The sequence below is a fragment of the Nuphar pumila genome, chromosome 4 (assembly GCF_984573655.1).
Source record: "Nuphar pumila chromosome 4, dmNupPumi1.hap1.1, whole genome shotgun sequence".
In the NCBI taxonomy this organism is placed as follows: domain Eukaryota; kingdom Viridiplantae; phylum Streptophyta; class Magnoliopsida; order Nymphaeales; family Nymphaeaceae; genus Nuphar; species Nuphar pumila.
This window is the reverse complement of record NC_143252.1, coordinates 20,777,140-20,902,712: the sequence shown is the minus strand read 5'-3', so window position 1 is coordinate 20,902,712 and position 125,573 is coordinate 20,777,140. Positions and strand designations below refer to the sequence as shown.

At 37.5% G+C, this 125,573-nt stretch overlaps 2 protein-coding genes across 2 annotated transcripts; one reads left to right on the top strand and one right to left on the bottom strand.

Annotated features, from left to right (window-relative positions):
* Positions 1-22,764: 22,764 nt before the first annotated feature.
* On the bottom strand, positions 22,765-25,855 carry LOC149839594 (uncharacterized protein At4g08330, chloroplastic). The gene is made up of 2 exons (XM_090004180.1): positions 25,418-25,855; positions 22,765-23,670 (listed from the first exon to the last, which is right to left on the bottom strand). Exons 1-2 carry the CDS (start codon positions 25,489-25,491, stop codon positions 23,283-23,285), a joined length of 462 nt encoding a protein of 153 aa, XP_089860306.1. The 5' UTR covers positions 25,492-25,855; the 3' UTR covers positions 22,765-23,282.
* A 10,582-nt stretch (positions 25,856-36,437) lies between these two features.
* LOC149839593 (phosphoinositide phospholipase C 2-like) lies at positions 36,438-121,269 on the top strand. The gene is made up of 9 exons (XM_090002658.1): positions 36,438-37,038; positions 54,765-54,961; positions 85,193-85,328; positions 85,449-85,685; positions 85,785-86,029; positions 86,324-86,441; positions 119,118-119,270; positions 119,366-119,452; positions 120,796-121,269. Exons 1-9 carry the CDS (start codon positions 36,694-36,696, stop codon positions 121,087-121,089), a joined length of 1,812 nt encoding a protein of 603 aa, XP_089858784.1. The 5' UTR covers positions 36,438-36,693; the 3' UTR covers positions 121,090-121,269.
* Positions 121,270-125,573: the final 4,304 nt, after the last annotated feature.

The following is a 125,573-nucleotide window of genomic DNA, read 5'->3' as shown; positions in this document are numbered from 1 at the left end:
AAAGTGAAGAAGCCTATGTATGCATGAAAAAATTGTCAAGAGAGTTACTTGAAAATATGCAGTTAATTCAGCATCAGTCTGTTGCAGCTCATGAAGGCCAGTCCAACAACATGGGAGTGAACAACGGAGGTGAAAATTATGCTTCCCTTGACACTCATGAGAAGTTGCGCCAAAGCGTAAACATCATCTTCAACAAGTCAAGAGTGAACGTTATAGATTATAATGAAAAAATTCACCTAGCGAAGGGTATCAAAAGAAAACCCGTCTCTGATCGCAGTCATCAGAGGACAAAGGGTGCACTAGAATTGGTTGGAAAGAAAATGTCTAAGAAACAACCAACCTCTAAGCAAAAGCAACCAAGTCTTTCGCATGAACAAATATGTAATACATTATATTGCCTCCCATGTAAATTGCATTACGTGCAGCTTATCAATATCTAACTTGTGTAATTTTCAACATGCAACAATACCCTACATATGTGTACTACAACAATGTAACCTTTAATCCTCTCGACCAATTTTTCCGGAACGATAGCTTCAGTTTTATAAGTCTTTTGGTATGTAATCAATGTTGGGAGGATGTTTGCATTTCTTGTGAAACTTAATGTAGTGTCTTATATTGTTCTATTTCATGACAGGCTCAGATCAATTCGAAAGCGAGCTATAAAACACAGAAATCGTGTGTAAATTCTGTTTAAGTCTTACCATAAAGTTAGTTGGTATGCCTCTTTGCATAACCCAATTTCTACATTGTCGGATTTGTTAATAATTTAACAAAACATGAGTTGAATATGCTTATACATTGGATGGTCTTATTAAGAAAGAGTTTTTGGATGAATATATTTTCATGAATCATGAGGCACAAAAATAAAATTGTTAATATTTTTGTGGATTACCGTTCATGAAAATAGCTTCATCCAAAAAGCTATAGAACACAGAAATAGCGTGTAAATTCTATTTAATAATGTATCTTTCACATGTATAAATCATTGTAATATGTATCATTCACATGTATAAATTGTTGTCTCATCTAGCCTACATAGCTATAATTTTGATATCGTAGGTAAATCATCATTGCTCAGTGCTTATATAATTAGTAAAAATCATTGTCTCAACTAGCCTTCACATATACAAATCGTTATATATATATATATATATATATATATATATATATATATATTGTAGTTGAATCGTTACCCAAAAACCATACTTCGTAGTTGGAAAAACATATGTCTAATCTTCGATATACTTTATGACAAATATGCTACAGTCCTACGACCTGTTGACAAGAATGATTGTTTACAGATGTGAGGAAGGGCCTCTACCCCATCCGATATCGTCCATTCACTCAGTATATGCAATGTATCGCAAATCATGGTTGTAGTAACATACTACCGATTTGTGAGATATTTTTTTATTTGTTAATATCGATTTGTAAGTTATTATGTTGAATTTTTGTATCGATTTGTAATATATCTTGCCATATGTATATCAATTTGTAAGATATTATGTGTTTTGTAGTATCGATTTGTAAGTTATTATGCTAAATTTCTGAATCGATTTGTAATATATTATGTGATATGTGTATCGATTTGTAAGATATTATGTGTTTTCTAGTATTGATTTTTAAGATGTTATACCATGTAGTGTCCTATCGCAATCTATACAATGACATCTATGTCGGCCATAATTGGATGAAAATGGCAATGTGCATGAGTACAAATCACGATAAAAGTGCATGGACAAATCGTTGTCTCATCTAGCCTTCAAATATACACATCGTTGTACAACCCAATCCAATCACTCCTCCACCTAGACTCATAAATACAAATGGACGTGAAATTCAACAAAAAAATTTAAGGTAAATTCGAAGTGATTTACAGCTTGATACTGATTTACGTTTTATACATAAATAATATTTTAGTAACAGTTGCAAATCGATGAGTAAATCAAGATATTATATATCAATATTGTTCACAAAGATAAACAAAGATAAACAAAGATATATCATTGTCGTGGTAGCTTCTTAAATACAAATCGACGTTATTTACAACCATATTCATTTACCAAAAATATTAGTATCTAGTTACAATACATCATGACCAATGGCAGAAATGACTGATTAATAAATGGTCGAAAAGAAAAAAAATAAACAAAGCCACACGATGTATAGACTTAGTAAAGTACAAATCGAGAATAATTCAACGATATAAATCGAGGTAACTTTATAAAATACAAATCGATTTCGTTCACAAAGACTAATAAAGACATATCGTTGTTGTGGTAACTTCATAAATACAAATCGATTTCGTTCACAAAGACTAACAAAGACATATCATTGTCGTGGTAACTTTAAAACTACAAATCGATATGATTTACAACCGCAATCATTTACGAAAAAATCTAATCTTTTTTTTACTTGACCACAATGGTTTGGCTTAGATAAAATACATGATCAACATCATCAAAAAAATAGATATCATCACCAATAGGTAATTATCGGGATGTCTAATTGTATTTATAAAGTAACTGCGACAACGATATGTCTTTGTTTGTCTACGTAAACGATATCGATATGTAATATCATGATTTACTCATAACGGTTTGTAACGGTTACTTAAATCGATTTGTACATTACTAAGTCTAAATATCATGTCGATTTGTGTACACGTGCGTAAAACCCTGCAAAATGTAAAACCCTAATATAGATCTACATATAAAATCCTACCCTACCCGACCTGACCCGACCTGTTGTCTAGGTCTAAAACTCTAATCTATTTCTTTTCTGCGGCAGCATAGCTTTTTCTTCTTCTTCTTTTTTCACCTCCGCCTTCGTCTTCTTCTTCTCCTTCTTCTTCTTCTTCCATGTATTTTTCTTTCTTCTTTGTTCTTCTGTGTTCCTTCTACATGTGCTTGATAGATGAGGTTTGTTGTTGATAACGTAATTGTTTCACGTCGTGAGGAAATATTTGTATAATCTTCGATGATGATTATGGTGGTTATCTTCTGTGTATACATTAATATATTCATGACACATATGATTTTGGCATATTTGTTGTGAAGTATATCGAAGCTTACGCAAAATATAACGATTATAATTATCTTCAATCGTTGTCGTCATACCAAAACAAGCATAGATATTTTGCATGATAGACAGGGGATGATGTTGATGTCCATCTATTTGATTTATTCCTACTGTCGGACCATCCATTGTTCGCAAACCATACTTCATAGTTGGAAAAATATTTGCCTAATCTTCGATATACTTCATGACAAATACGTAAAAGCGATTTATCATGTAGCCTATTGGCTCCTTCAAGGAGACAATGCATGAGTTGAAGTTTGTGAAGCATATTCTCAAGAGTGCACCATTGCTAGAGTCTCTAAGAATCAGCCTCACTCCAAGAAAAATGGTGCAGTGAGCTGTCATTACTAATGAGCTCATTTTCTTGGAGAGAATGTATCCTCAACTGCACATAGAATCACTTTGCAGTAGAAAATGAACTCGATAATGAACGATATGGATATTTTGGTGATCTATTCTGTAAAAATAGGAGTCTCTAAAAGATAGATATGTGTTTGACGAAAATGTCCTCCCATAAATAGCTTTCCACATTCCCGCATCTGGATTACATTAGAAGCACATCATTATTTTGGATGTGGGTTTCATATTGGTGATGATATATGTTTTCTTTGATGATTATGGTCATGTATTATATTTAAGTCAAATCATTGGTCATGATGTATTGTAACTAAATACTAATATTTTTTGTATATGAATGTGGTTGTAAATCATATGGATTTGTAGTTACGAAGTTACAACAAGAACGATATGTCTTTGGTTGTCTTTGTGAACGAAATAGATTTGTATTTAAGAAGTTACCTTGATTTGTATCGTTGAAGTAAAACCCAAAATCCTTAAACCAAAAACCTAAACCCCAAATCCCAAAACATAAACCCTAAACCCTCAACCCCAATCGCCTGTAAAAGCAATTAGGAAATATCAATGACACAGACATAGCCCATAAAAGCAAATCGCGATAGCACGTAGCGTTCATACGTCATTGTGTAAATCACGATGGTACATGTCATTCACTTAGATAAAGCTCATTGTCTAAAAGACATACGACATTATGTAAATCGCGATGGTATAACGATTTACATAATGATGTTTATGTCGGCCACAATTGGATGAAAATCGCACTGTGCATAAGTACAAATCGCGGTAAAAGTGCATGGTCAATGTTGTGCAAATCGCTTTAGTCATTTATCAATGTTTGTGAAAATTGTTTCAGTCTTATATAAATGCTTGTTCGATTTTAATTTACGAAGATCGATCATTACAATGATTTGTTAAGTCACATTTGTGTACTACACTGATTAAAATAGATTTATACACTTATAGAATGTCATGTTACAAAAGAGAGCTTGTTTCCACTGTACACAACGTTAATCACTTTTACGGTTTTCATTTACGAAGGGCAAACATAACAACGATTTGCCTTTACTATAAATAAGAGTCCAACTTATTGGCGTGTTTAGTAAAATTAAAATTTTATTTATTTCAACCCAAAGAGATTTACATAATTTGTATACACAGTCTTACACAATTTGTATACAAAATTTGGTTGTACAGTCTATAAAATCTGATAAAATTTGATGTACATCATATTACTTCTGGGGGGTTGTGTTGTTCGTTGCCTTCTAGGTATTCTTGCTGGCTGAGTTTTTTTCTCTTCCACAATTAGAAACTCCATCATTTTTTTGCATAGTTCTGTGCGGAATCCAGATATATCATCCTACAACAAAAATGTAATGTGACACCAATATATAAATTGAGTCCCCAATAATAGAGGATAATAAAGAGCATACAACGTCGAAATTAGGTTCTCGTCCATTGTATATTGCTTCAATATACTTCATTACAAATATGCTACAATCAACGTCATTATTTTGTAAAGGAGCATCGTGTGCTGAGCAAAACCTCCACTCTCCATTGTCGATACCCAAGACGTCTTTGACGAATCCCACTTGTGGTTAATGCAGAAGCAAGTAAATTTCTGACCACCGTACATGATACAATACCCTTATAGATGGAAACTTACCAAATGCAAAATATCATGATGTACACCAGTGTAAAAGTCCAATGAGTTGTAGCACCATGTTTGTTTTTTCCGTAAATTTATCACGTATAAGACCCAATGTTGAGCAGTTTGCCAGAGTGTAGGAATCAATATCTGCAAATCGATAAAATATCTTACAAATCAATAGTACAAATCGTGTTAGGACTGTTATGTCTAAACCTTGGACAAGAGGTTTCTTCACTTACCTTTTCACTTGACCAAAAGTCTCTGCACTGATCATCGTTACCCTAGTATGGTAGTTCATCTTGAAATCCAATGGAGTATGGCAATCGATGGACGGAACTCTGTTGAACGAAACAGTGATAATAGTAAGGTTAAAACACGAAGCAACAAGAGTAAATAAAAATAAATAAACATATAAGAGAACTGATATACCATGAAATAAGGGGTGACGATGCGTCTAGTATTGGTTGTTGCGTTGGTTTGAATATACATGACGAATTTAGATATAGTCTATTTGCAACAAATATGTACGTGTTAATAAACATACCCATGGCATACGTAATATATAACTGATAGTGGTTTCATACATACAAAATTACTGATAGTGATTCCTCCTACAAATTTGTAGTACAACCGTTTGATGTTATTTTGGAGCTCTTTACTGAGTTTTCGGGCACCGCTTTTTGTGGATGTTTCACTGATATTAGCAGAATATTCAAGAAACGATATTGAAATTTCTTTCTACAGTACACAACATAAATCGAATATACGTCATAAAAGAGACAAATTTTGAAGAAACTCGTTATGAGGTTTAGACAATATACACCTGATTCGTCATCGCTGGTCGTGTAGCTGTCGTCGTCTCCTTCCTCGACATCGATACCCCCTTTATGATGAAGCAGGTTATATGTTTGATTCACGAACATGTCATTTATAAAGAAAATGTCAGTTTGCCTGTTCCTTAATCACGAAGCAAAGTGAAGCGACACCGTCCTGAACTTGTGCAACGTGGCATTCATATATAAAGGAAATGTCAATTCACATATTGCCAGTTTTCAAAAAATATCGTCAGTTTTCAAAAAGCGCGAACAAATAAATTGCATTGTGCATCATTTCATTTGCCTTTTACAAAACCAGCAAACGCGATAAGATGTATCAAGCAAATCACGATAGCACATATCGTTACGGTGAAATTGATTTGCAACTAAGTCTCGATTTGTAGTTTACTAAGTCTAAACATCGTGTCGATTTATTTATTATTTTTCTTGACATATCATTCACATTGGCAAAGCTCGTAACAACAAATCGCTATAGGACAAATCGTTCGCATTACCAATAAACATCATGTCGATTTGTTTTTTCTTCCTCTTTTTCGTCTTTTAGCAGTCATTGTGTAAATCATGATAGAAAAATCGTTAACATAGACAAAGCTCGTCAAAGCAAATCATGATAAAACAAATCGTTGTAGTGAAATTGATTTGCAACTGTGACTTAAATCGGTATTAAGTTGTAAATTGATTTGTATTTATGAAGTAACCTCAATTTTTACTTCATCTATTATAAATATTGTCTCAATTTTTTTATTGTTTTAGTTTTTCGCCTTTTATTAATCAGTCATTGTGTAAATCGCGATAGGATATATTGTTCACATAGACAAAGCTCGTAAACCCTAAACCCCAATCCCTAAAACCCTAAACCTAAATCCTAAAACCTAAACCCTAAACCCTAATCGTGATTGGGCATATGATGATGTATGTTTTCTATGATGATGATGGTCATGTATTGTATCTAAGCCAAACCATTGGTCATGATGTATTGTAACTAAATACTCATATATTTTATAAATGAATGTGGTTGTAAATCACGTCAATTTATAGTTATGAAGTTACCACAACAACAATGTCTTTGTTTTTCTTTGTGAACGATGTCGATTTGTATTTATGAAGTTACATTGATTTGTATTTATGGAGTTACCTTGATTTATAGTTTACTAAGTCTAAACATTGTGTCGATTTGCTTATTGTTTTTCCTTTCCGCCTTTTATGAATCAGTCATTGTGTAAATCGTGATACGACATATCGTTCACGTAGAAAATGCTCGTAAAAGAAAATTATGATAGGACAACAAACCCTAATCCCAATTCTTATTAATATAGCATTATTGTGTAAATCATGATTTCTATTTATGAGTGTTAAATGTGAGATGACGATTTATAATAACGGGTTCTTACTAATATAGCATTGTGTAAATCATGATAGGACATCGTTCAGATAGACAAAGCTCGTAAACGCAAATCACGATATGACAAATTGCTTATGCTTTATGTCTGTTGTTGTACATATCATGATAAAATACTTTCTATAAAACAATGATAGTGATTTGCAACTTTTACTTAAATATTTATATCAAGTTATAAATCAATTTGTACTTTACTAAGCCTAAACATCGTGTTGATTTGTGTACACGTGGATAAAACCATATTCTATGTAAAACCCTAATATAGATCTGTGTAAAACCCTATTCTGTGTAAAACCCTATTCTATGTAAAACCCTACCTGACCTGACCCGACCCAACCCGTTGTCCACATCTAAAACCCTAATCTATTTAACCTCTCTTCCTCTTTTTTGCGGCAATGCGACTTCTTCTTCTTCTTTTTCCTCCTCCGCCTTCATCTTCTTCTTTTTCTTCTCCTTCTTCTTCTTTCTTGTATTTTTCTTTCTTCTTTGTTCTTCTATGTTTCTTCTACCTGTGCTTGATAGATGGGGTTTGATGCTGATAACGTAGTTGTTTCACACCATGAGAAAATATCTGTATAATCTTCGATGATGATTATGGTTATTATCTTCTGTGTATACATCGATATATTCATGACACATACAACTGTGGCATATTTGTTGTGAAGTATATCAAAGCTTACGCAGAATATAACGATCATAATCATCTTCAATTGTTACCATCATACTAGAGCAAGCACAAATATTCTGCATGATAGACAGGGGATGATGCTGATGTCCATCTATTTGATCTATTCTTACTGCCGGTTCATCCATTGTTCACAAACCATACTTCGCAGTTGAAAAAATATTTGTCTAATCTTTGATATACTTCATGACAAAATGGTGCAATGGGAGTATCCTTAGTTGCACATAGAATCATTTTGAGCTCATTTTCTTGGAGAGGATGTATCATCAGCTGCACATAAAATCATTTTGCAGCAGAAAATGAACTCGACGATGAACGATATGGATGTTTTGGTGATCTCTTCTGTAAAAATGGGAGTCTCTAAAAGATAGATATGCGTTTGACCGAAATGTCCTTCCATAAATAGCTTTCCATGATATATTGTAACTAAATACTCATTTGTTTCAATTGTTCTATGTGGAGTTCTATCTGGGATAAGAATTTGAGAACTTTTGGAATCATTTGATTGAGTGTTAAATTCTCCCCTGACTAGTGATAAATGCATGACCTGAAAGACCATTTGCTTTTGCAGTACATTCCTCCAGCCTTTGCAAGGTGTATCAAGTTAGATAAATGTGCTAATGTCACCTTAAACAGCCATACAGGCAACCCTTGGCGTGTGAAAGTGCACGCTAAAGGTGATGCCATGTTTCTCGAGAATGGTTGGCCAGCATTTGTCGCATGTCATTCCTTGCAATTTGGAGAATTTTTGGTGTTCAAGTATAATGGCAATTTGGATTTTGATGTTAAGATATTTGGTAGAAGTAGATGTCAAGGGCAGCTGCATATCTTGGTAAAAGTCTATGCATGGGAAAAGTCAAGCAGCTCTTATACGTTAAGAGGAACACATGGGAACAAGTCTATGCATAATCAAGAGGTACAAATATGCTGCAAAAAAAAATGTGCAAAGAGATAAGGACCTACATTGGTATATAGATTTGCCTTCTATCATTCCCAGTGACTAGCGAAGGCCACTCAGTAAACTAAAGGTGCTAGTCATGTGGGTTGTATCTTCTCTGCCTGTTGCAATCCATACCTTTGATATACTTCAGTTCTGCCTGAAAGCAAGTTGGATTTCATGCGCATCTGGATTGCACTCGAAGCATATAACTATTTGGACGTGGAGATGATGTTGATGATGATATATGTTTTCTTTGATGATGATGATGGTCATGTATTGTAACTAAATACTCATATATTTTGTAAATGAATGTGGTTGTAATGTATCATTGAAGTTAACTCGATTTATAGTTTACTAAGTCTAAACATCATGTCAATTGGTTTAGTGTTTTTCCTTTCCACCTTTTATGAATCGGTCATTGTGTAAATCGTGGTAGGACATGTTGTTCACATATAAAAAGCTCATAAAATTAATTCGTGAGAGGACAATCGGTATCAAGCAAATCGCTATAGCAAGTATCGTTACAGTGAAATCGATTTGCTACTATTTTAGGATTTATAGTTTACTAAGTCTAAACATCGTGTCGATTTGTTTATTGTTTTTCTTTTTCGCCTTTTATGAATCAGTCATTGTGTAAATCGCGATAGACATATCGTTCACATAGACATAGCTTGTAAAAGCAAATTGCTAGAGGAAAAATATTATTATATTATGATACTTAAAGAATTGTGGTTCTAAGTAAATTTGTATTTATTCGCCTTTTATCAGTTAGTGTAAATCGCGATAAGACAAATCGTTGTATATATAATGTATCTGAATCGTTATACCAGATATTATCTCAGAGCAATTTACACAATGATCTCTGTATCTTTGAAGTTAACTCGATTTGTTCTTTACTAAGTCTAAACATAGTGTTGATTTGTTTAGTTTTTTTTTTTTGCCATATATGAATGTCATTGTGTAAATCACGATGGAACGTATCATTCGCTTAGACAAAGCTCGTAAGGCAAATCACAATAGGATATTCAAACAGATTTGGTTTGATTATTTGATGAGTTTTGGTGGCATGACTGTACAGATCGTGATGTAGCAAATCACGATAGTATATAGTCTTTATACGTAAAAATTGTTTCATCATTTTATCAATGTTTGTATAAATCGTGATATGAAGACAGCTCATAAAAGCATTTCATAATTTGTGCAATACACAACGCTAAATGCTTCTTCGATTTTTTTTTATGAAGGTCAAACATTACAACAATTTGTTCAGTGGCACTTGTGTGTTACGTTTATTAAAAAAATAATTATATATTTATAGAATGTCACTTTACAAAAAAGAATTATAGAATTACAACAAATAAATATCGGGATAAAACAATTATATAATGTTTATTCAGTGGCACTTGACGACTCAGATGGACTTTGACATACAAATCGTCTCTTTCTTTTTCTTGGTGAACTTTTTTTCCTCGGTGGCCTCTTGGTTTCCGCGATCTTATTAAAACCACTGGTAATCAGCTCTACTAGTGATCGCATTTGTCTCTCTAAATTCCTCACTTGCTTCCGTAACTCCTTATTCTCCCTTTTCAGCATCTCAAACCTTGTGGCAGAGTCTACCTTCTTTTTTGTGAGTTGTATTCACTCCTTATCGTATACTGCAACTGAGGGAATCGTTGGTGTAGCCAGAGAGACACGATGGACGTGTTTTCTATCCTAGGAGACGACATGATGGGGGACAGGAGGGACGCATGGGTTCTCAACATTTTCACGTTCCTTATTCTCAATCTCCAGATTTCGACGCATGGGTTCCTAATATTTTTTGAAATAGTTGGGGTCATATTGTCATTATTTATAATCATACACTATGGCACGAACACCTCCTTTATTCCAGCTATCCAATTGTTTCCTGAAGTGATCGTGTCAATTCACGTTCCTGACCCCACCACTTTTCATCTTCCTTCTCACTTCCACAGGCTGCTTTGGGGTAGACTGTCACAAGCCAGCTTATAGGAGAAGTCGACTACCATACTGTAGCTCGACTTCATAATTGCTAAACAACCAAATATCGTAGGCAGATAGTCTCGTAGCCTAAGCAATAATCTCTTGGTCCTCGTACTCTGCATCATCATACGGTCTCTACACAACTTGTACATTGGAGATTATGGTTTAGGTATAGACATAATTATTCATGCTAATGAATGCTAAATATTAAAATGATTTATAATAATGAGTGTTAAATATATTACAACGATTGTTACTAATGAGAATATTGTATTAAAATGATTTACACTAATGAATGTTACATATTACAACGATTTACAATAATGAATGCTAAATGCTAAAAAGATAACGCTTTATACTAACAAAGAAATAATTATGCAACGATCATTACTTAAGAAAGCTAACGATTACAACGATTTACATGTGATAATAATTTGTACTAAGAAATACAAAATCTTGCAACGATTATTACTTAAGAATGCTAATAATTACAACAATTTACACTAATGAAAGTTAAATGCTAAAGCGATAACGATTTGTATTAAGGAATACAAAATTTTGCAACGATCATTACTTAAGAATGCTAACGATTATAATGATTTACACTAATGAAAGTTAAATGCTAAAGCGATAATGATTTGTACTAAAAATACAAAATCTTGCAACGATCATTACTTAAGAATGTTAAACATTAGAACGATTTGTACTAACGAAGTGAAAATCCTGCAGCGATGATTACATAAGAATGTTAAATATTTCAATGATTTATACTAATGAATGATAAATGCTAAAATGATTATAAACGATTTTAAACCATTTACCTCATTTAATTGCAGACCATCTAAAATGAACTTAGCAATATCTTGCTTTACATTTATTCTAGCCCACCAGTCGATCTTTGGAAAACCACAAATCGCAAGGTCACACTGAGGATGCAAGACGACAATATGCTCCCACAACCAGGCCTACAAAATCATATATATTAATAAGACTATAACCTTCAACTATCTTAGTATACAACTACAAAATATGTAATAAATAATTACCCTGACAAATGGCCAAAACCCTACGACAGCTTTTATACCATTACTCGCATAATAAAGTTGACTATACAAATGTGCGAGCATAGCAACACCCCATGCATAGTTGTCGACTTTATCTAAGTCTTTCAAGAATTGCAGCCACATGTAACTTATTCTCGAACCAGACAAATCAGAAAATAAAGGTCCAAAAAAATAAAGAAGTTGCGCAACTCTTGATCAGCCCTTTCAGATGCACATGTAGCGGACCGACCTTCCCATTTATTATGAAAAGAATAAACTTTCATCGATATGGAATTGCTTCCACCAGAAATACATTGCCTTCATTCCTCTATCGACATTCCTAGAAGGGCCATACACTTGTCCCTTGCGGTGTAGTTTGAATCCCGTAATAGGACAACACTTTCATGGCACTTAAGGCCTGTAATCTGCAACCACATCTTCTAGGGTCATGGTGATCTCAAAAGAATCAAACTAGAATGTGTTTGTCTTATTACCACTTATTTACCAGGTGGGTCTTGGTGTTACAGCACGTTTCAAAAGAATGTTGGTCCAAAAGACCGCTGAAGTGCATATTTCACAATCGATTCTTCTAATATTCACTCAGTTGTTCATACCACGATAGAACTACATGCCACAAACACCGCCCTCTGAGTTTTTCACCTGGTTCTTTAATTCTCTTGTGACCTCCCTATAACACAAAATAACACATTATTCATATCAAATCAAAATTAGTCCTACTTGTACTTCTACACATCGTTGTACACAGTAATCGTTATAAATAATAATCGTTGCACACTCGCTATACATAATAACCGCTATCACAGTAATCACTATACATAATTATACCTATAACAGTAAATCGTTCACAGTAATCGCTATCATTGTAAATCGTTTATAGTAATCGCTATCATAATAATCGCTATACATAATCATACCTATAACAGTAAATCGTTCACAGTAATCGCTAGACATAGTAATCGATATCACAGTAAATCATTTATAGTAATCGTTATCACAGTAATCGCTATACATAGTCATCGCTATCACATTAATCGCTATATATAGCAATAACTCTCACAATAAATTATGACAGACATGATCAATTTATGTACCTTTGTCACACTTTTCTCCTCTTCATCCCCTCTCTCCATCCTCTGACTTTCTTCTTCCTTCCTTCGCTCCTTTGACTCCCTATTACTTCCTTCCTTTCCATTTTTTTGTCTTCATCCTCCTGCTTTTTTTTTTCTTTCCTTCTCTTCATCCTCCTGTTTCTTCCTTTCTTTTTCCTTCTCTTCCTCCTCCTCCTTTTTTTTTCCTTTCTTTCTCTTCCTCCTGCTTTTTCCTTTCCCTTTCCTTCACTTCCTCCTCCTGCTTTTTCCTTTCTCTTTCCTTATCTTCCTCGTCCTCCTTTTCCTTCCTTTGCCTTTCCTTCTTTTCCTCATCCTCCTTCTCCTTCCTTTGCCTTTCTTTCTCTTCCTCATCCTCCTTCTCCTTCCTTCGCCTTTCCTTCTCTTCCTCATCTTGATGCTTCTTCTTTTGCCTTTCCTCTTTCATCTTCATCATTTGCCTTTTATTCTCTTCTTCTTCATCTTCCTTCTTCTTCTTCAATTGTCTTTCCTTCTATTTCTTCTTCTCCTTATTCTTTCTTTGTTTTTTCCTCTCTTCCTCCTCATTCTTCCTTTACCTTTCCCTCTCCTCCTCATTCTTCATTTGCCTTTGTTTTTCATTCTCCTCCTTCTTTCTTTGTTTTTTCTTCTCTTCGTCATCCTTATTCTTCATCTTTAGTTCTTCTTCATGCTTCCTTTGATCTTCAGCCTCAATATCTGATGGATATTGCTCCGCATAATACAATTTCAACGCTTTGCTCATTTCTTTATCATTCTTAATCTTCATTATATTTTGGTACCTTTCATAATGCTCATATAGATGAGACTGACGGATCATTTCAGTAAGTCTCATGAAATCCAACAACAGAAAATTTCTTGTCTGACAAGTTTTAGACATTGCTAACCTACACAACACATAAATTTAACTGCATCATTATATGTTATAACTGCCTCCCCAAGTATATAATATCACAAATTATCTCATTCGTTAAACAATCACCGACATTACAAATCGTCACAATATTTAGCTTCATAAGTAAACATCGCTGTAAGATTTAGCAAACTTAAGTACAAATCGAGGTAACTTCATAAATACACATCGCTACTACTTTAAATGTATAAATCGTTGTTGCTTTAAACTTATAAATCGTTGTAGAAATCACAACCTTCATAAGTACATATTGTTGTAACATTTGGGCTTCATACGTAAACATTGTTGTACGATTTATCAAACTTAAGTACAAATCATGGTAATTTTATTAAATCATTATTATTTCAAGCGTATAAATCATTGCTGCTTTAAGCGTATAAATCATTGTTGCTTCATAAGAACAAATCGTGCTAACTATTTTTTGACGCCCATAAGGTGGATAGGTACAAATCGATTTGTTTTAGTATGAAAATAGGTGTTATTTAGAATGAATAATAAAACCAGTTGTAAGATTTAACATTCAGATTTATAAATCAATTTATTTGCGTAACGAAACCTTACACGAAACTCACCGAAACGATGAGTTTTGGTCATCTGATAGTAGAGGAGAAACACCCAGAAGGTAGATGCAACCGATGGTGGCAACGATGTTGTCACTGTGTAGTCGACGACAAATGATGTTTCTGCGATAGTAGACGGCGACAAAGGGTGCACTGGCGACAGCAAACGATGGCAAAGGGTGTTTCAATGAAAGCAGACGTCAATAAAGGAGGGTTCGGAGGCAGCAGACGATGACAAATAGTGCATCGTCAAAGAGAACTCCTGTTACAGCAGATGCTGCAAAAGTTTACTGCTTAAGGCGAAAACGAAATGTTTGAACTTTGAATAATTAACATCATTCTCGAACCGACGTTTCACTTTTTTGATGAAGGATCTCAAACCATTGTTTCACTTTTTTAGATAAAAGACATTTTTATCCTTTTTTTTAACCATCGTTTTTTTGGCAAAAATAGCTAAAAAAGATACTTAAGTGCTCACAATTGCACCGGACTAGGATGCTAAGTGATGCCGACACACGCAAAAATACGAACCCCACGAGCTTACATACCCGGCGCTCATTCGGACCCGAACAAGCACTGTAGCAAACAGTGCGTCTTCGGGGGGCGGGGGGGACACAGAACCTGCTTCGCTCAAATCTGCAAAGCAAAGGAACGGAAGGCGGTCTCGTGAAACTCAGCCGACGACGGGTGGTTCAGTAGCATACGAAGAAGGTGAAAGGGCATTTTTTACCTCTCCCCCTTCTCTTTCTCTTCGGTCACCGGTGTGCGCACCACCAGCGAGCGTGCATCAGACGGTCACCACTAGTGAGAGCCAGTCCCTCCGGCGGGATGCCCCCACCGGCGAGGGTGCATCGTTCCCTACCCAAGCGGGTGGGACTCCACCCGGGCTCATCGTCGTCCCTCCCCATTCTCTTGTCCACGGTTTTCGGCAGGCTAGGACCCAGACGCCGGCGATAGCACGTCCGGCGATCATCCGCCGGACGTGGCCCACCGGCGGAGGTCTGACCCCCCGTCGCCTCTCCCCACTGCCGGCGATGGGACTGGGTTCATCGCCCAACCCACCGCGGGTTGGGTGAGGGAGCCCACAGTGGGAGTCCCCACCGTCAGCCATCCGTCGTTCGGCAGGCTTTCGCCAGACGTGGCAGGCCAGCAGGGGCAGCCCACCGGCGGACGAGCTACCACGGATGGTGAACTGTGGTTCACCGTTCCTCCAGTTTTCACCCAAAAAGGAGGCAACATGGTGGGGGTCCACGGTGACGGCAAGCCGCAGTCCCGCGGGTTTCCGCCAGATGGACAGCCACCCACGACCACCTTCCCGACGGTGCCCGGCCTGGTTCAGGAACCCCTCTCATGGGCTCTTGGCTCAGTTAGGGCACCCCGTGAACCGGTGCTTAGCAGAACCAGTTTTCAAAATCGGTTCGGATTAGGAATCGGGTTTTTTGCCCGGTTCTAACACTCTGAATCCGATTTAGGGTGTTTTGGGTCTGGATCTAGGCTGGTTTCCACCGGTTTTGGCCCCTAACGTCCCAGTTCTGGGTACTGATCTGGTTTAAGGTGTCTGACGTTCGGACTGGATCCAGTCCCTTAGTTTTGGTCTGAATCCTCTTATCCAAATCCAAACTAGACCTAATCGGACCTGGATGAAGCTCCAATTGTAATTCATAGTGGGTCAAGACCAAACCTATACATATTTTGGGGTTGGATCGGGTTAAATTAGACCTATACTCCTCAAGACCTGATCCAATATCCGACCCAACTTATTTTGGGTTTGATGATTCAATATTCCCTTGATCTGGTCATGATCCAACCGTTCCTTACCAAACTCGATATCTTGGCTACCCAAACCTGAATCAGATCCATAAACCAAACCTCACCCAATCCCAAAACCAACTTATCCAACACTAAACTTATGTTGAAAACTTATCCTATCCACTTGACCCAAGACCCATCCAAGCCTACTTAGATACATTTAAGATATATTTGGGTCTATTTGATTTTAAGTGGACTTATATGCCTCTTAAATTGGATCACAATACTTTATTCCATGTCTTATATGATGATCTTTTTGTTTCTCTGCTACACCAATCACTCATTGATCGGATCATCATTTATCACTTGCTTGGGTATTATTTGGATTTGATCTCCTCACTGTGTCTTTCAAAAGTTGCAACAGTATGTTTTTCTTATGGGTAAAACGAAATTGGAGGAAGTGGAAGAGAGATTTAGATTTGAGGGCAAGTCTTCTTTAACCTAGGGAGAATGATACAGGAGGCAGACTAATACATGTCCAGATTCACTTCTTTTATTGGATCATTTGAGATCCATTTTATTTTAGGTTGGGTATTTTTTTATTTTCAGATCATTGTATATTGAATCTTTGTGCTTGATCTATATTTTAATTAAGATAAGTTTTATCTTTTTAAGAGTTTATCAAATTAGGTAGTTTACTTGGACCAGAGCCCTACCTAAAAGAGACACTTCAGAGATAATTAGTATAGTTTTCTCATAAAATTGAGCCCTCTCAATTTACATCACCTTTGCCCCTTATGAGATTTTGGTAAAAGGCGGTTCACATATTTTGAAGACATTTGCAATTGCAAACATGATTTCTGGTACAAATTTATTGGTAAATCTGATTCTTGAACTTGGGCATTTCCTGGGTGTATCATCATGCCGGATGCCTGTCAGTTGCCATCTGTTTCCTATGTGCAAACAGAACCGATCGTCATTCAGATTGATAAACTTGATTTGGTGCTTGAGGAAAATTCTGATGTTGAACCTGACAAGGCTTCTGTCAGGTGATCTCTTCCAATTCTTTCTTGGAGATGTTCCCAGCACATGATATTTATTTGATTTTTTTTATTCTTTATAAAGTATGGGAACTTTATGTAGTCATTTGCTATATTTATTTACAGTTCCCAATCGCCCCCAAGTTCTGCAAGCAGTGGCTACGGCTTTGCAGAGAAATACATTTTGTTCGTCATATTTGATGTGTTCTCTTTCATCTTTTAATAATTTATTGAATTAGTTGTGCCCTTTCTTTTTTTTTTTGGAGAAAATATTGGCTTTGTATGAGTTGTGAATTGATATTCATGAGATTAGCAAGAGCAAGAAAATCTTCATCTCATTAATCGAATAGTTATCTAGCTCCTGCAGTCATTTCCAGCCGTTGATTGATTTCATTTGAAGTTAAAATTTCAGATTCCATTACTGATTTATTACTTTATTCTCTGTCGCAAATGAAGTGCAGTGCATATAGATTAACCACTATATCAGTAAGACCATTCCTCTAAAATCCTTCTTGGAGGTCTATTAATTTGTGATTTTTTTGTTAAGTCAATATTTTTTTATTTATTTTGTGACAGTTTTTTCTAATAACCCATTTTTAAAGAATTTGTCATTTCTTGAAACCTGACAAAACATGACATTTTGAAAATCTCATGAGAAATTCAGCTGAGAAATTGTGTTGATTAACTTTTGATGCCTTGGTGTTACTGAATAATTAACTTTTGATGCCTTGGTGTTACTGAATACCTGTGGGGATTTTACCCTTGAGTTTAATTGCTTTCATGATGATGATTCTATCAAAGTTTGTAGATTAAGTGAAATAGCTATTAAGTTTTGTTATAAGTTTTCACTTTTTGTTGTTTTAAATGAATTCATCATGCTAGTGCTAATGGGCTTCATTTGTGCTAGCCTTAAGTTTTCCCAAATATATAGTATTTAGTCAAGATGATTATATGTTTGATTACAGTTTGTTCTAGAATGAATCTATATTTGATTGAATATAACTTGGTCCGATCACATCCTTCCCTAGTTTCAATCGGTTCTGACTCATGAAAAATATGTTGTATGATATATCAGCTTTGTTCCATATGCTACCATGAATGCCCGAATTATCATGGCAGTGCTTTCCTTTTTTCCTTAAGAGACGAGAGATAGAGAGAGACAAGAAAGTGAGAGGACGCATGCAAATCATGCATGATTTTTTTTCGGAAAATAACCGTATTGTACAACAAAAATGATGCATTTCTCGAAAAACCTTATAATTTTAAAAAATCTTCAATGTCCAAAATCGCAAATGTTTAGCTTTAAAATAACCATTTTAACCTTTGCACAATGAACCTTACGAGGTTCGCGTGATATATCAGCCCGTTTATTGACTACCGCAAACACTCACTTAAACGAAGATTCATATATGTTTCTTTGCGAAGTTTGCATAACTAAATTTGCAAACTTCTTGTAACTCAAACTTGTAGAAGTTTCCAAATATTCTACTAAATTCACGTGACTAAATATTAAACCCAAAATCGCAAATACCTTAGTAAAATTGCATATTTGATACTAAAGTCATGAAAAATCATGCGAACATCCTTTCTCTTTTCTTTAATCGTCACTTAAATGTATGTTTGCACTTATTTTTTGTGGTCTTTACAAAGTGAACAAAAATAAGTTTTGTGAACCTCCTTATGATAGTCTTTTGTAATACTTGCAAATTTTTTGACAAATATTAAATAAATAACAATGTATTTTCATATCTCAGAATTTGGGTTGAATTACAATTTGAATTAGAATTTAATTTGAATGTGAATCTCAAATTAATTTGGATGTCAATTTGATTTGAATTTCATTTGGGATTTAATTTCAATTTGGAGTTGAATTTCATTTGAGATTTAATTTCAATTTGAGTTGAATTTCATTTGAGTTTTAATTTCAATTTGATTTGAATTTCATTTAAAATTTAGTTTCAATTTGGAGTGAATTTTGTTTGTGATATAATTCCAATTTGAATTTGGATTTGGATTTGAATCTAACGTTAATTTGAATTTTATATTAATTTGATTTTAGACTTGAATCTAACATGAATTTGAATTTGGCATTAATTTGAATTTAAATTTAATTAAATATAAATTTGGATTTAATTGAATGTGAATTTGAATTTGAAACTTAATTGGATTTGAATTTGGATATGAAATTTAATTGAATTTGAATTTGGATATGAAATTTAATTGGATTTGTATTTGGATTGAGTATGTATCTAAATAAAATTTGGACTTTGTTTAGAAATTTAATTTTGATTAAATTCTATTTTGAACCTAATTATGATAGAATTTTTAGCTAATTTAATTAAGTAAAATGGATCTCATAGGGTGGGATGCTCTCCCCCCCATGTGGGCCCCTCCTAACCTTCCAACTTGTTCTACTTCAATTAAAGTCAAATTATTTTAAGAAGTTTTCAAATTCTATTAAAAGTCCTAATTGTCTAATGACCTACTAGTTACCTTAATCACGTAGGAGTCCTAAGTGGCTAGGATTCCTTTTTTAATAAACATTTAATGTAAATGGGATAACTAAAGAGGAAGTTTTCTTGTGGGAATGGGAAATCCTACAAGGAAACTATATATGAGGGAGGCTCTCCTCCCCTACCTCTCTCTCTCTCTCTCTCTCTCTCTCTCTTTTGAGGTTTGGAAGCTGGTTGTTACTGGTGTGAGTGCACATTGGAAGTGCATGTACGTTGGAGGAAGTTCAGTTAGTGCTCCTAGTTTTATTAAAACATTTTTCTCACCTATTTTTCTAAATTTGAGGTAGGTACACTCTAACATGGCGTGTATATTGAGATAAGATGTATATGCATATTGTGGTAGGATTCATAGATGCATATCAATGTCCATATATCAATCATGTAAATAAAGAAGGCTGATATGATATTGATTATGAAGGTTTTTGATAAACAAAAGTTTGTTTTCGAAAAAAGATCATTTTTGAGAAAATTCTCCTACGCATTTTCTATGCATTTTGTGGTTGTTTATGAATGTATGATAATGCATTCATTCTTAATACATAAAATCATGCATTTATGCATCCTTTGTTGGTTTACATTTCATGCTTATGATGTTTCAGGAACAAATAAGTCATGGTTCGAATCTTGCAGAAGTTGAAGTGAATCCCAAGACAATTCGGACCTTGATTTAGTCCAAAACATGTCAATTGGATCATTGATCCAATTCAAACATGTTAAGCAAATACAAAAACCCAAATCCAATTCTTAAAATTTGAGAAAACCTCTTTTGAAAAATGTCACCCTATTTTTGCATATTTCAAAATAGTAGGTCTCATTTTGAAAATTAGAAAAACTTAGGAACTTAATTTGTAAATTAGTGTAACCTAATTAGTAGTATAAATACTCACTTAGGGCTGGAGTGAAAGAGGTCTTTAACCCATTTCACACTAGCCCCTCTCTTCTCTCTTTTCCCCTTTGAATTTCATATTTTTCTCTCTTTTGCTTCTTTCTCTCTCTCTTCTTTCTTCCTTCTTCTTCTTCTTCTTCCTTTATTTTCATCAAGCAATGGAGGTATTCATGGAAGCTCAATCGAAAGAGGGCTGGATATCTACAACTAGTTGAAGACCATTCTTCTATACCCTCAATTGTCGGATTCTCAAGAAATTGGTGAATATTTCTTTACCTCTCTCCCTTTTTTATCTATTTTTTATCTATGCAAGGAATTGCGTGGATTTGTATTTGTAAGTTTCTTTTGATTTTTTATTTCTTTTAGTTGATTTCATTATTCTATAATTTTAATTTTTTTAATTTCTGTTTTTAATTTTGCAATTAGATCGTATAGATATTAGATCTTAGTCCACGAATCTCGAATTTGTCATCCTTTGATCTAATTCAATAGATCAAAGTGTGAAAATCAGAATTCTGAAAATTTATTTTTTGTTGATTTTCTGTAGTTTGTTCTTTTGATCATAAATCGAGTTTTCGGAATCCAAATCATGATCCGTAAATTAGATTTGATTCATGCTTGAGTCCTCTTGCTGTCTGCAAAAATTCAGCACGATCGAATTCCGATTGATGGGCCGTTCTGAGCTTTTTTCGACTATATATTCAGCATCTCTGTTTTTTGCAAGTTTTATTTCTTGCATTTTTTTAGTTTTTGATTTTGATATATCTGGAGCTTTCGAATTCCAAATCTAAATTCGTAAAATATATTGGATTCATGAATGAATCTAATTTTTCTGTGAAATTTTCATTCATTTTCAATCTGTTTTGCTAGACTGAATTGCCTAAATACCAGAAGCTGACAGAAAGTTTGACAGTAATTTTCAGAGTTTTGAAGTTGTTCATTTATTAATAAATCAAGTTCTACATTGAATTTTATAATTTTGTAAATTTGATTATCTTCATTTATGTTTTGAGAACATATCTGAAAATTTTGAGAAGGATCTCAATTCAATTACTATCTGATTCTGTCAAATTACAGAAGCCTGTTCTGATAGAAAATTTTGTAATAGATAGTGGCAAAATTAGAATTTCGTGTAGTAATTCAAATTAATGTAGATTTTGCATTTCATGTGTTTTTGTTTTTGTTTTTGTTTTTTTGCAAGAAATGATACCATTTGTTGATTCCACATTATTGAAGTGAAATGGATTTGAAGTTAAAGTGAAGAAGCAAATGCAAAGAAACTTTATTTTTTGTTTTTTAGCATTTCAATTCCTAGTTAATTAGGGCCTTTTTTTGTCACATTTAAGTTTTGTAATTAATTTCAATTTCAACATTATTTGAGGTTTTTAATAATCCTTTAATTCTCATTTTGTAATTACTTTTAATTAGTTTAATTTTTCTTTTTAAGGCAATAAACAAATTCGCTTTAAGTGGAATACGAAAATTTATCAACTCGTTCCTCAAGTTCGATCATGGTTCTCACTACTTGTGAAAGTTGAATTTTTAATGTTTAGTAACCAACTTTCATAAGTATTTTATTTTTGTTCTTGGATAGACTGTTCCAAAAATGTCAGGTTTTGGAATAGATTTTCATGATTTTTAGTTCTCAAACCGTAATAGGTCTGTGCACAAGAATTTTATTGTGTTCTTTATTATATAAACTAATACACATACAAATATTGGACACAAACATTAAATAATTTGAGAGAAATAAAATAACAAAATTGTGTAGTCATTACAGAATTTCTATCAAGATAGAAATTCTTTGATTGTAGAGGTCGTATCTCCTAATCCAATTCATTAAGCACATACATAATTTCATGTTTTTCATAAATAAAGCACTATAATCAAGCATCTTAGGATTTTAATTCAATATAAACACATCATATTCATGCAGGTATACCTCTAAGAATACGAGAATCACAGAGATCTAATTCATAATGGAAATCAAATGCAAAATCCCATGTATTTATATAAGAACATACGTTTTCTGAAAAAACAAATTTTGCACTTGCATACTTTGCATAATTTGGAACAGACATTGGCACCGATTAGAAAGAGGCAGGAAGGCGTTGCTGCACGATCCAATTACATCTTGAAACCCTCATAAAATTCGGTATGCATTCTCTCTCTAGAGTTCCGAACCTCCTGATATTTGGGCAAAATGCGCATTAAGCACTTTCACCAAGGGAGAAAAAAAAAGGAAGAGAAGATGAACGGGAGACATGAATCACACAAGATTGCACATACAATATCTATGGACAGTTCTTTTCTCCGTTCTTGGAGAAAGAAATATCTATAGAATCCATAGACGATTCCAGCCAGAATCGCAAGTCTTTATTAAAAGTATACGTACAGTACTGCATCACTCTTCACAAAACACTGAAGCTGGTGCTGTTCTGAGACCAAACTTCCATTGAATCCCCTCCAATATGGGTATTGACATCGCACGCATTGACCACATATCAAGGAATAAAAGGCAGGCTTGACTCATCAGAAGGTTGTAAAGCTCGAATTTTGATTCTGTACTTCCTGCACACAGTCAACCCAGTTCCTGAACTTGAATCCGACGCAGCAGATCCAAGTTGAGATATACTTTCTTCATAGGCATGACCAATCAAGTTCCCACACTTACGGCAGAGGAGCTTGGTTCTAGGCCGGAAGAGGCCCCAAGAGTGTTTAGTCAAGAAATATGGCAGGCATTTCAGCTCATCAATCTGAGTAAACTTGCTCTCATCAATATATAAGAATGATATGATACCCTTCCTTAGTGACTTTCCATATTTTGAATCTATGTTTGAAGTATTCCGGTTGGAGGATCTCAGGTTAAGTGCATATCCACAAGAACCACAACTGAATAACAGAGGATCTTTCAGTAAGCTCATTAAAATCCAAACTAAAAGAACCAGAGCTAAGAAACTGATTAAACAACAAAATTAATTTTAACATCAATAACAACTAGGATCATGTTATCTTTTTCTTTATCTTTATCACATTATAAAGATAAATTATCAACAAAGTTTCATTTTGATTAACAATACAACAACAACAAAATGATGATGGTTACAACTATGAATCTGCAAGAACAATATCAGTTATGTAGGTAGAACAGGCAACCACAAGTTACAAAAAGAGGTAGAAAGAAGTAGCTACTTTCTTAACCTCGACCTTATGAACAGCGAAAGACATCATGCCTATGTGATGGAACCCCATAGCCTTTCTAGCGTTCACTCATCCAATTACACTCAAAAACGATTATCACATCCCTTCTATGGAAACCATACTAATTAGAGCATCCATTTTCAGCTAGAAAGACTGAAAAAGGAAAACCATATTTTTGGCAAGTTTGCATCAACTTGTATGAACATGGCACCACACTGATTGCCATGGGAACATCATGATTTACAGTCACTGAACAAAATCACAAAGCTAAAGATAAAAGGAAAAAAGGAAATTCAGTAGACCCAGTGCAAACGAAGCAACAATTCCTTCTTAGAGAAACTTTAGTATAGGTTATGCATATTGTGCAGAAAAAAATTTCAAATGTCGAATCTCCAACTTGTCTAGGAGAGACAATAACAGCAAAACCAAAGCATGATAGACAATGACAACAAAACCAATGCGTGATTCTTTCATTCTAAGTGAACTCTCCTACTTAGACATAAACAGTAGGCAGTTGTTCATGGATGCAGTTATGCCTCATGACTCCAATCCACTGATTGGAAACGCTAAAATATGAATTAGTTTGAACCAAAATTACACGGCGCTGTTCACGAACTCCAATTCTTGCCTGGTACTGTAAGAAACTCTTAATAAGTTACAACTATGTCAACAAATCAGTTGCCCTTCCCGTGTTTAATCCTATAAACTTGAATTGATAGAAAGAAATTAGCACCCGAATTTTCTAAAGAAATCCATTGCAGACTATCAACCAATTCAAGAAACACCAGCGCCCTAACTTAAGCGAGCAACTCAAAAAACTAATTCTATAGAAGCTATTAATTGAACTTGAATTTCCAAAGCCAAAACTGCAGAGTTGACGATAACAAAATAATAAAAAAAAAACTCCCAAACAATCAACCATAAAAGATCTCACCGATTAAATTCCCCAAATTTAGACACAATGGTCGCATGACTAAAATTCAGAAACGAAGATACGAAGATCTCCAATACCACCAACTAAACGAAAAAAAGAAAACAGATAAAAGCAACAACAACAAAAAGTTCTCCACAGGGCCAGATCAAGACGCCTAACTGAAATTCCCCTGCAAATTTCTAATGAAATTCAAGGGCCCCGTTCTTTCCATGGTTAATAAAACCCCAATTCTCCGGCAGTGTTCAGGTTTAATAAAACCCTAATTCCTCAGAATTTTATGTTCAATGAAAAAAAACCTTACAAAGTTCTATCTTGGTAACTAAACACAAAAGAAGACATAATGAAAACCGCGCAATAATAAAAGGATCAGGGTTTCCGTGAAATTCGTCATATTAAGAAAAGGAAAGAGAGAATCTAAACAAAAGAGGCACAAGAAAGAGAAAAGGAAAGAGAGAAACCCCCAGAAGGAGAGAGCAATAAGGAACAGCTTTTGGGAACACTGACCTGTAGGAGACATCCTTCTGCAGTACGCCACCGGAATCCTGATTTTCCGGCGGGTACTGATGATGGGCAATCATCACCTCTAGGGGGTTCAGGGAGAGACGTCAGAAGAAGGGAAATCTCTTTTCCGGTGAGATGTCCGACGGAGGAAGGCGTTTTCCGGGAAAGCGACGCGGCCTGGACCAGCGGAAGGTTTCCAAACGGTTAGGAGAACTAAGGTTATACGAACAATGACGATGATGGTGGCGGAGGTAGCGATGGCGATGGTGGCGATGACTCTGATCTGATGATTTCAATGGATGATGATGACGATGATATTGAGAGTTACCGGTTGATGCAGGTGAGGGAGCGTTGCCTGCCAGTGACCATGGCGTTGTTGCCGGTTCGTTGTACGCTCGAAGGTAATCTTGTTTTCCCCTTTCGACGAGAGAGAGGAACCGACATGCGTGAGGCCCACGTCTGACAACGTATTTACCAACCTTGGGCTGTAGCGAGACCAGCTTAGTATACAGCGCTTATCCGCATGTAGGAATTCTTTTCTTTTTCACCAGATATCTCTTTAGCCTCGTGGCAGCGGGATTCGAACTTAGGCCTTCAGTTTGGCACAGGACCCCACTTATCACATGGGATACCACCTCGGAAGCGAAAGAAAACCCCGGAAATGGCTCCTCTGCAAAAATTTTAGATTTTTAAAATAAATAAAAGAGGAATTTTGTGATATGTTTGATATGTAACTTTGATTAAATACCTTTTTTGGTTAATTAAAAAATTTATTATCAAAAATATTTTAGCATTTATTCAGTTATTAGATATTTAATCGAAGAATTTATGAGGTTTTTACAAGATATTTTATGTTTTAGATCAACCCAAATGGATTTGAGTAGGGTTTAAACCCATGTCATGGTTTAAACTAGACATAGAAGAGATTTAGATCCATTTGATACTTAAATGCCTCTTCCTCTCATGTAGAAAGTATTTTGGATCCATTTAGATATCTAAATGGATCTCACTAAGCTAAGTGGGTTTTAAATCCATTTAGAGGCCCAAATGGATCTTACTAAGAAAAGATATTTTGGATTCATTTGAAGACTCAAATGGATTCTACTAAAAAAATAAGATATTGAGTTTACTTGGAGATCAAATTGGATCTCACTAAATAAATAAGGTTTTGTAATGCCCCAGTTTTTTAAACCAAAATTTTAAGAAAATTTTTTTAACTTTTTTTTTATAATTTTCAAGAACACAACAAAAACTTTTTTTTAAATACGGTTCAAACCTCGGGCGGGTTACAGATACAACACACATACACATGTAAGACTATAATACCTCAATCAAACCATAGTTTGCATTAAAACGAATCAAATATTAGTCTTAACCATTATGAGAGCTTATAGGACTTAAACAAATCAAATAATAACAAAATGTATAAGTCCTCTCAAAAGCCTTAAAGAAGTATGACCCTCTTGGCACCACCCCAAACCTACTGTCATCATCTTTCAGCTTACTCATTACTTGAAATATTATAAGTAGAGACATAAGTTTACAACATGTAATCACCAAAACACGTGAACACAGATATTCTAATTATAGAAATAAGCATTAACACTTTTTCAGATATTATCTAAATCATACAACATAACATAACTAAACATAATTTACATTTATATTTACATAACTAATTATGCTTACATTCATAATTTCATAATAAACATGCTATAATGCATCATGCTAATGAAATAATAATTTATGCATAAATTGAAATATTTCAATGATTTTATTCTGAGTTCTTATGTTTTATTTTTTCTCTTGCCCGAAGGTACACTCTCGGGTTCCTAATTTCTATTCAACCAATCCAATGAGGGGTTTATTATGTTGTGTATTTTATTAACCTCATTGAATTGAAGAATCAACAACCTCACTCCGAGGTTCCACTGGAGCGGTTTGTGACTAAGAGAAACTCTCATTGGTCCAGCACAAAATCGATTTCTACTCTACAGAGATTTTAGACATACCACCTAGGACACATGGTAGTACGATCGAAGACTGGAGACTAGGAAGACATCATTGCCCTCCAAAAACTAATTAACGGTCAATCGATCGTGTGTACTCTCATTCTCTCCAAAGTGGTCTCTGGTCCAATGAACCTAATCTGAATGGTTCATGGGTGTTATTTAATTATTAGGCTCATCAATTAAATTACATATACTCATAACACAAACACCTGGGCTCACAAGCTCAATCTCTTGACTGAAGATTTCATAAACAAGTCTGTTTTGACTCATTCAAACACCCACATTTCACACCGTGAGCCCGACCTCCATGAGACAATTATGTGATTATGTGCATGGATATCTTTTCTTTACTTGGTGCACTAGAGGTACCCATAAGTTTCATCAAACCCAGGCTCACACCCAAGCCACATACATGCTCATATCATACATCATTATCACAATATCATATGCTAACATATATGCATAAAAGTTGCATATACATGCAATCATGATCATGCTTTAACAATCAAACATGCATAACAATTTACTTTACATCGATCATGCCTTATGATATACAATGTTCATTAACATGCATGGCATATGAAAGGTTATAAATTAAGAATAATAAATCAAATTTCAATATAAACATTCATAACCATGTTGCATAAAATAAAATATAATTAGGTATCCATACATGTCATATTGTGTAGTTCAGATCCCTGTTAACCCGATTTCAAAAAACCTACCAAAAATCACATGAACTGAATTTCACTCTCAAATTTTACTGGGATTGCACCCATATCTCAAGAATACAGTTCAAGAAACATAACTACAAAATTCTTTGTAATTAAATCAAGAAATTTTTTGGACTAAACCTTGTTTAGAAAAAAATATAAGACAGATCTTGTCGATTGCAGAAATTCATCACGGTTTAGAAATTTTCTCCAGACTTAAAAAAAAATATTTTGACAAAAACCTTTTTATAGGATCTTTTTATACATGTTATCTTTCACTCAGATTTTTCTCAATTTATTTTGATTAGTTTTGATTGGGTTTTTAGAACCATAAAAATCTCTGGTTGTAACAGTCCTGCTGATGGGACAGAAAACCTGTGCTCTGTTGCAATTGATGTTTCAGCCTCAAAACTGATTCAAACGGAACGAAACAAAATTTTAAATTCAAGCCCAGAATGTTTAGAATACTCTAGTATTTTTATTTTTATTTATTGACTTCATTTTTATAAAGATATTGATTTTTTTCTAAAATAAGTCTGGATAAAAAATGAGAACAAAGTAGCCAAGATTCAAACTCATGCAAGATCTATTAAGCAAGAACAATATTCAAAGTAAAAATTCATACAATCATGATTTTTTATGCTCCAAACATATTTACATCAGCACACAATACATCTTTAATCATATTCATGTTAATCTTGCTAAAACATTAAGATACATCATCTAAGAATCACAAAACCTTTATAGAATATCTCAAATATAATTTTATCTATACAAGAAACCCTAAACTACGTAAAATCATGGTTTCTTTATGCAATAACATGTTGTTTAATCATGTTAAACATAAAATAAGCCACCATATATGCTCAAATCAACTTTTTTTATCAAAAGCATCAAAGCCCTAAAAATATTTTTGCCAAAACCCTTTTCAAAACAGTTTTTCGCATACAAGGACATGGATTCAAGCATATATCACATTTTCAGAACTTATATTTCATCAATATAACCCAATATTAACATCTTAAACATGTTGAAACAAATAAGATCTAACAAATAACAAAAAACAAGTTTTTTCCAAATCGTTTTTCACATTGGAAGCCCGAAAATTGTCTTGTTTTGAAAATCATTGTTTTATTCCATGGTGATATGGATTCATCAAAACATGTTCTCTACATTGAAAATCAATCTTAGAGAGGTGTTTCATAGTTTGATCCTCATTGATTCAGATCTAAAAATTGTCTCACACATATTCCATGTGTTTTGAAGAATCTATGCATATGCGATTGATGTACCTACCTTAATTGAGTTCTCAAACGTAGATTGGTTTTCATCTCCTATCTTCAAACCTTAGAGGAGCTTCAATGGCTGTTGAAAAAAGCTCCAAGAAAGAAAAAGGAAAGAAGAGAAAGAAGAAGAATAGGATTAGGAAAGAAGAAGATAAGAGAGAGACTTTTCTATTTTTGTTTTCCTTTTTTTTATATTAGAAAATCCACCAAGAGGGGGCGTCCCCTCCTTAGAATCCTAAACCACTATTAACTCTAACATATGTTGATCCCTAAGAGTCTTATTCAAAAATATTCTAACTAAGTACTTAATTAAATAATTAATTAATTTAATTAACTAATAGTTTACCTTAATTAACTAATTAATTAACTTGATTAGTTATGGGGTCCACTAGAACAATGTTCCACCCTCTCTAGAGTTCTTTAGGGTTTTAAAGACCCTCCTAATGAGGTATCTAGAACCTGAAGTGGTTCCCACTTGGGTTCATATCCAAAATGATCCAAATCAAAAAACCTGGTCTAGATCCAAAACCCAATCTAAATCCAAAAGTTTAATTCAGATCCAATCCCCAATTGGGTTGGATATAGAAACCGAACAAAGAAATATAAAACCAAAATCAATTTAAAGATCCATATCTAAACATAAGATCCAAAACCACACCGGATCCAAACTCAAGTTTTGATGTGAATCTAACCCATCCAAGATCCATATAACCCTGAGTCATTCTTGAACCCCTGTGGGCAAATCTAACCACACCTGGCACCCTACTAGGCTAGGAGTGACCCCTCTGAGCCTCTACTGAAACCTGGTTTGAGTAAAAAACATAGCCTAGTCAACTTAGACTCTCGAACTTTGTCTGAATTTAAAACTGATTTTAACCTAAATTTAAAAGTTAAACTAAAGCAAAATCACAGGTGTTATAGTTTTCATATCTATTTAGAGACCCAAATCGATCTTACTTAAGAAAATCTTGATTTGGATTGGTTTGAGATCCAAATGGATCTCTCTAGTGTACTATGAAAGTTGCTTGGATCCACCTTAAGGCCCAAATGGATCCCGCTTGTTTGAATAGGATTTGGGTCCACTAGGGACCCAAATGAATCTAATTAAAACAATATATATATATATGAATATATATAATATTAGTAAGATTGTTTTGGATTTGATGAGACCCAAATGGGTCTCAACAAAATCCAAATCCAAGTTCATTAGTTTCCTCCTAAAACCAAAATGAATTAAAAACAAATTCTTGAAATGCAAACCTATTTTGTCTCCACCACTGCACTACCTTCTCCATTGCCACCTGAACCAGCCCAGCCACCTTCTTCGTGGATCAGCCAATGCACCCCTCTTTGTTGTTGCCTGAACCTCGTCACCACTCTCACCCATCGCCACCCTCACCTCCTGTAAACATGGCACCCCATGACACCCACTAGCAGTCAGGTGCTCTACAACCACCATCCAGACCACGATCCCGTTGTGCGCAGTCACCCAACCGCCATCATCCACTACATGTTCCCTTTTTCTAGTAGTCACAGTAGCAACACCAGTTGTTGATTTTTTCGACAACAACCATATGCCATCTGCCATCTCTTCTTCTTCTCCTTTGTTTTTTGGAGGGCCACCTACCAACCTCTTCTTTCATTTTTTTTCTGACAGGCTGACACCGCACTGCCCAACTGATGCCACCTCTTCTTTGAGCAAGCACGGTGGTCGGACGTCACCCTGCTGACCCACCGAAGTTCCTGACCCTTGGTTCAGTAGCACCCACTGAGCTGGCCCAACACTGCTAGGATCGCCTCCCTTGGTTCCTCTATTTTTCATGATAGATAAGAGGGCACCCGGCCCTCTAATGTTCTTTTTCTTGTTCTTCTTTGTTTTCAGCGAGAAGGCAACAAACACTGCCTGCCGCCCCTCCACTATCGCTCTTCATTTTCTTCTCTTTCTGCTTCCTTATCGAGCATGTCGCAACTAGGCTGAAACCAACCTAGTTAGCCTAGCCCAAGCCAGCAACGAGCGCAGCCACAGCACTACCCACGTTTCGCCTGCATCGCTGCCATCAAATCCTCTTATGGTGCTAGTCGTGTGCACCCCTGTGCTTGCGACATGGATTCCAAGACACATGCAAGTGTTTGCCCGCACTTAGACCATCGACGTATATGATCCATGACACGCCTATCAAGGAAAATCCTCAAGGGTATTGTTGGGATTTCTTTATTCCTTGCATGCATCACAAGGTAGGTTTATAGTAACTTACATGCATAGTTTTAGGTTATTTGAAATGCTTAGATTTCTGTGTTAAAAAGTTAAATATATATACATATATATAATTTTAGGTTATACAAGCAAAAATATGTATATGCGCAAAAAAATTTGAAACTTTTCATACACGAGTATTTCAAATATGTTTCAAATGAAAATACATATATGTTCATGTTTAGGAACATTTTCTGATGAGTATATTTTAGAATGTTATAAACAAATGTATGTATGTGGTTCATGCTTTTTAATATGCATATTTTTGAATTATTACAAAATCATATTTGTTTTATAGTCTATAAATGAATGAAAAAACAGATTTTGATGCATGAGTATAATATATATTTACGATACATATTATCATGCTCATGACATGATGTTTGATTAAATGCATATTGAATGATGTATGAATTGCATAATATCCATGATAAAGAATGTGTTATGCAATTATTGTTTTACAAAGGCTCGAGCTCAAATGGGTGGCTCCTGACCTTGTGCATGATCAACTGTACCAATATGTGTTATAGTGCCCCAAATGGGTGGCCAAGAACCTTACAAAGGTTTAATGTGAAAGCATATGTGCTTTAAATATGTTTAAACATGTATGTTAAGAAAATTGATAATGAAATACATGCATATGTGCTTACAATAAGAGGGTAAGTGATACTTCTGGCTTTGTGGGATATTAATAAGCATGAAAGGTTGCTTTTCTAGCCACAGAGATACAGAATAGCGGCCACCGATGTCACAGGGTGGTAGTGAGATTGTTTCAGCTGAAAATAATTATGATATATCAAGTTGGGGGTGGTGGGAGCTCTCTCGACAATGTCATCACACACCTAGAACTAGAAAAGATGAGCAAGGCTAAGGTAATAAGCTACCAATTGATTGAATGTACCCTCTGGGGCAAGCCTCTTATTCGAATATTGTCTGTGTAGTACCCGTAGAGTATCGTGAAAGAGAAACAAAAGTGTATTGTGCAAGCATGGTATGCATCATCTAAAAAAGCAAAACATAAATAAAAGAAATATAAGTTGTTCATGCTTATTGTGAACGCTACGCTTGCACAAGTAAGTCATGCATAAATTGAATGATCACACATGAGTATGGTTATTGCATATGGTATTAAACTGTTACGTTTCAGTTATTGACTGCACTGAAATTTATTTTTTTACATGAAAAAGAATGTCATTTCATGTATGCTTGTTTCCTATGCAAATATGTTATGTTACTGTATTCCTACTGGGGGCTTGTGGATATTGATTCCCTACAAATTACAGGCACTGAATGGTTGCAGGAGCGTAGCGGGAAGCTGTGGTGGTGTCGAGAGCCAGTCATCTTCATTTTTCAAGAACTGAAGTTTTGAGTATTTTTTTGTACTAATTTTGTAAAAACCTTATCATTAAATTTGGAATGAAAATACTTTGATTTTGGATCTGAATCATTTATAAGTGTTATTCTATCTTATTGTTATCAATCGAATCTATAACCCACCTGAGGTTTTCAACTAGAATCAAAATGGTCATTTTTCGCTGCTATACCAAAAAAATTACCTGTTTTCCAAGTTTTAAATCTTGGGGTGTTACAAAAAATCACCCACAAAATTCGTACAGCAAACCTTATTGCATGAATGAATATTAATAAATTAGATTTTATCTAATATCTAGTTCAAAATGATTCCTTACAGCAAACCTTACTTCATACTTACCAAACTATATTGTGGCTTTACATTTACATGCATGAAAACCTATCGGTCTAGAAAAAGAAGATGAATTGTATCTCATGACTTTCATCGTGACAATCTTAGAACCATTTGAGTTAAAGAGCTCAAAAGGATCAGATGAAGTTGGACCTAGCATCAAGTCAGAAATTAAAACTTTTGCTACTCACAGTCACACTCAGTGAGAAGATGACCTTGAGCAGAAAAAATGATCAACCATGATTATGAAGAATGAAAATCTCAATTAAGAACCCATTGGGCCCTAAGTCAAAGAGACAAATAATGGAAAGAGTTCCTAGACTAAGCTCTCGATGGACATCGCCATAAAATGCAATGGTGTGGATCACCAAGATTGTTTCCATTCGACCTCTATAGTCAAAGAAGATGGATCAAACCTAGTCAATCTGAAACCTACATTAATGACCTCTTCCCTAAAGAACCTTACCCTTGGGGTACAGATGTACCCGAAGATGATGATAGTTCAGAATAGGGAGATAAAAGTGATGATGAATTTAAAGGGCTCCCCTTTGAGCCCAATCCATTGTCCCATGAAGCCAGTATCTGGGGGCATCAATTAATCAGTCCTACGGACTAACCTGCTATATGGATACAACCTTCAAGATTAGAGCATAATATGATAAATGGGTCAAGAAACAAAGGATCCAGAAAGAATTGGAGCGGATAAAGGAGGAAAACAAGCAGATCCCCCTTCCTCATGATCAAAAAATTCATTGACTGAAGGGCAATGTCCTGAACCCATGGATCCCTATCTCGCTTATCTGGAGACCCAGGAATGGTGTTGGAAAATAGTCATTATTCAATAGATTTATTCATTAGAGAAAATTACCATGACCATTCGACTTAGGGTGGGTAGATTCAGACTACAAGACCTCTTCCAAATAGACAAAGATTTGATTCATGTTCTACCCAAAAGGTTTCAGAGGATTCACTGGAAGATAGAATTTGCTCACATTCTCTCTGAAGCACTTGGAGATATGGGTCTTAACTTCCTAGTGTTACAATTGACATCTTGGACTAGGCATGCAACTCTTCTATCAATGTCAGCTCCCTAGGAGAGTTTGAGCTTTTTCATGATACTCCACATGCTTCTTTGTTAGGAAAAGATTTTTTTAAAGTCAGTCTTACAATCTTAAAAAAAAAAATTGTGCTTTCCTCAAAGTTTGTGTATATATAAAATAAAAGTGGATGTATAAGCATAAACAGGGTATGATATCTATATTAGTATTCAGAGTGTATAAAAAAAATGAGAGAGATAATAAGAAGGAAAACTAGGTAGCTCATATGCCAGTCAGCTTGAGGTCGTAATAAGTCTGTCTGGGCAGTCACTTGACCCTCCTTAAAGTATGCGTCCAGTGCTCTTTGAGACTTCTCTACAGCCAACTCTTTCATAATTGACCTGAACTCAGGTATGATGCCCTAGGCCTCCTTAAGCTTAGTCTGCATCTGCTCTTAGGAGTCTGTCCGCTGAGACAATGCATCCTCTGGACTCTTAATTTGTGCCTCATACATCTCTCTCCTCTTATCAACAAAACAAAGTCAGAAGAAAGTCAACTCATAATTGCAAACCTTAAAAACAAAGGCAACAAAAGAAAAGTACATCGAACTCTCGTGAAGGTTGTCCAGGCTGTTTCTCCGTTGATGCTTGCTCTGGATGAAATACTGGTGGCTTGACCTCCAATTCTTTGTAGGAAAAGAAGTTAGTGCCACCCTTTGCTAGGGATGGCAGTGGACCAGGGAAAAATGAGGCCCCACCGTGCCTCACCTAATTTGGATCGGGGATGGAAGACATGAAACGCGAATGGAGGCGGGGATGAAGGTTAAAATCAAAATCTGTGTGGGAATGAAGGCGGGGATGGACTTACGCTTTCCTCCACCCTACTCCGCCCCATCCCCGATCCAATAACTAAAATACCTTTAGGAATGGCAGTGGACCAGCGAGAAATGGGGCCCCATCCTGCCTCACCTCGCCCCGTTTGGATCGGAGATGGAAGACATGAAACGAGAATAGAGGCAGGGATGGAGGTTAAAATCAAAACCAGTGTGGGGATGAAGGCAGGGATGGAGGGCAAAGTTTTGAGACAGAGTGGGGTGGAGACCTTGTCCCCTCCGCCCTAGTCCACAGCCATCCCTACCCTCTACTCCTTGGTCTCCCTCTATTTAGAACTCACCGAAAGCAACTATTGTCACCTATTTCGAAATTGATACCCTTAGTCTTACTTGAGCGCCCTCTAAAACCAATTTATAGTAGAGTGGGCCCAGATGCACTAAAGAGTACCAGCAGCTCAGATACTCTGAGTCACCCTCAGGTTGCTCCCATGCAATCCCTAGCAGTACCTTATCACTCTAAGCCTTCCAAGAGAACCCTGCAGACTACATTCTCTCGGCTCCCATCTCAAACCAAGGAGTTGTGCCTCTGAACAACCTCTGCAACCCTGGTGCAGGAGAAACTGGTAGACGAAGACAGAACTGCATCATCACCCAATTAAGATAATAAGGTTCTTCAATCTGGTAAAACAAAAGTACACAAGGGGCATGTTATAGGATAATAGCAGCAACCAAGGACTACTACTACCGAAGGTAGGGTCTCCACACCACCTGAAAATAGAAAAGGTAAGTCAAGTGGCCGAAGAAAATAAAAAATAGAGTAAGAAAGAAAGAAAAAAAAATTGTACTCGAGAATGGTTCAAAACATCAAGTGCCTGCCTAAGGGCCGATTGACTATGCTCACCCTTCTTGTGTGAAATCTTCCAAAACTACCTTGCGGATAGGAATACTTGCGGGGCCAAAGAAAATGCTTTGGCAATTATGAAGGAAAAAAACAGCGTCGGGCGTCGGCAGGAGAGAGAGAGAGAGAGAGAGAGAGAGAGAGAGAGAGAGAGAGAGAGTGTAATAAATACGCAAAGATAAGGAAGAAAACGTCTCCGAGAAGATAGATCAGGTGAAACAAACCACGTTGCTGATAGGGATACTTGCGGGCCAATGAGAATGTTCTGGCAAGTGAATGAAAAAAAACAGCGTCGGGTGTCGGCAGGAGGGAGAGAGAGAAAAATAAACGAGCAATATAAAAACGTCTCCGAGGCGATAGATCAGTTGAAGCAATTACTGCGAGCCACGTCTCAGTACTCCACCCTCGCTTTTTTTTTTTTTTATGACAAAGAACCCTCGCCGAAGCGAGGTAAACCCCAAACGGTTCCCACACGTGCGTACCGTCCTCTCCCTACCGCAGCAACAGCAGGATCAGGAGAGAGGATAGGTGAGGTGAGGTGAAGAATGGGGAGCTACAAGATGTGCGGCTGTTTCACGAGGAAGTTCAGCGCCGCGGAGATCAAACCTCCCGACGATATCAAGGATCTCTTCAATCGGTACGCTGACACGGGTGGTCAGATGTCCGCGGACGGCCTCCGGCAGTTCCTGGTGGAGGTCCAGAATGAGGGGGTCGGCGGGGCGACGACGACAGCAATAGCGACGGCATCCGTGCAGGCCGAGAGAATCATCGAGCAGATCCGACAGCGTCGCGGGCTTCTAGGCAAACTGCCGCGGCACGCCCATCTCTCCCTCGACGGCTTCTTCCATTTTCTCTCCTGCCCCGATCTCAACCCGGCTCTCGAGTCCAAGGTACCTACCACCGTCCATCTCCTTAAAAAAAAACTCAAATTCACTATCATGTTCGAATGCTCCCCGTTTCCTGTTTGGTAAATGCATGGTCCCAAGTTTCCTTGTCGAGATATGGCATCACGTCGATCGACCGACACAAAGGTGGTATCCAGGTTAAGGAGTTGACATTAGGGGACTTGCTCCTCGTGTGGCTTGTACCGTTTTTGAGGAAATTTGGGATCACATATTTTTCATGCTCAAGTATGGATCATGGTCATCAGAATTTGGACACAGAGGGCCCTATTTCTTATGGATCCTCTCTAACAGAACGGCATAAAATTTTTGTGATTTGCTTATTCTCCTGCGATCGGAGCCTTCCAACACACTGTCTGCTCTAATTTGATTTTTGTCTTTTTAGTACTATCTAGCAGAAAATCAAATGTGAGAGCTTTATCTGCTTCAGCTTACCACTTAGATGCTTTTGGTATGGTTCCTCTGTGAGGAAACACGCTTTGGATCAAGTTGTTTTAACGTAAAAAGACCTGATTTCTTAATCATGTAAATTTGATGCATTGCATGCAGTTGATTTTTTAGGCTCTTCATACACATCACAACCACATGACCCAAAATGTATTTTACTGAAAAAGAAACTATGTGGATCTTATCTCTAATTGGCTTTCGGAGCACCATAATAAGTAAGTAGACACTACCTCTGCTGTACTCGACAAGATGTTCAAGGAAATGCTCATGATCTCCTATCAGCATAGTCAGAACAACTTTTCCTTGCTATGTACAAAGATAATTTGAGCTGTATATACTGTTCATGACATGAATCCTACTCAAACTTCATTCCTGCCTTTGTAGTGGTCTTCCTTTTTGCTGACAGGCATGTTTGGGGATAACCCCTGTGTGATACAAATACGAGACCCATCAGTTATTATCATGGTTAAGAATGACACAGATGTCCTCATTCATTAACCATAATTTGAGCCTTACAAAACTTACATTATGGGCCTGAATTTATTTAATAAGTTGGTTTAGCTTTTGTTCCTTTAAGCTGGTTGTTAGCAATGACAATCCAAATGTTCAACAGATTTCTAGTGTCAGCAAGCAGAAACCATTATACATCTCTCTCTCTCTCTCTCTCTCTCTATATATATATATATATATATTCCGGCTAAGACCAGGGACCCCAACACCCCTCCCCCCCCCCCCCCCCCCCCCTCTCATTACTAACTACACATTGGCAAGCCTCATCTCGATATGCTTATTGGCAACAAAGAAACAACTATATTTAATTTGGTTGTTGAATCTGTCTGTATATAGGAACTTCAGTCCCTTGGTTGAGCATGTACCACTTCAGTTCATTCTTAAGTACCAGTCAATCTGCTTGCGGGTTAGAGTATTGAGTGACTTGAGTGGGAGAGAGGGTTCATTGTCTTCTCGAGATTTTCTTAGAATGATTTAATACTCATAAACCTTCACAAGTTCAGGTTGGCTTCTTTTAGGATTGGCGTCATGAAAACCAGCTCACTACTTCATAAACAGAATTCATTCTTGACATTCAATCAGTGCAATTTCCGGCCATAGGAGAGAGCAAAAAAAGTATAACTCATATTGATTCATGCTGAACCGCAGCTTTATTTTGAACAGTGGGCACATTTTCTGTAGTCCTCTGATAAGCCTGTCCACAATATTCATCTTTAATAGCTTCATCAACACCTCTGCTGTCAATAAATTTCTGCGTTATCTTACCTCCAGATTCAGCTGACTGCTTAATGACTAATGTTAACAGTCAGCTGTTGCTGCTGTAACAATTGAGGTTGTTGAACATGCATAGGAGACTGCACTCCATAACTCACAACTGAATCTGATTCACGACATTCATCTCTATTACAGCTGATATTTGGTTGCTATTTATCTTCAGTAAACGGGACATGGAATGTGAATCTGCATCATTATGTATACCGAACATGCAACATTGATTTCTTGTATCAAACTTTGATCCAGCCAGGGTATTAATTCATTTTCAGATTGATCAACATTAGATTTTTGGTGTACCTTCTCTTGCACTCACATCTCATGTAATACTGAAATTATCTTCATCAAAATTCACTTCTTGAGATGATAACACAATGTTTCATTGGGTTCCAGTGCCTATAACCTTTGTAACCTTCTTCATAACCAACAGACCTGCATAATTGATGTAACAACCCCAATTGACCCTCATAAAAATAGTGGACTTTTTTTAAAACAATTGCGAAAATCAACTCAAGGATCTGGGGCCTCACAGATTTAATATACCAAATCACAAACCAAGCTTAACATTGAATTCAAAGAAGAATAATCGAACTTTATTAATTCAATAAGTATTGTCGAAATATACTAAGACAAAAAAATTGTTTATATCATAAATGAGACACTCTGTCAGAGAACCAGAAACTAGTCATACACGACTCACTGTCTCCAGCCAGCTAGTGAGGATATCATTGAACATCCGAGCTTGTAAAATAGTTTTAAAAAAATTGGTAAGAACCAAAGTCCTTTGTACGAATTTGTCTAAAAATTCAAACAGTAAAGGAAATAGCATAAACCAAATTTATGCATAAATTTCAGAGGAATATCACAATTAAACAATTATCACATTCAACTTACCATTCAAGTATTTAACCAAATATCATGCAATAACAAATATCATGCGAAACAAAATAAGCATGAATGCATGAACTAATGTTGAACATTAAATATGCATGATTCAATGCATGCATAAATAACTTATTAAGTTATTTATCAGAGTTGTTGTAAAACCCGAAATTTTTATTATAAAATAATTCAAATTGGGCCTAGATCCATATTTCGGATCTAGGACACATAAAGGGGGTAATTAGGATTAATTGATTTAAATCCCGATTTAATAATAATAATAACAATAAATGAATAGAATTTTAAGTTTTTAAAATTTATCCGAGGATCCACAGTTGGATCCATTTGGATCCAACTTGTGGATCCATATCGATCGGGGCCGGGTTACGGGTCTCGGGTCCGGACCCGAGCCGTGCCCCTGTAGCGGCCTTTTTAAAAGATAAGGGGCAACCCGATAAGGGTTGCCTGATAAAACCCTAACAGGAAAAGAAAGGGGGGCAGGAGGGGGGTTACGCAAGGCGTAACCAACCCCCCCCCCCCATCTCGGCGTGGAGGGGGCCGATAAAAGGAGTGGAGAAGAGGGGGTTTTCCTCTTCACTCGATCTCTCTCTTTGTCTGTGTGCACATCGGAGGAATAGGGCACGCCGGAAAACCTCCGGCAACCCACAGCCACCGCAGCTCCAGCGAGCACCCTTCTCCACGGTAGTGAAGAAGAGCGACACCGCAGCCCCGTACTCACATCTGCAGCTTCCGATCGTCGGAAAGATCGGCGAAAAATTCTTCAAGAGGTACGGTGCTTCTAACGAATTTGGGTGAGGGATCGAACATGGGTTCGATCCCGTGTGAGGGGTTTGAGGGGAGCATCCAGGGAAGGCTGTCGATGGAGGTATTCCCTATTTTCAAAAAAATAAAGAAAAAAAAGGGGAAGAAAATTCTGTTAAACCCTAGATGTGCGATTTGGGGGTTTCTTATTTTTATGCAAGAAGGGGAAATCTGAATATGGAGGTTCTTAAATGATGTTTTTTTTTATAACCCTAACCTGCCGAGTTCCCAAATCAACCCGATTTGGGTTTTCTTGATTTGGAATTGAGGCATGATACATGTTAAATTCTGTTTGGGGATATCGTTCTGGGTGAAATCCCAAACCCAGAATAGCAGTAAGACCTTACTGCATATTTGTCACTATGCTACTCTGCTCAAAAGAAAAAAAAAACTGATTGTTTGCTAAGTGGGACTTTAAATGAGAACTCTCTGGCCCGTGTAAATCTAAAGTTTTGCAATTTAACATAATGGATTCTTTGTTATTATATATCTTTTACCAAGTAAAAATATGTGAGTATATCTGTCTGTTTTAGAATCATGTTAGCTGAAATCGTGATGGTATATAATGAACTGCAACTTTATGGTTTCGAGTCCGATCCAGAGACTAATATGCATGAATGGAACTCACATGCTTGTTTTGAATTTATTTATGAAATGTTTTTGTTGGTGTGATAAAGACAGATTGGTGGTATATGTCTAGATCCAGAACATAGCCCGCCAATCATATATTATCAAGTCACAATCTGGCTGAATGCATTAGTCCTTGAACGCAACCCTGAGTTGTGTTGTATAATCACTTTTGATATGCCTAGATAAGCTGGTGAAAATCAATATAAATATACTTGAGACTTGTTTTGGAAGTTGGCATACATGTTAAAGTCTACAGTACTGCAGCATAGTTATTAGCAGTAGTGAATATAGATTAAGCTTAATTATAAACTGAGAAATTTTGGTGTTAAAAACATTGAATGTATTCAGTTTCTGTGGAGTACTCAAGAATACAAGGAGTTTCTTTCGGTTGAGTACAAGACCGAACTCATTCTGTGACTGAGCTATGATTGTTTAAGTAAAAAAAAAAAAATACTTGTATGCTAGTGAGTGTCTCCTGCGTTTCCTTTATTAGCTATTGGATTATAAATGGCAGAAAGATGATGGTTCGGTTTTATCAGGACATATGGCCAGTCATGTATCATTCTTTAATATATATATATATATATATATATATATATATATATATATATATATATATATATATATATATATATATATATATGTGTGTGTGTGTGTGTGTGTGTGTGGGTTGAAAGTGTTAGTATGGCTACATCATTAGGTGACAATATTAGGTGAATAGTGTCAGATGATTTGCAATTTTTCTTTTAGCTTATATAAAAAAAAAATCTTGCCTTACTCAATCACTAAACTGTTAGTGTTGATTCCATGATGAAAATCATGATTTGTAGCTTTTTGAGACTATGTGTCTTGTTTGGAAGTCAAAATGTTTTTCGTCAACTGATGTATGACGATAATATATGTACTTAATCAGAACTGTGTGGCAGCATGGTTTGTCTGGCTGAGACAGACAAAATTTGTTTTATGTTGAGAAACTTTGGGTTGTGGCACAAGTACACACATGATATGAATGTGTGTAACCCCGAAATGTCAGTTTATAGATCCGGTTTATGTTCATGAGTGGGGATGATAACTCATGTTACGAATGGATGGTTACACATGCATATGACTGCGGAAGCTCTTGCACATTGTTAAAATGTTATGAATGAATGTGCATTTGGAATTATGTTGGTATGATTGCATATATTGCAAGTTATGATTTTTGCATACGATGCATCGATGGCCTAAATGGACCATCACCGGTTTGGAGAGCCGTGGGTTTGGTTTTCTTTCACATATGTTTTTAACTGCATCACTTGAACTACATAAGATGGTTTGGCACTTTACTACACTGTTCTAGTGGTTTATACGAGCTGGAGTCTCGTAAGGGTTTCCGCAAGGGAGGATGCGGGTTTTTACTTTACTTTTGCATATGGTGTTGCAAACTTAAAGAAATTAACTTTAATAAAAATATAATGAATAAGAACAGTGTAATATACATTCTGGGATATCTCATCTGGAGTATGAGAATCTTAGATATCTGGTCTTGGTGGGAGACTGTGAGGATACAAAAACTCCGTGTGCTGTAAAATTGTCCCCTGAACCCGATATTGATGTTGTTTCTCCTGGCCACGGTTTTAGGAAGAGTCCGCCACTTTACCCGGGAGTGGTGTGTTTGACACAACTGTTGTTTATGGTACCAAGGAAGTGACACATGTGGGCGTGGGGTGTCCCTTGTGTCCCCAACATTAGATGTGGAGGTCTAATGTTCCGATGGATGGTGCTGTTTCCTGATATCGGTCGAGGGCTAAGTTGGAACCCAGTAATAAAATACAAATTGTGTGTTAAGCTACCCTGGGAACCTACTTGACCTCGGGGTTTGTACCCGTTTGGTGTATCCGCGGACAACTGAAATTAAAAAGAGGAACTTAAGGATGTGTGCATCTAATAGGGCATGCATATGGAAAGATGAAACATAAATGAAAGATAACAAAAAGGAATCATGCATTGCACATAATCATGCATTTTTCTGTTATGCATTAGATCATGCATGTTTGAATCATTCTTGATATCATGACATGATTTGGTAGTAGCATATGATTTACTTCTTGAAATCATGCTGCAAGGTTTGGCTATTTAGTTTCTGATATATGGTACTGTTTTACTATTCTTGACTGGTGAGCATTTGTAATTATTGGTAGTTATGGATATTTGAATGTTGCAAATTTTATATCTGCACTCACTCAAATCACTGCATGAAATCTCATCTATGTTCTTTCTCTCATCTGGTTTCTTTAGAAGTAGTTGTGCTCAGAATTTCGGTTCTGACACCCTACTTTGTTGGTTTTTTCACAGGATATGGTGAATAGTGAAGTTGGACATGCATCTGGGGATGGATGAGAGTCATACTTGAGCCTGACGGCTTCAACAGAGGACAGAGTGACTCTTTCTTAAATTCTTCTTGCTTCCTTCCAGTTGTCGCTTTATTTTCAATTGAATAAAACCTTGTCTTTGAAATTTTCTTACTCATTAATAAAAGAGTTTTAGTTGGTTGATATGGATGATGATTGCAACTTCGTTTGTGGTGGTTGGGCTATCCAATGGAAAGTGAAACTGTGAGGACCCCAGATCTCTGGGAAGGTTTCCGCAACTCTTAGAAAAAAAAATATTTTGCATTTTAAAAGGGTATGGATTGGGGTCGTTACAGTTGTTTTTGCATGCATGTCCCTATTAAATGCACACAAGTTTAATTTTTACTTTTCTATAAACCTGCGGATACTCAAAATAGGCACAAATTCTCGAAGTCCAAGTTAGGTTCTCAGTTGTAGCTTAACACAAAATTTTTATTTTATTACTAGGTTTCACACTTGTTCTTCGACCGATATCTGGAATCAACACCATCCATCGGAATATTAGAAATCAACATGTAATGCTGGGACATCAGGGAAATCAATATCCACTAACGCCACTTTCTTGGTATACCAATAACTACAACTGAGTTAACAACATCACTCAGAGGCAAAGTGGTTGAATCTCCCTAAAACCGTGGTTGGGAGGTGAACTAACATATCGGGTTCTGGGGTACAATCACATACAAAGTTTTAGTATCCTCATAGTATCCCATGACTGCCATCCAAGATTCTCACACTATTAAAGGGACATCAAGGAAGATATTATTTAAACTGTTTGGTTTCTTTTACTTTTTCAAATAATTTCAAGTTCTTTATACAAGAATCGTTTTGCAAATCAACATGTAAAACCAATTTTGGGTCCTGACCTACATAATTTAACAGTGCAATTAATTTTAGAAAATCAATAATTTTCAGAAATAAATTTTACAATGCATAAATAAAATCAACAATAAGCGGAGCAACACATACTCCTAGCCTACGTGGCCCGTAGTGGTTCACATCTAACTACTCACACATCTCAAAAGTGATTTATGCATCTTTGTAAAATTTCAGTGAATACACTCATTGTTTCAAAACATGCTCGCAATGCACATTCAAACACACAAATAAATATACATGAAACTGAATGCATACGCATGCCAATCGATGTTCGCAGAAGACATTATCATAATCAATTTCCATGCAAAACATTTAAACATGCATATGATCATACCTATGCAATCATGCATGAGCATGCATAACTAATCAAACATGTAATCAAATACATAAGCCTGCAACCAAAATGAATGTGAACCTGTATACGACAAATCTGTTCAGATTTATATACTCACGAATCTCAGCAAATCAGGTCAGATTTACATACTATGAAACTCTGCAAAACTTGATCAGGCTGGCCTACTATGAAAGTCGACAAGTTTGATTAGATTTGTACACAAGTGAAACTTGGCAAGTCTGATCAGATTTGCTTACTAATAAAAGTTGGCAAACCAGATCAAATTTGCATATCATAACACTGGGTATATCTTATCAAATTTGCACTCACAGAAATCGGCAAGTCTTATCAGTTTGCGCACATGCAAAAACACTTCAAGTCTGATCAGATTTGCACCCAATAAGAGTCGACAAGTCTGATCAGATTTGCTTACATGCGAAACACTAAAAGTCTGATCAGATTTGCACCCAATAAGAGTCAGCAAGTCTGATCAGATTTGCTCACATGTGAAACACTGCAAGTCCAATAAGATTTGCACCCAATAAGAGTCGGCAAGTCTGATCAGATTTGCTCGCATGCGAAACACTGCAAGTCTGATCAGATTTGCACTCAATAGGAGTCGACAAGTTTGATCAGATTTGCTCACAAGCGAAACACTGCAAGTTAAGAATTGGCAAGTCTGATCAAATTTGCTCACAAGTCATATTTAGCAGATTCTGAAATAAGGAAATATTTTCAACAACATTAATAAAACAAACAAATTTAACAAAAAAAAAAATATAATCAGTTGTATGAGTGTGAGTTCGATCAATTGAATACCATAAGAAGTTAGGCATATTATATTCAACCTGCGTGAGCATGAAAACTCAGGAAGATTAATCTATATATATTCATATTCATATGCATAATAGGGAAAAATCATTAACCCATATAGCATGCTCACATCAAATCAAGAAAATCGACATGATGTATTTTCAAACAAGGAATAAGGAAATCGACATCTATGTAAAAAAATACATATGCCATTGTCTACATAAAAGCGACAACCTAAAGGAATAATATAAAATCGTCACTTTATGAATATACATATCCCTTTTGAACCAGATTTCCCTTTTTCTCATCTAATACTTATACGTTAATTAGTTTATACGTATTTCTTCCCGTAAGAACTTAGAGAGAAAACCCGTACCTTGATCATAGCATGAAAAAGATCGGAGAAAAACAATAGATGTATAAAAAATTGATTTTTTCCCTCTCTTCTTTTCTTTCTTCCCTCTCTTTTTTCCTCTTTCTTTCTTTCTTTCTCTCCCCACATGATTTTGGGGGTTTTCTATATTTTTCCTCTCTCTCTCTCTCTTTCTCTCTTTCTCTAGAACACGAGTTCTAGAGAGGGGCCTTTTTGTATTTTATCTCTCACCTTTTTATTTTCTTATTTTATTTTATTTTAAGTTAATCTAATCTAGAAGGGGGGTGACGTCCCCTCTAGATAACTCTAATTAAGTAGAGTTCTACTTCATGCAGAACGCTATATTATCTTCTAGATAAATTTAAAAATTTATTTATTTAATTATTTTATTTAATATAATACTCTAAGAATATTCCAGAGGGTGTCGCCTCCTCTCTGGAAGTCTCTATGGGGTAGAGTTCTACCTACCTCATCAAATTTAAATTAAAGTTGAATTTAAAGTTTTAAATTGGCCATTGATGGATTTTGGATCCAAATCTGGATTCTACTTGGACCAGATCCTAGACTGGGTCCTGATCCATATTAACTTTGATCAAACGGAGCGGATCCAGTCCGATCCGATCCGATCCAAAAAAGCCAAAAATAGAGGTGGGTCATTTTTGAAAAATGTTATTTTCAGGACAACTGTAATTTGAATTTGGAAAAACAGGCCGCCAACGCGATCAGTATTTCGATATGCATCTAACGGTATACATAATTGAATTTTGCCTTCGAATTTCACCTGAATTTAACTTGAATTTTGCTTGAATTTAAAGGTTAAAAACAAAAAAAAAAATCAAATTATAATTGGCTCAATTGGGTCTTGTCGGTGTGCTTTGGGCCCGCCTAGACCTAGTTGACGTCACTTGTAAAATAATTGATTTTTCATGATTTTATCATGATTTTATCATGATTTTATCAATTTAATTAAATATATAATTTAAAAAATTATATTTTTCGAATTTAAAAATCATGAAAAAATACACAATATTACTATTGAGCCTTTTGGAGAGAATGTATTTCTTTGGGACTCATCAATATAAACATAATAGACACATCACCATGTCCTTAATTCATCATATATCGGGTTCGAGCCATTAAACATGTAATAGGCGATGTATTTTCCAAAGTTTTCATAGGTAATCCATTAACGACATAAATTGTTGTATGAAAAGCTTCTATCCATAATCCCAAAGGCGCTCTATTCATATGCATCATGGACATGGCACTTTCTACTACGAGCCGGCCCTTTCTCTTAGCAACCCCATTTTTTTAAGGGGGACATGTTTTCATGTGAAAAATTCCATGGCTTTGCAAATTTTTCTTAAAGGCATTAGAACAAAACTCACCACCATCACTTTGGAAATTGATTATGGACAAGGAATGAAATTGACAAAATATATCAAACACTTGACTCTTATATTTTATGAAATAAATCTATGTATAATTATATCGACTGCAAGAATCAATGAACAAAGCATAATATCTACTGGAAGATAAGGAAACCTTTAGGGCTGGCCCCCAAGCATCAGAATAGACAAAAGGAAAGAAAGCTCTTTTATTCAAAACTTGAAATGGGAATTGGTAACTTTTACATATTTGACAACCAGCACGTAATTGTCATCGACCAACTCTTTATCATAGGACACATTAGACAAGAGACTATTGAATAATGACTTCAAAAATGGAAAACCACAATGTGCAAGCTGATGATGCCAAAGACTATCAAGTTTTTTATTTGAATCGACTTCCGAAATCAACAACTGAGGGTTGTACGACCAGATTCTAAAGAACCGCCTTGCGCTTCCTTTATCATGTAGAAGTTTCTGTCTCACCCCTTCAACATAAGTTTTCCTCGTACAAAGATCCTTTACATATATAGAAAAGGGGTAAAGATCACATAAGAATTGTTTCAATCATAATTGGTTGACCTAATAGCGGGAGAAAGATAAAATGCAAAGTTGTGACCTTTCAACATAAGTTTTCCTCATACGAAGATCCTTTACATATATAGAAAAGGGGTAAAGATCACATAAGAATTGTTTCAATCATAATTGGTTGACGTAATATTGGGAGGAAGATAAAATGCAAAGTTGTTAATGAATGCTGGGCCACCTCGAATGGTGTGAGCCGCATGCAGGGAGACTCGCACGTACGGTTTTAAGCGGACCCCCCCCCGCATCAAGAGAGGGTGCCTAAGAAGTGATGTAACGCCCCAAAATTTCGACTTGTGATTTCGAAAACATTATCGAAAAACCTTTCAAAGATTTAAAGTTTTTACTTTTAAAAACGACAGCGGAAGACATTTAAAAAGGAGCACAAGTCAACAATTCTGGGTACGTTAGCAGAAAAACCATCACTCACATAAACAACTTAAAGGAATTGAGGAAATAAGGCAATAGATTAAAAATTTGCAGTTTATTACAAAATGAGCGTTTTCCCAAAATTCAATAATCTAAAGAAAAACTTAAAAAGACTCAGAGCCAAGCCGCCAGCAGAAAGAAGAGAAATCTTGAGTCATATTGCACCACGCCATCGACCGTCTATAAAGTCCTACTCCTCACCTGCCCATGAAATAGGTCAGTTTCATAACAAACCAGTAGGTGCACGAATAGATAAGTAGAATGAAAATAAGCAGGACATTCATGAGATAAACAGTTATTATATTTAAACAATCAATGCAATTATAATCTATTCTAACAAGTGTAATATGTGCAAAGAATTATTGTTTGAAGCATTTTAAGTAGTGTAAGTCTCAATCATCTGCAACTATTCAAATAGATATTTTTTAAGTTCTGATATTAACTGGCCTGTGGGTACGCACAGACGCGAAACATAGAAACAGCTGAGACCGATCCGGGGGTATATTATGTCAGGTGTTTTCATTAACCCGGATGGCTGACTGAATCCGCTCCTAAGGGGACGGTCAGTGACCAAGAGAGTAAATCCCCAAAGGCATTCGTGGCCCATGGATGCATCCAACTTCTGCAGAAGTACCTGGGAGTTACCACCTAGGATAATTTATGGTAATCCCAATTCCCCTAACTCCGATGACTGGGGAAGCCGAGTCTTTTGCCCGTGGGGTGGTTGTTAACAACCTGTTCATCAGAGTTTTTGTACCATCCATCCTCTCCCTTGATGAACCGTGAAGGTCGAATGGGTACGACGGGGGTTTCTTAACCGCCGTCCCATTCTACATGCTCTGGTCTAATAGACCCACTCGAGCATCTTGCCTGTGAGGGCGAGTTGTCACCATTTATGTGATCTCAGCTTTGTGCTAAATGGACGCATCAAGGTTGCTACAACCTCATCATCCAAACATTGTAACGTACTTATCCAAAAGTACGATCGTACCTTCCTAGAGGTACGATTACGATGAGAGGGCAACAATTAACGTTTTATGATTCCTTTGGTTCATACATGACATGTATTGTTCTTTTAGCAATTGGCTTGTGGAGGCCGACATTATCTCATCTATATCAATAAAGTGTTGATTGCCCACTTCAAGGTACTCCATGACTTCTCGTAAAATTTATACCGTACATGTCTCAAGGTTCGGTTACAATAGTAATTTCGGTGGGTTTCTTTTTAGAAATGAGTCTATTTACAAAGTTTACATTAAGTATGCAATTTCAAAAGAATAAGCATGCAGAACAGACAATCACAAGTTAAGCAATCCTACCGATAAGCATGTATGCCAATTAAACTATTTGATTCTCGCTAGAATGAGTCTACCCATAGAGTTTACATTTAAGCATGCAATTTCAAAAGGATAAGAACGAGAAAAACACTGACCAGACAATCATAAGTTAAATACTTCTTTAGATAAGCAGGTATGTACAATAACTATTCTATCTCATAAGTCTTATATGTTATTTCATTCATCCAAAATCCTCGTGCGACTTTCCCCTACCTCGGGATGTCATGGAGCTGCGTGCGTCTACGGGTGTAGATGACACGAGACTCAGGCCGCGGAGCCAGAGCGGGGTTCGATGCGAAGTCTGCAAAAGTGTGAGTAATCAGCGCTACACTATTTATCATGCAGATGAAATAGAAAGTCAGGCAGGGCATCTCCCTCGGCCTGTCGATCGAAAAAGAGAGAGGCAGCAGGGGTGTGCCCCTGTTTGCCGAAATCAGAAAAGCGACAGTGGGCGAGCCCCTGCCTGCCGATGACAGCGGGGCGATAGGGGATGAGCCCCTATCGAAAACAGCGAGGCGGCAGGGGGCCAGCCCCTGCAGACGGCAGGGGGTCCAGCCCTTGCCGACAGCAGCGAGGCGGCAGGGGCTGAGCCCTTGCCGACATCAACGAGACGGCAGGGGGTCAGCCCTTGTCGACAGCCATGAGACGGCAGGGGGCCAGCCCTTGCCGACAGCATCGAAGTGGCAGGGGCTGAGCCATTGCCGACAACCATGAGACGGCAGGGGGCCAGCCCCCCCCCCCCCCCCGACAACAACAAGGTGGCAGGGCCCAGTCCCTGCCGACAGCCGAGAGGCGGCAAGGGGCCAACCCCTGCCGACAGTGAGAGAGAGAGAGATCGGGACGGGGGTGACGGGGCAACCGACCTCCCGTCGGTCGCCCTATCACCCACAACAGAGAGGGGGGTGTCACAGGGCCCATTGGTCCCCTGCCGGCACTCCGACGAACCCCAGAGGGAGAAGGAAACGACAGGGGCTCCGTAGGCCACCTGTCGGGCCCCCGATAGGCACAGGGGAGGTGGGAGGCCGCGGCAGGGGTCGTGCGCCGCTTGCAGGCCTCCCGACGAGGTGACAGAGAGGGGGGGGGGTGAAGAGGGAGGAGAAGAGGGAGGATTAGAGGGCGTATCTGGGAGGCGGTGACCGGCGTCGGCGTGGGTCGCAGCGACGGCGGCGTGCGCAGGGAAGGAGGAGGTCAGCGCGATGGGAGCGAAGGTTTCGAGAGGGAGGTGTGCCTCCCCTCGCCCTCCCTACAGTGCTCTTAAAGAGCTCGAGGGGCGAAAAAACCGGGGAAGCCTCGATTGGCTTCCCTTATCGGGTCGCAGGCGCGGGGGGGGGGGGGGTGCGGCGCTCGGGAAGAGGATTTAAAATCCTCTTCCTGAGTCGGGTTATTAAAACCCTAACGATGACGGGCCCGGGTCGGGTCTGGACCCGGCCTGGGTCCAATACAATAAATTTTTTTTTTTGAAACGTGGGTTTTACAAGGGACCCACAAATGCAATGAGAACACTCTATATTTGCGAAAGACAGTTGGAAAGTTCTGAATCCCATTTATGAAAGGTCCAAGTTGGTCAAAGCCCTGCCCTTTTATAAAATGTGTAATGCCAAATTCTTATATTCTCTGTTGACTGGGATATTCTTGACCTTCTAATTGTCATAACCCATTTCCATTGGGCCTTTTTTGCTGTTTTGAGAAGCTTTGGACTAATTAGTTTTCTGTAAAATATGGTTGTTGGCCTGTCAGATTGATGAAAATAGTAATATATGAAATGACTTTGATTAAGCATGTTTTGAAAATTGAAATATTCTGTAGGGATTGGTATAACCTCTTCAAATGATGAATATACCCCTTATGAAACTTTTGCTGCAAATGAGGTTATGCACCTTGTTTTGTTTAGACTAGTGAAGCTGCTTGGGTTTGGGAAATATGGAAAGGTGTGCAATTTGTGTAGTTTTTTGCCAAAACTATAACTCCATGATCAATGAATTCTAATGCAAAAATACCCTAAAAATCCTAAATTGAAGTAATTCCTTGTAACTTTGCTGCAAACTGAATTCTTTTTTAATTCTCATTTCAGAGTAGTACAAGAGACATCTTATGGAGAAAAGCTTTTCATCGGCGGTGACCTTAATGGACATGTAGGCATTAGTAGGGATGGATTTGAGAATATCCATGGAGGCTATGGTATAGGAGAAAGAAATGAAAGTGGAGAAAGGATTTTAGATTTTTGTTTGTCCTATGATATGATCTTAGCAAACACTTGGTTTAGGAAGAGGGAGTCTCACCTAGTAACATTTAAAAGTGGGGTTAATACGAGTCAGATAGATTTTTTCCTACTTAGAAAGAGAGATAGGGGTTGTTGCATCGATTGTAAGGTTATACCAGGAGAAAGTGTAGCTACACAACATAGAGTCTTAATTTTAGATCTTAGAATTAGACAATGCCGCAAAAGGGATAGACATAGGATAGATCCTAGAATTAAGTGGTGGGCACTGAAAGGAGCTAAACAAGGAATGTTTGTAGAGCAGGTAGTTAAGGAAGTTGATTGGTGTCTCGAGGAGGATTCAGAATCAATGTGGAATAAGATAGCGGGTGGTATGAGAAAAGTAGCTAAGGAGGTATTGGGTGAGTCTAAAGGCGGTGCACCACTAGGTAAGGATACATCATGGTGGAACGAGGATGTCAAATTAGCTATTAAGGTTAAAAGAGAGTGTTATAGAAATCTAAGTAAGAGTCGTGATAATGAGAATTTGGAGAAGTATATGATAGCAAAGAAGGAAGCTAAAAAAGTTGTTCGAAACGCGAGGGCTAAGGTATATAAGGAGGTTTATGACAAGTTGGATACCAAAGAAGGCGAGAAGGATATTTATAGGCTTGCAAAGATGAGAGATAGGAAATCAAAGGATTTGGGTATGGTTAGATGTATCAAAGATGAAACGCAAAGGGTTTTAGTCAAAGATGAGGAGATTAAGGAGAGATGGAAAGATTATTTTGATAAGCTATTTAATGATAGTCATGCTCAAGATCTTGGAGACTTCTCCATTCCTTTTCATGAGATAAATCGTGACTTCATGCGCAAGATTCAAAAGAAAGAAATTGCAGAGGCTTTGAAGAAAATGAAATCAAGAAGGGCAGTTGGCCCAGATGGTATACCTATCGAGGCTTGGAAATGCTTGGGAGAGAAAGGTTTAGAATGGTTGACAAATCTTTTTAACTTGATTTGGCGAACAAATAAGATGCCTAATGAGTGGAGGAAGAGTACTTTGGTGCCTTTATATAAGAATAAGGGTGATATACAAGATTGCACAAACTATTACTATGAAACTTTGGGAGAGGGTGATTGAGTCTAGGTTGAGGAAGGTTGTCATGATATCGGAGAATCAATTTGGTTTTATGCCTGGAAGATCAACTATGGAAGTTATACATCTTCTTAGACAACTTATTGAAAGATATAGAGAGAGGAACAAAGATTTGCATATGGTTTTTATTGATTTAGAGAAGGCATACGATAGAGTACCTAGGGACGTTCTCTGGTGGACAATGATGAAGAAAGGTGTTTCTCTCAAGTACATTAGTATAATTAAAGATATGTATGAAGGAGTAGTAACCAATGTCCGCACTTGTGGAGGGGTGACAACCAATTTTCCGATAACGGTTGGGTTACATCAAGGATCTGCTTTAAGCCCTTTCCTATTTGCGATAGTGATGGATGAGCTTACGAGATCAATTCAAGAAAATGTACCGTGGTGTATGTTGTTTGCTGATGATATTGTTTTGATTGATGAGTCTAGAGCTGGGGTTAATGTTAAGTTAGAATTATGGAGACAGACATTGGAAGCTAGAGGTTTTAAGTTGAGTAAGAGTAAGACTGAATATATGGAATGTCGGTTTAGTAAGCAACGAAGTAGTGATGGGAGTGTAGTGAAGCTTGGTGAGCAAGATATACCGGTGAATGATTATTTCAAATATTTGGGATCCATCATTCAAAAGTATGGAGAAATTGATGGAGTTGTAAATCATAGGATAAAGGTTGGGTGGATGAAATGGAAAAGTGCTACTGGAGTGTTGTGCGATCGTAGAATGCCATTGCGGTTGAAGGGAAAGTTTTATAGGACGACTATTAGACCCGCTTTACTTTATGGTACGGAATGTTGGGCTGCCAAGAGACATCATATTCAAAAAATGAGTGTAGCTGAGATGCGGATGCTTAGATGGATGTGTGGAAATACAATAAAAGATAAGATTCGGAACGAAGAGATACGTAAGAAGGTAGGTGTTGCACCCATTGAAAATAAGATGCGAGAGAATCGTTTACGGTGGTTTGGACATATTCGGCGAAGGCCTAATGATGCTCCAGTTAGAAGGTTGGAGAAATGGGAAAATATATTAGTTAAAAGAGGTCGGGGTAGGCCTAGGAAGACTTGGATGGAGATGATAGGAAAGGATATGAATGCTTTGAACCTCACCGAGGACATGGCGTTGGATAGAAATGATTGGAGGAAAAGGATTCATGTGGAAGACCCAAAATGAATTTCTTTTTTGGTTCATATCGCTGACCCCAATTGTTTTGGGATGAAGGCGTAGTTGTTGTTGTTATTGTCTTTTTAAGGTTAGGGCTTACACCTTCGACTCCCTCAAGGCTTCATCCCATCTCAAATTGATTAAAGCACCTTGTCCATAGCATTCTTTTCTAGAAGTTAATTAAATAACCATTGAAAATAACATAGTCAAGCTGTTTTACAGCTTGAGGATTGTTTTACAGTGTTAGGCAACTGATTCTGGCAGTGTTGGGCAAGGGCCACTTGAGGGCTGTTTTGCAGTGTTTGTCTACTGATTCTGACCGCAAATGCTTTATGCTTTGAAGTAACAACAGTTGCATTATTTGGTGGATTAGAAAGCCAAATCTCATTTTCTGAAACTAATACCAAGTTGCATTATTCAGGGATATTATCTTCAGTGGAAGAGAAGGTTAAATCTAATTTTTTCAAGTAATATTTTTTATTGAAATTTGGTTTGCCTTCTTTCTTATGTGGTTTTATCTTTTAAATTTCTGCTTCCAGAAGTTGACAATTTTTTATTGCCTATATAACAAAAGAATGTTGATGTTTTTGACTTTTTGTTGCTTTCCAGGTTCATCATGACATGACTGCTCCTTTGTCTCACTATTACATATTTACTGGTCACAATTCCTATTTGACTGGCAATCAGTTAAATAGTGACTGTAGCGATGTGCCCATCATAAAAGCATTGCAACGAGGTGTGCGAGTAATTGAGCTAGATATCTGGCCTAGTTCCCAGAAAGATGATGTAATTGTTCATCATGGAAGGTTTGCAACTGTTTCAGTCTGATTTTTTCATCTTGCTCTTAATTTTGTTTCCCTAGAATTTATAGACAGAGGGAGGGAGGAGGTCAAAGATGTTCTTTACAAATTATTTATGTTGGAAGTTTTCTTATTAGATTCTAGACAATGTCTTTAACCATCAAGGACAAAATTTGGCAAAGCAACAATGAACATAATTGTGCTTCTATTTTTTCCTTTAATTTATTTTTCTCCTGTCTGTTAACAAGTTCTTCTGGAGACTGGTATTTTTTCACATCCCTCTAAGTGTTAGCTCTTGAAGGCCCAAGAAGATATAATAGGTCATATGATGGAGCTGGTAAAGTGGCTTCTATGCTAATTTCCAGCTGCAATGTCAGATATTTGTAGAGGGAGCAAGGCTTTCTTGCCAACACACTGTTTTTCGATTGCCATGGCTAAAAGCCATGAATATTAGTTGTCTTATGCTCTCATGTGTCTAATTCACACACACACACACACACACACACACATATATATATATATATATATATATATATATATATATATAGAGAGAGAGAGAGAGAGAGAGAGAGAGAGAGAGAGAGAGAGAGGCTCGAAAAAGCTTGGCCGGGCCCCTGATAGTCGTAGAATCCTTTTCTCATCAAACCTAACCCTGCAATGAGAAAGGTTAATACAATTTCCTTTTTTCACTGGAGCAAATAGATCTAAGGGGTTTGATTCAGATTGATCTCCCATTCACATGGTGGCAGCTTAGCTATCGATAGCTCATTCCAATCATGGTGGCGAGCAGGTTGAGGCACTAGACCTATTGATCATGCGAAGGAATCCTTTGAAAATGGGGTCGAGCAATCATTGTGCTCGAATGAGAGCCTTTTATTCCATGCACACACACACACACACACACACACACACACACATATATATATATATATATATAAATAGATAGAGAGAGAGACTCAAAAAAGCTTGGTCAGGCCCCTGCTAGTCGTAGAATCCTTTTCTCATCAAACTTGACCCTGCAATGAGAAAGGTTAATACAATTTCCTTTTTTCACTGGAGCAAATAAATCTAAGGGGTTTGATTCAGATTGATCTCCCATTCACATGGTGGTAGCTGAGCTATCAATAGCTCATGCCAATCATGGTGGTGAGAAGGTTGAGGCACTGGACCTATTGATCATGCGGAGGAATCCTTTGAAAATGGGGTCGAGCAATCATTGTGCTCGAATGAGAGCCTTTTGTTCCATGTACACACAAACATTTTCTCAGTCCATCCTCTCCTAAGCCACCAAGATCATTAATGCTTTTTTAGATTTCATACCTATACGCATGCCTCGTTCAATCTATATTTGTAGAGTTGATCATCCATCTCGAAAAGAAGGTATGAAGTGATACGTCATTTACAGAGTACTTAGTATAACTCATGCATTCATATACCAAACCAGTCAAGGCGAAGTACTACGAATATCTTCGGTAGTCAGTCTATTTCCAGCAGTTGGCTAGTGGGAGCAAGAAGTATTTGGTATGTTTGATGTTTCTCTCATCAAACTGAGTCTAGGCTGGCCCATGGCTCATCATTGTCAAGACCAAAACGAGGCAAATAAGATTTATAAAACTTTTTGTTTTTGACTTTTAAAATCAAACAAAAATCAAGCAAAATTCAAGTTAAATTTAGGCGAAATTTAGAGGCAAAAATCAGGTAGTATATCATTAGATGTGTTTCGTAATTCTGAGAACATTGATATTTTGTTTTTCTAAAATCAGGATGCGGTTGTCCCAAAAGTCGCATTTTTTAAAAAATGACCCGCCTCTATTTTACTAGTTCTGGATCGAATGAGATCCAATCCGATCCGTTTGATCCAAATTGATATGGATCTGGATCCAGACCAAGACCCATATTAATTAGGATCTGGTCCAGGTTGAGATCCATATGGATTTGGATTCAGATCCAATTCTAACCAATTTAAAGTTTTAAATTCAATTAAAAGATTAAATTGAGTAAATTCCATGTTGAGAGGACTCCCAGAGGAGGAAGACACCCTCTGAAATATTCTAAAAATTAATTATTTAATAATTTAATATTAAATAATTAATAAAAATATTAATTAATTGAATTTCGAAATTTTATTTATCTGGATATGGTGGAGTTCCACATTTGGTAGAACTCTACCTAGATAGGTGTTCTAGATATAGATCTCAAATTAGTTAATAGAAAAAAAAAGTGATAATAAAAGGATAAATAGGATTTGTTAGAGAGAGATAGAGTTCTACATTTTGTAGAACTCTATCCTCTATACAAGAACTCTAGAGGGGATGTCACTCTCTCTCTAGAACAAAAAAAAAATTATAAAAGGGTCCAACTCGTCTCTCTAAATTTCATTTTCTAGAGAGAGAGAGAGAAGGAACAAGGGAAAAGAAAGAAAGAGAAAAAAAGAGAGAAGAGACAAGGAAAGAGAGGAAGAAGAAAGAAGAATAAGGAAAGGAGGATCTCTTCCGTTTTGATCGTTCCACGAACACTTTTTTAGTCTTTTTCCATTTCTCAACCAAGGTACGGGTTTCTCTCTAGGTTCGAACGGAGAAGAAATAAGTATAAGTCGATTTATGCATATATATTTCATGGAAAAATGGAAAATCTGTTTAAAAAAAAGATATTTATGTATATTCTTATATAGAGTGGCAATTTTTTATGTCCCTTTGGTTGTGTCGATTTCCCTAAAGTAGCCACTACTGAAAATATGGGTGATCTTGATAGTAGTCGATTTCTTTGGTTATGGAATTGATACATGTTAATGGCCTTTCCTACTTATACATGCGAACATACATTATATAATAACGATTTTAATTTCTGTTTTGGTGTACTGAAAATACATGTGGACAAATTTATGTTTCATTAAATTTTTTGTTCACACATATAGACTGAGTACATATTTATATATATGTAGTTCTGTTGGTTGCACCACAGTACTGGTTCAGGATCATATCTGACCCAGAGTTGCCAGTCGAGGAAGCGGGAAGCGATACGGGAAGCAAAAGTGGGAAGTGAGGCACTTTTAAAATTTTAGGAAGCGGGAAGCGCGGGATGACTTAGGAGTGAACCGGGAAGCGTCTCGGAAGCGAACCGGGAAGCGTCTCGGAAGCGAACCGGAAGAGACCTAAGAAGCGAAGAAGGAAGCGACATAGGATTCGAATGAGAAGCAAATAAGAATCGAAAGGGAAACGAAAATATAATTATATATTTTTATTTTATCAAAAAATAGGATTTATGTCATCATTGACAAAATAAAACATGTATCTAAGACAATAAATAATATGAATTACAATTATCTAACAAATGCATTATTTGCAACTTTCAAGCTGTTGAGACTAAGATGTTTTTAGTAAATAAGTTTTTCTAAACTAGAGGTTATTTGAATCTTATTCTTTAATGAGGGACCTGGGTGTAATTTTGTTCCTTGGACTATCTCTATTTAATATAGAGATTAGCCCTAATTGAAAATAAGTTCTATTATTCTCCAGCTGTCTCTCTCTCTCTCTCTCTCTTTCTTTCTCTCTCTCTACCTCGGTTGCTGCGCATCTCACCTTACCTTCAACATGGTATCAGAGCCATCGTCCTTGGGAGCGTGATCTCGTGCCCTGCGCCAAGTTCGAGTGATTACAGAAAAGGCTTGAAAGCAGTCTCTGCGTGCTCATAGTATTGTTGGTCGTGCATCTAGTTGTTGTGTCGTGATCCTTTTGACTCAGCAAGAAGTTGGGTGCTGTGTCGTGATCTTTTTGATTCAGCAGGCTTGAAAGAAGTCTATGCGTGCTCATAGTATTGTTGGTTGTGCATCTAGTTGTTGTGTCGTGATCCTTTTGACTCAGCAAGAAGCTAGGTGCTGTGTCGTGATCCTTTTGACTCAGTTGACGTTTGAAAACAGCATGTTAAAAAAAAAAAAATTGAATAAGCAGGCGTGATTCCCTGCTGTGTTGAAAAATATTCTGTTTGTGGGAACCTTGTCTTTTGAAGTGGGATTCTGTGTTGGGTGTTGCTACTGGTTGTCGTAGTGGCGGATGTGTGATGGTAACACATTCTAAGTCGTGTTGGATGTGTGATCTTGATTTACAACCTATAGTCATCCTTGGTTGAGGTGGAAGGTTTTGGTCAAGTTTCTTTAAAATTATATTTGAAGTTTGGATCTGAACAGTCGAAGGTCGTGTTTCTCAGATTTCATTGGTGAAGTCAAAACTTGATATAGTCGGGCTTGTTGTTGATTGTGGGTATGCGCGTGTGGTTGCTCCTGCATTTTGTGAATCAAGCCCATTAGTTTATATTATGGCTCAAGTGGTTAAATCAGATGCAGATTCCTCCAATGATTATGTAACTCTTAGCAGGGCTGAATATGACGAGCTCCTTGCTTTACGATCATCCAATTCGAAGTCTTCTGTTGCGGAGGTGTGATCATCGCAAAGTTTTTCCTCTCGTAATATTCTCTTTCTTTCTCTTCCTTTCCTACCTCTATGTCCTCCTTTTAAAAGGAGAAAATAGAAGACGGAAAGTGAAGAGAGAAGAGAGAAGAGAAAAGAAAAGAATAGAAGAGAAGATGAACTCTTTTGCGGGTCTCACTTGACCTTGATTTTGAAAAATATTTTGAAATAACTCGCCTCCGTTTTTGAAATATTTGCCGGAAAACTGGGAGACGGGATCCGCTCGTCGGTACGAGGTTCGACCGTTCCTGACGCCTTTACCAGGGGTAATCGAACCAAGGGTCGAATTAATGCCTTTTGCTTTGCTAAGAAATTATCTAAGTATTTATTCTAAGTCTAGATGCACAAAGAATCATGCTTGTGCAAATGCAAAGATGCATGCTCTTTTTGAATGTTTTTTTTTGAAGAATTCTCAAGTGTTTCTGAGATGAATCTGATAAAGTGAAGAAATGATTTCTAACTTAGAACTTAAGATTGAAGTTCCAAGTTTTTTTAGAATAATCAAGAGCTTGGGAATATGAATCTGATTTTGGAAAATGATCTTGAAACTGAGAGAAAAGAGAAGAAAGGAAATTTCAAAGTCATAAATGGACTTTGAATTAGAAATTTGAACTTGGATGAATATTTGGAATGGAATTGAATTCTATCTTTGAAATTTTTAGGAAAAAAATGGGAAAAATAGATTGGAGAAATAGGATAGAGTTGGAATTTCAAGATGAAATTTGAATCCAAGATCTGATTCTAAATAGGATTCAAAGTTGAATTTTTGGATTTAGGATCCGAAATGGGAATTTGATCTTGAAATCTTAGAATAAAGTGGAATTGGTTTTTAAGGAAAGTAGAATTTGGATTTAGAATTTTGAATGGAATTGGATTCAAGATTTGGAGTCCAAGAAGGTATTTAGATCTAAAATCTGAGATCCAAGATAGGGTTGGACTCAGGATCCTAGAATGGATTTGGATCTAAAATCTGAGATCCAAGATAGGGTTGGACTCTGGATCCTAAGAATGGATTTGGATCTAAAGTCTGAGATCCAATGTAGAATTGGTTTCTGGATCCTAAGAATTGGCATTTGGATCTAAATCTGAGATCCAATGGTAGAACGAGGATCTGGATCCTAAAAGAAATTTGGACCTATGATTGGAGATCCAAAGTGGAATAAGGATTTTGGATGGAATTTGGATCTGTGATGGGAGATCCAAAATGGGATAAGGATTTGGATCCTAAATGGAATTTGGATTTGTGATGGGAGATCCAAAATGGGATAAGGATTTGGATTCTAAGAATTTGGAATTTGGATCTGAATCTGAGATCCAAAACAGAGTTGGATTCTGGATCCTAAGAATTGGAATTTGGAACTGAATCTGAGATCCAATGGAATAAAGATCTGTATCCTAAATGGAATTTGGATTTGTAACTAGGGATCCAAATGGAATAAGGGTTTGGATCCTAAATGGAACTTGGATCTGTAATTGGAGATCCGAAGTGGAATGGAGTTTTATACTTGGAAATCTGGATCCAAGTTGGGATTTTTAGAGTTTTAAACTTTGGATTTGGGCTTTTGAAAAGTCCAAATGGAACTTTTAAAGATGATCTGGGTTTTTGAAGATCCAGATTTGAACTTGAGAAGATTTGGGTTTTTGAGATTTCAAAGTTAATCTCAACTTTGATTTGAAATTTTGAAGAAAAAAACTGGATTTTGAATCAGAAGATGAATTTAGAGACTTCAAAGTAAAATTGAACTTTGAAATTGAATTTTGAATTGAGTTTGGAAATTTGAAGTTTGAATATGAAATGATTTTGAAATTTCAAAGTCAAATTGGACTTTGAAATTGAGATAGGTTTGGAATTTGAAATAGAAAAGATGTTCAAAATCACTTGGGTTTTTGAAAGAATTTTGAAAAAAATATGATACAATTCTACCCTATATGATGAATGAATTTGAATAAGTTTGAAATTGGATTTTGAAAAGCTATTTCATTCTTTAAATGAAGTAAAATAAGATTGAAAATATAATACATCCTTGACTATGGTCATTGAATGTATTATATGATAATCTATATCTAAATTCAAAAAGAAGAATAAAATACATTTTTAGTGCTTTTATAGAATTTAAAATGAAATTAACTCTCAATATACCCTGACTATGGCCATTGGTATATATTTTGAATTAATTTTAAGTTAAATTCTGATAAAAGAAAAAAATATTTTAGGCCAAATATGATGAGTTTTGAAAATGGATCCAGTGTGGATCCAGTGTTATTTTGTAAAAGATAAAAATGCTAAGTTTTGTCCACACCCTGACTATGGCCATTGATGTGGATCATCAACTTAGCATTTATTATCTCTTACGAAATGGTGCATGTGCCATTCGTGTTTCACCATTGTGGGAATTTTGAGAAATAAAGGAAAAATGTATGAAAAACCAACAATTCATGATATTTGCAATGCTCATTCATTCTACCTAAAGCAATGAATGTAAATTCTTATTTAAATCTAGCTATTACAACACATGAATTTGAATTTACAACTCCAAATAATGATATCTTCCATATATTTTCTGCAAAATAACAAGGTTAGTAATGAAAAGAGAAGGAAAACACATATATCATATGGAAATCAAATAATGAAAAGGTATATATGATAAAAAGGATAAAAAAATGGCACATATACGTAAATACATGCGTATACATATGTACCCATATGGGTGTATATATATAGGTGTATATATATCAATAACTGGGGAAAATATAGGGGAATGCATGAATCATAGCAGTGCATGGGCACTACTATGGATATGTAAATGATTACAGCAGTGCTAGGCACTGTTGTAAATATGTGACAGTTTACCATAAGTGGAGGGGTTGATGAGGCTGCAGGGACATGGCCTTAGGATGGCGGCATCATATGAAAGTGTAGGCACCATGGGCCAACTGCTGTGCTGACCTTATGTGGATGGTTCCCCTTCGAGATTTAAGCATGCTTTATCTTGGCCTAAAAAATGATTTTCATCCTAACCTTTAGTCATTTCGAAAATTTACATGCTTTGTGAATCTCAGAGCAGTTATGATAGGCCTTTGGAGGCTGATAATCACCAAAATCATAGCCTGAAAACAATATAGCTAATCTTTGAGAATCAGCAATGTTGAAGCATACATAATTATAGCTACATCCTGTTTTTGTAGCCCCTGTGCAACATATAATTCTTGCCAGTATCTTCCTTGAAGATATAATAAAAATAAATAAAAAAAAAATCTTGCTAAATCCTGCAGTCCAGCTAATCCTTCATAGATTTTACCAGTAAGTATATGGTGAGCATATAATATATATTGATATGAAATAACAATGAAAAAAAAAAAAACTGAATATAAGCAGATGGGAAATGTAGAAAGGTAAATATTCATGAAGTTGCTGTGCTGAATGTAAGTACTAAGTAAGCATGTACTTTTGCAAGTGCAAGGTGTAGCTATTATGAATGACACGGCAGCCGTGGATTATAACAATGTAGCAAGTATGTAGATGAATGCGGAAGGTAGATAATGCACGTTAAGAGGTGATGCACATATGCTGTGCAAGTGCAGATAAAGAAGTGCATGAGAGAAAAGTGAGGATAGCATGTTATGGTGGAAATGACAACCAGATCAGGTTTAATCATCAGCATTTTGCAAATATAAAAGGAAGCATCCTTAAGGTGCGCCTACCTGCCATCATCAGTTATTGAACTACAGGATATTGCACCTTGACAGCGACATCCCAAAAAATTTTATTCCTCTTCTTCTGACCCGATATATCTCTTAACTGCAGGGAATGGTTAAGTTTCCTTGGATGACTCGAAATTTCTGCTTATTGGAAAGAACTAAGAGGGATCTTGAGGGACTGCTCTTCAGCTCTTGCAAGGGAAACCTTGAATTTACGGATGTGAAGAACCCAGGGAATGAATCTTCTATATGTGCTGCCGAAGGATGATTTCGTGGTCTTGTTGCAGTTGATTGTTCCCTTCAGCGATGGGAAAAATCAGAGAAAAGAAGTAAGAAGAGGAGGAAGAAAGGGGAAACCGGAAATGAGAAGCCATGATGGGGTGTTAACGGATGTAGAGAGGAAGAGGATGCTGGGGTGAAGACGATGCCTAGGGTTTCCTCATCGTGCCCCTCTTAAAGAGGGGGACAAAGGTTTGGGAGGGATTCGGTTAGAGATCGACGGGAGAAAAAGGGGGGGCGATCGGTGGAAATGGAAGGTGGAGATGGAGAGAGAGAGTGAAGAGAGAAATGGAGGGGGCGGTTAGGGTTTCTGAGGGAAAACCCTGAGAGAAAAATCGGGCGAGAGGAAAAAGGGAGGTTTTAGGAGGGTTATTTGTAAAAAAAATTGGTTTTTCCAAAAAGAGGCTCCCTTAACAAAAATTTTCATAAACATGGTTTAAAAATGATTTTTTTTTAGCAAAATCGATTTTAAAAAGTTTAAACTCATTCATTTTTCTCGAAATTTTCCATTTTTTGGTTTTTTTGTTTAATTTTTCAGTTTTTTTGTATTTTTAGAATAAAATCCTAAAGTTTGTGAGAAAACAGAGGTTAAAACAATTTTTTTTTGTGTGTTTTTGCAAAAATATTTACAAGAAGGAAATTTTCTAAAAATTTAAAAACTATTTTGAGAAAATTTCTTCAGAAATGGGTTTTGATCCGGATTTTGAGGAAATATGGATTTAAAGTGCTGGATTCGGATCCGGAGTTGATTTTGAATATATCAATATGGATTTTAATTCAGAGAATCTGAAGAAATGACTTGATTTTCTCAGAAAATGGGGTTAGGGGCAAAAAGGGTCATTTTTACAAAACTTTGAAAAATTTGGGGTGTTCACAGGAGGTTGTGTGCTCGGCAGGTGATGGCCTATCTGCTCAAGGTGGTAGGTGGATCATTGATTATGGAGCCTTTGGTCACTTGTGCAGAAACTCGAGCAACTTTTTGAGTTTAAAACCTATGACAAGTCAAAAAGGGGTACGTCTTGCTGATGGTAGCTCTTCCTCAATTGTAGGGCAGGGAAACATGTCTATTACCCCTACTCTTCAATTGTCGCATGTTCTTCATGCTCCTTCGTTTCCACAGAATTTATTATCCGTCAGTCGAATGACAAAAGAGTTGAATTGTAGAGTGATTTTTTATCCTATGGGATGCACCTTTTAAGACTTGCTGACAGGGAGAAGGATTGGTGGTGGCTATGAGGAAGGTGGTCTGTATTACCTACACCAACCAGAGGTTTCGGCCTATTCTGCTGTTACATCATCCTCAAGTCCTCTATTGTGGCATCATCGTTTGGGTCACCTTCCAGTGACAAAACTTCGTCGTGTCATTCCTCATATACCTCCCTCAGTTTCTTTTCAGTGTGAAACATGTCAATTGGGAAAACATTGTCGAAGCTCTTTTCCCCCTGTCAGAGTCCATCAAGTCAAGGATTGTTTGATCTTCTTCATGTAGATGTGTGGGGTCCGAGTAGGATTCCGAATAGGTCTCAATGTCGTTATTATCTAGTTATTGTTGATGACTTCTCGAGACTATCGTGGGTGTTCCTGTTAAAAGATCGGTCTCAAGGTCCTGTCATTCTTAAATCTTTAATTGCAGAGATAAAAACTCAATTTGACGTGTTAAAATTGTTCGCACTGTTAATGCTCTTGAGTTCAAATCCAAAGACTTACTTCAATTCTACTATGTTAATGGGATTCAACCTCAATTTACATGTCCTCATACCTCCTAGCAAAATGGGGTGGCTGAGAGGAAACATAGACAAATCCTTAATGTTGCTCGGTGCCTTATGATTCAATCCAATATGCCTGCTACATACTGGGGCGATGCGGTTTTGACAGCCGGGTTTCTTATAAATTGCATGCCGTCAAGTTCTGTAGAAGACTAGATCCCAATTCAAATTCTCCATCCAGAGGCTCCTCTCTTTCCTATCCCCCCTAAAGTTTTTGGATGTGTGTGTTTTGTGCATAAGCTGGGTCCTGATCGAGATAAACTTGCTGCGCAGTCTATTAAATGTGTTTTCCTTGGGTATCCTAAGAACCAAAAAGGATATTGTTGCTATGACCCTATATCTCATAAAGAGTATGTCAGTGCGGACGTTACCTTCTTTGAGTCTATTCCTTATTTTTCGAGTACTACTCCAAGGTTACAAGATAGTCAGGGTGATGTTTTTCCTCTGCCAATTCCCCCTTTTCCTTTAGAGTCGTTCACTCCAAAGCCTGTGGCTCCATCCTCTAGGGAGTCTCGATACAGAAACCCTCCTATAGTGTATACTCACAGGTTACCACCTACCTCCATGCCCCTATTATCTCCTTTTCCTGAGGCAAGTATCTCTGAGCATACTGAAGTTTCTGCTATTGATGAGGATCTTCCTATTGCTCTGCGAAAAGGGAAAAGACAGTGCACCCTTCATCCCATTTCTCAGTTTGTTTCTGAAGTTAATCTTGGGGCTTCTATGAAGAATTTTATCTCGGCTTTGTCTGCCTCCTCTGTTCCGCTTCATCACAGTCAGGCTCTATTCGACCCCAAATGGATGCAGGCTATGAAGGATGAGATGGATGCCCTATGTTCTAGGGGCACTTGGGATTTGGTGGATCCTCCAACTGATGCAGATATTGTTGGCTGCAAATGGGTATATACCATTAAATACAACTCGAATGGGTCAATTGAACGGTACAAAGCCCGGTTGGTTGCAAAAGGGTATACTCAGACTTATGGTGTTGACTTTTTTGAAACTTTCTCCCCAGTTGCTCGTCTTGACACTATTCGTCTTGTTCTTTTTGTTGCTGTGCACCATGGATGGCCCTTGTTTCAGTTGGATGTCAAGAATGCCTTTTTGTATGGGGATTTGCATGAAACTGTCTACATGCAACAACCCCAAGGCTTCGCGTTTCAGGGGGAGTGTAAGAAGGTGTGCAAGTTGAAGAAGGTTATTTATGGCCTGAAGCAGAGTCCAAGGGCATGGTTTCACAAATTATTTGAGGTAATGTCGAGTTTTGGCTTTGTCAGGTCAGCTTCAGATCACTCCTTGTTCATCAAGAAAACCAGTGCTGGAATTGTTGTTATAGTGGTATATGTCGATGACATCATATTAACAGGGAGCAGTGCCCAAGATATTTCTACCACAAAAGATCATCTTTAGAAACACTTTGTTACTAAAGATCTTGGTCACCTTCGATATTTTCTGGGTATCGAAGTTGCAAGAAACAAAGAGGGCTTAGTGTTGTCTCAAAGAAAGTATGTGTTGGACTTATTAAAAGAGACTGGAATGCTAGGAGCCAAGCCAGCTAATATTCCAATGGATCCCAAAACTCACATGTTTGATGAGAAGTCTGAGTATGTGGACAGTGCCAACTTTAGATCCTTGGTGGGTAAGTTACTATATGTGACTGTTACTAGACCTGACATTTCATTAGCTGTGAGTAAAATCAGTCAGTTCATGGACAAACCTACAAAAGTTCACTGGGATGCAGCTATGATGGTTATTCGGTACTTAAAGGCATCTCCTGGTAAAGGTCTGTTGTTTAAACGAAATCCATCTTTGGACGTTGTTGCTTACACTGACGCGGATTATGCAGGATCTGTTGAAGATAGGAAGTCAACATCTGGATTTTGTGTGTTTGTGGGAGGAAATCTTGTTACCTGGAGGAGTAAGAAACAAAGCGTTGTAGCCAGGTCGAGTGCTGAATCTGAATACCGAGCAATGGCCCAGACTGCAGCTGAGATTATGTGGATAAAATCAGTCTTGACCGAGCTTCAGGAGAAAGTATCCCTACCTATGTTGATGATGTGTGACAATAGGGCTGCTACATATATTGCCAACAATCCAGTGTTTCATGAAAGGACTAAACATATTGAAGTTGACTGTCACTATGTTCGCGACTTGGTTCAGGCTGGGTATATCTGCACCGATCATGTATCTTCCGAAGATCAAGTAGCTGATGTTTTTACCAAAGCCCTGGCGAGACCAAATTTCTCAAAGTGTTGTGACAAGCTGAGCATGATTGATATCTATGCTCCAGCTTGAGGGGGAGTGTTGAGACTAAGATGTTTTTAGTAAATAAGTTTTTCTAAACTAGAGGTTATTTGAATCTTATTCTTTAATGAGGGACCTGGGTGTAATTTTGTTCCTTGGACTATCTCTATTTAATATAGAGATTAGCCCTAATTGAAAATAAGAAGTTCTATTATTCTCCAGCCGTCTCTTTCTCTCTCTCTCTTTCTTTCTCTCTCTCTACCTCGGTTGCTGTGCATCTCACCTTACCTTCAACACAAGCATTTAAAAAATAATACATCAAGAGAAGATCATAATTTACATTCATGTTGTAACCATTTAACAAATGCATGCAAGCACTAAATAATGCATTAAAAAAATTAATAAATTTGATTAAAAAATGTACCTTTTTCAATGAAAGAATCAAATAACTTGATTGTTGTAAATCTTGTGATATCTGCAACATAGAAAATGAGAAATCAATAAACTCAAAGATTACATAGAGATATGGTTAAAATTTTAAGCTATAAAGTTCTAAACTGTAAATTATAAAATATATAACTATAAACTTAAAATTAACATAATCCACTACTTCACTTTATCATGCAAAGTTCAAAATAAAAGTACATATCAAACCAACAAAATATTGCAGCGTCTAAGATATCATTATCCTTTTCTGCAAAAAAAAAATTTAATAACTATAACAAGAAAATGCAAATAAAATAATAAAATAATTAAATAAATAAACTTTAAACTTTATTAAATAGATAGAATAAAATTTTTACCAAGAGAAACTCGTTTGACCCCTCCTGCTGTTGGGATCTTGAGATACTCTGTCTGGTAATATTTTGGAGTAAGCATGTAGGTTAAACTATGGAGAGACATATTCATTCTATCCCATCTATTTGAGACAATCTTATTAATCTTTTCATACAAATCTGGTTGTCCTTTTAGATTGTCATTGATTTCTCCCAACATGTTGTCCATGCCTTTATACACTTCACTAATTATAAGGTCTTTCTGATCACAAAATTTAATCATCTTATGTATGGGTTTTGTTATCAATAATGCTAAACGTATAGAATCCCAATATTCTTCATCACGAACAATTGTTTTTGTTGGAACAACTTTTTTTTTTCATAGTTTCATCCGTGCATGATTGCTTTCACTCGCTTCATCTATCTGAAATTACTGTGAGCCTCAAGCTCTCCCTCACATCAAGTAAGCGCTTCAAAGTAGTATAATGTGAAGCAAACTTTGTTTTTGCAATCTTTATTAGCTCTATTTTTTCATTGCTTCTAAAGATTGCTAGTGCTTTTGAATGATTTGTGATATACTTTACAATTTCTTTACTCTGCGAATATGTTTCTTCCAACCAATGAAACTCATGTGCCAAATCCTTAAAGATCAAATTAAGTGTGTGTACAACACAAGGTGACCAAAAAATATACTTATATGTTTTTTTTAATTCTTCACCTGCTAACTTGCAATTTGCTGCATTGTCTGTAATCACTTGCACTACATTAGAAGACCCCACAAGTTTAAATCCCGTCTTTAAAAACTCGGCAATGTTTGCAGCTGACTGTTGCACATTAGAAAAATCGCTTGCATATAAGAACATTGAGCCAAAACAGTTTGATGTAAGTATATTTATCAAGTGTTTGTTCTTGATATTTGTCCAACCGTCTAAGACAATGGAAACTCCAAACTCCTCAAACTTTTCTCAAAATTCATTTAACTCTCTGTGAACACACTCTTTCTCATTGTCAAGCAACGTTGTTCGCGCTTTTTCATATGATGGGGGTTTATATCCAGACACTTTACTAACTACAGATATCATCTCTTCCTAATATGGTGATCGAAGCACATTAAAAGGTATGTCATTTGCACACAAAAATCTGATAATTTTATGATCTACATCATCTCTTTCTACCTTTTTAAAGGTATCATGAATATCAACTTTATTTCGGCTTCCACTAGATGATGTAGTCATACTAATAGGCTTCTTCGGTTTATCAATACTTGATCTCTTCAAGTCAAATGCACTTGATGAAACCTCCACTCATCGAACTTGCCTCTTAATTTTTCTTGTCAATTCTGCATTTTTTGCAACTATAGGACAAAAGGCAATTCCAACACTTTGTCCCTTTGAAGATCTCATGAGATGTGCAAAAACTCGAGTATGATTCATGATAAACATTTTTGCAGTGCCTGCACATAAAAACATGGGTTCCACCTTGCTTTCCTTGCCCACTCTTCTTTTGTTTCAATACATGGCGCTATAAGACAGTTGTTTTATGCATGCTAGGTGGTTCATCATTTTGCTCATCTTCAAAATAGTAGTCATCTAAGTCATATTCTTATTCATCTTTCTCATCAAAACAATTTTCTTTTCTGTCCTCAAACTGATATGGACAATCAAAAAACCCCTTCCCTTTCTTGCATTGTCATTCCCAACACCACTAGACGATTCATGCTCCAAATTGCAAAAATAATCATTATCATCATAATTGTCATGATCGTAGTTTGTGATGGTCATTAGTGAAACAAAGAACAGACAAATATACCTACATCATAAAAGTATAGGAATCAGTGAAAAGTTGAACAATATTTTTGCATTATTGCATATATGAGATAAATATAAATTTGACCATTTGCATATGGACAATTTTGATGTTAAGAATTAAGTGCATGTAAACCAATTTCTAAAAGCAAGTGATACTGGCAACGGGTTGCAATTTGCTAACGCATTGATATCCATAATTTCGTTGTCAAATCGTCAAGCATGGGCTTGGAAGAAATTTCGGGATATGATTCCCAATTTTTATTTTTATTTTATTTATTTTATGTTGATGTGCATTGCCAGAGAGATCGTATACATGAATTTAGTATTCATTATTGTAAAATTGGCTGAGCATTGGAGATTCGAGATATTGTATTTGTTGTTAATGTCCCTGCACACAAATAGAACACCAAGAAAAAATATGCAGAATATATCTAAAACTCACGATAACACCAATAAAATATCACACAACTAGCTTCATATGAATATGAATACTCAACTATAGGCAACAAAAGTAGGCGAGAACTAACAATAAGTTCACATCCAAACTGAGCATATCACATCCATACTACCACAAATATCATACATGATGATATCCAAGCCATCAATACAATGAGATGAACTTATCTCACAATGCTGATAAGAGCATCAAGCCAAATCCAGGTTACCGCCTCTAGTACCACTTCATAAGCATCACGAGAACTCGCCAAACATGAATAATATCAACCCCAAATCACGTCTGACTGATGGTATACATCAAAACAACCAAAATACAATCCATCCGAGACCCAAACACTCACCGATTGGATTACATTAAACAAAAAACCAAATCTAGACATAAGAAACCTCAATATCCAAAAATCACCAGAAAATCGATAGAAAATCAACCACTCAACTGATTGCCAAGATTTTTTATTAGAAAATCTTCTAAAAATGAGGGATAACAAATCCATATCTTAATCGATAACAGGATAAGAGTTGGGTTGGGGTTATTGTCTACAAAGTGGCCTTTTGACGTGCAGTTGGTGCACTTTCATTGGTTGCAGTAAGAGCTAACACGTAGAGCTCTTGAAAAAATCGTGAATCGCCGGTCGGTGGAGAGAAGAGATGGAGAGAGGAGAGGAGAGAATGTACCTGAACATCCTCATCGCCGGTCGGTGGAGGTCGCTGAACGTCGGTGAAAGTCACCGGAAGTTCTGGAGGTCACCAGTCGGTGACCAAATCTTGAGAGAGAGAGGGAGGAGGAGACTCGGATGAAGCTTGAAAAGGAACCCTAAAGCCCTCTTTTGCGTTTTGTTTTTCATGAGTTTTTTAAAATCTTCATTTTGCCCTTATTAAAAAAACTCTTTCTTTTAATTTTTTTGGTAAAAAAAGTTAACAAAAGGGGCAAACTTGTCCATCAAGTAAATCTAACCCTTTAAAGGGAGATACGCGTACCCCTTTAAAGGGGTACGCGCTTCCTGGTATAAGTGTGCGCTTCCTCGTACGTTTTGGAAGCGTCGCGTTTCGTGCTTCCGAAGCGCGTATTAGGGAAGCACGCTTCCCCTAAGGCATAGGCGCTTTCAGTAACTCTGATCTGACCCCAAACTAGGACTGCCGTAAGCCCTGACTATATATATATATATGCGCGGGACTGACAATGCAAAGTCTGGTTTGGATCAGATTTGACCCAAACCAGACCTGTCGCAGATTTTCCAGCATGTTGTTTTCTCTTTTGACTGCTGGTACCACTATGTATCAACCTGATTTTTCTAGCATGTTGTTTTCTCTTTTGATTGCTGGTATGATTGTGTATCAGCCTTATTTTTTCAACATGTTTTCTTCTTTTGACTGCTGATAGGACTGTGCATTAGACTCATACTTTTCCAGCATGACTATTTTTTTTCTTCATGTAACTGCTGGTATGAATATGCATTAGATTTATATTTCCAGCATGTTGTTTTTTTCATGTAACTGCTGGTATGCAGATTTATATTTTTCAACATGTTTTCTTCATGTAACTGTTGGTATGAATATGCATCAGACTTATATTTTTCAGCATGTTGTTTTTCTTCACGTGACTGTTGGTATGACTGTGCATCAACTTTTTATTTTCAGCATGCTGTTTTGCTTCATTCGACTGCTGTTATGATAGTGTTAAATCAACTCTCAAACATACCTATTATGCTAAAATTTTATGAGTTCTTGTGTTGGCCGACTGTTTTGGTGTATCGGTTCTCCAAAACCGAGTCCACAAAAAACAAATTTTGATCCATGTTAGCACGCTGTTTAAAATAATTCCTTTATGTTGTCATATTGGCTGAATTTTAATTGTTTCTCACTGCTGCCAAATGAGTTCTATTGGTGTTTTCAGTGGGCTGTTGTAGGGTAGAACAATGCTGAACATTTATGTGCAACATTGTCTGCTGTCTACTGCTTTTGGCTGCATGTTTCTGCATGAGAAACATGTTTCAACAACATACTAGTGTTGACCTGTGCATGTGTTTGCATTTTGAGCAATGTAGTATGCCCAAGTTTATTGCGTATGAATGGTAAAAGTATTTATTAGTTATGATATGCATTGGATTATCATGCTTGCAATTGCTTATGTCTTACGCATGGAAACTCATGAAATTTATTGCATGCATGAATATGGTCATGTGCCTATTTGCAAGTTTATGCATAAAATGAATCACGAAAAATATATGTTGCAAGTATTTGTTCATATGCATACACAAATCGTTTTATATGTACATTCTTATTGTGTATGAATGATTATGCATTGTGGACATGTTTGAATAACTATGTGTGTGCATGTTCACTGAGGATTTTATATAAGATGCATTGGTGGTCAGATGTGAACCACTGTAGGCCATGTGGGCCAGGAGCATGTGTTGCTCTAAGACTTATTTTATGCATTACAAAATTCATTCTGAAATTTATTGGCTTTCTAATTTAATTGCACCATTAAAATTGCAATGGGTCAGGTTCCGTGTTGGGTTTTACACATTGATTTGCAAAACGATTCTTGTGTAAAGAACTTGATTTTGTCAAAAAGATAAAAGAGATAAACAATGCAATTAATTATCTTTTTGGATGTCCCTTCCACAGTGTGGGAATCCTGGATGGCGGTTTTAGGGAAACCGTGAAGATACTAAAACTCTGCGCGCTTGTGCTCATGAACCTGATATGGTGATTCGCCTCTCGACCACGATTTTAGAAAATTTTCAGCATTTTTTTTGGGTGGTTTTGTGACATAACTATTATTATTGGTATATCAAGAAAGTGACATCAGTAGATACTATTTCCCTGATATCCCGACATTAAATGTTGATTTCTAATATTCTGATGGGTGGTGTTGATTCCTGATATCAGTCGAGGAACAAGTGTTGAACTCAGTAATAAAATACAAAATGTGTGTTAAGCTACAACTGAGAATCTACCTTGGACTTCGGGAATTATTGTGCTTATTTTGAGTATCCGCGAGTTTAATAAAAACTGGAACTAAACTTTTGTGTATTTAATAGGGACATGCATGCAAAAAAAAAACTCTGATAATATCTGAATAAGTTATTTATGCATGTGCATTGAATCATGCATCTTTACTGTTCTCCATTAGATCATGCATTCATACATATTCTATCTTGTATGAAAATTGTTATTGCATGATACTTGTTTCAATTGCTTGAATGGTAAATTGGTTATGCAACTGTTGATGTTATATTCTTCTGAGTTTATGCATGAATTTGATTTATGCTATTTTTTTTGTTTAGATTTTTAGAGAAATTCGTACAAAGAATCTCTAGTTCTTATGCGGTGTTTCAAATGTTTTTCTCAGGACCTGGAGTTCAGTGATGAGGGTGACTGCCACATGGAGCCTGCGAGATCGCGTGACTTGTTTATGATATTCTTGACGGTGTGGCTTTAGATTACATTTTTTACTTATTCCTGTTCTATGACATTCATTTATTGATTAATAAAGTTGGTTATTCATTGGTTGATTCAATGTAAGATCTCTTGTGGTTTGGAAGTTGTTAAGTTCGTGAACCCCCAGATCCTTGGGTTTGGTTTCTGCAATTGTTTAAAAAAAAAATTTACTTTTCACGAGGATAAGTTGGGGTCATTATAATATAAGTTTGCGATTTTCTATATTCTAAAATATATATTTTCTGCATTTTTTATGCTTGAATTTGATTTTCAGCATGCTTGCGGTTTTTTGAATGAATAGAATATATATTTTTTGCATTCTTGATGCTTGAATTTGATTTTTTGCTTGCCTGCAATTTTTTGCATGAATAGATTATGTATTGTCTGCGTTCTTGAACAAATTCGAAGCATAGGATATAATATATATGTTGTTTGCGTTCTTGAACAAATTCGCAACATAGAAAATATATATATATATATATATATATATATATATATATATGATGTTTGCATTCTTGAACAGTTTTCGCAGCATGAATTCATGTATATCAGTTTGCGTATTTGACTATGTTCGCAACACTGATATACACGTATATCTGCCTGTGATTTGAGATGTATATGTATATTAGTCTGCAAAATATGGACTGATTTGCATCTTATATACATTATCAGTTTGCTTGTTTGGCTATGTACGCAACACTGATGTACATGTATATCAGTCGGCGATTTGGGTCACTTTTGCAGCGTAAAAACAGGTATATCAGTCTGCGAGCTGGACTATGTTCGTAGACAATATATATATATATATATATATATATGGGGCGGGGGATCTTATTAGAGTTCGCAACAAAAATGTATTTTTGGACCGTTTTTTAATTTATGAACTTTTAACTGTTTTCGCTTATCTGATAATACGGTAAGACTGTTATACTTTGTTCAATATGCATTCATCAAATTTTTGTGATTGTACCTTGAATTGTGTTATGAACATGAAAAATTGATTATTTATGTGTGTTTCATGTTCACTGGAAAAATCTTGCAATGCTGTTTGATTGTGGTAATGTCTGAATTACTGATGGGCCTTTTGAGTCCATGAGCATGTGTTGCTCGTGAAATGTTAAATTGTAATTTGCATTGCAAAGATTTTGTTGAAAATAATTTGGTTTTGAAATAATTACATTATTGATACGACAGGGCAAGGGCCCAAAATTATTATTGCATGATGATTTGCAGACAATGTAATAATTTTCTTCTCTTGTGTCCCTTTGAAAGGGTGAAAACCTTCAGTGACGGTCACAGGGCCCGCGAGGATACTAAACACAGTTTGCATTTGTTTTTTCCAAGAACTCGATGTGTGGTTCCTGTTTTCAACGACGATTATAGGGAACTTTCAGCCACTTTGCCCAGGGTGGTGTTGATTCAACTGTAGTTATTGGTATACCAAGAAGGTGCCATCAATGGATATGAATTTCCTTGATGTCTCAGCATTAGGTGAGGATTCCTAATATTTTGATTGATGGTGTGGATTCCTGATATCAGTCGATGAACAAGTGTAGAACCCAGTAAATAAAATACAAATTATATGATAAGCTACTAATGATAACTGCTTTGAACCCCAGGAATTTTGCCTGTTTTAAGTAACTGCAGGTTGTTAAGAAAGTGGACATTAAATATTGGTGTGTATTAATTAAGGACATGCATACAAAAGAAAATATCGATTAATGAACTTAAAAAATATCCCTGCATGTTGCACCAAATTCATGCATCTTAAAATGTTTGTTTTAGCATGAAATTCATATTTGTTTGTTTGAGCTGCGTAGATGGTAAGTTTGTTCTAATGAAGTGTTGTGAACCCTCTTAAACTTGTGTTTGATTTATTTTATGCTATTTCCTTACAGTTGGAATTTGAGAGGGTCTCGTACGATAAATTCGGTTCTGATCCTGTTTTTAAAAATCTTTTTCAGCTACTGAGGCACCATGATGGAGGGACTGGCTGGCTGGAGGGTCCGAGGGTTATGATCTGGTGGCTTGGGTTTTGATGTACACTGGAGATTTTGTTTTGATTTGAAAACTGTGGAACTTAATTGAAATTATTTGATTGAGTAAATGCAATTCCAGTTCATGGTTTAAATTTATTCTATGTCGAAAATAGTTGATGGCTTGTGAATATTAAATCTGTAATGTGCCCCGAGTCCTTAGGATGTTTTTCGCAATTGTTTAAAAAAGAAAATTTTTGCATTTTTCGAGGGTCAATTTGGGGTTGTTACAATACGTGTCAATGCTAAAATTTTTGCCTCTAATTGACTTTAAAACACCTCTTTATATATGTCACTTAGGTACTAGTACTAGTGTAACGCCCCGAAATCTTAACCCAAATTTTTGAGATTTTTTTTTTTGAAACTGCGGAAACCAGTCATACCATAGGGCTAAGCATTTCAGAACATTACAGGTGGAGCAAGACCAAAACATTCTTTTCATTTCAATATCAATGAAAATTAAGATCAGAGTCCTCACACTATTTATGGAACAGTAAATCCAAAAATCTCGATCGAAGCCTCATCCTGCAGGCACTCCTAACTTTAACTCTTCACCTGAAAATTTATAGGAATTAGACTACAACGGTCTAAGTAGGAAATATGTAACTTTGAATGTGGTACATCATGAATCCAGTATGTGATATAGGTGTCATGTATGATTTTTGGCACATACAAGGATAAGTAAAGATCTATGCTACCACCGTCAACAATTTATCAGAAGTTAACTGACAGGTAACATTAATAGCAGCATTTATATATCCCACAACCATAATATGAATCCACACAATTATTCAGAGAAATGCAATTATGACAATTCATAATTCAGGTACGCATTCATACCACAAGGTACATCCATTATGCATAAATAAACATTAAACCATACCATGATGAACAATTTTAGTACAACAAGACATTTAACATACATTGAAAGTTAAACATCACGTATCCACCAAACATATAACAATTAAGGAAACAGATAACATATGCGCGTTCTAATGCATAGCAGGAAAATGCATGACTTATGTGTAATGCATGAATCCTCTTATTATCTTTCCTTAAGTTTTCCTTTCTATATGCATGCCCTATTAAATGCATACAATTTAAGTTTCTCTTTTTAATTATCGTTGCTCGCGGATACACCAAACGGGTAGAATCCCCGAGGTCAAGTAGGTTCTCTGGGTAGCTTAACACACAATTTGTATTTTATTACTGAGTTCCAAACTTAGCCCTCGACCGAATCACCTTCGAAACATTAGACCTCCACATCTAATGTTGGGGACACAAGGGACACCCCACGCCCACAAGTGCCGCTTCATTGGTACCAAAACAAACTCACAGCTGTGACAAACACACCACCCTCAGGTAAAGTGACGGACTCTCCCTAAAACCGTGGTCAGGAGAAGGAACCTCAATATCGGGTTACGAGAACAAAATTGCAGCACACAGAGTTTTTGTATCCTCACAGTCTCCCCAAGACCGGAACTCTAAAATCCTCATTCTCCAGATGAGATATCCCAGAACGTATATTACATTGTTCTTATTCATTATCTTTTTATTAAGAGCCAATTATTGAGTTTTGCACTTCCACATGCAAAAACAAGGCAAAAGCTCGCATCTACATCTGCGAGAACCATCACGAGACTCCAGTCCGTGGAAACACATTGAACAATGTAATATTGAACAATAAAATAAAATATGATTTTTGCGATGCATTTAAACAATTAAAGAAAGAGCAAACCAAAGTTCAAGGTTCTCCAGGCCAGTGATGATTCGTTTAGACCATCGATGCATCATAATGCAAAAATCATCACAACGTGCAATTTGTGCGATGAGGTAATGCCTCCAAATGCACATCCATTCAAACCAATTTAACAATGTGCATGAGTTACCACAATCATATGCATGTGTTCACCATCCATGTGTAAGTGCTTTCATGTAATCACTTAACACACATGCATTCACCCATCATTCATAAGCACATAAGAACATTTATACCTGATTTTACATGCTAAACACACATCGATTTCGTGTATGCACATGTACTTGAAACCAATTCATAAATGCACGATAAATAATTATGTCTTATGAATGTAGGCACATGAAACTTTTTCAGGTGTTAGCATCTACACACATGAACATAACCCAATCATAAGTATGTCATTTCTCGATCATATGCATCCCCACTATGTGTATTACCTACATCACATACGGGTATTAACCATTGCATATCCCTTTTGAGTGTGTGAGTATGCATATAAAATTACGCATACTCATCAAGCATACATGCTCAAGAAGCAACATCAACAACCTAGTCATGCTCACCTTCAAGATTACACAACTAGCATCATGAAATACAAAAACAACATTTACATAATTTCCAAGCAGAAGTGTAAGCTTTAGCACATGCTAGGGACGATGGTCGGCTTTACCAATCTCGGACCCGCTATCCTCCTAGCTAAACATCCAACTAAGTCCCAAAATTTTCTTGTCATATGTTATGTTCATTACTCCCCATATACTGAACATGAGTACTCATCATAGGTATCTATTTGATAAATATGACCCAATTGCTATGTTAACAAAAGTATCATATAACTTAAGATTTTGTTCTAACCGATTTATTTTCAGCTAAATATCTTTTCAAAAATAGCAATTAAGCTATCCTGAAATTTGTGGTAAACTATCTTTTTGCTGACAACTGTCCAATATAGAATGCAGTTGAACACAAAATCAGTTCAGAAACACACCTCGGTGGAATTTAAAAGAAATATAACATTTCATGCATAAGAGTGCAGTATCTCATCGAACGAATTTTAAAGAAAACATATAACATGTTGGTAAGAGTTACTTCTTCAGCCAAATTCAATAATCAGTCACACCCAAAATAAGATGAGATCTGATAACAACTCCAAATGTGCCAATATTCAGGTCATTCATGAACATAAATAATCTCTTACATACAACTAATGTCCACTATTAGAATTAACTGCTAATAAGGTATATAAGAAAAATAACACTGATCTTAAGGATATTCTTTCGTGTTAACATGAAGTCGCCACCTCTGGCTAATCCAAAAATAATAAAAGATTCAAAACCATCATGTATAGTTTTAAAGGTGTCGGTTACAGTATCAAACATTCTGCACACACACAACTCATCAATCAAGAAGGTAGGCTTAATAATATATCTTTTTTATTCTCAAACGAGATTAGATAAGCAATAAAACATATACAGATTTGCTTAAAGATTAAAATCAGATGTGGAATTTGCCCATGCAGTTCATCAAGAAACAGGGTTTGATCAAGAAAAACTAATCTGATCAAGAAACAAATAGGATCAACATATAGCTAATCCAAAATCCCCAATCTTTACTAGTTACTCAGACAATTTAAGGTGCATCCAAAATAGGTGATAGGTGCATACCATATTATGTAAAGAAGTATGCTGAGACAAACAGGGACAATATCCGACGTGTTGAGATTACCGCTCAACCGTAGATATATACATACAATTAATCAGTCAGGCAACACAATTAATATCATCCGTGAAACATGATCTCCTAGTAGAACATAGCTACCGAACACCCTTCTTCGAATTAGGGTTTCACACGAAATAAATCCCCAAATTGATTGTTATCTATACCGTAACCCCAAAATAGGAAACCCCCAAACTCTATCGTCTCCCCTACAAGAAATCCCAACCCACAGCGTTGGGTTTCTGTCAAGCAAGAATGTAATGAAGAACATATTAAAAGGCTCGGCAGGTGAAAGGAATCGGGTTCCCCCTTGACCGACCCAACCACAGACTAATTCAATCCATAGCCATCAAGAAAAGCCAGAATCCTACCTCTCTTGGCGGAAGAACGGTTGCTGGCGACTGGAGAAGGTGGCTGCAGGTGGTCGGCGTCGATGGATGACCAGCAGCGATGAAAGGGGTGCTCCGGCAATGTGAGAGGAAAGAGCCGAGAGGGAGACAAGAGAAGTGAGATATGAGAGGTGAGACTCTCCCCACGAATCCCCCTTTTAACGACTTCGAAATCCTTTCCCCTTCCCTCCAAGAACTGCGGCAGCGAGATCTTGCTGCAACCCTCCCCCTTCTCGAGTTCTTGGTTTACATTTTCACAAGAATCGTGCCCTAAGCATGATCCTTACATGCGATGCTTTATTAATATCGAGCCGGGTCCGGGTCCCGCGACCCGTGGTGCCACTGTATTGGATCCACTCTAACGTGGATCCGGGTCGGTAATAAGTTATGGATCCACTCTAATGTGGATCCGAGTTGGCAGCCATTTGACAGATCCACAAATGGATCCGGGTAAAAAAAATGGATCGATGGACCCATAGTATGCTTTATTTGGGTCCAGCCCCAATTACCCAACACTTTTTAATTATATTCTTTTGGATCCGATAATGGATCTCGGACCCAATATGCATGAAAATTACTCAAAATTTTGGGTTATTACAACTAGTAGGTGGCACAACACAAGTACAGTTGGTACTTCACATTTATTTTCTAAAAGAATGTTGAAAGGATGCAGTAAGGTTGCGCATGTTTCAGTAGAGACACCAATACACACACACACACACACACACATATATATATATATATATATATATATATATATATAGAGAGAGAGAGAGAGAGTGTGTAACAACCCCAACTCCCACCTTTGAAAAATGCGGAATATTTTTTTTTTTTCTAAGAGTCGCGGAAAACTTCCCAGAGACCTGGGGTCTCTACGGTTCCAATTTCAGTTGGATAACCACACACCACAAAGCAACTTACATTTATCAATCATAACCAATCCACTGAACTCTTTTATTAATGAATCAATAAGAGTAACATGTTCAATGTCAAAAGTGAAATAACAACTTGCAGGAAATAAGAAGACTGAAAGTAAATAACAGTAGAGCCACTCTGTCCGTAAGTGACGTCGTCTGAAACAAATGTGACCCTCGTATCCCTCAGAAGCGAGTCGACTTCACTGATCACCTGTGCCTGAGAAAAACCAATAAAATAAGAGGGTCAGAAATCCGAAGAATTCTGCATACAGGTTTCCCTAATGAATCAAATAAGAAAAAGAGCATAAATAAGATCCATGTAATATTTTGAGGAATACGATTATACTCAATTCCTAAGTCAATTAACCATTCATGCATAATTAAACATGTAACATTTAACAGGAGTGAACACGAAATATGTAACATTGATCACAACTTAATCAATAAGGCAATTAAATGCAAAAGAGCTCAACATCATACAATGATCAACATAAACAACCAAGTGAACAGGTAAACATGCATGAACTAATGCATAGCAAGAATATGCATGATTTATGTGCAATGCATGAACCATTTATTATTTTCCATTTAAATTTTCCTCTTTCCATATGCATGTTCTATTAAATGCACATAATCCTTAAGTTCCTCTTTTTAATTACAGTGGCCCGCGGATACACCAAACGGGTACAATCCCCGAGGTCAAGTAGGGTTCCCGGGGTAGCTTCACACACAATTTGTAATTTATTACCGGGTTCCAAACTTAGCCCTCGACCGATATCAGGAAACAACACCATCCATCGGAACCTTGGAAAACAGCATCCAAAGTCGGGGACACCAGGGAAAACAACATCCACTGGCGCTACTTTCTTGGTATACCAAAACAAACTCACAGCTGTGACTGACACACCACTCCCGGGTAAAGTGGCGGATTCTCCCTAAAACCGTGGCCAGGAGAAGAACCTCAATATCGGGTTCAGAGGCAACAAAACGCACACGGAGTTTTTGTATCCTCACGGTTTTCCCTAAACCGCAATATCCCAGATTCCCACGCTAAAGCAGGGACATCAAGGAGAAAGTGAATTACACTGTTCTTTATTTTCTTTTATCTGGTTATTAATTCATTTCTTTTACATTTGCAATTTTACATGCAGAACTAATAACCTAAGCTTGCACCTCAGCATGCTAAGCTTTTCACGGGACCACCGCCCGTGACAACATAGAACAGTGCAGTAAAACAACAATATCACATTTGATTTGTTGCAATGCGTCAAAAACAATTAAAACGGAGAACAACTAGTTCTCGAGGCTCACCCAGCCCCTGATGATCCAATTTATCATCGATGCACCACATGGAAAAAAAAAACATGAATAGCATACCACAAAGCATCACTTTTGAATGTTTCACAATATACATTTATGCATGCCAATTAAAAATGCGCACTAACAATGATAAGCATATGCATGCATATGAATTCGCAGTCTCATATTTATTGCATGTGTCCCTCGGATTTGCATATTCATGTCAGCGGCATGATTTCATTGAGTATTTGTATGCATGCTTTCCTTGCAATACATACGTACAACGGCTATGTGCACACTCATACCACCACTCGCATGTAGACATACTTCAATTCCATGTAGACTCATGCATGAGAAAACAGCCAAGTGTTACCATTAGTAACGCAGCATAAGCTATCCTACGTATCTTGATCACAATGTAAATGGGCATGAACAAAAATACATAAACATAAATCAAGGTAGATTTGGTGTCCTAAGATTTCTTTTTATTATGATAAAAATGCACAACCCTTGCACCAAATAGGTAGCATTAGAAGTGGATCACAATTTACAGATAGACCTAGATTTATACCGTGTGGGTGACAATTTTGGAATAACCAGATACTGCCTGGTGGCCTAAATTGTCTCCACAAATGGAGAAAATCTAAAGAATAATCAGTTCGTTTCCAGATTTCAGACTACTGCTCAACAAAGTTTAAACCATCTTTCCAAAACAGAATGTTACAGAATATTCTGGGTGCTGTTATGAGAGTCCACACAGCTGGTTCAGGTTCCGTTCATTTTCAAAACCTACATGCCGATCTATGGCTTGTTTCAAAGATGTATTGGCATGATGGTTAAAATGCTGCTCGTGAAGAACATAATAGAAAACTCCTCAAGAACCAAAACATTTTCCAAGAATTTTGAAGGTTGACAAATAATATGAATATTAGGCATATGGTCTAAGTAGCATTGGTGAACACTGGGCGGCCTGGACCAAGACCATGTTGGCTTACCAAACAAAAGCTTCTAGCACTGGTTACTGGTCCAAAAAGAGTTATGTAGAATAGTCACCCAAAACACGAGTCAACAAATCACCAATCATACACCACAATCTTAATGAACCATGTACAATCTTTCTAGGACACTGAACTTGGAAACAGATTATCTGCAAATGTAGTCACATTGCAATCATAGATGCATGCGTAAGGTCATCTTGTAGCATATGAATGTTAGATAAACATGATAGGAAGCATAAACATCAATGCAATCATACTGCTAAAACATCATCATATCTGAAACCATTATGTACCTACACATAAGTATTTATGTATATGGAATCAGCACAACCTGTGCAGATTCTGAATCAACATATATATATATATATATAGGGTGTCCTTTTTTTTTCTTTTTCTTTTTTCTTTTTGACAGTTTACAGTCAGCCGATCAAGTAAAAGACAGGCATGGATTGACTATTGCCCTTACACCTTTGTAACCACTGAGAGTACACATTTTAAATTTTCAACCATCAGCTGCCAATGAAAGAAAGAAACTTCCAAATATCTACAGCAGTGGACAACTCAAATTTATGAAATAGGACACCATCCACGAAAGTCAAATATACTATACTGATACTGAATTTTTTTTTTTATAGTACAGTTATAAACAGCCGATATCAAGAAGCATACATGAAACGAAAGATGCCTCAACCATATGTTGCACATAGTTACCAAACCACAGTAATAGCACCACTTATGCTAAACAATACCAAACCAGCCACACAATCTCAACATGTGCAACTCGATACCTCAAAAAAAACTGAAAATCAGATTACTAGACTATCGGTCATGGAGAAAACTTCTGCTAGACAAACCTATCAGCCACAAAACTAATTTCGATAGCATCCTCAACCCACCCAATAAGGTACCAGTATAACCCATAGCCTCAAATTTCACAAAACTGACGATTTGGGGTTCCAACGACTCAAACCCCCAAATCTGCCCCTCTAACGATTTTCCTAAAATATTCCATGGAAAACAAAATTTGCACCCTCTTTCCCACTCGAAATCAAGAGGAAAAACCCGTACCTTGTTCGCTGGTTTTCCGGCGATCTTTCCGGCGGTCGGAGGTTGGAGGCACGGTCAGCTGGGCTGCTCCTCGTTGCTGCCGTGACGGGGAGATCGCTGGAGGTCGGCAATGGTGGACGTGGGCTGCCGCAGCTCGCCGGCGACCTCCTCTCACCCAACTCCACAGAGAGAGCGATAGAGGGAGAGAGAGAGATGAGGGAAGGGAGAAACGAGGGAGATGAGGGGAGAGGGTGAGATCCCCTCTTCCACCTCCCATTTATCGCCGACCCCCCCCCCCCTCTTTCCCCTTTTCTGTTCTGCTAAAAACCTATCGGGCAACCCTTATCGGGTTGCCCCTTTCTTTAAAAGGGTTACACAGGGGGTGCGGCTCGGGTCCGGACCCGAGGCCCGTAACCCGACCCCCAACCATATGGATCCATCAGTTGGATCCGAATGGATCCAACTGTGGATCCTCGGATAATTAAAAATAAAAATTTAAATTTTATTTATGTATTATATTATTAGTTTTATTATGAATATGGATATAAAGACCATTTTATGGATCTTAGATCCATATGTTGGATCCATTTGGATCCAAACACGGATCCAACCTTAAATACTCGGTTTTTCTTTTCTTTTATACTATTAATTATTTATTTAACTATTATAAGTATAGTTTTAATACCCCATTGTGGGTTATTTACACGTTCTTTTATGGATCCGGTAACGGATCCGAGGCCCAAATTAGAAAAGTACTCGTTAAATAAAAATAAATAAATTACCAAAAATTGAGGTTATTACAGAGAGAGAGAGAGAGAGATGCACACCAGGTGTTGACAAGCCTAAATTCTTGCTTCACACTTTAGCTACAAGCCTAAGATTAGAGTCGATAGCTTGTTTGTTTAAATGAGTGAGTCAAAGCTGAGTCTGAGCTTCTTGCAGCCCAATTGCTTTGGCAATATGTATACATGCAATTTAATATATTGTTTTCTACTAAAAGTCACATATATTGATTTACTGCCTTTTTAAAAAAAAATTATATGCATGAATAAATGCAAAGCAATTATTTAAAGGCACATCCTCAATTCTTGTGTTTACTTAAATGGTATCAATGCCTTTTTTTTACTCTTTACTGTAGGACTTTGACAACCCCAGTGGAACTCATCAAATGTTTGAAATCCATTAAAGAACATGCATTTTCTGCTTCACCATATCCTGTCTTAATAACTCTTGAGGACCACCTTAACACAGATCTCCAAGAGAAAGTAGCTGAGGTGATTCATTATATTGTTTAATAATCTATTCTTACTCCAATATCTTGCTTTTTATTTTGCAATCTTTCTAAATTTATCAAGAATGCTTACTTCTATTGCTTTCTTAACAATTTGGTACAGATGGTCACTCAAACATTTGGCGATATGTTGTTTTACCCTGAATCCGGATCTTTACAAGAATTTCCTTCACCAGAATCCTTGAAGCATCGGGTTATGATATCAACTAAGCCACCAAAAGAGTATTTAGAAGCTGCTAGTTTCAAGGACAGTGGATCACAAAAGGGGAAAGACTTGAATGATGATTCTTGGGGAAAGGAGGTCCCAGATATTAAAGAAGAAATTGAAGCTGATAGCAAGGTACACTACTTAACATGTCATTGGTTTTTTTTTTTTAGTGTTTTGACGCATGATAGTCGCATACTGATATGTTTACTACCTTGCAACCCATTCTGTCAGAATGATGGTGATCCATCTGAGCAACATCTTGATGGAGATGATGCCAACGATGATGATCAGAGGCTGAGCCAGGGATACCATAAAGGTTCTTCTGAATATAGGCATATCATTACCATTCATGCAGGGAAGTTGAAGGGGGGAATGAAGAACTGGCTAAAAGTTGAACCCAATAATGTTAGGCGTCTTAGCTTAAGTGAACAGGAAATGGCAAAGGCTGTGGCCTCTCATGCAGCTGACCTAGTGAGGTATACGTGAGCCAAGATCTGGATAAATTTCTTCACAAAATATGAAGTATCCTATCAGTTATGATGCTTACTGTTACTCCCTCTTCAAAAAGTCCAAAGATCTGGTGACAATTATTTATTCTTTGTTTTTATATTTTGCACCGCATATCCTTGCTCTTATCTTCTTCATTTTCTTGTTTCCGATTCATTATGGTCAATAAAACTGTTGAAATATTGAACATTTTTCTTTTTGGGAATTGTCTTATAGGTGTTGCATTATCTATTCTATTGTTCTAATCATTTTGCTTATCTTAGGTTCACCCAGCATAATTTACTGAGAATATACCCAAAAGGCATTCGTGTTGACTCCTCAAACTACAATCCACTAATTGGATGGTTGTATGGAGCTCAGCTGGTTGCTTTGAATATGCAGGTGGGCTTCCAACTTTTGCATTTGGATCTTTCATCGTGTTGTCAAAATTACATTATTTTCTGTTTGCAACTTTTCTCTATTAACTTCATTTTATGTACGAACATTATTTGACGGCTTACTTCTTAAACCATAAAAAATAGTTTCCTGTCAAATATTTTTATCTAAGCTTTTTATGTAGCCATTTTGATGAGAAACCTCTTCAACATGCTGGTCCAATGTTATGAAAATCGGTCTGAATTGGCTGATTCTGATAAAATGGGACCAACAGTGATTCTAAAAGGGTCTATTCAAAATCATAGTTTGATGAGTTCCACTGGGATTGTTTTCCAAAAGGGGATTGTGCTGCCCCTTTTCATTAGGTCACCATTAAGACCCTTCAAAAATCATAGTTTTAGATTTTTTATGCTAGATCTGAACCATTAGATGTGTTTATCAATGCATATTTATTAAGAAGCAAGCTTTGTTTCAAATTGATGTGATGTAAAGATGTGAAAATTTTAACATCACATTTTAGTACAATATCGACCATTGATTTTTTACCTCTTTAAAATATACATTGAGCATAACAATGCTTAGTCAAAAAAATGTTTTCTGTTGAATAAACACATCTAATGGTTCAGATGTATCATAAAACACCCAAAACTATGATTTTTGGAGGGTCCAAATGGTAACCTAACAAAAAAAGGGGCAGCACAATCCCCATTCTTTTAAGGGGGTTAAAAAAAATAATATATTTTTAATATTTTTTATTCTCAAATGACACATCATTTTAAAGGTACCAGGGCATCCGTGCTTGACTGGTTTAAAGGTACCGGAACACTATGAGTGAGTTTGTGCAATCAATATGAAAAAAATTGGAATGTATGTGTACCTTGGTAAAATGACTAAGGTTGAGAACTTACTACTATTGTAGTAGAAGGTAGTTGGGAAAATGCCCCTGTATTTTGGGAAATTTAAATAAATGAAAAAATCAACCCACTCAGATTCGGGCTTACCTTGGAGAGGATAGGTGGTACAAAACTCCGGGGACATGTGTTTTGTGTTTCGAGCAAAAATGGCTCGTTGGTTCTCAGTCCTCGGAGTTGGGGGGACCCAGACTACCAAAGTGTCTTAGGTGATAGCACTTTGTTCTTCTACAGAAGTTAAGGATGCATCTTGTCTTGGTTTGGCCCTTGGGAGGTTCTCTCAGCTACTGGCCGCTCTCTTGAGATTTCAGTTTCAGCTAGAACGTCGGGTTAATAAAATATTTTAAATAATATACCCTCAAATGTTCTCTTCTGTTACGGTTGCCTTGGCCCGTGTATACCCACGGGATAAGAAAAGATAAAGACTAATTAGAACAATTTAGGTATCACATTGAGTAAACTTAGTATATTGCCAATTTTACATATTCTTGTAGAACATATTTCTTTACTTCCAGCATGCTTTAGAAATGGTAATTGTCTATGTCACATGGGTGCGGGGATGCGGCACTTCCAAAAAACCCGGGTGCGGGGGTGCGGCAGGGGCAAAAATGTAAAAAAAAAAATTATATATATATATATATATATAATTTTGAAGTTTTAACAGTTTAACATTTAACAGTTAACATTGTCATAATATGATTCATCATGCATGCAGTATATCAACCTAAATATCAAATTATCAATCAAATAAGTAAAGCAATTACATATTTGATTGCTCTCTTATTTACTTAGAGGACTTGTACTTAGGAAACTATGTTTACATCAAGAAGTAACAATATTATTGAAAGCAACTTCAAAAGAAGGCCGATGAACATTCATAAAAATCTGATCACAACAAATGTCAAGGCGTGTAAATAAATCCCACATGCATATAAGACAGGCTAGACAGCAAAAGGCTATCAAGGTATAAGAGAAAAATAAATTCAATGTATTCTAAAATCTCCCTTCATTTCTCTAACGAGATGGGTGAATAAAGAAGACAGGGTGAATAAAAGAGGGCAAAAGAAGAAAGGAGAATTTGGGCATGCAGAAGATCAGAAATGAAATGGCAACAATTGCATTTGACTTGTGTTTCCATTTCATCATTGCCTTTTAGTACTATTCACCCACCTGGCCTCAGTCTGAGAAAAGGTTACTCACAATTGCAATTGGAAAAGGTTCTTCCATTCAGCTGTGAAAAGAACCAAAGAGGATTCCTTGTATGTGATGTTTCTCTTCAATGCTCCAGGCTCAATAGTGCAGATTTAGTTTGATTGTCTCATTCCCTAGTTGTACGCATCTAGGATATAGTTGCCATGCCTACCCAATTCCCACAATCTTCTTTTTTGAAATGACAATTTACCTTAACTTGGTTTGTCCATTCATTTGTGTTTGTGCAGTGACTGTAGCATAATATAAAACTTCATCTGACACAAATTATGTTCATGGCAAGAGACAAACTGGAATCCCCTCTGTAGTCCTATTTTAACCTCGTAGAAATGCATGCTATTCTTGATGAACATTACAAGTTCCTTTCGCATTCCTGGACATGATTCTATGTACAGAAACCATGAACTCATATGGCCTAAAACGACATATGAGCCAAAACTCTGTATCCTTGTACATGAACCATGCACACAAGCATAGGAGTTCATCTAGGCAATTGCATGGAACACCCACATCCATATCATCAAGCTCAAGGGAAAAAACAAAAACGAAAATCACTCATTATCTAATTGAACTCATAGATTCTACATTAAAAAAACATCGACACAGCAAAGAAAGGAAAAGACCTGTAATTTCCTTGGATATCATTGAATCCATCCAATCTAAAAACACAATTTATGAAAAATAAAGAGGCTAATGCTACAAACTTCACATGACAAATCAATTGAGAAGTGAGAATAAAGAAATGCAAGGTAGAGAAGAGCAAGAAAATGTACTAGCAGATGAACCCACAAGCAGGATCCTATCTGAACCAAGATTCTGAGCCACCCATCTGCAGACATCAACGGTCGACCCAAAAAAAGAGCCAGAAGGGGGGGGGGGGGGGGCTCGGCCCGTCCTGTGCCGAAAAACGAGGGAGCAGGGGGGGGCTCAGCCCCTCCCCTGCCGACCCAACAAGAGACCGAGAGAGGGGGGGGGGGGGGCTTGGCCCCTTCCCTGTCGACCCAACAAGAGAGCGAGAAGGGAAGGGGGTGCTCGGCCCCTCCCCTGCCGACCCAAGAAGAGAGTGAGAGAGGGTACATACCTGCGAAAGGAGAGGAGGAGCCTGGGAGGCGGAGCTGGGGCGGCGATGGGAGAGAGCTCGAGCTCAGGGGGAGAGGAGAGGAGAGATTAGGGCAAAAAAAAATTGCCCTAATCCTCCTTTTCATCGGGGATTTTTTTTTTAACGCCCAAACAGTGGACAAAAATGACCCTAGGTACGTTGACCGCACCCAGGGTCATGTTGACCGCACTCGGTGCCGCATGCGCACCCGCGTCGCGTCGCGTCGACGCGGGTGCGACACCTGTGTTGCCGAGTCCCTGTGACATAGGTAATTGTGAGATAATTGAATTCCTATTGTGACTGTTACATGAAAATTATGCATGTTAGTATATCTATGTAATTCTTGTTTTATTTAATAATACTGAAAATCACACACGGGACCCACATCACATACTTGACACATGATATACCTGCAAGAAGAATAACAGTAATTCCTATTTAGACAGTTGTAGTCTAATTCCTATAAATTTATCATTTTTCAGGTGACGAATAGAGTTTATGAGCGACTGCGGGATGAGGCTTCGATCAAGATTTTGGATTTATTGTTCCCGGGATAGTTTGAGTTCGTTTTTAGAACATGTCATTAAAACTTTGATGTTATTATTCATTGATAATGAAATAAAATAAATGTGTTGGCTTGCTCTCCACTGAAATGTTCCAGAAGGTTTAACCTTATAGTATTTACTTGTTTCCGCTGTTATATAAAAAAAATTCTCAAAATTTGGGTTGAAATTTTGGGGCGTTACACTCCCTTCCGTCTCTCTCGCTCTTCTCGGCTAAACCCCCGCCCCACCTCTCGCTGTGCATACCCCTCCCCCCCTCGTCGGGAGTCTCTCTCTCCCTCTCTACACTTTCCCCCTGTCTCTCTCTCCCTCGTCGGAACCCCGGACTCCCTCCCGTCTCTCCCTCTCTCGCCGGAGCCCCCAACTCCCCCCCCCCCCCCTCGTCTCTTTCTCTCTAGCCGAAACCTTCACGTCGGAGCTCGCCCTCTTGCCGGGAGCCTCTCTCCCCTTTACGTACCCCCCTCTCGTTGGAGCTCGCCAGACTCTCGTCGGTAAGTTCTCTCTCTCTCTTGCTCCACCATGAGTGCCACCCTCCCTCTTCCCTTTCTCTATGTGTCGTTGGCAAACCAAGAGCCACCAACATCGGTGGCTCTGGCTCGCCAGGAGAGAGGGTGCCGACCACCCTCTCCTTTTTCCTTTTCTGGCAAGATCGACAACAGGCTTCTGCCATCTTTCCAAGAAGGGGCAGTCGAAGGGAGGGCCTGATGCTTATCCCTCCTACCCCTCTGACTGACTGGAGGGCAAACGCCACTTGCGCCTACCTCTTTTTTTTAAAAGGCAAGCTGGGTTAGTCAGACCCCCCAGCAGTGACTATTCAACTTTCCACTAGGTTTGAACCTGCAACGTTCCACCTCAAGGAGACGTGCACTGACAACTCCTACCAACCACGCCTAGTTGTCGGCCCTCCCACCTTTCGACTTGTTGGAGGACCGAGCAAGGCTCAGTCCTGTCACAGGGTTGGGACCAGGTCAGGCTCAGCCTGACCACCGAGCCCACCCCCTCCCTCTATTTGCCTAATACTGTCGAGCCGAGCTCAGTTCGGTCCATGCTAACCCCCCCCCCCCCCTCAGTAAAGAGGCAACTTAGGTCTGCCTCTTACTTGGCTCAACCAAGCTAAATTCGGCAAGGGCCGAACTCAGCTTAATCCATCCTTTTGGTATTGAATTCGGCTCGATCAAACCGAGTCCGGCTCAGTCAAATCGAGTTCAGCTCGATCAAACCGAGTTCGACTCGGTCAAACCTAGTCCACTCGTTTCCCTGCCAAACTGACTTTTTATGCATCGTTTCGCTCGGTTCGGCTTGCTAGCGAAGCCGACTTGATTTCTTGTACCAAGTCCGTTCGATCGGCTCAAACTAGGTTTGAGTTTGACCCCTACGACGTGATCGTTGCCTCATATGCTAATATAAGGTTTTAACATCATTCTTTATGCAGCATGATAAAATCATTTTTTTAGCACTCTACGTCAGCACAACAGACAAGACACGCTTATCGAGGCACGAGTCTTTAAGAACTTACCCTCAGAATCATCAGAGATTTGGACCATTTTCGAGGTAGAGGAAAGTTGCATACGAGAACAATGTCAGAATACTTTTAACTTATACGTATTTTATATATATATATATATATATATATATATGCTTTTAACTCAAGGACGTAGTTTTGCGTATTCTTATCCATTTTAAATTACGTCATTTACTTTGTCATCGCGCTGTAATGTGCACAGGCTCAAACTTTCTGTAATTTATTTAGCTCGATATGTGGTTTCACACATCGAGTCTTGCTTTATATCATTTACTTTACCGCCACGCTGTAACGTGCACAGATTCTTGCTTTACGCAATTTACTTAGCCCGATATACGGTTTCGTACATTGGATCTTGCTTATGTGATTTATTTAGCTTGATGTGTGGTTTCACACATTGGGCCCTGCTTTACACCATTTACCTTGTCGTCTGGTTGTAATGTGCACAGACTTATTCTATATACATATATAATTTTAGAAAGTATGCAGTTTTTACATGCTCCTACCTGCTTTAGATTACGCTAGTATGTATTTAAAGATTCAGATTTACGCATCCTCGCCGAAACTTGATTTTTGAAAGTTTTCACATGCAATATTTCAAGCTCACATTCTTCGATGTCTCAAAAAGCAAAACAATTATTTTACGTTTGCATATTTGTAGCTGAGTTTTCTCTTCAAACCAACATAAAAAAAAGGCCTCAACTATGTAGCCTTCGATGGTACGTACATCAGGTCTTTTTCTGTATTCGGAATGTAATAACCGAAAAAAAAATTAGATTAGCTTGGATTCGGGTCAGATTCGGGTCGGATTCGGACCCGACCCGGACCCAATGGAGGCACTGCCTCCTGTGTCTTTTGAAGACAGCGAGGCAGGGGTTTCAAAGAGAACCCCTGCCCCCTTCTTCCTCTCTTGTTCTCTCTCCTCGATACTCACCCTCTTTCCCCACGCATCGGCCCGCCGTCGTTGGCAAGCACAACCATCGGCGACAGCACCGCCGGAGCCCACCCTCGCCGACGACAGCCTCCCCTCTGCGACCTCGCCGGCAACGCCTCTCTACCCGACGACCACTCAGACTCGTTATCGGCTGCGCCTCGCCAACCTTTGTCGCCCTCGTCCCAAGGGCTCGTCGATGGCCTCTTGGTCGGCACCCTCCGTTCTCGCTCTACGTCCGGCCACCTATCGCTGGTATCTCAGGTGCGTACCCCTCTGCCGCCTCCTCTTCCCCTTTTTCTTCTTCCTTTCATCAATCGACAGGGGCAAAAGCCCTTGCCTGTCGGTCCGTTACGACCTATGTCACATAGGTGCAGGTGTGGATGCGACACTTTAAAAAAACTTGGGTGCGGGGAGGATATATATATATATATATATATATATATATATATATATATATATATATATATATATATATATATATATAATAGATAAAAATGGACTTGATTAGGGTTAACTTAATCTACTTTTGGATAGAAATGGACCTCCGTGTGGTTGACTTCACCTAAAACAAAGGAAGTTGTGTCCAAGTGTCGCACCCGCCTGGGTGCGATGCGAGTGCGGTGCCCTGTTAGAAGAGTCTGTGTGACATAGATTACGACAAGGGATAGCCGTTCAACAGGGGCTTAAGCCCCTGCCACTTTGCCGATAGGTCAGCAGGGGTAAAACCCCTGCCGCTTGTAAGAAAGGTTCTGGCAGGGGTTTTGGGCCCCCTGCCTGCCTTTTCTTTTACCAGGGAGGGTCGAACCCCCTCCCTGTCTCGATGTGTAGGGGAGGGTCCGACCCTCCCTGCCTTTGTTTATCGCAGGGAGGGGCTCGAGCCCTCTCTGCCTTCGATCTTCGCAGGGGAGGGCTCAACCCTCCCTGCCTTCGTAGTACGCAGGAGGGGTCAAGCCCCTCCTTGCTCACTGTTACGACAGGGGAGGGGGCCGAGCCCCTTCCTGTTACGTTAGGGGAGGGGGCCGAGCCCCTCTCTGCTCTCTTTTACTGCAGGGGAGGGGGTCGAGCCCCTCCCTGCACCCCCGTTGTTTAGGGCAGTGGCCAAGCCCCCTCCCTGCTCCCTCTTCTCGGGCGTCAGGCATTGGCTTTGCCCTCTGCTTGTTTACTTGTTCGACAGGCAGGGGCCAAGCCCCTGCCTCTTTGCGTATTTGGCAGGCAGGGGCGAAGCCTCCTGCCTCCCCCTTTGTGCGAATGGGTAGGGGCTTGGTCCCCTGTCTCTTTACTCTTTTGGCAGGCAGGGTGACGCCTCGGCCTTCCTCGTTGCTTTCTTCAGGTAGGGGTGCAGCCCCTTGCCTCCTCGTTGATTGCCGACAGCAGGGGCTCGCAGCCCCTGCCCCTGCTTTTTGCGCTGATAGCATGTGTGCAAGGGCACGATGCCCCTGCCTCTGCTTCCTTCACGTCAGGACGACGACAGTGTCCCTGACCTTCTATTTTTGGTGTTAGCTTGCTAAGATCGTCACTTTTGCAGCTCGTACGACGGATCCCGCTCGCGCTCCGCAACTCGAGCCGTCAATTGTTTACACCCGCAGACGCCAGCAAGCTCGCAACTCTCTAAGGTAGGGAAAGATTGCACGGAGGACTTGGATAATTGAATTGAGTTCAATTAAACTAAAAACGACCATTAAATAAATATATATATACAAATATATATATTTATACGAGTATGCACTTAACTCAAGGACACGGTTTCACGATCCTTGTCCTTTACTTTCTGTCATGTCCTTGTCGTCGCGTATTGCGTCGAGGCCTTTCGTTGCACTCCTGCTTACAGTCTTTACTTTGTTGCCGCGCTTTGCGCCCAGGCTCTTGCTTTTACATATGTGTTGTTACTGCCTTGCTATTGCAGATGATGCTTAGGTTTTCGCTCATTGCATACGCTTTTGAGGCATCCTCGTGGAGGATGCAAGAGACATCTACCACTCTCCCTCTTGCGACAAGAGTTCAGTCGAGAGCTAGCGATACATCCTCGTCTAAGGAGAGGGATACCTCGCAAGGATCCTGGCTTTTCGTGTACGCAGTTCCTGCATAGTAGACTTAAGATTTAGGGAGCTGCGCAAAAGCATCAAAGGTTGCCCAAATCAAAGCATTTGGAAGGATGTGATTGGTTGGTTCTGTTCGTCTATTCGGCATATCTCGGGTGATCCCGAATTGGGGTTCGAGTGAACTTCTTAGCGGGGGTTCGGTTGAGAAACCTGTATCCCGTCTATCGAGGCCAGTATCGAGTCATGCGAGGCATATAGATACTCCGATAGCGGATGAGATTCTAGAAAATCGCATGCCAAATGTTGGCACAAGCTGCTGGTTGTTTCAAAAGATAAAGAATGTCAAAGTATAATTTGAGAAGCATTACATCTTTGTGAAACACTTTTGATGAGGCTCTTACTGAGGAGCTATACCCCTTTCATCGTAGAGTACTTGTAGTCGTGCATTACACGCTAGTACTGCGATGATCGGGTGAGACGGCCGTGCGACCTCGAACAGTGTTAAATGCACAATGCTGTAATCACATAAAAATGGTACTATTCACCTTCACAGGCAAGATGCTCGAATGGGTTAAAGACCACAGTATAGAATGGGTAGTTAGTTAAGCAACTCCTAACGCACCTATTCGCTTCTTGTTGTCCGTCAAGGAAGATGACAGAGCGGTACAAAACTCCAATGGACAGGTTGTTAACAATCACCCCACGGGCAATGATCCGACCTCCCCAGTCATTGGAGTTAGGGGAAATGGGCTACAATAGTTAGCTCAACACTTCTGCAGAAGCTGGATGCATTCGTGGCACTGCTTACCTGCCTTTGGGGAATCCTCTCTCAGCTAAAGTCGTCCCTTTAGGAGCGGACTCAACTAGCTATTCGGGTTATTGAAAATACATAGAATAACAGATGCTTGAACTAGTCTTAGTTGTTTCTACGTTTTGCCTGCACGTACCCGCAGGCCAGTAATATCGAAACATAAAGTCTGTTCACACTGGTTGATTGCTCGCTTGCTCGATAGTTCAGTATGCTACTCATTGAGCTATTTACGCCTGTCAAGGCGTTACTCTATTTGGTTAAACTGCTATCGTAGTTCTTTGCTGAGTAATAACTAGCTTCTCATACTAGTTGAGTGCTTATTATAATAGCATTATGTCAGTTGCTACATATTAGCATGCGACTTGCTTTACCCCTTGGTCGAACTGCTTGGTGCTTATTGTAACGTAGCACTTCTTGGCTTGTATCTCTTATGATTGATGTGATTGCATACAACTCGTAATCTACGAACTGGTGGCAACTAGGACTGATGTAGCCGTTTGTCTTATAAGTTGCTTACATATTGTGATATAACTACTACCGTATGATTGCTTTTCATGTGTAGCTTATGAATTGCTTGCGATGCAATAGCTTGTGCCTTATGATTAATTTAATTACTTGCTGATGGACTGAGTCATTTGATGGTAATTGTATGTATCACGAGCATTGTTATGAGTGCTTGTCTTATTAGTTGTTTTGTTTGGCTGTCGGATAGAGTTAGTTACTCTTCGCCTATAGAATCAGCTGGATTGCCATATCTGCATGTTCTCATGTGTCGTTTACGCATGCTTTGAGGTCCTATTTGAGGATTGCAATGTTCTTTGTGGCAATAATTTGATGTGTAATATTATATGCTTCTGTGTGATATGATTGATGTGCCACGTGATAAGAAATGTTGAGAGTATGCGATAATATGTTCATGGTTCATGGAACCTTATTGGAGGAATGGGTGATTGTGTGTTTTGTTTTACCATGTGAAGTGATACGATGCATATTGCTGATATACATGCTTGTGCCCATATTGGTGGCTACTGACCGCAAGAGGGGTCGATGGTTTAGAGCAGTCGATTGTATTGATGCATGTATCACTGAGTAGGGTGTCTGTTGAGGACCGAATCTTCAAAGGATTATCTGTGAGGGCGTGTATGATCAAGACCAGGTAACCGGCTAGAGTGGTAGATTCTCTGTGAGGATGTACACTGTCCACGAACGGGTAGCCGCAAAGACGGTGAACTCCTGTGAGGAAGTGTATGGTCCAAGACCAGGTATAGCATCTAGGGCGGAATTCCTTATGAGGTTATACATTTCCCAGACCAGGTGACCCGACGTTGATCTTGTTTATTGTAATAGTGGCTATCGACCCTAAGAGCGGTCATTTGTGTTGATGCGTGTATCGCAATGATTTTTATTGGATATCGCATTTGTTGGGGACCGGGTTCCCAAAGGTTTCTCTGTGAGGGTATGTATGATCAAGACCAGGTGACCCGGCTAGAGTGGTGGATTCTCTATGAGGATGTATACTGTCCACGAACGGGTAGCTGCAAAGACGGTGAACTCCTTGTTAAATATGTATATGTAAATGGATATATTTCATGTACTGTATTGTACCACTGTACTGTATTGTACCACTGTACTATATTGTACCACTTGTACAACATACTGTACTGTATTGTACCACTGTACTGTATTGTACCACTTGTACAGCATATAAATATCAATGGAAAGGGGAGAAGATCTGATTGCCGCCCAACATTTTTTTTCTCTCTTCCCTCTTACCTCTCTCTCTATCTCTTGCTACGATAGTAAGGTGACTCCCACATCTGATTTCTCACATGGTATCAGAGCCAAGGGCGTGGTAATCACGATCATCTGGAAGGCCCCTAAGGACCTTGAAGTGCGTTTTTGGGCGTTCTCAAGGAAAGTGTTTTTTCCATCTTTTCTCTGTTGTTTCTCCGTTGAATCACTATATTTCGACGTCGTTTCTTCATTTCCTCATATCGTGCATCTTTTCCTTCTTACATATTCTGTTATCCCCAATTTTATCAACCCTAATTTCTGTTTTCCCCAAATTTGGGAACCCTCATTTCTCAAAAGTGCTTCTTTTCTCAAACTTCTTGTGATTTCTTATCTATTTCTTGCAATATAGTTGATAAATCGTACATTCTGCACGATTAACTGAAAAATCGTGATTTCCAAAACTCAAAAATTTCTGTCCGTACGGTTCTGTCCGTACAACCTACGAATTTCTGTCGTGCTGTTTGATTCATCCTTGATCTTCTTCCTTATGGATTCTAAAATCAGCCCCGGATTTCTTTCTCAACTTGTTTCTCACAAATTAACTCATGATAACTACTTACTTTGGAAACGCCAAATTCTGCCATTTATCCGAAGTCATGGTCTTTCCGGGCATCTAGATGGGGGATCACCCGCCCCACCTATGACTATTACGCAAGAGGTAACTGGTAATGATGGGAAGGTGAGTTGCATTGCTATTCCAAATCCTGCGTATGATGTTTGGTTTCAGAAGGACCAATCTGTGGTTGCCTATTTGACTGTCACGTTATCTGATCGTATATTACAAACTATCTCTGACCATTTTACTGCTGCAGAACTATGGAGACATCTTGCTCACTCTTATTCACAGGTTTCTGAATCACGTGCACTTCAACTGAAATGGCAGTTCTAATCTATGCGAAAGGGAACTAAGACCATTACTGAATTTCTAGGGGATATCAAAATTATCATTGATCAGTTGGCCGCTATTGGATATCCTGTTTCTGACAGAGATGTTGTTCAGCAGGTATTGGGAAGCCTTAGGCCCCAATATCGTATGTTTTGCACTGCATTACAGGTTGCCTCTACACTTCCATGCTTTGAGGATTTACAGGCCAAACTCCTACAGTATGAAGTTAGTTTGACTCAAGATCATCTTATTGATGATCCTCATCCTGTCATGTTTACATCTGGGTCTACCTCATTTCGTCCACCTGCTGCTCATATGGGCCGTGGAGGACTCCTTCCTACTCCTACTGCTCCACCTGCCACTAGAGGTACCCGTGTCCCTACTTGCTTCCATTGCAACAAGCGTGGCCATGTGAAAGCAGATTGTTGGCACAACCCACAGAATCGCAACAAGGCAGGGAGGCCAGGACCAAGAGCTGGACAGATGAATGTTAGACAGTTTCAGGGGCAGCCGCAGGGAAATTTTCGAGCACATCAGGGTACTGATCAGGGACAGAGTGCAGGGTTGCCACATGATGTGCAACAAATTCTGATGACTGCATTTAACAACATGAATTTGCGTCAGAATGATGATGGAGTTTGGTATATTGATTCTGGAGCAGCCGCACATGTTACTTCTGATGCAGGTAAACTTTCCAACATGGTTCCTTATATTGGCACTGGCACTATTGTCACGGGAGATGGTTCCCACCACCCTATTTCTCATACTGGAAATGCATCTCTCTCTTTGTCACAATCTACACTACCATTGAAAAATGTCTTACTCACTCCTGCCATTGAGAAAAACATTTTATCTGTTTCTAAATTGGTTGATGAAACAAATTCATCCATGGAATTTACTCCGTCTTCTGTTTGTCTTAAGGACCTTCGAACCAAGAAGATGCTCGCTAAGGGTGAACGACGCGGAAACATGTACGTCTTCGAAGCAACCCCCGGGACTTTGAAGACGTCATCTACCGTGACTCCATCTTTTCCTGCTTATTTGAGTCAGTCTTCTTCTGTTATGCAATGTAATAAGCCAGTTTCTTGGCATCGTCGGTTAGGTCATTGTAGTCAAGGGTTCCTTGACAAATTGTCTTCTCAGGGTTTTATTCCCAAAGTCAAATTAGATCATAAGTGTCCTAGTTGTAATGTCTGCAAGAGTCATGTACTTTCCTTTCAAAGTATCAATAAAAGAGCTTCCAAGCCATTTGAAATTATTCACTCTGATGTTTGGGGCCCAGCTCCTGTTTCATCTCTATCTGGCTCTCGTTATTATGTGTTATTTCTTGACTCTTTCACTCGTTACACTTGGATTTACTTTATGAAATCTAAATCTGAAGTGTTCAAACTTTTCAAACAATTCCATGCTCTTGTTCAGAACCTTTTCAATTCAAATATCACTTATTTCCAGTGTGATGGTGGTGGAGAATACATATCTCATGATTTTAGTGAATATTTAAAGGACCATGGCATCACACGTAACTCCTCTTGTCCTTACACTCCACAACAGAATGGAGTAGCAGAACGTAAGCATCGGCATATTGTTGAAACCGCGTTAAGTATGATGCACAATATTGATATTTCTTTCTCTCTTTGGACTGAGGCCTTTCACACTGCAGTGCATATCATTAACAGGTTGCCTATGGAATTATTAGGAGATCAGTCTCCTTATTATTTGCTTCACGGTTCTCACCCTTCTTATGATGATTTGCATGCTTTCGGATGCATTTGTTATGCCCATGTGGATCATTCTTTACGTAACAAGTTTCAGGACAGAGCAGTTCAGTGCAGATTTCTGGGATATGCCGATGGGTATAAAGGATATAGATGTTATGATCCTATTTTGAGTAAGATTAAGGTGTCTAGAAATGTTGTTTTTGATGATGACCATTTCAGCACTTGTGATACTTCTCAGGTATATGAGCAAACTACTTATGATCCATGGCTTTGTGATACTTTGCTATATGACTCTATCAGAGATCCTGTTGTTGATGAACCAATTCAGTTTGAAGCAGACAACTCCATCATCCAGGATGCACCTTCACGGTTTTCAGGTTTGGTTTATGCCCGTCGAGGAGCCCCTCCAACTCCATCTCACGAGGCTCCCCCTCTTCGACGATCCACACGTGAAAGGCATCCTATCCATCGTTGGGTTAGTTACAACAATTTTTCTCTTGACTTTCAGTTGTTTCTAACCAATGTGGCCAAAGAGAAAGAGCCGTCTACTTTCCATCAGACAGCCCATTCTCGAGCTTGGGTTGAAGCTATGAACGAAGAAATGGCAGCACTTCATGAATGTCATACATGGGATATTGTTCCTCGACCTGTTGATAGAAATGTTGTTGGTTCCAAATGGGTTTACAAGATCAAGCGTAAACCAGATGGTAGCATTGAAAGATATAAAGCTCGCCTTGTTGCACGCGGATTCACACAACAATATGGGCAAGATTATGAGGAAACTTTTAGCCCTGTTGTCAAAATTGGCACCATTCGTGTGATCCTCACTTTGGCACTTCAGCATGGTTGGTCTCTTAGCCAGTTGGATGTCAAGAATGCGTTCCTACATGGGGACTTGAAGGAAGAGGTGTATATGGAGCAACCTCCTGGATATAGTGAACATGATGCGGCTACATGGGTTTGTAAATTGAGAAGGTCTCTTTATGGTTTAAAACAGGCATCTCGGTCTTGGTTTGAGAGTTTCTCCATGGAAATTCAGCAGCATGGCTTTTCTAAGAGTATACTTGATCATTCTTTATTTATGTATAAGAATGATCATGTTACTACTTGGGTTCTTATATATGTTGATGACATCATTATCACTGGGAGTGATGATGCACATATTGCCTTGGTCAAGTCTTTACTCATGGCCAAATTTAAGATGAAGGACTTAGGCCCATTGCGATACTTCTTGGGAGTTGAAGTCGATAGGCAAGATGATCGACTCACTCTAAGTCAACACAAGTATACTCTTGACATTCTTCACACCACTGGTATGATTAATTGTAAACCTCTCAGCACCCCATCTGTCTTAAATCATAAGTTTAGTGCAAAAGAAGGCCAATTATATCATGATTCCACTTTATATCGCCGCATTGTTGGTATGTTGCAATATCTTACATTTACATGACCTGACATTGCTTATGCTGTAAATCAAGCATCTCAGTTTATGCATGCTCCCACTGATTGTCATATGGAATGTATTAAGCGTATTCTCAAATATCTGAAAGGGACTATTGGAGATGGATTGCTCTATCACAAAGATGAAAGCTTCACTACAGGACACCGTTTACTTACATATTGTGATGCAGATTGGGGTGGGGACCCTGATGAGCGTAGGTCGGTTTCAGGATATTGTGTTTTCATTGGCCCAAATATTGTCACTTGGAGTAGTAAGAAACAAAAGGCCATTGCTAAATCCAGCACTGAGGCAGAGTACAGGGCAATGGCAGCAGGGACAGCTGATGTCACTTGGGTACGGCATCTTCTTCAAGAGTTGAATGAACCCATCTCTTCCTCTCTGCTTTTATGTGATAATCAAAGTGCCATTAATATTTCTTTTAACCCTATTCATCATTGTCGCACGAAGCACATTGAGATTGATCAGCATTTTGTTAGACAAAAGATTGAAACAGAAGAAATTGAGGCTTCGTATGTCAGATCAGAAGACCAAGTGGCAGACATCTTCACCAAAGGATTGGTTAGTCATCAATTTTGGTTACTTAAGGGCAAGTTGAGCATGATTGAAGATCATCCTCAACTTGAGGGAGGCTGTTAAATATGTATATGTAAATGGATATATTTCATGTACTGTATTGTACCACTGTACTGTATTGTACCACTATACTGTATTGTACCACTTGTACAGCATACTGTACTGTATTGTACCACTGTACTGTATTGTACCACTTGTACAACATATAAATATCAATGGAAAGGGGAGAAGATCTGATTGCCGCCCAACATTTTTTTTTCTCTCTTCCCTCTTACCTCTCTCTCTATCTCTTGCTACGATAGTAAGGTGACTCCCACATCTGATTTCTCACACTCCTGTAAGGAAGTATATGGTCCAAGACCAGGTATACCATCTAGGGCGGAATTCCTTGTGAGGTTATACATTTCCAAGACCTGGTAATCCGGCTAAAGCGGTAGAATCTCTGTGAGGAGGTACACTGAGCGGGTAGCTGCAAAGACGGTGAACTCCTGTGAGGAAGTGTGTCGTCCAATACCAGATATACCCTCTAGGGCGGTATTTCCTTGTGAGGTCGTATATTTTTCGGACCGAGCAATCCGACGTGGAACTTGTGTTTTTGCTTACCATAAAAAGTTATGGTGAGCTGTGATGATCTTCTGAGATCCAACTATATATCTATAGTTTTGGCTTTCTGTTTTAGCATGATTTTATGCAAGACTCAGATGTGAGAATCAGATCTTTATTTGATTTTAAATCATGTTTTGGACCTTCTATAGAAGGGTGGGCTTTTTCTGAGAAAGTATGACGCCTTAGTGAGTCATAACCGGTGACAATTGGCTGTGTAAGGCCTTGAGAGATGAGAATAGTTTAAGGTGGTTCAGGACAAAGCGTTTGTTAGAAGTAGTGAGAGCGTTAAACGATGACCTGATAATGATTAGATGCAGAGACCCCATTCTAGGAACGAGAACAAGCTTGTTGCGTGGTAGTTCATAGCTTACGATCAAATGAATCGTCTTGCTACGTTTTGACAGTTATGCTGCTTACTTGCTTTGAACCGCTTACCTGCTTGCACTGCTTACCCGCTTGCATCGCTTACTTACTTTGAATCGCTAACCCGCTTGCACCGCTTACCCGTTTGCACTGCTTACCCGTTTGCACTGCTTACCTTGTTGCACTGCTTACCCTGTTGCACTGCATATCTGCTTTAAACTGCTTAGCATACTGAATTAAATGTACTTAATTCAGTTTTTTGTAGTCTCTCTTGTGCACCTACTAGTTTTTTGTGAAACTAACCCATTCTATGGGTGCAGGTGATGATTAGGTACACCACGAGCGATGGCGCGATGACTTCAAGACTTCTTCTTCCTAGTCTTAACTCGCGTTCTGAACGTTTTGGGTTTGTAACAGATTTTCCTTGGGATATTTGAATTTTGTGAGTTTTGGTTCTTTTAGCTAACGTGCCCAAAGTTGTCAGCTTGCCTTCTGAACTAACAAAAGAATAGTCTTCCGCTGATTTTATGAACAAACTCTGGAGGAAAGAGATTTTTTCTAATCTCTTGCCTGTTTTCTGAAAGGTTTGCAAGTTTAAAATTTTGGGGCGTTACACGGAATGACTCGGATATTTCCCAGCTTAAGACAAGGGATATTGAAATTTTCAAATGTTGTGTCTAGGTTTCTTTTTGAGAAACCAATATCTTTCTCATCGTAGTGGTACTATAAGACATGCATGACATTTAGTACGACGATGATTAGACTGGAGGTTTATGATAACCTCGTAGTGCGATAATGCACCATGATTAAAAGAAAATCACATAAATGGAGATGATCACCTACATAGGCAAGATGCCCGATTTGGTTTAAAAGAATAGAGTATATTGAATGTGTTGTGAGATAAAATAAGATCTGATGTAGTACCCATTTATTCTTTGGTTTTGTAAAGGGAGATGAGAGAATGGTACAAAAATTTTGATGGACAAGTTGTTAGCAACTATGCTCCTCGAGTAGCAATGAATAAGTGTCCCCGATCATCGGAGTTAGGGGACTGGGCTACCAAATATTGTCCTAGGTGGTAGGTCTCAATAACTTCTGTATAAGTTTGGGTGCATCTCCCCGTAATAAGTGGCCTATGGAGAATTCTCTCTCGGTCAATAGGCCATTCTCTTGGGAGCGGACTTGCCCGGAGTATTAAAATACATGGAATAATAAACCCTCGGATTGTTTTAGTTGTTTCTATGTTTATCTTGTTCGTACCCACAGGTCAGTAATTATCGAAACAAGATTACCATATTCATTTTACTTATTCTGTAACTGCACATCGCGAAAGGAATAATGCATATGTTAGTCTTAGTCTGTTTTTTAATATCTATGCACCTACCAGGCTTTTATAAGTTTGACCCGTTTTATGGAATACAGGTGATGACACAATGACGTGATGATATCAAGAACTCACTCTATTGTTTCGCTCCTGAGCACGTTTTGTAATTTTGTATAAGGGTTTCTTTTGTAATACTTAATTTTGTGTAAAATTTAATTATCAAAAACATGTTTAAAGCTACGTGATTTCAATGATTGTATAGAGATGCAAATCCATTGTGTAAAGGAAAGTTCGTTTGTAATCCGTCCATGGTCCGTTGACTTGTACTTTCAAACACTGTTTTTTCGCTGAACTACCAACTCTGAAAAATGATTTATTGCAAAGTTTCAAATTTTTCCTAAAAGTTTACAAGCTTGGGATTTTGGGGCGTTACAGAACCATCCACAAACGTCATGAGAAGAAAGTTATGCATATGAATGTTGGACAACACTGTCAATTGGAAACTGATTTTCCTCGAAACAACACACTATACTCGTGACATGTAATCCTAACATGCAATAAGCTTTGCAAGGAATGTCACAATAATTAAAAATAATTAAAAGAAGTAACTATTGCAGTGCTGCCATTGACTTTACACCTAATAATAAATTGTGAAATTACCATGACATAGATTATCTCCAAAATTATAGCAACAAGAATAAAGGGCATAATTGGGCAAATTGCATCGGCATCCCAAAGTGCATTTATTCCGAGAAGAAGGCTTCATGATGCATGTATCATTACACATGAGACCATCCATTTCATCAAGCTCACAGGTACGAGGTCTTTCATTTTAAAATTTGATTTAGAAAAAGCCTTTGATTCACTTGACTAGAGGTTCTTGTTGGGCTGTTTGCATAACATGGGGTGTGGGGACAAATGGAAAAAATGGGTTGAGGAGATGTTATCTGCTACCTCAATGGCGATATCTATTAACGGGGAAAAGGGAGAATATTTCAACTCGCGGCGTGTGTTGCGGCAAGGTGACCCTCTCTCACCTTTTCTTTATTGTTGCCATGGAAGTACTCTCGGTAATGATTACTAGTGCAGAAAGGGAAGGCAAGTTCATTGGTTGGAAGCAATGTTGTGAAAAGCGTTGAGGCGTAGCGAGGCACTCCATAAAAAACTCCATAAAAAACTGAGGTGAGGCATAGAGCATAAGCCTTAATTTTTTTTTTGAAAACTTTAAAAAAATTTATAAAAAAAATATCTAAAAATACAAATAAATAAAGGAATGCTTTATTGATGAAGTAACAACAAAAAAGAAATAGAAAATCTCAAATCAGTACTAAAAAATATAAGATTAACATATATATATATAAGATTAACATATAAAAGTAACTAAGAAATTGATTACATAATTGGAAAACTAATTATATAGTTGAAAAATATAATGTCCTATAAAGCAACAACCAATAAGCAATAGAAAATCTCAAATAAGTACTCATATAAAAAGAAAAATAAACTAATTAAAAGCTTACTAATTAAAAATAAAAGTAAAATAAACTAATTAATTCAAAGTAACTAAGAAACTAATTACATAACTGAAAAACTAATTATATAATTGAAAAATATAATGTCCTATAAAGCAAGCAACAACCAATAAGAAATAGAAAATCTCAAATAAGTAGTAAAAAATATGAGATTAAGATATAAAAAGCAAAATAAACTAATTAAAAACTTACTAATTAAAAATAATACTAATTTTTTATTTTTTATTTTTCCTTGAGGCACAACAAGTTTTCGGGTTCGGTCTCAATCTCACACCTTTTATTTTAGGATGATTGACTGTTCTTTGGGGGGAAGCTTCGAAGGTAAACTTGTGGACTTTGCTTCGCACGGACCCGAGCCCCCCCCCCAAAAAAAAAAAATAAAGAAAAGTAAAAATTTGCAGGGCTCTATTCTTTTCGCGAACTAGCTTTCTTTTTGCTTCGCACGGGCATGGCTCTCGCTATTGCACTTTTATCCCACGAGTGAACCCACCTGCAAAACTTAACACCAAAACAAAACAAAACAACTAGACTGTCTAATCTAGTTAAGGTTAGTTGCAATAAAATAACAGGTAAAGCAAATTTAGGGACTAAAATCTATATGTATAAAATTAAATGTAATGAATGTTACCCATCACTAAACTAATACAAGGAATAGCAAAAATCGAGGCACATAGTCTAACTCAACCACTGCCCCGCAACGGATGTTCTGATTAACTCAAAAGCAACCAGATCTAGGTAGATTGGACTAGCCAATTGATCGGCTAGATCGGCAGGTCTGATCAGATCGATCTAGGCTAGTAGACCCGATCATGATCAGATCTGAGTGGTTCAGATCACAAATCTGGTATGGCAGGGCCGATCTGGGCTCATTGACATTGAGTCGGTCTGGGCTAGCTGGCCTGGCAGATCAGACATGATCAGGCCGGTCTGGCTGCGATTATGCTGGTAGTGAATCAAAAAAAGAAAGAACGATAGGTCGATCTGTTCCGAATCGCGACAGATCGGGTCTACCATGTTGTTGCTCAACTACCAGACCCGGCAGAACAAAAAAGATTTTTTCTTGCAGATCACGTCTGCACAATCAGATCGGGTGGCAGATCAGACCGATCTGATTGTTGTTCGACTGGCCTGATCAGGTTGGTCTGACAGATTAAGTCAGCCCAGCCTGATTTGCTTTGATCTGGTCAGCAGATCCAATCACAGATCGGGTCTACCGCTCGGCTGATCTGACTCAGCAACCGGTCAGACCTGGACTAGCTGACTGACTGATATGATCAGATTGTGATCAGCTCTGATGAGATCTAAAACTTTTTTTTTTTTTAAATCTAACTATGATACTAAAACAACAAAAAAAAAAGAAGTTAATCTATATGCAGTAAATTAATGCCGACTAATCTACAAAAATAAGGACAGATTCATATACATGCAAAAATAAAAAGAAAACTAATCTATATGAAAAAAAAATAAAATAAAATATAAAGAAACGGGAAAGAAAGGGCTTACCTGGGGTTCGCCTCCGATGGATGGGGAAGAGAAAGAGCAGTCTTCCTCACGATCATGCACGTACACCGCCCTTCGATGAGAGAAGAAGGAGCCGGCGAGGAGCAAGGGAAGATAGGAAGAAGAAGAAGAGAGGAGGACCCTGCTAGAGGAGAGAGAAAAGTAGAGGGAGAAGGAGGAGAGGGCGTGAATCTCAAGAGGAGAAAGACCCCCCCCCCTCTCCATAAAAATCTTTTATAATGGCAATTAGGGTTAAGAGGGATTAATTAGAATTTTTTCTAAAAAAGAATCTAATTTCAAAAAAATTCAAAAAGCCTCACTTTTAAAAAATATTTCTAAAAACCTGTTAGAAAACTAAAGTATTCTAAAATACAAATAGGTTAATTTGGAGCTTCAACCTTTTATCTGATCCATTCGCTCCAAATTGCTTCGTTTTCACTTTAAGTGCGATATAACACGACACAAACTTTCCTGTTGGGAAATGCATAAAAATCGACTAAGCATAGGTTTTTAACACTGAATGTGCACAATATTGTGCATAAAAATATATAAAATTATGAATAAGCTATGCATGATCAGTTACCATTATGCTTGGGGGTCTCTCGAGCATCCCATTGGAGTGCGGTGGAGGACCGTATTTGTAGAAAAACCCATTCATGTGCCTCTTGCTTTCTCTCAAAGGAGGGTAGGATTAACCTTGTCTGCCACAATATTTCTTGTTTGGCAATACATTTTCTCCAAAATTTTAAAATTCCGAAAAAGGTGGAGAAGAGAATTAATACCTTGTTTCAAAAATTTATTTGGAATGAATTGTTGGAAGGGAGGTCAAAAGCGGTTGTTAAATGGGCCACTATATCTCAACCTTTGCACCTAGGAGGCTTCGGAATCCACAACTTAAGAAGATTCAATAGTGCTCTATTGGCTAAGTGGTTGTAGCGAATTTGCCATGGGAAAGGTGCTATTAGTTGTATATTTTTTGGAGAAATATGGATTGGAGGGGTGGCCTTGGTGTTGATCCATAAATCATAGATGAAAACGAGGATCCGGAATTTGGAAGGGATTTATCTCGGTATTGGATATCTTCAATGAGGCGATTAGAGTGAAAGTGGGAAGCGGCAACAAAACCTTGTTTTGGCAAGAAGTTTGGCTTGGAGATCTCAAGCTTAGAGATTTGTATCCTCTTGTTTATAATCTTGCTAGAGCAAAATATGGCAAAGTGTGTGATTTTTGGTCCTCCACTACGGGAACATGAGATATTGTGTTGTGTAGAGAGCCTTCGGACATAGCTTTTCAGCAATGATTTGCTCTTATGACCTCCTTATCGAGCATTTATCTTTTACAACATGAAGACACGTCTCTTGGCCACTCACTAATGATGGAGATTTTTCTACCCACTTAGAGCATCTCTAATAGGTTGGTTAGTGCTTTATGATGTGGTTAATACAGAGATAAGACTCAAGAGCAGAGGATTCCATCTTGTCAGTCGCTGCCCGTTATGTTTTTGTGAGGAAGAATCAATAAAGCACCTATTTTGGATTGCCCCTTCTATCGCATTTTGCTGCAGTGGGCATGGAATGATATTTTTATGAATTGGGGCAGCTTGTCCTTCCCACGCGAAGTTCTCATCGCACCACACATTTGTTAAAATGTAATCCTATTTTTCGTTGTATATATATATATATATATATATATATATATATATATATATATATATATATATATATTATATATATATATATATAGCTTATAATACTCGAAAAGGGTATTTCTATAAATTCATATTTTATGCATATTCCATTTGGAATATGATTGTAATTTTCTTTTCTTCTCTTTTATTCTTTTTTGTGGTTTGCGCCACCTAGGGAGGCTCCCTAAAAGAGTCGTTAGGGAGCCCGCAATGGTCACAAATGTGACCGTTGGGGGCTCCCCACGACTCCTTTGGGAGCCCCCTATGTGGCTCCTCTAAAGGTGTATAAATAGGGGTCTTCTTATATTTTCTCAAGGCTTGAGTGACTCAAGCTCCTCCTTTTCATTCAATATATCCTTGTTACATGCATGTTTGCATTATTTTACGCCTTTGTGCATATTTGTTCAAGTGTTATTTGAGTGCATTTATGCACATCTTTTGTGAAGTATTAGTGCTTGTATGTGTATTGTCTCTTTGTAGACATTTTTACATGGTATCAGAGCTTGGTTTGAAGAAGGAAGGACATGTGGTTGAGTGTCTCGAAAAGTGTGCTTTCAAGCTTTTTGTGATTGACGTGGAGACTTATCTTCATCTAATATTTTAGAAGTTTCCTACAACAAGATCTAAAATCTTATTGTGGTACGTGATTTTTTCTCTATTGTTCTCTCTAATGGGCGAAAAAGACTCCAATTTCTCTCTTGGCTTCAAGTTGAATGGCTCAAACTATCATGTTTGGGCCGGGAACATGGAAGCTCACATAAAAGGTAAAGGTCTTTGGGGATACGTTCTTGGTTCTATACCGGAACCCGAACCAAAGATTACTTTGGTAGAGAAAGGTGAAATTAAAATCCTCGAAGGAGAAGAAAGAAGTAGAGCTCTTGAAGAATATTCCAAGAAACATGAGGAATAGGAAATGAAAATTTTCAAGATTCTTTCTTGGATTTTTTCATCGGTTGAAACTAAGATCAATGCCAATATTATTAAATTCAAGAAAACATCAGAAGCTTGGCATTATCTTGAGAAAATGTACACGTCAAGAGACTTGTCTCACAAGTACTATCTTCAAAAAAAGGCTTTGACCCTTCAACAAAATGAAATGTCTATAAGGGAATATTTTGCGGAATTATCATCCATATGGGATGAACTCGCCATGCTTGAGCCTAAATGGAGTGGAGAAGCCATTGAGCTTAGGTACAAACAATTGGAAGAGGACCATTTTTTCAATTTTTTGAATGGGCTTAGATCCGAGTTCGATCAAATTCGGTCCGCTCTTCTCTCCTCTTTTGTTTCCCCCTCGCTTGAAGATGTCATTACAAAGCTTAGTGGGGAGGAAACACGTATGAATACTTGCAAAAACAATATGAGTGTTCTTGCAACTTCAACTAATGAAGAAAGTGATGTCGTTAATGCCGTTTCAAGACCGGGGAACAATGTTCGAACTTATAAGCCTCCTCACTTCAAAAATCAAAATCAAGGATCAAGTGGTCAATGAGGAAGAAAGGACTACAGCAAAATTGTATGTCATTTTTGTAAGGAACTCGGGCATATCAAACCTGTTTGCCCAAAATGGAAGAAGTTGCTTGCCATGGCCACCACATCTCAAAAGGAAGAAAATGTGACTCCCTCAAATGGAGCTCTTTCTCTACAGCAGATCATGGAAGCGCTTCAACCACTTCTTAAGGGAGTTGTTTCTGGAGTCGCTACATCTACCTATTCTTCTCCTGGTAAGACCTCTTGGCTCTTAGATTCGGGTGCCTCTTTTCATATATTCCCCAACATATGTTCTTTATCCGATTTTTTAAAGAATTCATCACCATCTTTTGTTTCAACTGTCGATGGAACTTCTCTTGAAATTAAAGGAATTGAAAATTTTAAAGAAAAAGATTTTTTTATTCCTAAAATTAGATTTATTCCAAAACTAAATTTAAACTTGCTTTCTGTCTCTCAACTCTCGGACGATGGATGTAATATAAAATTCTCAGCTGATAAATATTGGATACAGGATCACCGGTCCGAGAAATTGATTGGGGAAGACTTTAGAAAATGCGATCTTTACTATGTGGACTTTCTTTAAATTCCAAAAGAATCTTTTTGTAATGTGCTGCATCATAAAGACATTAATGTATGGCGCACAAAAGACTTGCCCACCCCAATGTCACAAAAATTTTGTATCTTCCGTTTGCCAAACATAAAGAAAATTTTGTTTGTAATGATTGCACACTTGGAAAAATGAGAAGTTTGCTATATTATCAAAGATCCATGTTTACTACAAAACCTTTTGAACTTGTTCATTCAGATGTTTGGGGACCGACACCCATTATTTCAAAAGGAGGGTTCTCTTATTATGTGATATTTGTGGATGACTTCTCTAGATTTACTTGGATATATTTTCTCAAATATAAACACGAGGTTTTTGCAACATTTAAATCTTATCATATGATGATTAAGAATCAATTTGACAAAAATTTAAAAATTCTTAGAACCGATTATGGGGAAGAATATCTTTCAAATGATTGTAAAAGTTATCTTGAGAAATATGGGATAATTCATCAAAAATCTTGTTTCAAAACACCCCAACAAAATGGTCTGGCCAAAAGGAAACATAGGCACATTATTGAGACAACCAGAACCCTACTCCTTTTCCAAAACATCTCAAAAAGATTTTGGGTCGAAGCTGCCCTTGCATCTGTCTATCTTATCAACCGTCTTCCATCCAAAAACTTGGATAAAATTTCACCATTTAAAATTTTGTATAAAAGAGATCTTGATTATAGTAGGTTAAGGGTTTTTGGGTGCAAATGTTTTATTTTGACAGATAAAAATGCTAAACTTTCTCCTAAAGCCATTTCATGTACCTTTCTTGGGTATTCCGAGACTCAAAAAGGATTTCGGTGCTACGATATCAAGAATGATAAGTTATATGTGTCTAGAAATGTAAGCTTTCTAGAAAATGTTAGTGGATTTGAAAAATCTGAATCTCATAAGGAAAATATGGATTATTCTTTTTTATTTGATCTTTTGTAAGGGATGATGACATTAGTGATGAGGAATCCACACCATGTGAAAATGATGTAGAAGAGAATGTCAATACTCCTCAGTCTTTTATCTATTATGAGGCTGATGATAGATCTTCTAGGGAACTTGTTGTATACAGACATAGAGACCAAAGCAGTTTTAAAAGTGCTATAGAAAAATATAGTGAGCCCAGTGAAACAATCACTTTGGGTGAAAGTTCTTAAAGAACTGAGAGAAATAGGAGACCTCCTTCTAGATTCATATCTTATGACTCATTTTCTCCCAAACATAGAGTGTGCCTTAGTGTCATACACTCATACGTTGAGCCCAAAAATTTTGAAGAACCCAAAAAGATGAATGAATGGGTAGAAGTCATGAAAAATGAACTAAGAGCTCTTAGGAAAGCTAGAACATGGGAGGTTCAGGATCTTTCTAAAGGAAAGAAAAGTATAGGATGTAGGTGGGCTTTTAAAGTCAAGACCAAGAGTGATGAAACTCTTGAGAGATATAAGTGTTAAAATATAATTGCAAGCTAACATTGTAAGTATATATATATTTATATATAGAGAGAGATACATATACATATATACTATGTATGTATGTATACGTATCTCTATGTGTATATATATATATATATTTATTTGTCCATAATACCCGAAAGGGTATTTCTGTAATTTCACCTTTTACACATATTCCACTTGGAATAATGCTTGTAATTTCTTCTTTATTTTATTTTCTATTCTTTTTATTTTTTCTATTTTTATTTTCTTCTTTTTAAATGTCGTATCACATTGGGGGCCTCCCAATAGAGTCGTTGGGGGCCCCCAACGGTCACAAATGTGACCGTTGGGGGCTCCCCAACGACTCCTTTGGGTGCCCCCCATGTGGTCCCTTTTGCTTGTATAAATAGGGGTGTTCCTCCTTTGTAATAAACAAGCTTGAGAGTCTCAAGCATTCTTCTTTTTTATTGAAACACATGCCTTAGTGCATATTTGCTATTTTTATGCATTTGTGCGTAGTTGTTCAAGTGTTGTGTGAGTGCCTTCGTGCACATCTTTTGTAAAGTATTTGTGCTTGTATATGTATTGTCTCTTCGTAGACATTTCACATGGTATCAGAGCCAAGTTTGTGATAGAGGATCGTGGAATTCTTCGTTTTTTGAGTGCCTCGAAAAGCGTGCCTTCAGTGTTTTGAATATTGAAGTGGTGGATCTTGCTTCTCCAATATTTTAGAAGAATCTTGTACAAGTAAGACTTAAAGATATCCTTTTGGTATGTATTTCCCCCTCTATCTTTACTCTCTAATGGGCGAAAAGAGTCCTCCTTTGCTCTCGGCTTTAAACTAAATGGCTCCAACTATCATGTTTGGGCCGGGAACATGGAGGCTCACATAAAAGGAAAAGGTTTATGGGGTTATGTGCAAGGCACAATCCCGGAACCCAAACCGAAAATTACTATTGTTAAAGATGGAGAAATCAAGATTCTTGAAGGGGATGAAAGAACAAAAACACTTGAGGATTATTCTAAGAAACATGACGAATGGGAAATAAAGAATTTTAAGATTCTTTCTTGGATTTTTTCGTTGGTTGAAACCAAGATTAGTGCCAATATTATTAAGTTCAAGAAAGCTTCGGAAGCATGGCATTATCTCAAAAAAATGTATACCTCAAGGGATCTTTCTCATAAATACTACCTTCAAAAGAAGACTCTTACTCTTCAACAAGGCGACATGACTATTAGAGAATATTTCGCCGACCTTTCTTTTATTTGGGATGAGCTTGCTATGCTCGAACCAAAATGGAGTGGAGAAGCAATTGAACTCCGTCACAAGCAACTTGAAGAAGACCGGTTCTTCAACTTTTTGAATGGGCTAAGGCCCGAATTTGAGCAAATAAGGTTGTCTCTTTTATCCTCATTTACTCCCCCCCTCTCTTGAGGATGTTCTCACTAAATTAAGTGGTGAAGAGACCCGTATGGGTATAAGTAAACAAGGATCAAATGTTCTTGTTGTTCCTTCTAATTATGAAGAAAATGATAGGGTCAATGTTGTATCAAGACCCGAAAACAATGTAAAAGCCTATCGTCCTCCTCATTTCAAACCACAAAATCAAAGAGGAAATAGTGGGCAAGGGGGAAAGAAGGACTATAGCAAAAAGCCATTTTTGTAAAGAACCGGGGCATATCAAACCTATATGCCCTAAATGGAAGAAACTTCTAGCCATGGCCACCACCGGTATACTGCAAAAGGAGGAGGCATCTTCAAGTGGATCTCTTTCACTAAATCAAATAGTGGAAGCTCTTCAACCTCTCCTCAAGGGAGCTACCTCTGGTGCCGCCGTATCTACCTCTTCCCCTCCAGGTAAAGTTTCTTGGTTTTTGGACTCCGGTGCATCTTTTCATATGTCCCCAAACATATATTCTCTTTCCGATTATTTAAAAAATATTTCACCATCTTTTGTTTCCACTGTGGATGGAACCTCTCTTAAAATTAAAGGCATAGGAAATTTTGAAACTCAAGATTTTTTTTATTCCAAAAATCATATTTATACCTAAGCTAAACTTAAACCTTCTCTTTGTTTCTCAACTTTCGGACCATGGATGCGATATTAAATTTTCTTTTGATAAATGTTCAATACAGGATCGCCGGTCCGGGAAATTGATTGGGGAAGACTTTAGGAAGGGGGACTTATACTATATGGATTCTCTTCAAATTCCAAAAAAAAAATTGTAATGTTGTCCGACACAAAGATGTAAATGTGTAGCACAAAAGACTTGGTCATTCTAACATCACCAAGTTGTCTTATTTACATTTTGCAAAAGATCTCTGTAAAAGTTCATGTTCTTGTAATGATTGTATTATCGGGAAAATGCGAAGTTTACCTTTTGAGCAAAGAACTATGTTCTCTTCTAAACCTTTCGAAATTGTTCATTCAGATGTTTGGGGACTTGCACCACTTGTTTCAAAAGGAGGTTTTTCTTACTATGTAATCTTTGTGGATGACTTTTCTAGATATTCATGGATTTATTTTCTCAAGTATAAGCATGAAGTATTTTCTTGCTTCAAATCCTTTCATGTAATGATCATGAATCAATTCAACAACATAAAGATATTTAGAAGTGATTCTGGAGGAGAATATCTCTCCAATGAATTCAAAAAATATCTTGAGGATAGTGGTATTGTTCACCAAAGGTCTTGTCCTAAAACCCCTCAACAAAAATGGGTTGGCCGAAAGGAAACATAGACACATCATTGAGACCACTAGAACCCTTCTTATATCTCAAAATATTCCTAAAAACTTTTGGGCCGAGGCCGCCCTTGCTTCAGTATATCTCATAAATCACTTACCTTTTAAAAATTTGGGAAAGATCTCTCCTTTTGAAGTTTTACATAAGATGGAACCTGATTATAATATGTTACGAGTCTTTGGTTGTAAGTGTTTTATACTTACTGATAAGAATGACAAACTCTCTCCCATGATTATTCCCTGCGTCTTTCTTGGATATTCCGAAACTCAAAAAGGGTTTCGATGTTATGACCCTAGAAATGATAAGTTATGTCTCAAGAAATGTGACTTTCTTAGAAAATGAGAGCGGATTTGAAAGAAATGTTTTCTACCAGGAAAATACTAATTATTCTTTCTTATTTGACTTATTATCTAGTAATGATGATATGTCTAGTGATGATGAAGTATCATCAAATCATGATGGGGAAAATAGAGTAGATATTGATGAACTTAACTCACCCAATATCCAAGAAGGCAGAATTTCAAGTGACCCAATAACCTATTTTCGTAGAAATTGAGATACTTTCAGAAGTGCTATTGATCAATATAATGAGTCTGTCTCCACTCCTGATCACAGAAGATCTGAAAGAAATAGGAGACCTCCAACTCGATTTGTCTCTTTTGATTCGTTTTCACCCAAATATAGGGCTTGTCTTAGTGCTATTCATTCTTACTTTGAACTAAGAAATTTTGAAGAAGCTAAAAAATGTATAGAATGGCAAGAAGTTATGCAAAATGAACTCAATGCTCTTAGAAAAGCTAAGACATGGGAATTCCAAGCTCTACCTATTGGAAAGAAAACTATAGGTTGTCGTTGGGTATTTAAGGTTAAGACTAAGAGCGATGGATCTCTGGAGAGATACAAAGCTCGCTTAGTCGCAAAAGGGTATGGCTAAGAATATGGTATTGATTATGAAGAAACTTTTGCTCCTGTAGCCCGAATGATTACAGTTAGATGTCTTATTACTATTGCGTCTATAAAAAACTGGAATATTTTTCAAATGGATGTGAAAAATATTTTTTTAAATGGTGATCTTAACGAAGAAGTTTATATGGATGCCCCACCAGGCATGAAGATTTCTAAAGATAAAGTTTTTTGTCTTCGAAAAGCCCTCTATGGTTTGAAACATGCTCCCAAAGCCTGGTATGATAGATTTAACAGTGTAATGCTAGAAAATGAATTTTCTTCTTGTTATACTGATACTGCATTATTTACTAGAAAATCTGATGTAGGCATTGTGATATTATTGCTCTATGTTGATGATATGTTAATTACAGGTGATGATGTTTAAGGAGTCAAGGGTATTAAGTCTGTCTTGACTTCGAAATTTGAGATGTCAGATTTAGGTTTTCTAACATACTTTCTTGGAATTGAGGTTGCTTATTCTCAACGTGGTTATTTTTTATTTCAATCTAAACTTGCCTGTGAAATTATTGACAGGTCAGGAATTTCCGATGACAGTTTGCGAAACTTCTGAAATAGTTGGCTCAAAAATGAAGATCGATGACGGGATCCTTCTAATTGATCCTACTCCTTACCAGCAACTGGTAGGCTCGTTGATGTACCTTAGCATCACTCGGCCTGATTTGTCTCATGCATTTCACATTGTCAGTCAGTTCCAGCATGCTCTCACAACCGTTCACATGAGTATTGTGCTTCGCATCATCAGATATTTAAAGGGAACTGTAAATAAGGGAGTATTCTTGTCTTCTTCTTCTGAATTAAAGTTAATTGCTTATACTGACTCAGATTGGGAAGGTGACCCTAATAATCGTCACTCCACCACTGGTTTTTGTATCTTCTTAGGTCAGTCTCTGATTTCTTGGTGATGTAAAAAGCAATAGAAGGTCTCTCTGTCCTCTACCGAAGCAGAATAAAGAGTCATGGCGTCCACCACCATGGAAATTGTATGGATTCAGCGTCTTCTAGAAGATATGAGAGTTTTCATTAGAGAACCAACCAAGTTATGCTGCGATAACAAGAGTGCAATTTATATTGCCAAGAATCACACTTTTCATGAGCGAACAAAGCATATAGAAATGGACTGCCACTATGTCATGGAAGAATACTTGAAGAAGGTCATTGATCTCCTGTACGTGACGTCTGAGTATCAACTGGCGGACTTCTTCACTAAGGCTCTTTGCTCGCCCAGATTTCACTTTCTTCTTGGCAAACTTGCGATTATCGCACCGTAAGTTTTAGGAGGCTGTTAAAATGTAATTGCAAACCAACATTGTAAGTATATATATTTATATATATAGATACATATACATATATAGTATGTATGTATGTATACGTATCTCTATGTGTATATATAAATATATATATATTTATTTGTCCATAATACCCGAAAGGGTATTTCTGTAATTTCACCTTTTACGCATATTCCACTTGGAATAATGCTTGTAATTTCTTCTTTATTTTATTTTCTATTTTTTTTATTTTTTCTATTTTTATTTTCTTTTTAAATGTCGTATCACATTGGGGGCCTATACCCTCTTGTATAGAGTCGATGACAAAACCCTCAAGTCTAATTGCATGCTGGTAACCTCTTGTATATGGTGGATGACAAAACCCATAAGAAAGACTAGGCTTGTTCCTTCAATGCCCCTACTCAACTTTACTCCAATCATAGCGAAGTGGAGAAAACCCCAACAAGTGCAGCCTCATTCATTAAGGGCAGTGAATATCACGGCAAGGTAGTTCAAACACCTCTAATAGTTCCATTATTGCTGATGATAACACTAGGATTCCTCTTCTCAGGCAAACCCCGTTTCACACCTTAAACTGATAGAGAAAAGGAGGGTATTTGAATATAAAAAGAGGTTTGAGAATTGATACGTTTTGATTCTTTCACATTTAGATAAGAGGTGCACCTTCAAGTTAATTACATCAAGAGGGAAATATGGTCAAGAATTCCATGTTGACCCTCATCTCTCTGACCAGCTCAGGTAGTTCACTAGGCAGGTTACTCAGACTAAATTTGGTCTCGTTTCATCAAAATCTAGAATGATCAGCCATATACTGACGTAATGAAATAACATCCTAGTTGCCTCCCGTCTTTCAAGATGTATAGAAATTTACTCGAGCCCCAACTCCGAGAAAAAACAATCTGATTGCACTTACCCTTTCCCATGTATCTTTAGCAACCAAATTCATGATGCCATTTCCCATACCCTTCCCTTTCAACTGTCACTCCAGAAGCAATGAAGTCATCCATTTTAAAGCTCATCCAGAGTTGATTTTAACTCCTTTCATCATGCATTTCTACAGTGATGAGTCTCCTGTACACTTTTTTGAAGTCTCAGGTTTTCTTTTTCGTTGCCAGATTTGCGTATGGTCAACTTAAACATTATGTCTGATTGATTGCCATATTTTGAGTAAGGATTGTTCTTTCTATGATTTAATGAATTCAGCATTGCTGCATTTCTTTTTTCTTTTTTCTTTTTCTTTTTACCAGAAAAATCATTTCCTAAAGAGACCATCTCTTAGGTGTCTCTGCTTCTTGATATGCTGAGTTGTGACTGGAGAATTTTGTTTTCCAATTTCGTTATTACTGTAATCTGCCTGGTCAATGATCAAGTGCTTGTCAACAACAATGGCTCTTAAAATATTAAGCTGCAGCTTGTCTATGTTGACCTTATACTTGAGTGTAGCATAAGATGTTGATCTGATATGCCTGCATTTGGAATTTTGGAGACTAATTGAGCTACTCATAAATCTGTATGATAGCTGATGTGTTTGCCCATATATATAACGCTGGAAAAAAACTTGCTTTTACCAAGCTAATACGAAAAAAAGTACAAATAAAATTTGTTAGATAACAATGTTTAGTTCTATTTTCTTTTAGGGGTATGGAAGGTCACTGTGGTTAATGCATGGATTTTTTAGAGCCAATGGAGGTTGTGGATATATTAAAAAACCTGAATTTCTGATGAAGAATGGCCCTAATGGTAAGGTTTTTGACCCTCAAGCGAAGCTCCCAGTGAAAAAGACCTTGAAGGTAAATTTCAGCCAGCTCAGAGTTATTGTTAGTCCATCAATTTTCCTTCTATAATTTTCTTGTACTTCTGTAATTACCTTCATGTGATTGAGCAGGTGAAAGTGTATATGGGGGATGGATGGTACTTGGATTTCAAGAAAACACACTTTGACACATACTCCCCACCTGATTTCTATGCAAGGGTATGATTGTTTCTATCTTTAATAAGTTATGGACCTTCTTTTCACTTTAGTGGTCAATTTTTTCCATGTTTTGACATGATATTAAAAACAAAGGAAAATATAAAACTGAAAGCCTTTGCAGTGTAAGGAGGATGTGGCACCCATCATCGTGCTTGTGAACATTTGGCAAAGTCTTGAACATGCTTAGTAGAGTCATGCCATTCTAACCAAAGGTTCTCAGGCTTTGAATCCTTCTGGTGGCTATTCCCCAAGACTATCATGAAAAAGCAAAAACTAAAGAAACACTTAAATGCTATAGCAAATCTTTTTCGGAAGCCAATGAACTGATCTCCTTTATGAAATGTGATTGATACAAATCTCCCGTTTCTTTTTTTCCCTCATGTCCAGGATAGAGTTTAGTGGAAAAGTTGGATACTAGTAACAAGTAGAGTGTAAGTGAAAAGACCGACTGTAATAAAGAGAGGAAAAACAGAGAAGTTTTCCAGTTTGCAGATTATGGAATGGCACAACTGCAAATGCTGATTTTTTTTTAATATCTGTTTCATCACATTTTCCTCTTACTGCTATGGTTCATTTGAATGCCTTGGATCTCAGACCCAAGGATAGGATCGGATTTGACGTGGACCCCATTTCCAATCATGTTTTATGCAAACAAGGTACCAGAAATACTCAGATTCAATATCCAGGAAGGGCCTTAGATCAAAGAATTTCTGGCTCCATCCCTCCTCCTAGGGCAAAAATCGTCAGTTCTTCCTCCTCTTCACCATGCCCTTGGTTTTCATTTCTGTTTGCAACTACCTCATCTCTCAAACTGAGGACCAGTGATCCTATTCTCATAGAATCCCCATGGACCTCAGATCAGAGATATTCAAATGCACCCTTGATGCCCCTTCATTTTTTATTCCCATGGAAGGAAAGAGTCTTTCATGGGAAAGGGGCACAGATTTCTAAGTCCTGCCAGCTCAATCTTCCCATGAAAGTTCTTTTATAAGGGAGGTGGTATGAAGGGATTTACACATGAAAAGAGGAAGGTCATGGGAAAAACAAGGGTTCACTTGCACCATCATGGCACTTTCTGCCATGATGCTTGGGTGTTTGTTTCAGCCATGGTAAGAAAGGGAGGGAAAGTGATGCCAGCTGAGCAATTTCCTATGAAAACTGCATGAAACAAATGGGCCCTTGATGTTTCAACCTGGTGGTATTGTTCTAAACAGAAAAACTGCATGCTGGATTCTTTCTTTTAATGGACTTGTAGAGAACTAAGGTATTGATATGTTAAACCAATCATTTTGTACTACTTCCATTTCAAAATAACAGTAAGCTCTGGATCCATTAATGAACAGGTTGGTATTGCTGGGGTACCAGCAGATACTGTAATGAAGAAAACAAGGACGATTGAGGACAACTGGTCGCCAGTTTGGGATGAAGAGTTCCACTTCCTCTTGACTCTCCCTGAGTTGGCATTGCTCCGGATTGAAGTTCATGAATATGATATGTCTGAGAAAGATGATTTTGGCGGGCAGGCATGTTTTCCCATATCAGAATTGAAGCCTGGAATCCGAGCAGTACAACTCTTTGACAAAAAGGGTGAGAAATTTAAATCTGTAAAGCTTCTTATGAGATTTGAATTCTCTTGATACGTTGTCAATGGGCTTCTAGTTGCTCAGACATTCTGCCACAGGTGTTACCATTTCATAAAGCATTGTTGTTGTACCGGTTTGAGTGGCTTGTACCTCCTATTGTGAAATATTGTGGAACATCAGTTGTTGATACAGGTGGATAAATGTGTTCAGTAATACCAAGGTTTCTCTGTGAAAGCTTCTGCCTTGCATTTTTGTTTGTTTTGTGGCAAATTTTCTTTTATTGTTAGAAACATCCACGCAAAGCAGTTCTGGGAGTGCATATGGGCAATTCGTAACCCTATTTAGGTTGAGCCAGACGAGAGTAATGATAATTGGGATGATGGCAGCCTGATAAACAAGCGGTTTCACCTTTATCTTTGCAATGAAATTTACCAACAATGAAGATGGTGTGTGTGTGTGTGCAGGAAAATATAGAGGCTCTCAACCACAATATTATATGGCGGAATATGCTCGTGTGCATGAATTTAACCATATACAGATGTGCTTAGCATGGCTTATTTTGTTTGGCCATCTTCAGTATATGGTAAACTTGATTTTTATGATAATAAAAATCAACCGCTCACAATTCATGTAAATGGGGGTGATTTAAGAATAGCCCAACATAGTAGCCAAATTCGCCATGGGCAATGACTCAGGGCTTACCTTTGTAAATCATGATTAATTGGGAGAAAAACTGGTCAACCTTGTCATGCAATATCTTCGTCAAATCAATGAATAATTGCCAAAAACACAAATTGTGATTAATTGACAATGTTGTAAATATTACATTAACAGCCACAAATAGCTAATTTTTAAAATGAAAAATGATTGTATTGTATGGCAAAACTGACACATTTTCCATACTATATCCCATGTCCAAATTCGCAAATGCTTGACTTTTTAGGGCCTTTTTTACCCTTTGCACGAGCAAACCTTCAGAGGTTCATGCGATATATATGTACGTTGTTCCGATCTGGATCTCATAACCTCTCACTAAAAAGTACATTCACTTGATGATTTTACGAACCTCGTGAAGTTCACATAACCAAATTTGTGAACCTCTTTGTAACTGAAATTTTCATACCTTTGCAAATACCATACAAAATTTGCATATATAGACAATATTTGCAAGCTACTATGTGAATCTCTTTTGATTAATTAATCCTCAAGGAGGTCTACAAATGTGTGGCGACATTCACATATTAATATTTGCGAATGTCTTCGACCTTCACACTTTGGTCAAACTTTGCAAATAAGGTAGTACCTTCATATATATAATATGACATTCATGAGCTACCATGTGAATCTCCTTTAAGTAAATGATTTTTAAGGAGGTCCGCAAATGTGTGAAGACATTCACATGTAATTTTTGTGAATGTCCCTGACCTTCACAGTCTTATATGAAGATCGCAAATATGGTGCTACTTTTGCAAATAATGTATGACCTTCGCAAAGAGTGCTCACGAATCTTCCTAGATGAATTTCTCTTTAATGAGATCCACAAATATGTGCTGACATGAGTAAATTTTTAGCATACCAGTTTTTATATATGTGTATGCTTGATGAATCATATATAAAATCATTTTTTTTATTGTTTCTAGAAAGAACCTTAACCCTTTTTCCTCTAAAACCCTTAACCCTTTTCTCTCTTCCCTTGTGATTTTTGTGATTTTTTTTACTCTATTTCGATGAGGTTGTGGTATCCTTCTCATTGACTTTTCTGATTAGGTCGAACGATATGTTTCATACAAACAATATATATATATTTTACTTTATTCAACTTTTTTTTGTAGATATGAGCATTTAATTGCCTTGTAGGATGTGTGTTTGGTTGTTGTTGTGGATGTTTTATGTATATTTTTCTATATTTTATTTAATATTTGGCATAAGATTTACCATTTAGGGTTTATTATATTTAAGATTTTTTTTTATATTTGTTGGTATTGTAGATGATTTATGTTTGTTTTCTTGTCACTTATTTAATATTCAATGGTTTTGTCATTGTGTAATGAGGCTAGGGTTGACTATGCACAAGCATTCAATTAGTGTAATGGGCTTGGGGTTGACTGTGCACAAGCATTGAATAGGGGTTAGGGGTTATTCTGAGTAATTGGTTTTCAGAGTGGTTGTTGTAGATAGTTTTGTTAATTGGATATATGAAGGGTATATGGATGACATTTTCTCTCATGTTATTTTCATTAAAAGAGATGATATATTGTATGGTTGGTATAGGCAAATAATAATTTCCTCTGAAAGGTTTAAAGTACACTACCATAACAGTGATCACCCTACTTGAAGTTCTATATTGGTCTTCAAAAACAGTAGCTTTAAAGAATTTTTGGATTTGATGTCTCATAAAACTGGATCTGCGTAAGAGATATTGAGCCAATGGTATAGTTATTCTCCTAAAATAAGTAACCAAGATATATGGATAGATGTTTTGGACGATGATGATATAAAGATGTTATTTAGTTGGAATATGTACTTAGTTGCTCACAAAGTTAAACAATAAGTAGTTATAAGTGATATAATAAGTTGTTGATAAATGAGAATCATGTGCAGAATGTGCATTTATCCCAGGCACCATTTATTGAGCTTAGTTCATTGGAGAACATCCAATTATCCCAAACAGTAGGCGATATTGATGTCTCAAACATTGAGTTCAGTCACGTAGAGGGCATGTAATTGCTCGAACCAATTAAGGATATAGATGTTCGACGTGAAAGCAATAGAGAACTTTCACAAACAATTAATGTTGTACACGATCAGATGATCACTCTAGAGAATGTAGAACTACGTGGGCAAAACCAGTGCTATTGATCTTCATCACAGTAATTTGGATAACATGCAACCTTCTGAAGCAGATGACATAACTAGGTACAAGTTGTTGAACTTTGTAATGTTTGCTTGAGAAGTCAAACTCTTAGTATATTGTATAAGCTATATGAACATTTATTGGGCACTAAAATTGTTTCAAGTTTTTACACTAATGAGATATGATTGAATAGGTTCTCGTTCAATGAATTTTCATATAATAAAGAGAAATTGAAAATCATTGAACTGGAGATCTCAGTTATATGACAAGTTACGTAATGAAAAACTTAATGATCGAGAACCTTTTCAGTACCTAGCAACATGTTCGAACAATCAAAAAATTGCTTTTAGTCGAAGGTTTAATGATCTTTAGCATTATCATGAGTTTTTGAAAGACCATGTCATCAAGAATAAGTATAAAGCAAAATTCATGAAGAGTATGCACATGAAAGAACCCACAGACTATGGTTGATTGTCCCTAGAAAATTCATTACACAATGGTACGCATAGCAACATTCTTTCAGGTGAAAAAGTATGAAAGCGAGCATACATGTGGTAGATCATTAGGCAACCTTCTAGTGGAGATAGTGTCTTTCAAGTGGATTTCAGGTGTTATTTACAAACTCCTACATGATAACTCAGAGATGATTCCAAAAGAAATCATGAATGATATTAATCGCGAAGAAGGTGTGGCGATTACTTACAAACAAGTATGAAGTGGATGAGAACAGATGAGAGGAGAACTATATAGTTTATTTGAAGAGTCATTTATGATGCTTTTTGCTTATTTGAATCATTTGATAAAGGCTAACTCTATAGCGCTAGGGTATATTCAGACCGATAAGAAAGATCGATTGAAGTACTTGTTCTTATTATTTCATCCATGCATCAATGAGTTTTTTAAAGGATTCCCTTCAATTCTTATGGTAGGTGACATATTTCTAAAAGAAAAATACATAGATATATTATTCTCAGCTCATAGTATTGATATTTATAGTGAGATATTTTTTGTAGCATTTGCAGTTATACCATGGGCGTGATTTTTGAAGCATCTAACAAAAGAACTCATATGCTTCGATGAGTTTAGAGAGAACAGTATTGACAGCTATTTCAGATATGCATGTATGGTTAAAGTATATTGTCTCTCACACATTGCTTATGTGTCATGTTGGATATTGCATGAAACACTTGACATAAAACTTTGCTAAAAAAATGGTTCACCAATTAATGCACTTTAGTGGAGCGCAACTCGAATAACCATGAGACGATAGAGAAAGTATTTTCTTTTGAAAGTCCAAAAGCAAGATAAAGTCACATATCATTATATTGTCACTGGTGTATATATGAAACATTGGGCTAATAGTTACTTTTCAGCAAGAAAATATGAGTGCTTAACATCTAATATAACAAAGCGCTTCAATTCGTGGATTCTCCCCATATATGACAAGCCTCTAATGCATGTTATTGAGAGGCTTTGTCGCATGCTAATGAAACTTTTTGTAAAAAGAAAGAATATCAAGTAGAAAATATCCTGCGTTGTGGTGTCTGAGGTAAAAAAAAAAAGATAGGGGCACTTAAGAGAAAGGTACAACAACTACATGTGCAGGTATTGCATTGCCACCGACATCGATACAAATCTCACAACTGATCACATGATTACAATGTTGATCTTGAGAAGTAATTAT

Coding starts and splice junctions, on each gene's coding strand:
- LOC149839594 (XM_090004180.1), bottom strand. CDS start 25,491: ATGATTGCCCATCATCAGTACCCGCCGGAAAATCAGGATTCCGGTGGC. Junction 23,671..25,417: donor CAGAAGGATGTCTCCTACAG/GTCAGTGTTCCC, acceptor TCTGTTATTCAG/TTGTGGTTCTTGTGGATATG.
- LOC149839593 (XM_090002658.1), top strand. CDS start 36,694: ATGGGGAGCTACAAGATGTGCGGCTGTTTCACGAGGAAGTTCAGCGCC. Junction 85,329..85,448: donor TCCAAGAGAAAGTAGCTGAG/GTGATTCATTAT, acceptor AATTTGGTACAG/ATGGTCACTCAAACATTTGG. Junction 86,442..119,117: donor TGGTTGCTTTGAATATGCAG/GTGGGCTTCCAA, acceptor ATTTTCTTTTAG/GGGTATGGAAGGTCACTGTG.